The sequence below is a fragment of the Pseudonaja textilis genome, chromosome 12 (assembly GCF_049901715.1).
Source record: "Pseudonaja textilis isolate UNSWEBS1 chromosome 12, rPseTex1.2, whole genome shotgun sequence".
In the NCBI taxonomy this organism is placed as follows: Eukaryota; Metazoa; Chordata; class Lepidosauria; order Squamata; family Elapidae; genus Pseudonaja; species Pseudonaja textilis.
This window is the reverse complement of record NC_142001.1, coordinates 10,014,042-10,135,937: the sequence shown is the minus strand read 5'-3', so window position 1 is coordinate 10,135,937 and position 121,896 is coordinate 10,014,042. Positions and strand designations below refer to the sequence as shown.

Here is a 121,896-nt window from a genome sequence, read left to right as displayed (position 1 = left end):
TTGAATTCTTAGAGTAGAATAGGGAATAGGGTAGGATAGGGTAGAAGAGAATTAGTAGAGTAGAGTAGGGTAGGGTAGGGTTCGGTATGGTACACTAGAATAGAATGGAATAGAATAGAATTAGAGTATAGAATTGAATTAGTAGAGTAGAGTAGAATATATAGGAATAGGGTAGGGTAGAATAGAATTAGTAGAGTAGGGTATGGTATGATATGGTACAGTAGAATAGAACGGAATAGAGTGGAATAGAATAGAATTTGTAGAGTAGAGTACAGTACAGTAGAATTGAACTAGTAGAGTAGAATATATAGGAGTAGGGTAGAATAGAATAGAATTAGTAGGGTAGGGTAGGGTAGGGTACAGTATGGTACAGTAGAATAGAATGGAATGGAATGGAATAGAATAGAATTAGTAGAGTAGAGTAGAATAGGGAATAGGGTAGGGTAGGCTAGAATAGAATATAGAATGGAATATAGAATAGAATAGAATAGAATAGAATAGAGAATAGAATAGAATAGAATAGAATAGAATAGAATAGAATAGAATAGAATAGAATTAGTGGAGTAGAATAGGGAATAGGGGAGGGGAGAAGAGAAGAGGACGCTGGAGGTCTTCTAGTCCAATTCCCTGCTCAAGCCGGACAACTGGCTGTCCAGTGTTCCAATCTAACGCATCGTTGCAAGGGTTCCCAAAGCTCCATTGTCCCGTTTCCACCTGTGTGTGTGTGTGCGCGCGCGTTCCTCGTGGAGGTGGCCTGTTTAGCGGAGGTGGGCGCTCTCAACCCCGGAAGGGTCCAAGGCTTTCCCAACTTTGGCGCAACTTTTAAAGGTGGACTTCCACTCCCAGAACGCCCCAGCCGGCCTCTGCTTGGAGGTGGCCCTCAGCCTCGCAGCCCCGCCCGGCCTCTCCGGCAGCTGCAGCTCCAGCCAAGCCCCGCCCGGCGGCGGCGGCGGCGGCGGCGGCAGGTGAGCTCTGGGGGCCCGGCGGCGGGCGTGGCCCCAGCGGGGGAGGGAGGGCGGGCCTCCCGGCTGCCTAACCTCCGCCCGGCTCAGCCAACGGGCCAGTGCCAGCCCCGCGCCAGAGCCTCCGCGCCGCGCCAGCATGTTCGGCGTCCAGCAACACGTCCAGCCGACGCCGCTGCTGCCTCCGTCCTGGAGCTCCCGCTCGCAGCCGGCCGTCCCGTCTCCGCCGCGGGGCTACTGCCCGGTGCCGCCGCCGCCGCCGCCCTCGCGCTCCTGCTTCGACCCCTGCTTGGCGCCGCCGCCTTCGCTGCCCGCCACGCTGCCCCGCACCCGCCAGAGCCGCCCGGCCCCGCTGCCCCTGCAGGGCCAGCCGTGCCCCGAGCCCTTCCCGCCGCAGGAGAGCTGCAACGGGGGCGGCAGCCTGGTCTACGAGCGGGTCCGCACCTACAGCAGCCCCGGCGGGAAGCGGGTGCAGCTGCTGGACGCGCCCAACGGCTGCTCCCCCCGGGCGCTCTCGCCCTTCGACGCCAGCCCGGGTTACCAGCACGTCATCTGGAGCAGCGACCCCCCGTTGCAGGTAAGGGCCTCGCGCCCCCACCCCACAGACCATCTCCCACTCCCCCAACCCACTCCTGGGCCGGTTGGGTTCCTCCTTGCTCTTACCTGGAGGAGAAAACACCTCACCTGGAGGAGAGAGCACCTCACCTGGAGGAGGGAGCACCTCACCTGTTGGAGGGAGCACCTCCATGCTCTTACCTGGAGGAGAGAGAGCACCTCACCTGGTGGAGGGAGCACCTCACCTGGTGGAGGGAGCACCTCACCTGGTGGAGGAAGCACCTCCATGCTCTTACCTGGAGGAGAGAGCACCTCACCTGGTGGAGGGAGCACCTTCTTGCTCTTACCTGGAGGGGAAAACACCTCACCTGGTGGAGGGAACACCTCACCTGGTGGAGGGAGCACCTCACCTGGAGGAGAGAGCACCTCACCTGGTGGAGGGAGCACCTTTCACATGTTAGAGAACAACCTGCTCTAAGGGTATAATGTAAAGCCTCCCACCCCTAGAAGAAGGGGCTGGGTCCTATCTATCTAGGGCGCCCCTTTTGTGCATGGATCTGGGTGGGGGGCTCTGGATGAAACTTTACCCTCTCCCTCCAAGTTTACAGGTGGTAAGGGAGGAAGTGCTGAGCATCCTTTTTCAAGGTAGAAGCCTCAATGGCTTCTAGGTGCTGACGTCTCTCCCCCAACTGTGGGACTGGATCCAGTTGAATCTCTCTTCTCGTGCCGCCTTGCTTCCTCTTTTCTCTCACCTGGAGAGTGCACCTTTCACACATTACCTGGAGACCACGCACTCAGTGCCTGTTGCAAGGATATAAGGGCCCAGGGGAGAAAGGGGCTGGGGTCATAGCTCTCCATCCCTCAGGGTGCCACTTATTTTGCAGGGATGTGTAGGGTCGTGCTGGCCCTGAGCCTCACCCTCTCTTCAAAAAGGTCTCCCCTCGAAATTCACCGACAGAGTTAGGGGCCCTGAGCATCTCTGTTCGAAAGAGAAGGGCCAGCTGCCTTCTGGCTGTGGCCACCTTCCCGCCGAAACCGTGGGACCGGATACCGATACAGCCTGCAAATATTCCCATGGGTTTTTGTCTGTATCACCTTTGGCAAACACAGCTGAGTGTGCTAAGAAAGTGTTCAGATTGCAGATCATTTGGGACTAGGAACAATGAGAAAGGGAGTTTGCCCATGTCACTTTTTTTTTTGTTTTTTTGCAAGCTCTCCTAACAGGCCTGTTTGGCTAACTCAGGAGGCCCCAAACTTGCCAACTTCAATTCTGTAAGTTGAAGCCCACAAGTCTTCAAGTTGCCAAGTTTGAAGATCTCTGGCCTAACTATTTCCTTAGTTCCTTAATACTCCAATTACTGTATTGTTTTAGCTGGAGTAGAAATATCCTTCTCATATTTGTTCTCTGAGTGTGAAATATACTTCTAATGTATGTATACTTCCTGGCCTTCAGTATTGATTTAATTGTCTTAATTTTCTAGTCTCGATTGAGTCATGGCATTCACAACACCAATTGTGTATAGAAATCACGCACCGTTTATTCTGACTAACTTTAATTTCTAGATGAAATAGAGAGATAGAATGTTAATTAGGGCCGGAAGCTTGCAAAACAAACAAATGCTGTATATTGAAAAAATACACCTTTCTTAGTGCTTTTGTTTTTGTTTTTTAACACAACAAGGGTAGTTTAATTTTGTTGATGATTGAATTGTGTTGTTTTTGGAGAGGAGATACAATGTTGTGAGAGGAAGCAGTATGTGTGTGTGTGTATTTGTGAGTGAAAGAAATTGTAATTCTTTCACATTTCTTAGCCAGCTTTTCTTAGAATTCTTGCCTCCAGCCTCAGTTTGCAGTATTAAATGCACCAATTTCAAGTTAATATAACGAAATCATGAACTGGATTTATGCCAGTTTAAAAACCAGCTAGTCGAAACAAAGTAAATTGGGAATTTGTATAGTTGTTGAAATGGCAGATTGTATAAAACTGGTTTTATATGAGCTTAAAAGCATGCTTGGTTTGAAAAGAATTTTCTTAGCAGTGTGCATATAAATAATTCCAAAAAAGTACTATAGTTGGATTTTCAGATAGAGCAAAGATCTCCAAACTTGGTAACTTTAAGACTTGTGGACTTTAACACCCAAGAATTCCCTAGCCAGCCATGGGAATTCTGGAAGTTGAAGTCCACAAGTTTTAAAGTTGTCAAGTTTGGAGATCCCTGGCATAGAGATTGTGTGTTGAGAGTTTACTTCTTGCTTGCTATAATTCTGTTTTTCGATGATATGGGAAATTATACCTTTTGGAACATTCGGTTATTAGGTTTATAATCCTACATTTCATTCAAGTCGCCCAGGAGATATACAGAGAACTCTCTCCTTCCATTTCTTCCCAGAACAACCCTGCGGGGTAGGCTGGTTGAAAGAAATCTGATCAATGGGAAAGTAAGACTACAATAGTACACTTGGATGTACAACCAGGCAGACTGAAGTCCCACTGATAGACATGTGGGGTTAAAAAGAAAAAAAATCGCGGCATGGCAATCATACCTGAGTTATCCAACCGGAGCATGTAAAAAAATTGATGGCATGGTTGTGGCCAGTATAATGTAGCCAGTTTTGCCCTGGAGTCCAATAGGGTGGATATGAGTTGCCAAATATAATAATTAATCTTTCTGGCTGTGCTTCTGTGACTACCTCATTGCACAGAATTGCAGATGGCGTAAATACAGGCATTCCGACGGTTCAGGGGAATAAAATGAAAGCATTTTCCTAAGATGGGAGGAGAAACCTCAGCAGCGATAAGAGAACAGAAGCACCTGGCCCTTATAAACTCTGAGAAAAATCTCAACCAGTTAATGAGGAAATCCCAAACTGTTAGTAGAAGAATTTATATTTTCCTTTGGTTATTAGAGGGGTAGTCCACTGTTATTGATATTCTTATGTAATGCTGGGATTGTCTGAGACAATTGACTCAACCCCCACTTTGCAAGCAATGGAAATAAATTCTGGGCCCAATTGTTGACCTAAGTCAAGGACTACCAATATTCTAATTCTACACAGGAAGTCCTTGACTTACGACCACGATTGAGCCCAAAAATTAGGTTGCTGAGGGAAGACATTTGTTAACTGAGATTTTTTGCGATTTTTCTCATTGTTAAGTGAATCATTGCGGCTGTTAAATTAGTAACTTGGTTGTTAAGTGAATCTGGCTTCCCCCATTGACTTTGTTTGTCAGAAGGTCATAAATACGAGTCCATTTCCAAGTATCTGAATTTTGATCAGGTGACCACGGGGATGTTGCAACGGTCGTAAGAATGAAAAAAGGGTCATAAGTTACTTTTTTCAGTGCCGTTGTAACTTTGAACACTAAACAAATTGTTGTAAGTCGAGAACTGACTGTATATTAATGATGAGAAATGGGTTTGTAACCTATAGTTACTTGCCAGAGGACAAGCCAGCTTCTTTGAAACGTAGTTCTGGAGATTTACCTCTATCCAGCAACCCATCCATCCATCCTATACCGTTCTGCATTCCTTTGCAAGCATGATACAAAATTCTGCCTGAAAGATTTGATTTGATTTCAAATTGTTCCCCAGAGAGTCCTCATCATTTCCAAACAATATTTATGAACCCGAAATACTTATGTCTGTCTCTCTCCTTCCAAAACATTTTGATGGTGGATCCTTCCACCCATCAAAGAGCAGAACTTAATAGAAAAATCAAATTGCTGACTCAGTTTTTAATCCCTGGCCCTTAAATTGCTAGAGTTGCATATTTTCTATCCCGTTAAAAGAGCGAGAGTGTAATCATGGAAGGTTTGGACTAATTACCATCTTCTGCAATTGGGAGGAGGGAAAGAGGAGTTTGTGAGCAGCAATCTTAACTTATTCAACAATCTTAATATTCCAGAAGCTTTTCGGAGCAGTTCTTTGTGAGCCAGGGAAAAAGAAAATTAGCTGATAATTAGCAACACTTTACTTCTTTGTTGGTTTGAATCCTGCCTCCAATTCATGATTCTGGGCAGCCGACAATATTTTAAAAATTGCACCGTTTTCCTATGTTGCAATGTTAGAAGACTAGGTTGATGGGCTGCCTTAAGCCGTGATGTGGTTTGTTTTAAACTTCATATCACTTATTTTAAACCACAAGTGATATGAACCTAACATAAGATGTCCTTTGCCCGTTGTGGTCTACTACGATACATTTTTGACCAATCATCAGGAGTTTCTGTCTGTGGATTCAAATGTAGGTTACCCTGAAGGGATGAGGCGCTCCTTACACTTGCAGCTGGAATTTGTCATTGAAACAGACATTGCCTTAATTCTTCTTATCAACCCTGTAACATTCCTTCGGCTTTGTAACTTTTGAGTGCCAGAACAAAAAATTATCTAATTTTAGCTCCTTAATAAACTGAGTGAGAGTTTTGCAGCCCATTTGCTGTTCTCCCTGCCAACAAGTGAAAAACTCTCTAACACGTCCCAATTAAACATATTTGTCTATACAGAGGAGTCTGGGAGATCAAAGGTTTTTGTCAAAATGATAAAAGAAAGGTTGTAAACTCCACCTCTCTCATGCTTTGTGTTATGATGTTACCACATTGGATTTGTTGTCCTTCCCTACCTGCCCATGAGTATACAGCCAGCTCAGCTTTTAACCTGCCTGTTCAATCTAGATCACAAATTTAATACACCCCTAAAGCCTTAAATATTAATTATTTCTGCAAGGACCTTCTCGTTTCTTCTCATGTCTTTTTCTCTTTTCTCAGTTTATCGTTCTTTTTTCTTCTGTTAGACTACCATTGTGGCATTGTTTCTATTCCGTTAACTTATCAAAGAATAAAAACTGTAAAAATAAGGCAAGTGAACAAATTGGTTTATGTTTAAGATTAGCTGCCTGTTTCTTTTTCACGCCAGGTAGGACTCTGTTGTTGTTGGACCAAGCCAGGGATCTCCAACTTTAAGACTTCTGGACTCACCTCCCAGAATTCCCCAGCCAGCCATGTTAGCTGGGAAATTCTGAGAGTTGAAGTCCACAAGTCTTAAAGTTGCCAAGTTTAGAGACCTGTGGACAAAGCTCATTTCAGGAGAAAGACTTTTATATTTTATCTTGCTCCTTTTATCTTAATTGCTAATCATTTCAGATAAAGTCCCAACTGTGATAAATGTTTCCTGATTTGGTTCCTCGTCCTGCCTTCTGTTTCAATTTAGGAATTTCAGATCCAGCCACGACATCTTTAGCACCTTAAGGATAACATGTTCCTGACAATGTAAACATTTTTTAGAGCCAGACCTTTTCCCTTGGATACCAGAAAATGTTAATTTGTTTTCCACATGCCTGGAATTCCAAGCTGTCCATCTCTTTGTCAATTATTCCTCATTATTGATTGCTCCACATTCTTGCTGCTGAAAGTGCTCTCTTGTGAAAGGAATGTGGCTTTATGGCGTTGAGAAGGCCATGCCGTAATCCTATATGTCTCAACTCGCTCTGTACAATTTTGTATGCAGAATTTCAGCCACCAGAAGGAGAATTGGATAAAATGAAGGAGGAGTTGATACAAATTAGCTAGCATTAGATTTATTTCACTGAGTGATTTGAGGCCAGTGGCTTTCTTAGAACTCGACTCACCTGTTAGGGCCGCGTGGAAATGAAATTCGAAGAAAGGTAGAACGCACCTAGTCCAAATAAATAAAAGTGTCTGATGCATAGAATTGTTGTGAGGTTGGGCACACACAAAAGGTACAGAGAATGAGTTGTTGGTTCTGTTATTTCAGCAAATGAGAGCACAATGTTCTTAACGCTGTTGTGGCTTCTTAGCAAGCCTGCTACTAAATTCAAGATCCACTACACCCATTGTTCTGAGTCACTGAAATTATTTATTTTTGCTAGTTATATAATCACATGTTAATCTAGTGGTTGTTAGAATTAATGACAGACGATGAGCTTCAAATGTAAAGTTCAGCTATAACTTAAGATCATGATGTGCCAAAAATGAACTTAAGCAGGAGCTTTGAAGAACAAAATCTAACTTTAATCGTTCAACAAGGTTAGGGTAAGACCTTTTCTCACATACACACAAGATAGATATGTGAGGAAGGTTGCAAAAGCATATAGAAAAATAAAGCCTTCTTATACCTTTAAGATTCTTTAGAGGAAGAGTAACTGCATTGTAAAACACTCTAACTTAAGTATAAGAAAACAACTGCCTAACATCAAGATAAGACATGCCTATAGAGTAACTCTCTACTTAATGCTATAGTATATTTTACTACATTTCTTTATTATCCTTCAAACTAAATGGCAATCTTTATAGGTTCTTTTCATTTTTCATCTTTTTTCCCTTTCATCCTTTTTTCCCCCCAAGGTTTTTTTTTAAATGTTCAGTGCAGACTTTGGCTTTTAAAAAAAAAAAAATTCTTCCAAAACAGCACCTCTTTGTTAGGCAGACTGCCAGAGAATGTTTAATTTGAAGAGTTCACATTAATTAATTAATGATTGATTTATGAAGGGGTTACTGTCTTCTCATCTCCTGAATATGCAACTTGCTATCACTCCTTTTGTTAAAGAGTGCCTGCATCATCATCATCATCATCATTAACTTGTATTCATTAAACATGAAACTCGGTCAGCTGAACATTTAAAAATGTATCACAAACATCATCATCATCATTATTATTCATTGCACAGTCAGCCAGATGTTCAGACTGGGTTTGACATTTTTGTCTACCTATCAAGTCCTTACCAAGGACCAGGGATGGGCAGATCTGGATGTTTGATGGTGTTGCAGATATTGTCACAGGATGGAAGCCGTTCCAAGTGAATCGGCCTTCTGCAATTGACTGATGGAGAATTTGTCAATGCCAGTGTTCAAGTGGTGCTTCAGTTGTTTTTGGGATTGCACCCATTATTATTATTATTATTATTATTTTTTCTTCTTCTTCTTCTTCTTCTTCTTCTTCTTCTTCTTCTTCTTCTTCTTCTTCTTCTTCTTCTTCTTCTTCTTCTTCTTCTTCTTCTTCTTCTTCTTCTTCTTCTTCTTCTTCTTCTTCTTCTTCTTCTTCTTCTCCACCTCCTTCCTCCTCCTCCTTCCTCCTCCTCCTCCTCCTCTTCCTTCTCCTCCTCCTCCCCCCTCCTTTATTGCACAGTCATCCAGATGTTCAGACAGGATTTGTCATTTTTGTCTACCTATCGAGTCCTTTCCAAGGACCTGGACCTTTGACTGTGTTTGACAGATTTTATTATTGGTCCTTCAAATGAAGCTTAGAGAATTTGCTCCAGTCCCTTCAGCTCTCCCCAAAGAACGTTGCTCTCTTCAAAGGAGCCAATGGCCCGTTGGCATCACCTGGATTCTTGAACCGCTGGCAAAGAACGATTTGCTCGCTTGCTGTTCATCTGAACTGAGTGAGGTGGATAACATCTTAAGCTGCGAATAGGGAGCGAACTAGGTCTGGTAACTTATGCAGCCAGGTCATGTCTGGACAGCATTAAAACTAAACCCTTCTGATCTTCTGGAGCTGGAAATACCAGAAAAGTCTGTTTGAGAGCAGGGAAACCAGTTACCTATTTCAGTGTCGGTTTTTTTACGGCAGTCCTGCGTTAAAATTGAGTTCCATTGCTAACTCTGTCTTTAATTTGGATTTATATGGATAGTACTTGATGCAGGACCGGAGTTGAGCCTAACATTTCTGTTACTGAGTGAGTGTTGTCCCATTTTATGACTTTTGTCTGCGACAGCTGTTAACATCTGTAGCTGTTGTTGTTAAGTGAACGACGCAGTCTTTAAACGAATCTAGCTTTTCCCCCACCTCTCCATTGATTTTGCTTGTCGGAAGCCAGCGGGAAAGGTTGCAAATGGTGGTCACATGACTTTGGTGATCTTTTTTTCACCCTTAACGACCGTTGCGGCCTCCTCAAGGTCATGGGATCAAAATGTCGCCGCTTGACATGCATTTATTTTTATTTATTTTTTTGAAAAAGTTTTTTTTTATAACAAAAACAAAAACAAACAAATAAAACCTTCTTTCTGTTCAACAGTGTGTCAGTTGGGTGCATATATCTTGTGGACATAGTAACATTATCATACATATCTTACTTATTTATATTTATAGCCATTCTAATCAGTATTCTATATCACATTTATCAATTGTCATATTGTCATTAACATTATTGTCTTTCAAAATTATATTTTATATCTTTCTCTTACTCTGTCTAACTCAATTATCAATTATACTATATTATATTGTTATTACATATTTCAATTTCTTACTCTTCTATCTAGCCATTCATAAAAGAAATTCCAAAAGTTATAGTAATTGTTTTCTTCCTGTTCTTTAATTGCCATTGTTAATCTACTCATTTCTGCACATTCCATTATTTTCTCAATTATTTCCTCTTCCGTTGGAATTTTCTCATTTTTCCAATTTTATGCAAATACAATTCTAGCTGCTGTTAATACATTAATAATCAAATACGTCATCTCTTTATTGTAACCTACAGGCAAAATTCCCAATAATTTTTTTTTTTTTCGCTTGGCATGCATTTATGACGGTTGCAAAAGTCCCGCGTAATAAATACATGCCAAGCAGCAAAAATTTTGATCCCGAGACCTTGAGGAAGCCACAACAGTCAAGTGTGAAAAACAATCACAAGTCACTTTTTTTCAGTGCTGTTGAAACTTCAGTCACTAAACGAATGGCTGTAAGTCGAGAACGTACCTGTATGCCAATCAGAGCACCTACTTACCGAGGGACTGCGTGTTACAAAAAATGGTGGATGAGTTTCTGTTTTCTTGGGCCAAAAAAGTCAAAACAGAACTATTGAAGCTGTGAATTTTTTTAATGGACTAACTGAAAACTGCCGGTATATTAGAAGATGTCTCCATTTTCAGTGGTTCATGAAAATGTGGCATTTGCTTGGCGGTTCGTTGGTTTGAAGGAAGGAGAACATGTCTGCCATTTTTACTAATGGGCAACCCATTCATAGGTACAAGTTGTAAATTAGACATTCTTAATTGTTGTGAGACATTGTGGAAGCTTTATCACTGGAGGCTTTCAAGAAGGGATTGGACTGCCATTTGTCAGAAATGGTGTAGGGTCTCCTACTCGGGTGGGGTTGGACTAAATGACCTACAAGGTCCCTTCCAACTCTGTTAATCTGTTAATGCAGGGAATGCCTGTGTTACTATTTAACTTAGATGTCCCAAAGCTGCTTTTTCAAGAGGCAACTGGACTTCCTGGTTTTTCTTTGAAGTTGTTCCACTTTTCATCCAAGAAGGATGGGGAATGGAAGGATTTATATTCCTTGCAGACAGCTGGTCATTTGCATCCTTTCAGAGTTGAGTCGTTGAGGCCCCTTGGAGGTTTGTCTGTGGCGTCTGGGTCACCTGACTGGTGCAAATGAATGTGGAGCTTTCTTGGAACTGATAGCCATCTATGTCAAATTTGAACAGCCCTCTCTCAACGGGGAGGGGAGGGATACGACATCATCTCTCTCCAATCTACCACACAGTCCTTTCAACAATTTCAAGAAGGCTCCACACACATTTGCACTATCCTGATGACACAGACAAACCTCCAAGTAGCCTCAACAACTTGCTCAAAGAATGCAAATGACCAGCTGTCTGCAAGGAGTTATAAATCCTTCCATTCCCTGCCAGCCAGTCAGAGCTGCAGAAGCTTTTGGGATGAGAAGTGAAAAGTCTTCAACAGAAAAAACACGAAAGTCCTGTTGCCTCTTTTTTGATCTGGGTGACTGAGAATCTTCATAGATATTTAACTTAACAGTTTCTATGGATTTGGAGTTATCTTAACAGCAAAGTTTGAATGGTATTCTATTGGGAAAGTAAGCAGAAAGTTCCACATTTCCTGGATTCAATATTTCATAAATATTTTGCAAATAGACACTAGGCCTAATGGGCAACCCAAGAAGAAAAGAGATAAAAGAGGATCTAGGATGGTGTTGATTTTTGTTGTTGCTTTGGGAGAGATTTTATGGATGCCTTAAAAAGAAATATTGCGAGAGATACAATAATTCCCCTTCTCCTTCCTAAAGTAACATCCTTCCATATTCTGGAAAGGATAAATGTTTTGGTTTGCAGAGATCAACCTGTTTGGAGGCTGGTTGAAGGATCATTTTTGCAATTTGTGCTTGATCCATTGCTCCAAGTATGTTGGCATTAAAAGGTGAAACCGTCATGTAGGCCAATGCTTGATAGTTTCTACAATTCAGAAAGACAGGGCAAAATTAGATATTTTGATCTTCTTTTTCTACTTTTGGATTATTTACACCGAGAACTTTTACAGTTGGAATTGGAAAAAGGCATTTTCTGGTCAGAGTTAACCTGAATAGGGCTGAAGTCCAGAAGTCCAGATGGCTCACCTTTCTTTTTTTTTTTTTTTACCACTCTCTTCAGCAGGTGAGAACACCTGGCTGGCTCAGAAGCCCTAACCAATGTTGGATAGGGTTAATATTTCAGTGGAATTCCACCAGGGAGTACCAAAGTTGTTTTTAATTGAGAAGGTGAAGGCTATTCCCAAAGCTAAACTACATCTGAATTGTTGCCAAAAAATAACCATGGGTCACACAAAGGTGTGTGTATTTTTTTGCTAAGCAGCTTCCGGCGGGCTGACAAATCGTCTATGAAGTTTGAACTTTGCTTTTGAGTTGAGCAATCATGATATGTCCATTTTGTCTCAAGCACTCTTGCCTTCCAGAAAGTCCAACCTAGAAACATCTTGAAGTGCCTTTTGAAGGTTCTCAGCTTGGAAAGTTTATTCCAAATTTACATTTGCTTTGCCTGGATTTTACGTCTTTCATTTATGCCTTTGAACATCTTAAACTGCTAGGCAGCCAGGTCTCTGGTGCTTGGTGATAAATGTAAAACCCACATTGAAAGCAAGGTTATTAAAAGCTATGAAAGATAGAGGTGTGCTCTTTTTTTAAAGGGAAGGTTTTTAAAAATAATAATAAAAAGGAGACAGGTTGGACCTCTCAACTCAAGCATTTTTGAACTGCTTCTGCATGTGAATAATTCATTCCCAAAGGAATAATATTTTTTGCAGATGTTTTCCTACAGAGTTTCCCATAATAGAATAGTTCAGCTAATGTTGTATAGCATTATATGGCATTCAGTGGTGGGATTCAATAATTTTTACTACTGTTTCTCTGGGTGTGGCTTGGTGGGCGTGATGTGGCTTGGTGGGTGTGGCTTGATAGGCGTGGCGGGGAAGGATACTGTAAAATCCCCATTCCCTCCCCACCCCACTAGCCTGCTTTCCAGCTCCATTCTCCTGTGCAGGGCAACCAAAGAAGACCCAGCCAATCAGCTGGAATTCGGGAGGCAGAGAATAGATGGGGTTGGTGGGGCCAGTCAGAGGTGGGATTTGCCGTTTCTCTGAACCACTCAACATTTCCGCTACTGGTTCTCCAGAACTGGTCAGAACCTGCTGAATACCACCTCTGATGGCATTGCCTCTTGAAAGTCTCCATTTGTCTCCTAGAGTTGGAATCTTATGTGGGCGGTAGGACCGAGCTGACCTTGGCTTATGTGCTTGGAGAGGAGTGCAAAAAACAAATTCTGGAACTATAATTTAGGGCTAAGAAGTAAAATCAGAATCAACTTCCTAGAAGTAGACCAGTCATAGATGACAGCATTAGCTGACCTTGGCTAATGTTGAAGAAACAAAGTTGGGTTGAACTTGTTTTTTTTATTATTAACAGAATAATAGGGTTGGAAGGGAGAAGCAGGAGATCATATATCATTTCAGAAAAATGGTTGTCCAATCTCTGTTTAAAGACCTCCAGTGATGGAGCACTCACAACTTACGAACGCAAACGTACGTGTCCCAGGATAATGTTCCAGGATCCAACCTGGTTTGGTCACTGGGATCAGTTTTCCAAGCTTTTGGACTTTTGCTGGACCCCATCCTCAGGAAACCTCCCTCTGGGAACACACACACTGCTAGAGAGAAGTTCTCGGAGGGCATCCCGAAACTTGGAAAACTAAACTTCTGGTCCTTGTGACCGACCCAGCTGGCATTCCTCACCTACAACTTAGGTTAGCTTGGTTAATACTTGGAAAGAAGACTACGAGGAAGTCTTAGTGCTGAAAGCTAGCCTGGAAAGTAAGAATCAAAAGTACTCAAAGAAGACAGTAGCAAGCCTCTTCCGTAGTATCTCCAAGAAAACTGCATGGGTATGTCCATGTAGTCCCCAAGACTTGAACTTTGCTCAAGAAAGACATGGCTTTACATTGGAATGTCTTCAGTTCATGGATTTTGCTAGACCAATGCTTAAATACAGTTCCGCTATCTGGAATCTTCAATATATATCAGACATTAATACAATTGAGCGAGTCCAGAAGTATTTTACAAGAAGAGTTCTACACTCCTGTTCGCAATAGAATACTCTACACCACCAGATTTGAGATTCTAGGTTTAGACAACCTTGAACTACACCAGCTAAGATTGGATTTAAGAATAGTACCTAAAATTATCTGTTTCAATGTTTTACCAGTTAATGAATATTTCAGCTTTAACAACAACAACACAAGAGCACACAACAGATATAAACTAAATGTAAACCACTCCAAACTTGATTGTAGTAAGTACGGTTTCAGCAACAGAGTGGTCAATGTCTGGAACTCACGACCTGATTCTGTTGTCACCTGCTCAAACCCCCATTCATTTACCCTCAAACTAACCTCTATTGACCTCACCCCATTCCTAAGAGGTCTGTAAGAGGCGTGCATAAACGCACAATTGTGCTACCTTCCCTGTCCTATTGTCCTGAATTATTCATACCTATTTCATATATTTATCCTTATGTTTATTCTTATTTCTATTAAATTGTAAGCGTTTGACCAAATAAATAAATAAGTAAAAAATAAAATGTTTATGTGATGTGTGTTGGGATGGTTCTTAGCCAGCTGTTTTTTTTTTTTTTTTGTGACCTTACTGATATATATATCTCTGGGCAGTAGAGGTCATACTTATTTTGTGGTTTTTACCCTTCCTGTGTCTAAAATGTGAGATTGGAGTCTTGTATTTTCCCACAGAAATATGAGTTACATTCCTTATTCCATAACTAGTCCCCAATCACGTCAAAAATAGTGCACGTGCTATTTTTCGTCTGCACTGATTTCATTAACTTGATGGGTTTGCATTGATGTGTTGTGACATGTGCCAATTACGATAAAAGAAACCTGGATCTCTGCCCCAGCTGGGATCTTAACGCTTAGCCAATTTGGCAGAATCTGTGCCATCTTACTGGCATTGACCAATCACTATCCTTGTTTAAAAAAAAAAATAACCCCTGGGTTTTTTTTTTTCATCCTCTTATTCTCTGTGGGATTAGGAAAACCATCCTTAATAAGACTCAAAAGATCCATCTTTGATTTTGCTTCATCCTTTCTTTCACTGTCAGCAATAACATGAGTTGGCAGGCCAGGAACAGGCCAATTCATTTATTTATTTTTTAGCTTACTGTGTTTAAACTGGGAAATCAGCACATGAGTTATGTATGTTCCAGGCCCCTGAGGCTGCAGGGTGTGGCTTAGACAACTTTATGAAGATCTTCTGGAGTTTGTTTGCCTTGAGAAGATAAATGAACGCTGTTCTTCTCTGATCCTACCAGATTCTAAGATGGCTGTGGGTAATGGCTTAGAGCAGAATAAGGAAAGACTGCTTTTTCCCCCCTTGGCTAATGGATTGTCCTACACCTGAAAAAGATATCTGCCCATGTTGAGATCCAGTCTTCCAATATTTGAGGGGCTGCCACAAAGAAGAGAGGGGTCAAGTTATTACCCGAAGCACCAGAAGGCAAGACAAGGAGCAGTGGGTGGAAACTAATCAAGGAGAGAAGCAACCTAGAACTAAGGAGCGATTTCCTGACCGTGAGGACAATTAGTCCATGAAATGGCTCACCTTCAGAAGTTGTGGGTGCTTCATCACTGGAGGCTTTTAAGGATAGACTGGACAGCCACTTATCTGAAATGGCATAGGGACTTCTGTTTGAGCAGTGGGGTGGACTAGAAGACCAACTGTTACTTTGGTATCCCTCTAAACTGCCTATTAGTGATGCTACCAGATTTGAGGAAATGTTTGCACTAAGAAGTCTTCTGGGCCTTCACTTCTTTGTAAGCCCATTGTTTCCTTCGCAATATTGTCAACCAACTGAAGTTGCTTGCCGGTTGCAACCGTATGGTGAGGAACCCAAGAATAATGGGCTACCTTCTGCACAAATGCATCCAAGAAGTACCTTGGATAGCCATGGAAATTTGGGGCTCATGTGGTCATAAGTTGAGAACTGCCTGCGCTTTAAACCCAGGTGCTGAATTGAATCATTTTCCTATGGAATGCTACCCTTGTGAACTTAAATTATATCCACTAGGAGTCCTGGTGGCACAGCGGTTGAAGTGCAGTATTGCAGGAAAATTCTGCCCACAGTCTGGAGTTTGATTCTGACCGACTCAAAGTTAACTCAGCCTTCCATTCTTCTGAGGTTCATAAAATGAGGACCCAGATTGTGCAGGGCAATATGCAAATAATGCCTTTACATTGAAAATGGCTGCAAAATGCTATGGGGTGGTATCTAATCTTTCATGCCAGACAGTATAAGGAGTATTGGGGTAAGCAATTGTCAAATAAGTTTGAGTTCAACTAGGATTTTGGCTGTGTCAGTGTTCCAGGGAACACACGCTCCTAGCAAATAGAACTCCGAGGTAGGATGATTCCTCAAAAATAGTTAGTTTGGTGTGTCAAATTGGCACAAACTGGGGAAAACTGACTGGATGTTTCCACGGTTTTCAGCTAATTAAAAGTAAAAGTTTTTATCCTTTCCAAAATAAAAAATCCATCACATGGTAAAATGAAGGTGCCACCCGATTGCCTGGTAACTTCACTCTTCCCGCCCCACCACCTGTCCTTGGTTCCCAGAAGAAAGTATTTTAGTTTGACAAATCGGTGGTGAGATTCAAATATTTTTACTACTGGTTCTGTGGGCGTGGCGTGGCGGGTGTGGCAGGGAAAGGGTACTGTCAAATCTGCATTCCCTCACCACTCCTGGGGGAAGGTTACTGCAAAATCCCCATTCCCTCCCCACCCCACTAACCTGCTTTCCAGCTCCGTTCTCCTATGCAGGGCAACCAAAGAAGACCCAGCTGATCAGCTGGGAGTCAATGGGAGGCAGAGAATAGATGGGGGGGGGGGCAGTCAGAGGAGGTATTTGCTGGTTCTCCGAACTACTCAAAAATTTCCACTACCGGAACTGATCAGAACCAGCTGAATACCCGCTCTGTGACAAACCCCAGCTATCTCTATTCCCCACTCGCTATCCTTCACCTCCAGTGTGGCAACACCGAAGCCTTAAAATGGCTTCGGTCAGGTCAGCTTCAGGGTTGACAGGCTGTTAGCATCCAATCATTTTTGTCCATTCATTGATCCATCGCATTCATTAGTTTGTATTGTTACCTATGGCAATAGATTTGGAGGAATAGATGTAGAGATCCGGCACATTCTGGTAAACGTAAATGCGGCCATATTTTAATGAAAGAAGAAGAAAAAAAACCCCACAGTATTGGACAATCAGGCTCATGATTTTTAGCTGGGCATGATTGTCTGCTGCTAAGGCAAAAATTGGGATGGATTCCATAGGTCAGGAGTAAACCATTTGATATCCACCAGAAACGTGGAGCTTCTTAGCACCATATCACCATGCTTGTCGTGGCTGAGGAGTGTTGAGGTTAAAATATCTGAGGACATCAAATGACATAATTTGCATGCTTAAAGAGTCGATTCAGAGGGAGGTGTGCTCTCAAATAAGGAATTCAGAAAACGGATATATTCACAGGAGCTTAGATCATTCTTCCGTGGCTTATCACAGGATATCATCTAGAACAGGGGTCTTCAACCTTGGCAACTTTAAGACTTGTGGACTTCAACTCCCAGAATTCCTCAGCTAGCAAAGTCTTAAAAAGTTGCTAAGATTGGAGATCCCTGATCTAGAATATATCATATACCATACAAAAGTAATGAGTGAAAGCTTGTTAAAAAGAAATCCAATCTAGGAAAGGTTTTTGGGTTTTTTTTGATAGGGAGAAAAATTGATCAGTGGAACAGCTTGACTTCTACAGGTTGGGATGCTCCCATTACGGAGATTTTTTTAAAAAAAGTTTGGTCAACTATTTGACCTGGTTGGAATAAGTTCTCTTGCATTGAGCAGGGATTGGATTAGACCTCCAAGGTGCCTTCCAGCCCTATGACTCTATGATCTTTGTGTTCCTTGTTATTCAATATTCTCTCCAGATCTTTAAACGTGTCTTTTCCAATATTTGAAACTTGGTCCTTTGAAGTGAAAACAGCAAAGTTTGAATGCCTAGCTTTTACCACTGAACTACCTTGTCTTGCATAGATGTTTCCTCTGGCATTCTCTTCCTGTTTTTCCCCACTTCGATTAATAATAGGTTTTATTATCACACCGTAGGAGGTAAAGGGAAGGTACAGTATCTGCATTGCTATGTGTCAATTCAGCAGTGACAGTTGTAACAGAGTTTTTTTTTAAACTTATAGTAAATGACACACAGAGAAGGGTGTCTGTTCTATATCTAGTCTTTTCCCCTGATTCATCTATTTTTTTCGAAGTAGCATGAGAAGTTCCTTCAGGCATTTTGCTTAGAAAGAAAGATAAGGATTCGTTCTTCTGTGAGATCCACTGATCTCATTTGAATTCCTTTTTACCTAAGAAAAGGATTGGTTCTTCCACCCATAATATAGAAGCAATAAATCAACAGCATCCGGCTTGTTGGAAAAAAATGCTTTGAAGGGCAAAATGAATAGTCACAATGAAACATTATTTAAGGCACTGTTTATCCCAAAATGTTATTAAAGGCAATGTTTGCTGTAGTTTATCACAACTGCAGCTTGCCAAGGGGCATCCCAGGTGCAAGATTTCTGTTTTATAATTTTTGTTTTTACTGTTCTATGATTGATATGTGTGTGTGTGTGTGTGTGTGTGTGTGTGTGTGTGTATGCATGTATGTATGTATGTGTGCATGTTGTGTTGTTGTGGTTAAGATGGGTGGCCATATACATCTTTTAAATAAATAAATTTCCGCACACTGATCTTCTGTTGAGACATTTCCTTTTTTGTTGATTCTTTGTCACCCATAGGAATAATCTCCAAGGTATTCACATTTGTGTATTCTTCACATTTCTGCAATGTCTAGGGAGATTCTCAATCATTCAGGTCATGGCTGTCCCAAAGGTCTTTCTCCAAAAGGCAACTCGACGTTCTTGGTTCTTTCTTTGAAAACGTTTTGCTTCTCATCCAAGAAGCTTCTTCAGTTCTTGGTTTGTTTCTCTGAAAACTTTTCACTTCTCATCCAAGAAGCTTTTTCAGTTCTGAACCGAATTAGCTTCTTGGATGAAATCATTTTCAAAGGAAAAAAAAAAAACCTAGGAAAGTCTAATTGCCTTTTGGAGAAAGCACCATTGAGACAAGAACCATTGACACCAGTCTTGAGACTGGTTGTTTGTCAGAACCTCCCATGAGGTCCATTTGGGTTGTCAAATTTATCAGCTAGTTAAGCGCTAAACATTTTCAGTGATGAAATCAACTCCACCTTAAAAAAAAAAAAAGCAACCACATGATCTGCAACTTTGTCTTAACAAGCCTTATAATTTGCTTTGGGAATGCAGTTCCCGTTTTCTGGTTATGTCAACAGATTTTCATCACTTTCCCTAGGTAGGCCATGAAAGGCTGCGATAATTGTTACACCAGGGAGATATGGTAACGCTTTAAAGAGTCTGTTTAATGCATTCGTTTGCTAAAGGGTAAATTTCTGTACCAGCAATTCAATATCAGACTTGTTAGACTATTTATGCAGCCTGTTGCCTGCTTACGTATTCCCCAAGTTGGTCTTCTACGGTTGTGTAGGACTTCGGCTCTCATAATTTCCCAGCCTGTGTGAAACTTAAGGGATCATGAGAATTGGATCCAGTATATCAGGTTGAATAAAATAGTGTTCTGGGTCCTTAGTTGTCCAGGATCTATTCAGAAGTCCAATGTAGGCAAAACACCTCCATCTATAAAGACTGAACCACAATTCCCAAGAGCCTCAGCCAGAGAAGGATTTTGGGAGATGTAGCAATAGAACTTCAAGGTCTCTTCCAGCTCATTCATTCTGAAGAATGTCTAGATAGCCAAGGAATCTGCTGAAGGTGCTCTGTAATTTCCCAGAGGTCCATATTCTTCAGCTCTGTTTTTATTTTCTTCTCTAACAAAACAATTCCATGTTTTCTATCCTGCTCTACGGAGCGGAGAGTTGGTCTCTGGACAGAAAACCACTTGGAGAGATTAGAAGCATTTGAAATGTGGATTTACAGGCAGCCGTTACATATCAGTTGGGTTATCAGAAATGAGAAGGTGATAAGCTACCTGGGAAAGCCAATGGAAATAATCCAAACCATTAAAAAAAAAAAGCAAAATTTAGACTATTTTGGACATGTGATGCGACACCTGGAAAAATATGCCATCCTTCACTTAATCCTTCAGGGAAAGATCGAAGGCAAACGAGGTTCAGGCAGAAGAACATCGTTATGGCTTCAAAATCTTAAGGGATTGATTTGGACAAAACACAACAGCTCTTTTTCTTGCAGCTGTTGATCAAAATAGGATCGCCAACATGATCACCAGCATCCGATGACGGATAGGGCGCAAGAAAAAGACGAAGAACAAAACAATATGGAATGATGTTCCTCATTAAAAAAAAAATAGTAACGACGCATTTGCTTTCTTGCAGGAAGTGCCATCTCCATCCCTGAAATTGTCCCCTTATTCCCAGGGCAGCATGCGAAGGATTATCTTGGAGAACCCTGAGAAGGTAGGGAAGCTGTACTGTGGTTACAATGGCATCGGGCGTAAGATGTTGTTGGAAGGAGATTTCAGTATTTGTGTGTCTATGCTGAAGTGCAGTGGAACCTCGGGTTGCGACCGTAATCCAGTCCAGAACTTCAGTTGCAAGCCAATTTGGTCGTGACCGTAAGCATGATGGACTGCGCATGCGCGGAACCCCCACCCCCCAAAGAAATAGCTCCATAGGGGAAGTCCCTGCGGCGGTGTTGGTTGCTACCCAAAGATGTGTCTGCAACCGGAAACAAAACTTCGAACAATTTGGTCGTCAGCCGATTTGGTCGTGAACAGAAGTGTTTGCTCCCCGAAGTTCCACTGTATAAATGGATCTATATCAGTGGTGGGATTCAAATTTTTTTACTACCAGTTCTGTGGGCGTAGCTTGGTGGGCGCGGCAGGGGAAGGATACTGTAAAATCTCCATTCCCTCCCCACCCCACTAACCTGCTTTGCAGCTCCGTTCTCCAGTGCAGGGCAACCAAAGAAGACCCAGCTGATCAGCTGGGACTCAATGGGGGCAGAGAAGAGATCAGGGCAGGGCACACACACACACACACACACACACACACACACACACACACTCTCTCATATACAGGGAGTTCTTGACTTACAACCATTCATTTACTACAGCACTGAAAAGTGACTTACTACTGTTTTTCACACTTACGACCGTTGTACCATCCTCTTGATCACATGATCAAAATTCAGGTGTTTGGCAACTGACTCATATTTGTGATGGTTTTCAGTGTCCTGGGGTATGTGATTCCCTTTTGCGACCTTCTAACAAGCAAAGTCAATGGGGAAGCCAGATTCACTTAACAACCATGTGACTAACTTGACAACTTCAGTGATTCACTTAACAACGGAGGCAAGAATGGTTGTAAAAGGGGCAAAACTCTCTTAACAAATGTCTTGCTTAGCAAAAGAAATGTTGGGCTCAAACGTGGTTGGTTGTAAGTTGAGGATTACCTGTGTATCTTTTTCCCCAGGCCTTATGGCTGAAATAAAATTGTGGAGTTCTTGGTGTTCTCTGAACTTGAATGTTTGCAGGCGTTTTATTATCCAACTAGTAACGTTATCATTGCATTAATGTTGTTGCATAGTTGGGTAATGAAACATCCGCAAGCAAATGAGCAACCTCAGAGAGCAACTAGGATTTCACTGTTCAACCCTGAGCTACAGATATTTTCCTCTATTGTAATAAAGTTATTTGAGTTATGTGCATGTAGAAATTTACAATTGCGTGCACACACACACACACACACACACACAAGTTTGGAAGGATAGCAGGGTTATTTCTTGTTTTAAAATAAAGATTTTATTATTAATTTGTTTATTAACACAAACAAAAACAAAAAAAATACATTAAAAACATCGAACATGGTGCAATCGTCCTAACCCACATATTTGTCTTACATTGCTAACTCACATATAAAAATCCTACAAATTTACTTTCTATATATATAATTTATACACACACACACACATTTAATCTTTTCTTATTGTTTTGATCCTTCCTCTTTTCTAACCAACCATAAAAGTTATCCCATATTTTGTAGTAATCTGATTCGTCCTTATTTTTTAATTCCTTTGTCAATTTGTCTATTTCGACAGCAGGGTTATTTCAAACTTGCGCAACACATTGATTCAAAGATCAATTGATCTTCCATTTACTGCTCTTGAGCCACGGCAGCCGAAAGCATTGTGGATGTTCTAGAAAATCCTGAATCAATACATTTCTTCCAAAAATGTTAGAAGCCAAAAAAAAAAAAAAACCTTTGGAAAATCCTCTATGCCACTACACTTAATTCTAGATCCTTGTTGTGAAGACAATTGTGGTCTCGTTTCTTCAATCCACAAGCATTGAGATCTAAATGATCCTTCCCTGGAACTTGAACGGAGGGTTGGACTAGAAGACCTCCAAGGTCCCTTCCAATTTTGTTATTCTGTTGTGGGTGAATCCTAGATCCTAGTTTATTAAATCTTTATTGGATTCTTTTATATGCTGAGATTTATCCATGAAGAATATAAAGGCAGCATCAAAAGTCCATAGCATGTGGGACATTTCAGTCTCATTTTCCACATGGCCTCTAGAGTTCTCTCTTCAAATAAGCTTGGTGTCAGCGTTCCAACGAAACTCCCCATGTTCATTCAGCACTCAGAAACAAAGTCCAGCCAAGTAAGAATTTATTAGAGTTGTCATATTGACATATTCTGGGAAAACCCGAATCTGAAAGTTCCAGGTTTCCCTTTCCCCAAGAGAAATTCAAAGATCCATCCCCTGCACCCATCAGTCCATCACACGGCCAAATCAAATCTTTGTCCCAACTGGAGACATCCGTCCAGTCACTCCTCTCCAGGTACCTGCTCTCATGTCTCCCCTGGTCCTTCTCTTCACTAGACTAGCCATGCCAGTTCCTGCAACCATTCATGGTATATTTTAGTCACCAGTCCCCGAATCATTTTGTAAAGTCAGATGCTGTGCAGTCTATGAGAAGCCTGTGTGTAAATAAGGAGTTGCTTTGTTACTTACAGGAACCACTGTCTCCACTTCTGAGAGGAGGGAATAATGTGATCTATGAAAAGACAATAAGGAAATACGAGCTGCTAAATCCAGATGAGGTAAGAGATTATCCTGCCTCCATATTCCTTCCTTCCTTCCTTCCTTCCTTCCTTCCTTCCTTCCTTCCTTCCTTCCTTCCTTCCTTCCTTCCTTCCTTCCTTCCTTCCTTCCTTCCTTCCTTCCTTCCTTTTGGTTTTAAAAAGAGAAACTGGATGCTTTAATTTGACTGCAGTGCAGGGGAGTTCAAGAGCTTAAAGAGGACAGAATGGTCTTTCAGTTGTCTGAGCCTTTGGTGGGTTTGCTTCTCTACGAAAGTTTGCATCTTTGGACCCAAACACCTGCCATCATTTGATCTCTGGGGCAAATAAAAACAACTTAGCCATTGGCACAAAAAAGCTGGGCGCTGCCCCGCAACAAAGCTGTCCATTCAATAGGCACCCTGCCCTTTGGAAACGAAATGAATACGGAGTCTTGTTTCACCTGGCCCTTTCTTCTTTCAGTTCCAAGGTGTGTTCCCTTTTTAGAGACTCAGATGAATGAGAGAGGTATATTAAGACTGGTTTACAAGTCTTGTGTGTTGAGGAATTGAAAGGGGAGAGCGGGAGGAGAACAGGTGCAACAAGGAAGCCCAAAGCATTGGCTTGTGTGAAAACTAGATGGCAAACATCCTTGTGAGGTCCTTGATGTTTTCCTGCTTGTTTGCTTGTTTTCCAGCGGACATTTCATTACCCAACCATGTAACATCATCCGTCCTAGAAAAGAGTGGGGTTCGCTCTCTGTTTATATCCCTGCCCTTTCTATACAGAGAGCAAACCCCACTCCCTTCTAGCGTGGATGATGCTACCTAGTTGGGTATTGAAACATCTGCAGGAAAGCTCAGAGAGGACCCCACAGTTCAACCCAGAGCTACAAATAATTCTCTTTTGTTGGAAACATCCTTGTGATTCCCTGCCTTTCCCTGTAGAATTTCAGTTGGGTTTCATTTTAGGGTTGTCTGCAGGGATTATGCCTCTACCTCCCTGTGCGCTAAATCTGGATTTCCCTTCTGACTGTGGATCATTGCACAGCCTAATAAAATGGCCCTTTGTGGTCATTTTCCAGTTTTCATGTGCTTCTTTGCAAGACAAATCTCATACGTTTACAAACCCAATGGCCTGTATTACAGTAACCAGCAAAGCAGAAGTTCTGTTCTGACCCAGGCCTCCTAAACCATAATCTTGCACAAACTTATTTTAAAAACAAGACTTATTTTATTGCAACGCTGGGAATTGTTTTCATTCCCAGCCAGAATTAATCTCAAATAGTCCCCTGAGATAAGCACCCACCTTTCAGTTCTGTGAAGTGCTGCCAAAAAACAGAAGTAGCAAATGAACTAGAAAAGAAACCAACCGAAGTACAAAAAAAGCCAACCAAAGTACAGAGAGCTTCAAGGATGACTTGGAACCAATCAAACTACTTTGCTTCCTGCTTTCGTCATCTTGGCCTGACTTTTGTCATCTTGGCCTGACTACTTTCGTCATCTTGGCCTGACTTTTATCCTGAGTCGCCCATTTTGTTTCAGCTGCTCTTGCCTTCTAGCAGCTCGGTGCACACACGCACTGGGAACAGGCTCCCCTGGTTCCTCTTCCTCGCTGCTGCCAGACTCCAAAGGCTCTGAAGGCAGCACCTGACTCCCAGATGGTCCTGGCTCCATCTCTGCATTGGACAGAGGACCCTCGTCTGAGTCCACTCCAGACTCCCAGACTGGTCCCCGTTCTTCCCCACTGTCCGCTGCCGTCTGCACCGGCTGCCAGCAATCCCCAACAAGTTCTTTCTTTTTCCAACCAGGTGTAACAAGAAACAGGAAGGGACCTTTGTTCTTGGAAACAAATAGAGATTTGACTACAGAGTTCAGTTTCGAAATGAAAAAACTTCCCTATAAGGTTGTATCTGCAGTAGGACTGAATTCACACATTGAACTCGCTCCACAATAAGTCATTGTTAGCTGGGGTCACGCATTGCCACAGTCAGCTATTAGCTGTGTGTCCCAAAGTTGGCTAATAAACCACAGTAGGCAAACAAGCTCAGTGTGTAAACAAAACACAGCAATAAGGTCAAAGTCAAATTAAGAACTGCTTCATTTTACACAGCAGGCTTTATCTTGGAGTCAGCGTTGCTTGGCAGAGAATCCTGGGAAGAAGGCTTCTATCTCAAGTATCTCAATTTTGGCAGCTTGAAGTTGGTGGACTTCAACTCTCAAATTCCCCAGCTGGGGAATTCTGGGAGTTGAAGTCCACCCCCTCTTCAAGCTGCCCAGGCTGAGAAATACTGCTCCACAGGCTTTTGAGTGCCAAGCTTACTGAAACTTGTGCCAAACTTTAGAAGTGGAGGATTATGAGGTAGGTTTATATTTCAGAGAACTCTGTTGGTTAACAACCACAATAAAGTTGAATAGAAATAGAAATAGAAGAGAACAATAACTTTATTGTCACTTTGAATGTACACTAATTGGCATATATTAAAAATGAAATGTCGCTGCCTACAGCTCTTAAAGGGTCAATACCTCCAATATAAACACAACAAGATAAATAAATAAATGCAAAATTATGCATTTACCTACATATATGACATGAAGAGACAACGCAGTCTAGTCCAGATATATACTGTATATGTACATGGCGAGAAAAATGAATCTTGTTAGTTTATCAGACGGATGGCCTAGGGAACAAAGCTGTTACAGAATCGGATAGTCCTGCTAGACATACTTTGAAACTTCCTCCCAGATGGATCAACAGAAACAGACGGTGAAGTGGGTGTGTAGGGTCTCTAACGATGCTTTGAACTCTAAGCACGTAACGCTTATAAGCAGTATCCTGAATAAAGGGAAGTGAGCTTCCTATAATCTTCTCGGCTGCCCTCATCACTCTCTGTAGGGGCTTTCTATCTGAGGCACAGCTGCCACCAAACCAAACAGTGATGCAGTTTGTTAAAACGTTATTTGAATTTGACTTCAAAAGATCTCGATTGTTCTTTGTATGATTTTGACTTGAACGTTGTTATTATATAATAATAATAAATAATAATAATAATAATAATAATAATAATAATAATAATAATAATAATAATAATAATAATAATAATAATAATATTGTTTAAGCCACAGGGTGTCCACTGGGTGGTCAGAGAAGATCAGGATGGCCATGCTTCTCTGAACTCATGCCTACTTTTACCTCTATCACGACACCCCTGGAAAAGGCAAGGGACTTCTTGTTTCCCTTCTTTTTAACACTCAGTTCCCACATTCACATTTCAGTGTTCAGTTTCCTAACACGAAGTGGGTTCTTAACACAAAGAATTTGCACAAGAGAAGGGCGCTTTCAAGAGAATCTCTTTTTCTTAGGAGAAGCAGTACCAATACCTGCAGCAAACCGTGCCTGACCAATGCCAAGTCAGCCAGCCAGTGGAACGAATCCAGGTGGTTCAGCAATGCCAACACACAACCAATGCCTGTGACTCTACTCCTGTCCATATCAATGATGTCGGAAAGAGCAGCATTAATAAAGTGATCATAAAGACATCTGAACCGGTAAGCCTTTAACCGATCAATACGTTTTTGCCAACCTCAACCACTTTAAGACGGGTGGACTTCAACTCCCAGCATGGCCCAGCCAACCAGGCTGGCTGGGCCATCCTGGGAGTTGAAGTCCACCCGTCTTAAAAGTGGTTGAGGTTGACAAATACTGTCTTAAGTGGACATTTTCTGCTCCAAGATGGGATGTGGTGGCTCAGTGGCTAAGACGCTGAGTTTGTCGATCAGAAAGGTCAGCAGTTTGGCAGTTCGAATCCCCAACTGAGTGAGCTCCCGTTACTTGCCTCAGCTTCTGCCAACCTAGCAGTTTGAAAGCATGTGAAAATGCAAGTAGAAAAATAGGGACCCCTTTGGTGGGAAGGGAACAGCGTTCCGTGCGCCTTTGGCGTTTAGTCATGCCGGCCACATGACTTCTTTGGACAGTGCTGGCTCTTCAGCTTTGTAACAGAGGTGAGCACCACCCCCTAGAGACGGAAATGACTAGCACGTAGGTGCAAGGGGAACCTTTACCTTTTCCTTTCTGCTCCAAAAGGATTCCGCTGTCTAGTCTCATGCGTTGGAAGAGTCCTCTCAGCCACTCTTTGCAGATCGAGTGGCTGTCAGGTGACAGCACAATCAGATCCAATCTAATTTCTGAAAACCATTTTGCTCAAGTTGCAAAAGCGGCCAACACCCAGCCTAGCGGGGAAAGGATGCGCTTGCTCTCAAGTTTCTGTGCTGAAATTATCAGGGAGTTGAATCAGAAAAGTGTGCCCCTGTTTGCCTCTAGCGAGAGGCAGGCACTTGGGCAGAAGCCTCCACAAGACAATTCATGACTCAGGTGAGCCGCAAGTTATGAAACAAAACGAACGTAGGTGGAGCGCTTGGGGGAAAAAAAGGAGCAGGTTGAATTCTAATGAGGCAAAACAGCAGCCGCATCTGCTTTGAGGTGCCTGGAGAGGCTGAAGACGCATCGTGGGAAAACCAAGAAAGCTGGGAGGGGGGTTTTCCCCCAAACTCTCCTCCTTCTTTAAAAGAGTGAAGAAGAAATCTAAGAGAAATGTAGAAAGAAGAAACAATATAAATTGCTTTGTGCTGTTTAACTGCCGCAGTAAGCTTTTTAACTGTATATTCTGCTGTGAACACGATGCAGTGGCCTAGAGGTGGAGTTCTCGCCTCACGAGCTGTGGGGCTGTGAGCTCGATCCTAGGTAGAGCACAATGAGAATATATCTGCTGAACAAAACTCCGCATTGGTGACAGGAAGGGCACCCGGACAGTAAACACTCAGCTCCGTTCAGTTGCCAAGACTTTACCCCACAAGGAGTTATGGGGTCATTAAAATAAGATGTTGAATATACTGTGAACATACCAGACAAGACAAGACTTTATCTCACAAAGCACCTGAGTTTTTAAAGTATTTGCCTTTTATTTTTATATGTTCCGCCCCCCCTTGAAATTTAAACTACTTTATTGAAAAGTTGGGCTTGTTGTGCACTGTAAGCCATCAATCATGATTTGAAGGATCCTTGGTATTCTCTGAACTTGCTTGTTTTCTTGCAGACATTTCATTACCCAAACTAGGTAGCCTCATAATTGCTCTGCATCAACACTGCTGTCAGCAGTGATGATGTTACCTAGTTGGGTAATAAAATGTTTTCAGGAAAATGTGCAAGCTCAGAGAGCACCAAGGACCCCTCAGGTCAACCCTGAAGCTACAAATATTCTTTTATTAGTAATCACGGTGTATCAACCTCTCTGAGTGCCTTTGCACTACACATTGACGCCAAAGCAGGAAAAGCAAGTTATGAAGGAAGGCAAATATGTACGTGTCCCAACATAACGTCGCAGGATCCAATCTGGGTCAGTCACTGGGACCAAAGGTTTATCCTTCTGAGCTTTTGGACTCGTGTCGGAGCCCATCCTCAGGGAACTTGTCTCTCTTGACACATTCTGGCGAGAGACAAGTTCCCTGAGGATGGGCTCCTGTCATGCCCCTGTCAGAGTCTGAATCCGAGGAGGAAGATGAACAGCTGACAGAGAGTGGGATTGTGGCTATGTTGGCTGTGGAGGAAACTGGGAAAGGGCAAAGTCTGGCTGGGCAGAGCAGGCGAAAGGTAGAACAAGGGAGGGGGAATTCAGAGGAAGATCCAGGCCCACTCCCTCTTCATCCTAGGGCATGCAGGGAGGAATGGAGAAAAGAGCAACATGGATTGCATGGTTTATGGGGGAGGAAAGGGCCCTGATTCCCTTCATTAGCCACACCTGGGAATGAGAGTTTAAAAGAGATGCATGCCCACTGCAGCAGCTGCTGGGAGCAAATGTGACTTTATCCTGTGTTGTCATTGCTTATTTGTGTTCCTGGCATCTTCCCAAATGTGAGTTTTGCCGTGCCTTCAAGTCTGGAATTCTTGCTCATGCCCTGCCAGACTAATTACCTCAGTTGGGCTTGATTGGACTTAACATTACAGTTTGTGTTGACCATGTTTTGGACTTAATTCTCTGCAGTCAAAGGTTGTTCTTGGGAGAGTTTTTCTCCAGCCAGAAGGTAACCAGGACATTGGGGGCAAAGTTGGAGCTACTAAGGGGACTCTTATTGATTATCTGACTGTGTTGCCTTTGTGCCACGCCCCTTTGGGTCATCCCAGTTCCAGCACGAGTCCGAAAGCTTGGAAGATTAAGCCTCCGGTCCCGGGGACTGACCCAGATTGGATCTGGCAAACCAAGTTCCAGCTTGGCTTGTTGGTGGCAAGAAGAAATTCCCCAACATGGAACTTGGTTTGTAGGAATTCCTCACCGCAGGAGGACATTCCGCAGTTTATTATTGATGCCTTGTGTGTAGAAAACAAGGGCATTGAAGAAGTGGTGAATCAAGCTGGAAATATTTGATAGGCACCCCAAGGGGAGATGGGAGTGTGGAAAAGTAGGTCAGTGCAGGGTGTGCAATCAAGAATGGGAGCAGAGCTTTAAAACAGGAAATTTGCATGCCGAGGGTCGAACCATTGCCTCTCTAATGATGTCCTTATGACTTCCCTGACAGGTGAAGTGCACCCAGGAGACAAATGACCAGCTGGACTGCCGCTACTTTGGAGAACTCCTAGCAGAACTGCACCGCAAGAGCAACGACCTGCACAGCTGTTTGCTCCAGCATGTTGAGAAGCTGGGCGGAAGGTAGAAGTCGGGCCTCATCCTAGCTTGGAATTTGGAGAATGTTTGGCAGCCGTTCTTGGAAAGGAAGCAGAGCTGCTTGCCTGAACAGCAGGCTGTGGTTCTGTTGGTCTGCAGCCATCCTAAGAAATGGGGGTTGATTTAAGCTTCCTTGAACCCCGTTCAAAAAAATCGCCTTAAATCCCTCACCTTAAACATCCTTGCTCATTTCTGTGGATAGACACGTAATCCCAGTCCTCGTATTATGTATGAGTGTTGTCACAACATTCTTAGTTTTTAGTTACAGATGGTCCTCAGTTAATAGCAATAGCACATAGACTTACATACCGCTTTACAGTGCTTTACAGTCCTCTCTAAGTGGGTTTTTACAGAGTCAGCATATTGCTCCCAACACTCTGGGTCCTCATTTTATCATCCTCGGAGGGATGGAAGGCTGAGTCAAACTTGAGCCGGTCAGGATCGAACTCCTGGTAGTTGGCAGAATTAGCCCGCAGCACTGCATTCTAACAACTGGGAGGGAAGGAAGGAAGGAAGGAAGGAAGAAAGGAAGGAAGGAAGGAAGGAAGGAAGGAAGGAAGGAAGGAAGGAAGGAAGGAAGGAAGGAAGCTATAACACTTAGACTTATAAATTGCTTCACAGTGCTTTACAGCCCTCCCTAAGCGGTTTACAGAGTCAGCCTCCTGCCCCCAACAATCTGGATCCTCATTTTACTCAGCTTGGAAGGATGGAAAGCTGAGTCAACCTTGAGCCTGGTGAGATTCAATCTGCCAAACTGTAGGCAGCCAGCAGTGGTCAGCAGAAGTAGCCTGCAGTGTTGCACTCTAACCACTGCACCACCATAATACTGAATGCATTGTCTCTAGGTGATGTGGTTGCAAAGGGCATTTAATTTTATTAAAGGTAACTTAGTATACCCTTTCCTCAATTAAGTCAGAATGAAAGACTTACCACAACAATGGTGGTGGTGATTATAATGTAGTCAGTGGATAGCGAAAGGATAATGCTAATGTTTTTCTTGTATTTCCCTTACAGAAGATGCGATCTGGAATCTCTGAATGATGTAAGTGCCGAACAGTTTCCAGAATTTAGAGAAATATCTGGGCTTTGTGTGTTAATAAGCAAACAGTGGCTAGCTGTCTTTGATTAAAATCCAAAAATGAGAATAAAAGGCTGGTTTTAACCTGCCTGAATGAAAATCACACTGATTTTCACATATGGTAGGGATTGATTATTCTTTTTCTAGAATAGAGTAGAATAGAATAAGGAATTAGAAATAGAATATAGAATAGAATATAGAATAGAATAAGGAATTAGAATAGAATAGAGAATAGAATATAGAATAGAATAGAATATAGAATAGAATAGAATAGAATAGAATAGAATAGAATAGAATAGAATAGAATAGAATAGAATAGAATAGAATAAGGAATTAGAATAGAATATAGAATAGGATAGGATAGGATAGGATAGAATAGAATAGAATAAGGAATTAGAATAGAATAGAATAGAATACAGAATAGAATAAAGAATTAGAATAGAATAGAATAGAATAGAGAATAGAATAGAATAGAACAGAATAGAACACAAAACAGAGGTCCCCAAACTTGGTAACTTTAAGACTTGTGGACTTCAACTCCCAGAATTCTCCAGTCAGTATAATTTATTTATTTTTTATATATATATGAATGAATGATGTAGATAAGTGAGGTTGAACCCAATATTTGATTAACCTGTAATAAATAGCACTCCTGATAATATGCATTCTATTTCTATTGTCTTGTTTTCAATAGAGAGAGGATATTGAGAGCTTGATTCCTAAAGGGCTTTCAGAGTCGACAAAACAGCAGATCCGTTACCTACTGGAGGTAAGGAGAAATTTGTGGAAATCAATAGAAATTGTGTTTAATTTCATGTTGTGAAGCCCTCTTTTTTCCTAAACCGCTATGCACTAACACGCAGTATTGATGCATATTACATAATTACTTACTGTCCTTCTTATGATGGATACCGTGTTGATGAATAACAACTATATGTCAGCCCAGGAATGACACAGAAGAATCCAGCCAGGGTTCAGTTCTTTATTTGCTTACACACAACAGACAGAATCTTGCCAGAGTAAACCTTTACTGCTATCACAACAGTTGGATATTCTCTGGGAGAATCTGGAGGATTGCTGTCTTTACTGTCTTTCTCTGGGCTGGGCTGGGCTGCCTCTTGTTTCACCCTCCTCCTTAGAAGATTAACAAATTAACAGAGTTGGAAGGGACCTTGTAGGTCATCTACTCCAACCCCCACCGAAGCAGGAGACCCTACACCATTTCTCACAGTTGGCTATCCAGTGTCTTCTTGAAAGCCTACAGTGGTGAAGCTCCCACAACTTCTGAAGGGAAGCTGTTCCATTGGTTGGTTGTTGTCACTGACAGAAAATTTCTCCTTATTTCCAGATGTTTCATTCTTCTTGGGAAAGTACTACTTCACCATCCCTCATGTGACATAATTAGAAAATATGCAATAAAAAAGTCATATTCACGATGGGAATCATTAAAAGCCACAAAAAAAATCCTAGATAAATGAAATTAAATCTCAAAATGTTGGAACAAAAATGGTCTCAGTGTTTGGCCCAAAATATTGGAATAGTAGTGTCAGATCCAAATCCCTATGGAGATTCTCAAGTCATCCAGATCACGGCGGTCCCAAAGGTGCTTTTTCAAGAGGCAACTAGACTTACTTTCTTTATTTTATTTGGACTTTTTTATTTTATTTATTTTCTTTGAAAATGTTTCGCTTATCATCCAAGAAGCTGAAGAAGAACTTTTGGGACATGTCAGATCCAAAGTTGGTCTAAATACATTCTGAGCTCAAAGGTGACCTATCTATCGGTTTTGGAGACTTATCTGCATCCAGTTTTGGTCACCATGCTATAAAAAAAAGATGTTGAGACTCTAGAAAAAGTGCAGAGAAGAGCAACCAAGAGGATTAGGGGACTGGAGGCTAAAATGTACAATGAACGGTTGCAGGAACTGGGCCTGGCTAGTCTAGGGAAGAGAAGGACCAGGGGAGACATGATAGCAGTCTTCCAATATTTGAGGGGCTGCCACAGAGAGGAGGAAGGGGTCAAGCTATTTTCCAAGGCACCTGAAGGCCAGACAAGGAATAATGGGTGGAAACTGATCCAAGGAGAGATTCAACCTGGAAATAAGGAGAAATTTTCTGACAGTGAGATTTTCTGACAACCGATTGGACAGAAGTTGCCTTCAAAAGTTGTGGGAGCTTCATTACCGGAAGCTTTCAAGAGGAGACTGGACTGCCATCTGTCAGAAATGGTGTAGGGTCTTCTGCTTGGGTGGGTGCTTGGACTAGATGACCTACAAGGTCCCTTCCAACTTGTTAATCTGTATCTGTATCTATCCCAGTAGAATGGACACCATTAAGGATAATCATATGATGGGAAACTGATAAATGCTATTTCTCCCAGATGTTCACCTAGCCGGTTCTCACCAACAGGACATTGGAGTGGCTGAGGATTTGAATTATTCCAAGTCTCCAGCTGGTTGCAAGCTTGAAACTATGTTTGATTTTTGTATTAAAATCTTTCTGCTCCAAAGCCATCCTAAACCATCTCTTTTGCTGTCCATCTTTCCTAGATGAGAGCAACAGCTGATAAGTCCATGAAGCTGGTCCTTGCCACCTTCAGCAACCTTCGAGAGGAGCTTGTACACCTTCAGGATGACTTAGGGGTGTGTAGTTCTGTTGCTTGGAATGTGTCGGAGTGCTTTTGAACAGCCTTCCTTGGACTGGTGTCTTTCAGATGTGTTAGGACCTGCTGGCTGGAATTTACATTTCAAACACATCTGTGGGAGGTCAGGATAGGGAAAGCTGCACCCAGATGTTACTTGTGATGTAGAGCCAGGATTTATAAAGCAATTTCAGATTTTCAAGATCCTCTTCTTGTCGGCGCCTGTTTTAGAGAGTCCCCTGAATTTTGAGTGACACGCCTACAAATTCTGCGTAGAAATATCGGATCCTTTCTTGCATGGCAGAAATCAAAGCGGTGTCAGTCATTTACTTCTCAAAAGTTTGTAAGGCAATCTTGAAGTTACTTTTCTCTTAGGACAATTGGAAGAATCTTTTGAGACCAAACCATGGATAATAGGTGACTTAGTAGTTATGAGCCGTTATGAACTTGGGTCGTTTTTAATATAGACAAATTTTGCATTGTTTGTAGTTGCACTGGAAACTTTGGTTGGTTCCCTTGTTCATTTCCCTCAGGCTTGTTTTTCAACAGCTTATTGTTGAAAATCCATGACATTCTACTCCTCCTCAGAGGTACAAAGGCAGGTTTGAGTGTCAGTGTGTCACAAAAGAAAAAGAGCATATGTTATGACTGACTTTATGGTTCAGTCATAAACTCAGCCTTTGGAGATCCAAGCATTACTTTTTTTCTGAATCACAAATGTGCTAAAAAGAAAAAAGAGAGGGAGGGAGGGAGGGAGAGAGAAAGGAAGGAAGGAAGGAGAAGCAGAATGAGGAAGGAAGGAGAGAGGAAGGAAGGAAAAAGGGGAAGAGAAGAGAGAAAGAAGGAAGGAGGGAGGGACAGAAAGAAAGAAAAGGAAGAAGGAAGGAAGAAAAGAGGAAGAAAGGAAGGAAGGAGGAAAAGAAAGAAGGAAAGAGGGAGGAAGGATGGAAGGAAGGAAAAGGAGGGAGGGATATAGCATATAGAATATTTTTAATATGTGATATTTTATAAACTGAGGCAAACTGACAGACAGATCGATTTGCACATAGCAAATAAGAGTATTTTTAACAGCCTATCTATCTATGGACTTTTACAGAAGCTGGAAATGGACAAGATGCTGCTTGAGAAAGACCTGTCTTTCAAAGAAGCTCAAGTGAAAGAATATGAGATGATGTTGGCCTCTGTGCGTGAGAACAATCGTCAGCAGCAGGTGAGCGAGCACACTCCGTGGGTACCAAATGTTGGCTCCTGATTGAAATGGCTGTCTTGTCCAACTGTCAGTTGTTGTAGTGACCTATCGGTTGATCTAATGCCAAGACGTTCTTCTGAAAGGGGAAGAACATCAAATCCTGGGGAAATAGCAAAGGTTGGCGGGGAGAAGGATAGAAAAATACAAACCGGCAGATTAGCTTAGGCTAGATAAACATTTCCTATTTCTGTTACAAGAGAAGAAAAACAAATCTAGTATGTAGAGCATTGCGACGTTGTGCAGACGTAACCATCAAGTCTTGCTTTATAGCTTCCGTGTACGTATGTAGGGACGCAGTGGCTCAGTGGCTAAGATGCTGAGCTTGTCGATCAGAAAGATCAGCACTTTGACAGTTCGAATCCCTAGCGCCGTGTAAGGGAGTGAGCTCCCGTTACTTGTCCCAGCTTCTGCCATCCTAGCAGTTCGAAAGCATGTAAACAATGCAAGTAGGAAAATAGGGGACACTTTGGGGGGGAAGGGAACAGTGTTCCGTGGGTCTTCAGCGTTTAGTCATGCCAGCCACATGACCACGGAGGCATCTTCGGACAGCGCTGGCTCTTTGGCTTTGTAAAAGAGATGAGCACCGCCCCCTAGAACCGAAAATGACTAGCACATAGGTGCGAGGGGAACCTTTACTTTTACCTATGAACAACATGTACAATACTGGTGATCTGCTATCGAGTTGATATTGATTCTTAGCAACCCATAGATTTTCTCCGAGAGGATCTGGCCCTGACTTGGTCCTTCAGATCTTCCAATGGTGTAATCATCCCCACTGTAATGGTGGTACATTCTCCTTGTTGTTGTCCGCTTCTTCTCCTTCCTTACATCTTTCCCAGCACTCTCCAGAGGCATAATGTGTGCAAAGTAGGGTAGCATGAATCAGAACGTTGATGCTTCAAGTGAGAACTCTGGGTTGCCGATAAAGGAGGATATATGTAGTTCAGGGTTGAAATGAAGGGGTACTTGTTTCCCTCTGAGCTTGGCTGTGTCCTTACAGACATTTCATCGCCCTTACTTGGTAACATCATCACTGCTAGTAAAGAAGGGGGTTGAGAGCAACCTAGTTGCAACTGCAAGAAAAGCTGTCAAGCTCTGAGAACACTAAGGATCCCTCAACACTGGGTTGATTTCTTCAATGATCCATTGGATTTTTTGGTTGTCCTTGGTATTCCCGAGGGTCTTCTCCAACACTAAAGTTCAAAAGCTTCATTATTCTTTCTACCTTGCTTATTCAAAGCCTATATGTTTCTCCCTTCCCTCCTGGGTGTCTCATAAACCAGATTCTCCAAGTGATGAGCACGTTCCCAGGCTGGGTGTCATCATTCACGTTCTCCAATTAAATATATTCCTGGGCAAAACCTCTGGTATTTTGGTTACAATCTTTTAAAGATAAAGAGTTGGAATGTACTTTCGCTTTCAATTGCTCTTCCAGATTTCCTTCCTTTTCTCCTCTTCCCTGTGGCAACTACTAAAACAGGCATAGGAATGTTTTACGAGTTGACACTATGTATGGTAGGATGATCAATCGGAATTATTCCAAGGTGGCCGACGCATAGGAACCATGGCCCAACAAGAATTGTGAAAATAGAGATGTACCAATGCAAATACATTAAGCTAAGCCTTAAGGAATTAGGTTCTCCCAAGTGACAAAGTCCCTTAAGACGGTTTCTTTTTGGCTGGGGTGTATTTTTGCAGCAAGCCCTCCGCGAATACACTCTGAAGTGCCGTTCCCTGGAAGAACAGCTGCTGTCTCTCCGTCACAATGACAGCGAGCGGGAATTCCGGCTGAAAGACCTGGAATACAGCAAACGAGCTTTGGAGCAGGAAATCCAGAACTTGAGACTCCAGGTAAGCCAGCTCTCCTCTTCCCTTTGGTCAGTGGATGCTTGGGATCCCCTTTAAAAGAGAGAAGCATCCCTGTAAAAAAGTGACCAGTGAGTGGACAACACTTTCTGTGCCAATTGGTCTCCTTGAGGGCTGATTTCTTTTCTTTCCAAGTCTTGCTTGGATTCAGAAGCAGCATAGTTACGGGAAATTAGATACGGCGATCACTTGTCTGTAGTACCTTGCACATCGGAGGTTGTGGTGTGAAAAATCAAGTTGGGAATGAACATCCATGAACATCAATTTAAGGGCTTTTCATTTGAATTGTGATTCAATCAACTGGATCCCCATTAGAATATGTGTGTGTGTGTGTGTGTAAAAATAAATAAATAAATAAAGGAAAAATAAATAAAATACATACATACTGTACATAAAGAGAGAGGGAAAGGGAAGAGAAAGAGAAAAAAAGGAAAGGAAAATAAAAGAACAAAGAAAGAAAGCAAGGAAGGAAGGAAAGACAGGAAGGAAGAGAGGGAGAAAGAGGAAAAAAGCAAAGGAAAAAACACATATATACATGCATATATACATACATAAAGAGAGGGGGAAACAGAAGAAAAAGAAAAAAGAAAAGAAAAAGAAATAAAAGAAATAAGAAGGAAGGAAAAGAAAAAAAGAAAGAAAGAAAGAAAGAAAGAAAGAAAGAAAGAAAGGGAAAGATAGGAAGGAAGAGAGGGAGAAAGAAAGTAAGAAAGAAAGTAAGAAAGATAGATGATAGATTTATTCCATAGAATAAACCTCTCATTATGTTGAGGTTGCTTTAAAGAACTGTTAGTGTTTTTTTTAATTGCAGAAACTAAAATGTTTTCCTTTTGCTCAGGCTTCCACCAATCCTCTGGGCCAAACCACCACCGATGAACTTTCCAGCCGCTACGTAGAGATGATCAACCAACTCAGAGAGGATAAAGACCGAGAGATCCGCAATCTGCGGGTAAGTTGGGTTCCTTATCAAGGATGCCTGACTTTCTTTTAAGCCATTCCTGTTTTGTAGAGCTGGGCCTTCTACAGGTGTTAATACCTGTTCGGTCTTATCTGGCCTGGAACCTCACTGGGTTGTTGAACAGAGAACCACATGGATATCCCAGAAGTGTAGACTAGCCTAGAGTGTTACAATGCATCCCAGAAGAAGATAGTGGCCAACTAGGCCTACACTGTTACCAGGAAAGCTGCACAGTGACATCCATCAGGGATCCAACGTCACTCAAAGTCATGGGGGTGAGATAGTGCTTCAATATCTCAGGGGTTGCCACAAAGAAAAGGGGGACAACCTATTCTCCTGTGATGACCCAGGGCGTGGCACAAAAGCAACAGTCACAAAAAAATAGGTAAAGTCCCTTTAATTCCTCCAACTTGGCCCCCATGTCCAGTTATCATCAGTTGGAGAAAAAACCCTCCCAAGAACAGTTTTTAAAGGGAAGAAATTCCATCCAAACCCAAAGTACATATAAATTATAAATAAAAACCAGCACAAACCACGCAGCAGCAATTAACGAGTTAGGGCAGGATAAGGAATTGCAGACTTAAAAAGATAACGAAGCACACACACAGTTGGGAGGATACCAGAACTCAGATAAGAGTTGACAAACCAAAATAATTCACGCTTTGCTTCCAGCAAATTGCTGTACGTAGTTTGCCTTTTTAAACAGTTTTCCCAGCTGAAGCCAATGAAGGAGATCAGGGCTCTTTCCTCCCCCCTAAACCAAGCAACTCACATTGCTCCCTTCTCCATTTCTCCCTGCGTGCCTTGGGATGAAGAGGGGGGTGGCCCTGGGTCTTCCTCTGAATTCCCTCTCCCTTGCTCTACCTCTTCTCTGCTCTGCCCAGCCAGACTGTGCCCTTCCCCAGTTTCCTCTACAGCCACCAGAGCCACACTCCCACTCCCTGTCAGCTGTTCCACCTCTCCCTCAGAATCAGATTCCAACAGGGGCATGACATCTCCAAAGCCCCAGAAGGCAGGACAAGAAGCAAGGGATGGAAACTAATCAAGGAGAGAACCAACCTAGGACTAAGGAGAAATTTCCTGACAGTGAGAGCAATTAATCAGAGGAATAACTTACCTCCAGAAGTTGTGGGTGCTCCATCACTGGAGGTTTTTAAGAAGAGATTGGACAACCATTTGTCTGAATTGGTATAGGGTTTTCAGCCTAAGCAGGGGGTTGGACTAGAAGACCTCCAAGGTCCCTTCCAACTCTGCTGTTCTCTTATATTTATACTTTCTATATGTGATTTTCGCACCTATTGCCTCAGATCTTGTGTAATGTCAGGTGAGGCTCCATTCAAAATCCAAGAAAGGAAACCTTAGACTCCATTGCTTTAGAGAAAAGGACTGTTACTGAAAGTTGATATGGTAGCATCAGAAGAAATACAAGATCTGAGGCAATAGGTGTGAAAAATCACATATAGAAAGTTATGCCAATGCTCCAGGGGTGGGATTCAAATTTTTAACAACCGGTTCTGTGGGCTTGGCTTAGGTGGTGGGTGTGGCTTGGTGGTCATGTTATTGGCTGGACGTGGCCAACTCAACATCATTCACATCGAGACATGCATCTCCTCGCCTGGCCTCTCACGACTGTGGGGATGCTGCAACAGTCGTAAGTGTGAAAAACAGTCATAAGTCCCTTTTTTCAGTGCTATTGTAACTTTGAATGGTCACTCCACACAAGCAAAGTACCAGCAAAGGAGGGGAAAAAATCTCCAGAGAGGTTCCTGAGACAGGAAGTCTAGTCCTGCCAAGAATGTAATAAGGGTTAACGGAGAAGCAGTTTCTGTAAGCAACACCAGAATGTTTCCTTCCTGCCTTCCTTACAGGATTAGGCCAGTAATTTCTTCTAACAACCGGTTCTCTGAACTGCTTAGAATGTTAACAACCAGTTCTAGCGAATAGGTGCGAACTGGTAGAATCCCACCCCTTCAATGTTCCCACCCCCAAGAGTTCAAACTGGCCAACCAATCTGAGATGTGTGTCATGTGGGGCATCTTCAGGTGGTGTTTGAGACATCTGGCTTGCCAGGACAGTTGACCTTGGCCTGAATAGATAAGAGGCTACAGCTGCACAGTAAGCAAGTAAGCATAGTCAAGAAAGTTTTCCCAAGTTTGACAGTTCACCATCTCAAGCCTCCAGCACACTTTCTCCCCTACCCACAAAGCCCAATTAATCTTCCCTCCCCCACCCCCCCTTTCTATGGCAGCCGGAAAGACAAGCAGAAGAAGGATTCTTGGAGGCTGGCAACTTGTTGATATGAGCTTTGTTGTTTCTGTAGTGCTCATTGTCCGAATTCCAGAAGGATTTCTCAAGGAAGCAAGGGAGCGATGTTGACCTTCAGATGAAGGTGCAAGACCTGATTCTCAAGCTGGAGGACAGGGAGGCCTGCATCAAACGACAGGAGGAGGTAAGTAGTACTACACCATGGAGGGTTGGAGCAGATTCTTGACTTGCTCCCAAATCGAGGAACCCATTAAGGGAGAAACCACACCCCAACTGAGACTGGCAAGGCCAGCAAACCTTCACTCACCCCTGCACTGATGAGGTTACCTAGCTTGGTCATGAAACATCTACAGGGAAACTTTGCAGACTTTGCATCAATCCAACCAGCACACAAGTAAATAATTCAGCAGGATTCATTTATAGAAGAAACTTCTTTATCTATCTATCTATCTATATATATAAAAGCGAAATACCACTCATGCATCATCACAAAATCTCCAAAACTGTAAAGCCTACAAACTTGAAATTTGGCACATATGTTCCTCTTGGCTTCTAGGTGCTCACTAAGAAAGGATTTTTCGAAATGACTATCAGAGCATTAATATTTCATATATTATTGTTATTAACATGCTCTGATGCTAAGGAGTTCTACTCCCCCTCCCCACCTGAAAAGAAATCTGTTTCAAATGCAAAACACAAGCAGAGGAGAGGAGTTTCCGTTTCAGTTCTACTTTCATAGCACCAAGCAGCTTTAGTACAGAACAGTTGAGCTAAGCCACGCCCAGGCTCCTTGCTGTCTCCTTGCTCACACAGCAAATATTGCTTCAGTTTCCAAACAGCCCTCAACACTCTCACACACTGACAGGACGCTAGCCAGATGAATACCGATGGATGCTGGTAGGCAGAGGCAGACAATTTTTTCCCCTTATTTTCCTCCCCCCAAAACTAAGCCTGACCACATAGTTTCGTAGCAAAGCATGGCTATCGAGTTAGTATACAATAATATAAAGTGTGATGCATGTATATATACAATACCCATGCAGCAGAGGCCAAAATCAGAACTCAGAATCCAAAAGTCATAATCACAGAAGCAAAGCTAAACCATGCCCAGGCTGTCTGACAGGGCTCACAAAAGATCCTACTTCTTAAGTCACCAAACAGTTCCCATTGGCTGACTTGTTGCCAGGTCTATTTCAGTCATGAATCCTTATACACTGACAAAAATAAGATCAGGAAATACCAAGAAGTTGACTTGCAATCTCAGACTTCTCCTGGGAAGGTGTCCACAAGTAGAATTTCATCCTAGTCACTCTTTAATTTACGTTTTCTTTACTAGGGATCTATTTTCAGCAATCCTAATCAGTATTAGGGAGATTCTGAATGTGCAAAGAAACTGTAGGGTATGAAATGTTGAATAGTCTATATGGGATGATGTCTTTTTGCCTGAACTTTCTTTTTTAAATCTTCTAGGAACTCTTCAGATTGAGGCAAGAAAAATTAGCCATCAACCCATCCCAAGGAATCACAAAGACCATCATCACAAAAAAGTAATGCTATTGCGAGCAAATGGTTTTTTTTCTGTTTCTTGAAAAGGTGTATTTATTTTATGGGTACCAATGTTTCTGCCCCGATCAGCACCGCCAAACGTCAGCATGCTTAAAAACAAACACAAAGCAACACTAGGCCGTAACAAAACAGCAAAAGTTAAAACTTATTGCACAAAAATACACTTGCTGAGAAAAAGTATACAGGATGTCTTTTTATGTTTTGGAATGTAATTAAAAACCACGATAATCCCCTCTGGCAAGGTTTAATTTAGCTAAGACTCATAATTACATTTCATAGGAAAGGTTGAAATAGAAAAGGTTTCACCGCTTTTGTCACAATTAATGTTAAAACTGGTCTTCCAATCCAGCTGGAGAAAATCAAAATTATAAAAGGAAAAACAAAAAAAAATACATCAAAAGGGAAACAAATTAACAGTGCAGGAATGTTTACGCCATTTGTACCCTCCAATTTCTTCTACTGTAAATGTAGATAAATTAAAGTATATTTCATCAGATAACTCAGCTGGAATAGTTGGATGTTTTAAAAATAGGATGATGTGTAATCCATGTATAATATCTCTCTCTCTCTCTCTCTCTCTCTCTCTCTGTGTGTGTGTGTATGTGTGTGTGTGTGTGTGTGTTTGATTCATTGACTAGTCGCTATAGTTTTCTTGGCTGAGAAAGAATCACTGGCTGAAAGTCACCCAGGCTTTGTCCTTAAAGTGGGATTAGAACTCACAGTGTTACCAGTTTCTAGCCTGATGCCTAAACCACTAACTCTAGCTGGCTTTCAGTCTAGTTGTGGCAATTGTTGCAATTTAGACAGATTATAATCCTGTCCTGCTTTGAAGAATGGGAATAGAATGGAATGGGAATAAAAAAATAGAATAGAAAATAACAAATAGAATAGAATAATGAATAGAACAGAACAAAATAATAGTAGAATAATGACTAGAATAGATTAGATTAGGAAAGGACCTTGGAGGTCTTCTAGTCCAGCCCCGTGCTCAAGCAGGAGAACCTATACTATTTCAGATAAGTGACTGTCTAGTCTCTTCTCAAAAACTTCCAATGATGGAGCGCTCACAATTTCTGGTAGCAAGCTGTTCCACTGGTTAATTGTCCTCATTGTTAGGAAGTTTCTCCTTAATTCTAGGTTGCTTCTCTCCTTGGTTAGTTACCAATCATTGTTTCCTGTCCTGCCCTCTGGTGCTTTGGAGAATAATTTGACCCCCTCTTCTTTGTGGCAGCCCCTCAAATACTGGAATACTGCTGTCGTGTCACCCTAGACCTTTTTTTCTCTAGACTGGCCAAACCCAATTCCTGCAGCTGTTCTTCGTATGTTTTAGTCTCCAGGTCTTTGATCATCTTAGTTTTGCTCTTACAATGCCATCTGAGGTCTACTTGAGACTCTAGAAAAAGTGCAGAGAAGAGCAACCAGGATGATTAGGGGACTGGGGGCTAAAACATATGAAGAACGGTTGCAGGAACTGGGCCTGGCTAGTCTGGGGAAGAGAAGGACCAGGGGAGACAGGAGAGCAGGCTTCCAATATTGGAGGGGCTGCCACAGAGAGTAGGAGGGGGTCAAGCTATTTTCCAAGGCACCTGAAGGCCAGACAAGAAATAATGGATGGAAACTGAACAAGGAGAGATTCAACCTGGAAATAAGGAGAAACTTTCTGACAGTGAGAACAATCAACCCATGGAACAGACGCTGCCTTCGGAAATTGTGGGAGCTTCGCCACTGGAGGCTTTCAAGAAGAGATTAAAAATTAAATAATAGAATAATAATGAGATAATAGGATATGGAATGTTGATTAGAATACAATATGAATGTAAAGTTAGGAAGAAAGGATTATAGATATTGTGCACATGATATATAGAAGATGGTTTTACTGTTATGTTGTATGTTATAAAAATACTTTTTCAAAAAAAAAAAAAGAAGAAGAAGAAGAGACCGGACTGCCATCTGTCAGAAATGGTGTAGGGTCTTCTGCTTGGTCAGGGAGTTGGACTAGATGACCTACAAGGTCTCTTCCAACTCTGTTAATCTGTTAAATCTGTTAAAAGTCTCTTCCAGCTCATTTATTCTAAAGAATATCTGAATAGCCAAGGAGTCCAGCTAACCATTCTGCTGAAAGTGCTTTGAAATTTCCTAGAGGTCCCTAGGCAGGGGGTTGGGCTAGATGACCTACAAGGTCCCTTCCAACTCTTATTAATCATTGCTGACATGTTGCTTCCTGCCGCTTTTCTCCCCCAGATACAGGAATCATTATCCCATCCTCGGCCTCCTGTCAGATGACTACAAAACTACGTCATCCGCTGTTGGGGAAACCCAGACGATTGTGATTGAAAAATCTGGAGACTCCTGGAAGCAGGTAACCTTCCCTGGCAGACTGTCTCCCACATCCCATTAAAGGTGCCAGAAGCTTCAGGATCTGAGCCTTAGGATTTGAGAAGAGGGGAGGTTCGTGGGAGGACAGTAACCAAATTCAAACTGCAGGTAATCTCTGACTTAACGACCGTTCATTTAGAAACCATTTGGAATGACAACGGTACTGAAAAAAGGCATTTCGGACTGGTCCTCACAGATATGACTGTCACAGCATCCTCCAGGATTGTAATGATAAAAATTCAGGCGCTTGGCAACCGGCACAAGATGGCTGTGAATAGCAGCAGCACTTAGACTCATATACCGCTTCACAGTGCCTTACATCCCTTTCTAAGCGGTTTACAGAGTCAGCATGTTTCCCCCCCCAACAATCATTTGACCCACCTCGGAAGGAGGGAAAGCTGAGTCAAGCTTGAGCCTGGTTGGATTCGATCTGCCAAATTGCAGTCAGCCGGCAGTCAGCAGTACTGCGCTCTAACCACTGAGCCACTGAGGCTCAACACTGGAAAGTTTTTAAAAAGATCTTGGATAACTATTTATCTGAAGTGGTATAGGGTTTCCTGCTTAGGCAGAGGGTTGGACTAGAAGACCTCCAAGGTCCCTTCCAACTATTCTATTCTATTCTATTCTATTCTATTCTATTCTATTCTATTCCCATTCCCATTCCCATTCCCATTCCCATTCCCATTCCATTATTTATTCCTGTTCTGTTCTGTTCTGCTCTGTTCTTTTCTTTTCTGTCCTGCCCTGCATTGGAGCAAAACTTACTCAAGAGCTGTCTTGCTTAGCAGTGGAAATTGTGGGCTCAATCGTAAGTCAAGGACTACCTTTATCTGTGCAGAAACGATACTAAACGCTTGGTTCCTGAACTCATTACCACCTATGGCAATGGCAGAATAGCATTATTACAGGTTAGTTCAGGAAAGCTTAAAATTTTTACTAATTGCTATTTGGCCTTGAAAGTCAACTCCTTAGATTAGCTGGACAAAACCCCAAAAGTTCAGGATAAATAATAATTTATTAGTAATTGATAGATGTCCTAGCAAAGAGGTGGTGATGAATAACATGACCTATTTTCCCCCCCACTCCCAACAGGAATCATTTACTTCTGATTAAAGAGCTGCTGGCTTCTTTCAAGAGCAGATCTGCTGGACAAGTTGTGGCTGATCAGAAGATTCTGCATCAAAATGAATATCATTGCGTTATTGTTTTCGCTTGCCCATTGCCTTCATGTAATGCTTAAAAAGTCTGAGATAATTCTGGATCAGCCAGGGTTGGAAGGAGTTGTGAAAGCACACACTACCAAATGCAGCGTTTGAACAAGTTCAGAGGCTGCAACAGTGGATTGCTACTTTCAAACTTCATTGGTCAACTGAAGCAATGTATGGATGTGTTGATATCAGGATGGGATGTGGGCTGGAGAAGTCAGAAGCCACATGCATGCTAGCCTCTGTCTTCTCCCTTTTTACTCCAAAGATCTGAGAAACTATATCTGATACTTGCCTGATGCTTCAGTTTGCAGAGATCAATAATTTTTGAATAAATGTTTTTTTTTCTTTATTGGAAATGTTCAGTCTATTACCAATAGTATCTAGGAATCTGTAAAGATTCTCAGCCATCCAGGTCATGGTTGGCCCAGAGGGGTTTTTTTCAGGAGACAACTGGACTTTCTTGTTTTTTCTTTGAAGACGTTTCGCTTCTCATCCAAGAAGCTTCTTCAGCTCTGGCTAAATGGTGGGGAATGGAAGGATTTATACTCCTTGAAGCCTGTTGGTCATTTGCATCTACAGGAACCATTTGCACTACTCAGGTGACTCTGAGGACACAGATAAACCTCCAAGTGCTTCAAGGACCTTGTCAAAGGATGCAAATGACCAGCTGTCTGCAAGGAATATAAATCCTTCCATTCCCCACCATCCAATCAGAGCTGAAGAAGCTTCTTGGATGAGAAGCGAAACTTCTTCAAAGAAAAAACAAGAAAGTCCCGTTGCCTCCCGAAAAAAACACCCTTGGGGATTATCTAGGAATGTTAAGATTGCTTTCAACACAGCCTATTAATGAAAGCAGTCAAGAGTTATTTGAACAAGTATACTTTTCTTTAATATGTGTTTTCTCACTAGCAGTTTTCCATCCTTTTCAGAGGAGTTAGTAACTTTGGTTAAAGTACCTAATTGGTAGCGTTTGGGTGTAGGGTTGGTTTTTGATATTGCTTTAGTTACCCTGTGGTGTATTGGGTCAAATCCCGAAAAAATAAATTTGGACTGAATACGGTAAATTTTCGTTCTGCGCTTTGATTTGTTGCATGAAGCTAAAATCTTAAGATGTGGAGGAGGAGGACTGGAAGGAGAATTGATGAGAGAGGAATTTTACTATTGCAGTTGGTTAAGATTCAGAGAAAATTAGATGATGATTATCTAATTTTCAGCCTGACGTTGAAAACTGGCTTTGAGATTGGAAAATCGTGCTTGTATGAATGTAGAGATGGATATGAGGATGGATTCACACCGTCACAAGCGAGGTGAGTTGAAGTTGTACTGCACTGCCTTCCATCTAGTGCTGGAGAAGATGCACACTCAGGAAGACAAGAATGAGAGATGGAGAGTAAGATGACACGTTTGCAGATGTGTCTTAGATTCTGCTGTGCACAGATACAGCATGCTTGCTTATTCTTGATTCTTTTTATCAACTAACTGATAAAAACTTACTTGTAGCTCAGGGTTGAAATGAGGTCTGCTTGATGTTCTCTGAACTTGGTTGTTTCGTTGCAGATGTTTCATTGCCAAACTAGGTACCATCATCAGTGCTAGAAGGGAGTGGGGTTTTTAATTGCATCTTGCACGTAAGCAGAGAGCAAACCCCACTCACTTCTAGCACTGATGATGGTACCTAGTTTGGTAATGGAACATCTTCAAGAAAACAACCAAGCTCAGAGAGCACCAAAGACCAACTAACTTTATAAACGAAAATAGCGTAGGTGGGTCATAGAAAGATGTGTAAGACCCTGTCTCAAAATTGGCCTTCAGATTTTGGGCTGAAGTGCTTGCAGTTACTGGTTTACAAAAGGGAGCATCCTATGCTGTTATGGTGCATTGATGGTGCCACTAATATTGAGGTAAAGGTTTAACTTTGCTTCCAGATTGACAGTCACGGGGCTACCAGGCCCAGAATGTAGAATCTCTGTAGAATAGTAGATGGCAGGGAAAAAGAAAAATATTCTTTATCTCCATTTTTGTTGCACAGATCTATGAAGCCTGGTTAAACCCTAACGATGGAAATAAATAAACTCCTGGCTTTTATAAGCTATGTTAGACTTTTAGACAGGGGAACTGGTAAATAGCTCTGAGGCTGTGTTCTTTATACTGTAGTCTCTCAAGGCAAAAAGATTTCCCAGAAAGATACACACACAGATCTGAAATACAAAACAATAACAATAAACTTCATAATAATGATGAACACGGATAATCTAAGCCTTCAACCCACTGTTTGAAGGCTGCAACTCTGTGCCAACTTCCCTTGAAGTAATTCCGACTGAGGTTTAAATTTCAAGTCAGGTCAAGCTCCCACTTGGAAGTTGCATTTTTAAAGATAGCTTTGAAAAAAGGGAAAATAAATGCCGAGCCTTGGTTAACGGTGTGATTTCAAAGGAATTGAAATATGGAGAATGTGGTTCAGTTGTTATTCACAATTCTAAACAGTGATTGAATGTCTTTACTAAGGATGGATTTTAGAGGCATGACTCAGAGCTCTGAATGCCTGGAGTAGCTGTGGATAGCGAGGTGGCTGGCATACAAATTTAATAAATAAATCAGCCCCCATGTTATTCTTTGGCAGCTAAATCTATTTAAGCAGCAGCTCAAAATGGTGACATATGGCATCTCTCTCTCTATCCATCCGTCCGTCTATCTTGTGTAGCCATAACTGATGTAGGGGCCATTTAAAGAGAAAAGCATAGACAAGCCTCGATAGAACAGAAAACCCTTTTATTTGATAGTACTTGGAATTTATCATATTTTCTGTCTTGCCAATCACCTCTCTCTCTGGCTCCCTTGATCTACAGCATGGCTGCAACTTGAACAGTCAGCCAAACTAATACAGGTAATCCTCGACTTAATGACCACAACTGACTCCCAAATTTCTGTTGCTAAGGGAATCACTGCAGTCGTCAAATTAGTAACATGGTTGTGAAGTGAATCTGGCTTCTCTTGTCAGAAGGTCACAAAAGGGGATCAGATGATGACCCCATCATAAATGAGTCAGTTTGCCAATTGTTTGGATTTTGATCCCCTGACCCCTAGCCTGTTCCAAAATGATGATTCTGGGAGATTTAGAGTAAAAAAAAAAGAGCAATTCGAGGGCCTATTCTAGTTTTCTCCAGCCAAGCTGAGGACGATGGGGTTGTCTTATCCAGAAGAGAGGGCACCTGACTGCAGTTGGGTAATTTAGAATAAGTCTCCGCAATCCAGGTGCGTCTTCCAGAGATGCTGGACCACACTTCCCATCATCCAATTGGCAGAGAGACCATAATGTGAGAAATGTTGCTGGTCCAATGGGAAAATTCCAGGTAGGAAAACAGACTGTGCCTTTAAAATTCTGAGGATACTGCAGTGGTCCTAAGTGTGAAAAGTGGTCGTATTTGGTGGTTCTGAACACAATCTCAAATCATTTGCTCAATATCTCAAAGGAGGAAAATGTTAGTATTTAAAATGTTTTAAAATTAAGGGCTGTTTTGCAACTATAAAATGCCAGTGGGTTTTCTTGTAAAGGTTTGTTTTGTGGCTATGGTAATGTTTATCTTCTTTTCTTCCACCCCGGGTGAAGGTATTTTTGGAATTGACATGGACAAACTTGAATAAATCTGCGATAATATACAAGAATACAACTGACTCTCTTGATTAAATTTTTAAAAAACAAATTTCTAAAGTTTGGCAGTTTAGCTCTCATGTTTCTTCAGGCTGTCGCTACGTAAATAAAACTGGACATTAACTCTTCATCTTAGGCACACAACACGTGTCCTTGTAGAATTGGTGGCCTTGTAAATTTCCGAAATAAGCATACGAACTAGACTAGCCTTTCTTTACAAAAATAAAAGTGCAAACGCGATGAGCCTCCTTCGACATTTAAAACAATTGAATGACGTGCGAGTAATTTTAGTAGAGGCGTGATGTCAAGTTCTCATCAACTTTAAACTTTTGGCTGTTGTTAAATATTTTAATTGGAGCTACACAACCTGGCACTTACAAATTTTGATTGCCCCTTTTTCTTCCACCATCCAGCAATCACCTGAGGGTCCACATTTTGTAGCTGAGCTATACAAATCACAAGAGCATAAGTTATATTTCGGGCAAATGTATTTGACATGCTGCACGATTCTTGCTAATGCATCCTTCTGAGCTAACAGCAGTTTAATAAACCAGATTTACTTTCAACATGGTCTTTCCTCAGTGTATGTTTGTGTGTGGGAGGTTTGTGTGTGTGCATAATTAAACATGGGAGGGGAAAATCAAGCCATTCAGGAATTTCAAGACTATGAAGAGTGCTGGAAAAACCATAAATTTAAGTGACAATTTAAACTTGAACTGCCCAATGGGCTTAAATAAAATGTCCTTTTAAAATGTGACAAAATCAATGTGTTTCCCAATTGTGCACGTAATCTGCCAGATAGACCTCACAATTAGAATAGTTGGCGTTCTGTATTCCCGCTCTCCTCTCCGGCGTCAGCACACACACAAAAAAAAATCATACAAGATTTAATGCTACTATCTCACGTGATCAAACCTGGAGGATCAACCAGGAAGCTGTGAGTTCGATCCTAGGTAGGGACAGGTATCTTTCTCTGGGCACAATGACTAATTATCTGCTGCTAACTCCGCATTGCTGACAGGAAAGGCATCCGGCCAGTAAACACTCAGCTCCATTCAGCTGCCCTGACTCCAGCCTGATGTAAGGGATTATGGGGTAATTAAGACAAGAGAAAAAAAAAATCACATGATCAAACGTGTTAAGATGCAACCATGGGGTGTGCAGTACTTCTCTTAACAGAGAAATCCTAAAAGAGATTGAAAAATGATCTTTATTATTGTTAGATAGTCCTCGACTTACTTAGCGACCGTTCAAAGTTACAACAGCACAGAAAAAAGTGATTTTCACACAACTGTTACAACATCCCCATGATCAAAATTCAGATGTTTGGCAACTGATTCACATTTATGACGGTTGCAGTGTCCCGAGGGTCATGTGATCTTTTGCAACCTGACAGGCTAAAGTCAAAAGGGAAGGCAGATTCACTGAATATCTGTGTTATTAACTTAACAATTGCAATGATTCACTTAACAGTGGCAAGAAAAGTGCAAAATGAGGGCAAAACTCAATGTTCCATTGAACATCATGAATTTTGGGCTCAATTGTGGTATTAAGTCTACCTGTATAGCAACAAACTGATTTTTTTTCTACTAGACCATTGTACTGTGTCTTTTTAGCCATTTTAAAATAAATAATCACTGTTGTAAGTTTTCTAATTACTGCAGATGTAAGAAATAATTGTTTCATGACACTTGAAACTAAATTAACTTTATGCACTGGGAAGAACCTTGAAGACAGGTTTTTCTTGTACTTTTGTGTAATAATAATCACAGTAAGCAAGAAATTTTAAGTACATAAATTAGGAGTGCATATCACCTGATTAGCAGCAGAAAGGAATATAAAGGTTCTTGAGTTTGGAGTGCAAGAGATGCATTTTATTGTATGCTCATTACAATGAGTAACACATTTTAAAATAATAATCCCACATAACAGTGACAATCTTATTTTACAGCGTGTACATCATTTTTACAGCCACATAAAACACAAGTAGTTTCCTATGGTTTCCCAAAGTTAACTTTCCGAAGGTTGGAAATATATATATAAAAAAATTATTCTCAAGGAACTGATTCTCATCTGGTGCAAAAACAAAGTATGAACATTATCTGAAACACAAAACCACAATATAGTAGCATGAATGAAGTAAAGTTACAATTTTATCATGTGAACAGCTGTGTGCAAACATGAAGCAACTTAAAAACGGGTTTTTTTTAAAAAAAGGACACGTATGTATAACATTTATGAAGGTTTTTTTAAAATTATTAAATAGCCCTAGACCAGCTTGTTATATTAAGCGGCATTTTTGCAGCATGCTAACACAAAGCATTGTTTAAAAGGGATGCGTATTTCAAATGTATACACTGTAAACTGAAAATCCATGTCTGCTCTCAAGTGGCAGCTTACTGTTCGGATTAAATACTGCATACATAACTTCCATACAGATTGAGAATGCAAGTTTATAGCATGGTATATGTTTCGTAATGAATTATTTTAAAAGGTGCAATTTTTGTTTCTATATTGATTTTTTTAAAAAATTAATAGCAAGCCAGGGCCATGGATCCTGACTCGCCAGAAACACTGCTTTTGAAAGATTCTCTAGGATTTTTCCAACGGCTGGCGTTTTTCTACCTCGATATTCTCTCTTAAGGACGGTTGTGAACTCACAAGAAAAGAAAAAAAAAGTGCCCCATAACTGCATCTATCATTTTTTTCCACTTCTTTTTTTTAAAAAAATGTTGGTCAAAAGTTACTTGTAATCGTTAATATATGTGCCGTATTAAACATTCAGCTGTAGTTTCAGGTAAAAAGGGAAATTATGTACATACATGTTTCGGTCCCTAGCACCAAACTTTTGATCTCGGAAAAAAACATAATGCTGTATTTGTCAACATGATAATCCTGTAGTAAAAAATAGATTAGCAGCTCTGAAAGAAAACTTTGGAAATTGCTCAATTGACAACGAAAGGGAGAAAACAAAAGGTTTTACCTATGAAATGTGATGATTGCTTTAAAATGGGGAAAAAAAAAAGACAGATCTTAAAAATTTTGACCCATTTCTCGAATACTATGTCCCAGCACAATTTTCTTAAAAAAAAAAAAAAAATTGTAAGGACTACATAACTGACTTCTATCTAACTTCACTGTTCGAAACTGCTTGTGGTATAATTTTTCTAGCAAAAACAACTTTGAAAGAACTTCTGGTTTTCATTAAGGTGACAAATGGCGTTATTGATCTAAAGAGTTACGGGAATTGGACTGATATTTTCGTTCGCTTCATAATGTTTTGTAACGCTTTCTAACAACAGAAGACGTTCAAGATCTCCTGCAGCTTTCCCAAACATTCATCATCTCTCTGTGTTTTATAGTGCTTGTTAGGTTCCTAAAAGCAACAATCATAGGGCTATGAGATACCCAGTCGACCGTAATACTTGTTTTTTGTTTTTTTTTTAAAGACTTTTAATACAAAGAATGCAAAGTTATGGTTTAAGATCAAGCTTTGAAACCAGGAGAAACAGTTCAAGAGAGTTTTTCCTTCCCCGTATCGCATTGTCTTCCGCGGCTCTGGGTGCTACACGAGAGCTTCTTTGTGATGCCTCATGATGTGCTGGTTTTTCTCCGAAGGCCTCCGGAAGCCCTTTTTACAATACTCGCACCTGTGAGGGTAGTCCTTGGTGTGTATCGAGATGACGTGCCGCTTGAAGCCGGAGGCGTCCGTCGTGCTGTATTCGCAATACTGACACTGGTAGACTTTCCTCCCGCTGTGGGTCTTCATGTGCTTCTTGAGTTCCATCTGCTGCCGGAACCCCCTCTTACACCGTTTGCATTTAAAAGGCAGGTCCTTGGTGTGAACGGAGAGGATGTGCCCGCTGAGTACGAAAGGATCGGAAGTCTTAAAATCGCAGTGCCGACACTGGTGGATTTTTTTCCCTTTGTGGGTCTCGCTGTGTTTTTTGAGCTCCGAGGGCCGGTGGAAACCTTTCTCGCAGACCTCGCACTTGTGGGGGAAGTCCTTCGTGTGCACCGAGATGATGTGCCGCTTTAGGTCGCTGGAGTTGGTGCTCTTGTGGTCGCAGTGCGGGCACTGGTGCGTCTTGTGCCCCTGAAAGAGTTCCGTGTGCTGCTGCAGCTCCTTCTCGTCGGGGAAGGCCTGCGGACAGTGTTCGCATTTGAAGGGCAGGTCTGTCCCGTGCTTGGTTTTGATGTGCGTCTTCAGGTTGGACTGATCCGCGCAACGGAAGACGCAATGCTGGCACTGGTAAGGCTTCTCCCCTGTGTGGGTCCGCATGTGTTTTTTCAGCTCCGAAGGGTGGCGGAAGCCTTTCCCGCATTCCACGCAAACGTGGGGGAAGTTCTTGCTGTGAACTGCGAGCAGGTGCCTGTTCAGCAGGCCTTGCTCCGCCGTTTCGTAGTCACAATATTTGCACTTGTACAGTTTGGGTTCTTTATCCCGCAAGATGAGTTTGTTGGAACTCAACGGGCTGGCTTCTCGGTAGCGCCTGGTGTACTCGGTGAATTCGTGCGTTTTGTCCCCTTTGTTGATCAGCTTATGGCTCTCCAGGTGATTGTGGAAGCTGACTTTTTTGTTGGTTGTGAAGTCACAGTCTGTGCACTGGTATTTCTTCTTAATCATATGATCCGGATGGTTTTTCATATGCCTTTTCAAGAATCCCCTGGATTTGAATTTTTTCCCGCATATGTGACAAGGATAGACTGTCAAGGGCTGTCCGTCGGGACCTATTATAACAGCTGGTTCAAACAAACAGAAAGAATTATGAAATAAATTACGTACAAATTATTGTGAAGTTACACAGAATGCAATAGCAACATAAAAGAAAGCAAATCTTTCAACAGCAAACCAACACACAATAGAACTACTCAGAGGTAAAAGTTTTGTTGAATTAAATGAGACTTTACTTCTAGGAAAAATATGTATTAGTTTGCAAAAAGTGACAATCAAAATTCTTATAAAAATTGACAATCCTCTAAGGGTAAAATCACGTTTTAAATGATACCGTAGTTCTATACAGCTATAAATGTTGCAAATGTACCTAGGAACTCATTCCACTAAACAATTCAGCATATTCCCAATTCTAATCCTCTAAAATAATCTATAGTTTATATTACAGAACAAACTTTTAAAAATTTAAATTTAAAGAATTAAGACCTATCATTTCAAATCAGTAATTAGTTTTGAAGTTTTCCCAAAACATGTATTAGTTTATCTATTCTATCTTCTTTAACAAAGTTAATTTTCTATAACCGAATGTTGGTTTAACACTCTTTTCCTATTCTACAAAGAACATATTGTATTTACCCTCCAAAATCTGACATACACAATTTTTAACACAATTGGGGATCTCCATGAAGGATCAAAAGTATAACAGAGGATCGTGGTCAAAGGCCCCTCCTTTTGACATGGTGCAATATCTGTGTGGATTATGATACTATGACTGTCATCTTACCTGTTTCAATGCTACCTGCAGATGCTCCTGGATTCATTAAACATTTAAAAAAAGACACATCTCTTGACTAACATCTTTTTTCTATACATTAATAAATGTAACTATTTGGACTTGCACATAACTTAAAAGGTATTGGACTAAAATACACAATGGTTGGAAAAATGATTAAATAACACATAGATCTGAAGCCTGAAGTAGTTTTACTAAGAATGGTACCAGAAGGCTATAGTAAAGAAAAGACTTATTTAATTATACATGTTTTAACAGCAGCTACAATTGTATTTGCGCAAAACTGAAAGAGTGGTAAGATACCGATAGAGGGAAAAATAATTGAAAAAATATTTTAATACACAGAAATGAATAGACTGACACTAGAAATTAAAGAAAAAGAAGAATCTGAATATTATATGGTATGGGATTTGTTTTATCAATGGATAAAACAATATCCATTGTTATAAAGCAATAAGAGAAACTAATGTAATAGACATATTAGATTTCATTTATATTATATATATGGGAATGTGATTTTTGTTATGTTGTTAAGTTTAATAAGAAGATTATTAATAATAATGGTTAAGTAATTTGAATATGTACCTAATTGACATACGACTGAAATGGAATGGATTTTTGTATATAAATTTAAAAAAAAATACAAAAAAATAAAAATAAAAAAATAAATATAACTTGATGATCTAAACATTAGATACCCTCTATTCAATATGTAATTTATTTTCCATTATAAAGTGAAAATTTCTATTGAGCTGTGCACATGCATTATAGGTATCAGAAAATGTTGTTCTTTCATTTGCAACGTAATTGGCTCCTAAACAAACTATTTAAAAAGCTCAAGTTTAGTGTTCTATTTATGCTTTCAAGAATGGATATTAAATATAATTTAATGATGGCTTTGCATGTATAAAACAGGAAAAGACAAATGAATTGCCTCTTTGTCATTTCCAAACATTTCTTCTATTTTGACTTATCAGGCTGGTAGCAGCTGTTGCAGGCTTACCAAGTGAAAAGTATGGTATAGAAATCACCTCTGGCTTAAATTCAAAGACCGTTTTGAAACACTACTTTTGTTTGCCCAATATAAAATTTATAAAAATTGTACCCTTTCAAGTTTTTAAGAATGTCTTATCAAGCAAGGTGGTTAAAAGTTTAGGGGAAAACATGAAGGAGAAAATCATGGCCTGTAATCAAAGCACACATGTTAATTAATAGGGTATATCCTCAAAGAGACGGACGGGGAGTCTCACAACAAGAAAACTTGCTTTTACCCAAAGCAATTGGTAGTAGGTTATACTAAATAGTTTCAAAACTTGCTGGGAAGATGATAATAGGAAGTGCTTAAGAGACTGTACAAAAAAACCCCTACTTGTTTTTTTGCCAAAAAAACCTCACAGAAGTCGAAATGTTAGCTTTGTTAAAAGCTATATTTAATTGAACAATAACTTTTTAGAAAGCTGTTTTACCTGTTTGCCATTGGCGGGCGTCACCTCTTCTCCTTTTCTTAGTCTTCTGCTTAAGCAATCTGTTCGTATTAATGCTGTCACAGATTTGGAGATACTGAGTTGTGTTACCATTCTTGTTCTCTAATCTTGCATCCAAGTTTGTTCCTGGAATGAAAGACAACATCAGAATATTGCAAATAAGAGTTTTAAAATACCTGATTTACAGAACTAAAGCCAAAAGCATTTACAGAGCCTTTGATGTGTGAAAGGATTCTATTTTATGATGCCAGAACCCCAGAGTCCCTTCAAACTTCTCTTTAATGCAAGGGTGTCACACCCGTCAAGCATCAAGTGACATATCGCGACTTCCCCCGCCTTGCTAAACCAGGCTTGGGCATGGCCAGCATGTGATGCATCTAGCCCGCGAGCTGTGAGTTTGACAGCCCTGCTTTAATGCATCATATAGAACGCAATAGTTTACTGCTCTTATATTTGCATTGTATTTTGGAATTTTCTCAGATGAAGGAAAATAAGTATTTCACTAATTGTTCTCATATTTATTACCTGATATAGTGGCACCCATGGTTGCAACCCTCGATAGCTATATTAAAGTATCTCTATGTATTAATAGCATCTGTATGTATTAATATTTCCTCCCCCGCCCCTTTTCAAATTTAAGTTATTCTCAAAGACATAGACTGCTCTGTGTTATGTAGCAGAAAGAGCAATATTTATACTAAGCACGAACAATTCTTCATCTTCTCACCTGGTGTTTGACAGTCTTCATATTTCCTAGGAAGTCTTCTATCATCCCCTAGAGGAATAAGCAGTTTAGTGATTTAATTCACAGACAGTAGGGATGTGCCATATCTATCATTCTGGGAACAGAACATTCCCAAGAAGTTCATTATATTCTGTTTCTCTTCTGGAACGTGCTCCCCCAGAAGTTTTCTGAAGCTATTTTTGGGGTGGGGGTAATTTCTGGTGTTCTGGATGCAGTCCAAGCCCAAACTGGGCCCTGTTTTAATGAGAGAATACCAGAAGACTGTCCTTGCAATGGCTGACTGGATCTCCTTGATCCAGAAGAAAAAGAAGAGGTTTTGCACACACGTAATAGTTTGTGCGCTGCTACAGTAAAATAGTTGAAAGAGAAAACAAGGAGTAATTCATTGCCAAAACTTTCTTTGTAAGGATTCCAAAGAGTGCCAAGCAAAACCAAAACACAATCGTGTATTTTGTATTTAATAATAAGGTTTCCTGTCTATTGCTTCCAAGAAAAAAAATTACGCTTTGATGTCCAAAAACCCACTTTATGCTATGAGTATAATTATGTCAGGCAGATAAAACAGCAACAAGTGGCCTTCAGATATTCTGTTTATAGTATCATTCTGTTTATAGTATCATAAACAGAAGTCAGTGCATGAACTAAACAAACCTGCCTGGCAACCTCCAGCGTCTCTTTCATAAGGAGTATACACATAGATACGCACACCCAACATACACAAAAGCACTGACCCACAAGACCAGCATCACAGACTCTAACAGAGCACCCAGGATATCGGACAACACTTTTGGTTTATTTAATAATTCTCTTCTGGAAGGCACTGAAGACCTGGTTCTGCCAGCGGGCCTGGGGAACCCAGAGCGGGATGGAGCCCATTAAATGGCTCATGTGATCTTCTGTCACTGGGATGGGAGGTGGGGGGAGTGATTTTATTATATTAATTTATTTGATTCTTCTTACTAGTTTTACTGTTTTAAATGTGGTTGTATACCTTGTAAAACCACCTTGAGTCATCATGGGCGAACAGGCGGCAATATAAATCAAATAAACAAACAAACAAATAAATATTCTGCGCTCCAAACCTCATTGTTTATATGACACTGTAATTATAGCTGATAAGGTCACCTGCTTTTATTATTTGATATGAAAACAGAAAAGAGGAAGTCCCAGGATTCGAAAGAAATTGGGGAATTAATCACTTTCTGAAGGTTAAATGTTTTAGAACATTTAAATGTAACAAAATGGGTGGTTTGAACAAAATCAGAAGGCCTTATTTTCTAACACCAAGAGGTCAACCGGAAGATGTCAGTCACCAAAAGTCAAGTTTGACTTGAAGGAGGCTTGACTTTAGATGAAAAGAGATGGGATAAAAAAAAAAAACCAACAACCCTCCGTGACATGAGCAAGGCTCTAGAAGGAGTAAGTGGAGTGAGGAAAAGAGATCGAGTTAAAAGAAAAAAGTCGCTTCATACCATAAGCAGCAGCCCAGGCAACTGGAACAAAAGTTTTATTCACACCAGCATCTTCAAGCTGTGCATCCGGAAGTGAGTTGGCTTCCTCTTCGCCAACAATTACCTCCATGTAAACTTCATCTGCTATTTCAGCACAGCCTAGATGTGATTTGAAAGGAGGCGAAATTAATTATTTTGTTTATGTAGCTACTTTTCATAAGCCTAAATCCTAACCGTTAAAAATAAGATGGAACAACATCAGCAAGTATAGTGGGCCCATTTGGCCAAAGAAAGCTCAGGGTGGTATTGGTTGGAACCGCGCAGAAGAGGCCTTGCAGTGGATAGACAGGGGCTGAAATGAGGATGATGTAATTACTTTATCCTAGCTCAATTAACATCTACTTAAAACCGCTGTCTGGATTTGTATGGAATAAATCACCATACAAAATTGTTCTGAATCAACTTTTCTACTGTATTATTAAGGCTTCTGCTGTAAGCATATTTATTTTTTTTAAAAAAAACCACAAATACTTTTAAACAAATCTGCTTAAAATTATGGTGCTTTTATATTGCAGAAGTTAAGGATAATTCCTAAGTAGAAAAGCACTATAGTAAAGTGATTTTTAATTCACTCACAATCATATAATTAAATTATGCATTTTAAAATATCATTTTAGCACTTAATATTTTCAAAGCAGTTAATTGTCTAAGTTACACTTTACAATACTGTATGTAAGCCAATAATTTGGCTACTGGCTAGCTTATCTATCTAGATAAGTACATGGCTGAAATAAAACATGTAATGGAAACAATCATAAGGTTTAGATTTTTAATATTAAAAATGGGTGGTATGGTAGAGGACAAGAAGGCCTGGAAGAACATTGTCCATGTGGTCATGATGGGTCGGACATGACTTTGCAACTAACAACAATTTTTGTCTAAAAAAATGAAAGTTACAAAGACAATACTCTTAGATATCTTGGTAATTGTGTTATGTTCTTATCTTGCTTCTCACTGGCTTCAACATATTTTAAATACTGAACAGACAAGTAAAATATGCAAACTACTGTCAGAAATTATTGATATTTAGACATTAACATAGCGTTAGATAAATTGGAAAAGCAAAATAATAACAGTGAATACTGACAATTGGCGAAGCGTACATAAAAGTATTATCTTTGGTACATGTAGAACTAAATACTTTTCTTCAGACATTTCACAAAACGTATCTGGCATTGCCAGTAGTTCCATGTAAATGTCAAGAAATATATTATTTTCTGCCAGTCACACATGCAAACAGATCAAGTCAGCCATGAGGCAACATCGTATTTATTAGGCCACAGTTTTTGTCAAAATGTTTTTTGCAATTGCTTGTATTAAAGCTTGTGTAAAAGTGCACATAACTCTTTTCTACATGCAAAATTTGTCATAATTACAGAGGTGGGAAAGATGAGAAAACTTGTTGACTTGTTAATCTTCTGAAACTTAGAATGATCGTTTAGTAATGGAGAGAAATTACAAAATTGTTTACTTAATAATAGCAAAAAAGAAAGCTGTCCTTACTAATATCTTCATCCTCTTGGGAGGAATCCTTAACAGCCATATAAACCATCTTCTCTCGCTGGACTCTGCCAACGCTGCCTTGCTCTAGAACTCCAGCTACAGAGTGTCCATTATGAAAATCACTCTCCGTTACAATCTCTGTTCCCCCTTGAATAGAAAAAATAATATTCAAGTGGTAGACTTTTAACAAGAACAGTAAAATCTCGCTATTTTTCTTCTGTGTTTGGGGCATAACAGGAGTCAACACATTTTTAGGGACAACAGATAATAGGATGGTCTTAATCTGTTAAGCACTATGACACATTTAAACGCAGGACGGGAAGGAAAAAATAAAGATAGCCATCCAAGGCTTGGGAACACTAAAAGCCTCTAGAAGAAGATGGGTGGGAGAGAATGGGTCATTTCATGTACTGCAGTTTGAAATCTATGGGCCAGCTTTTAGTTTGATTTAGTGTCTGCCTCCTTTAAACTGGTTGGATGGAAACTCTAATTAACAGGAACCATTACAAAGAACGATTTAGTTTATGAAAATTAGCAGACAAGATTTTATTTAACGTTTATGGACTGTTTCATGGACCTATGTTTAAGATACATACCTATCTCAACGTCATCCTCAGCTTCGGCTTTAAATATGTAAACTTTAATAACTTCAGAGCCAAATCCATCATCTTTAGATACATCACCGTGTGAAACTTCAGTGCTGATTTTTAGAGGAGTATTTCCAATGTGGTCTAATTTTTCCCCAACATCATCCACTAAAAAAACAAATAAGAACCGAAGTTAAGTTTGAAGCAGAATATGAAGAAAATATTCTGAGAATCTTAGCTCATTTATGCAAATAAGAACTTGGCTGCATTAGATGCTGGCATACACACCAATCACTCTGCACTTGTTTAATTTCTGAAGATTGTACATGGTATAAGTATATCCACTGTAACTTGATAATTTATTATTTTAGTAAATCAAAATGATTTCACCATTGGAAAGAATCAGTTAAGTATGCTGTAGAAATATATCAATATCACAATGTCTGATTAAGCGATTAAATAAGGCATGGGTATTTTGCATTGCTTGGGTATTTCGTATTTAATTGGTCTGCATTTTAGAACGTATAAGAAATGAGGGATTTACCCATGTTATAATTTTTTGCTTTGTTTTTTAAAAAGGAAAATCATATTGGTTTGACCTTTGAAAAACCTGCAACATTTCCAGTAAAGTGTTAGTTAATGTTTATTCACACAGACATCACTTCCTTTACATAAGAAGGTATTCCACAAGATGAAATTATTACTGATGCAGAATAGTGAAACTGAATGAATTGATGACGGGTCTATTTTCATTTTGGGTCGGGGGTCAGAAAGCAATAAATTACGCAATCTCTTCCGCATTTCTTCCCTGCCCCTTAATCAAAGTTAGGTTTAACCACACTAATTTTAATTTATCGACAGAGGTCTTTCTCAGTCAAGCATGTTAATCGATTCTCAACAGGATCTCTTGTTTCAAAATGATCCAGAAATAAAACTGAAGGTACCGAAGTAAACTCTTGGGAGGGGGAGAATATATTCATATTGGAGAAAAGAAGAATGCTTTGGGCCTACTCTTTACTTTTTGACTCTTTCAGACTCTTCTATGATCATAGTCAAGAGCAGAGTTTCCTTTTAGCACCATTAACAGTACTACAAGATCCACATGATTTATCTTAAGAAAATTTAATAGAATTTACTTTTGCTGGAAGCTGGAGGAAAGAAATTGTTTTAAGGTTGCATTTCCATGCAATAGTCAGCTGGATGACAAGCTCTTTTATAGGTGTTAGTTCTTTCAGGGAAGCAAGCAAAGATCAAAGGTAAATTCTTGCTTTTACACAAATATACAAACATTTTTGCTTTATATGTGCCCGTATTGCCTGGTGCTAGATGTCATTTAATGATACCTGCTAAAACTGCTGCAGTTTTGGGTGCCACTGATGAACTTGTATTTCAGAAGGCTGTAAACTGGTCAGAACAATGCTGGAGCTACTGAAAACAGAACTAAATAGAAATTAAAAAGCTAATCATGTCACTTTTTTTAAAAAAAGTTATCAGTATCACGACTCTTAACCATTACAAAATTAAACTCGTATGACTGAACTCAGTGTTGCTGGCATTTCCTAATGAATTTTTGAAAAACAAAAGCTAATAAAATTCAAGTCGTTTGGCCCAGGCAACCTCCATATCTGAATTTGCAAAAAAGCTGTTTCACAGAGGCTTACAAATCTTCCTCCCTCCCTCAGTTTGCAGACAGACAACATTAAGCACACAAAGAGGTTGCATACTGAGATCGTAGGGAAATGCTGGACTGGTAGGTAGATTTATAAACAGGCAACAAACCTGTTATTTTAATAGGAGAGTTAATTCACGAGTGGGATTTGCTTTTGGGATATGTCGGTATGTACAGACAGAAGGAAGGATTTTTGTTGCTAGCACAGAGAAAGGAATCTTTCAAATACTTCTCTATCTCTGAAAACTTGGTGTAATATTTCTGAGGGTTTGACTTGACTTTTTATGTGCATGCGTGCGCACACACACACACACACAAACACACATAGCATTCCTGCCAGGCTGGGCTTAAAGATTTTCTCGAATTCTCATTCATACACAGGAGAGGGGGAAGAGTCACACCATTGCGAAGTTTCAAGCAGTGCTGTGTAAACTGCCCATCCAAAATATTTAAGAATGGATTGCTACAAAGCGCTCTTTTTTTTTTTTAATGGAGTAATCTCTTGAAATGTTTGAAATGTTACATTTTCATTTATTTTCCTCTAAAAATAAGAGTGCAGAGAAACATTTGGAATGTTACAACGATTCTATGCAACATTGGATAGGGATACGCAAATGCTGTTGGCCTAATAAAAAGGATTCCAGACAAAACAGTGAAGCATTTAGAAGAAAGATGTAGAAAAACAAAAATGAGAAGGAAAAATAATATACATAAACCTATGAAGGTTTTCTCTATTGTATTGTGATAGTTTCCTTCTTCCAAGGTTTAAGGTTTATTCTTCTATACATCCTGTTTGAATAACAATAAACCAATTGTGCAAATTCATAGTCACTGCTTTAATCCCATTCATAAAAATATCAAAGAACAAGGTTCTTTTTATGATTTCTAAGGTATGTCAAATGACTTAAAACACTAAAATAAAGTCCCCAGAGTCATTCATTTACCAAATTAATTAAACTGAAAAGAATGGGAAAAATTAACATTGCAACTCCATTTAATTTCCCATTTACCATTATTCTGACAAGTCAAGTTGTCATTAATTATAAACCTTAGTTTCAAATTCTGGCTTATTAGAAAGAATAATCATCATATTAATGAAGACCCTAATGATTCCCAACCAAAATAAAAACTGCAGCTATAACACACATTAGGATAAACTGCAGTACTTAATACACAAAGTAAATCCTATCTCCCTAAAACACATTTTTCCAAATATCAGTAAAATATCATGCCTAAAGGGCATCAGCAGAAATATTGCAATGGATAATATAACACTTCCAAGTCTTCAAGTGTGTCTTGTACTAAACAATACTGGCTAAATAAAATTCTTTAATATTAAATGTTCTCAATACAGCAGGAACATAATGCTAAGGCAATTTATCAAAATGCAATGATTTCAACTTGATTTTAGCTATGACCCATTTTTCTAATAACTACAGATAAAACATGGGAGGGTATATACTTTCTAGATTCACCTATCTGATCACTGCTGAAAGTTTATGATGCATATAACCCATAGGGACACAGGGAAATGTTGGAAAAGTATATATTGGAACAAATACTATAGTCCTGGGGGAGAAGCTGTAAATAAAAATGGTGATATATACTAAGAAACATATTGCATGTGTCAATAATGCTTTCATATATGTATATTGTAATGCACTACCTTTAATCTCAAACTTGATATCTGTTAATTTTATATATATATATATATATATATATATATATATATATATATATATATATATATATATATAATTTATTTACTTATTAACATTATGCACCATTTATTCAAGGGATTCCAGAATTACCGTATTTTTCAGACTATAAGATGCTCTGAAGTATAAGGGGAGGAAAACAAGAAAAAAAAAATCTGCCTCCCAGCAACTTGCCTCCTTGCAGCAAATAGCAAACAGCCTGGTCAGCTTCAGCACAGCCTGATTAGTACAAGCAGCTGAATGTCGGTTAGACTGGCTCCCCACAATCAGCTGTTTCAGGCTGCAGGGATCGTCATTGCCTATTGCCGCCTCCGCGCACCCCGTTTTTGGCCCGTTCTGGGCAGCGGGGATTGGAACGGGCCAAATACGGTGTGCACGGAGGCTGAAAATTGCTGGGAGGCAGAAGCCGAAGGGTGGGAGGCGGTAGGTGGGTGGGTCTTTGGCAACATTCGCTGTATAAGACGCACAGACATTTCCAGCCACTTTGAGGGGTGGCAGAGTACAAAAAATACAGTAAATGTATACAAGCTAGATATAAAACTCATACGTCAATGCATTTTCCCACCTTAACAACTTTCTGTTAAAGAAAATACAAAATGTGGTTTACAGACTTCAACATAAGATTTGTAAACCTACAGGACAAGTTTAAAAAAACGTTCAACTCCACATTCATTCTTAACCAAATTATAATTCCAGAATATTATTTCCTGACCACACATAAACTTGAGGGAAAAGCCCAATTATTTCCTTTGATTATTAATGTTCTATTATTGTGATTACCCAGGCAATCGTAAGGAATAATTTTCTGCAGAAATAGTAAGGAATATCCACCGGCAAAGAAAAAATTATATGGAAGTCTTAACCACCTCTAACTTACCTTTCTTAGCTGTTTCCAGGTATGAGATGTTCAGATTCACTGTGGATTGCCAGCTCCCCAATTCATGTGGTGTCTCAGCATGCACTATGCTGGTGATATCACACCCACCATAAAACCATGAGATACATGCCAAAATTTACAGCTGTGCAATTTTATTTTATTTTATTTTAAAAATCTGACTTTCCTAATTGCTTTCTCAGAAGGGAACAGAATAGGATTTTACTTATAGCTGTAGCAGACTATGCAATGCTGTATTGCAGGGGTGAATAACTTTTGGCCAACGTGTCAAAATGTGGTGCAACCGCTCATTTCAGGGCCCATTTCTGCCGAGCTACAGTATAGAGTGGCTGTAAGCCGCATTGTAACTCTTGTGCCCTGGGGACTGGTAGCAAAATACTCCACCACCGTGCCCAACTGTGCTACTGACATGATTGAAGGCAGTGGGATCCAATTGGATGCAGGCAAGGCCAGCCGGTTAGCGAGGGAGGGGAAATGTCTCAGTGCCGAGAAAAAGTTGCCCACCCCTGCTATACTGTACTGTAACAGATTCTTAAAAGGAGGTGGCAGTGGAATATTACCTTATCCCTAAAGGACAGCTCCAGGGTGGCTCTGTAGTGGGTATAGGATCACCAGCATGTGCATGCAGTATCATCCTATGGCTCAAAAGCTAGCAATCCATTGTGGGTGTCTGAACATCACAAACCTGAAAAACAAAAACAAAGGAGGGCGTTTTATGTTTTGTGCGACTTTCTTTTCTCCACACTAAATTGCTATTTTTCCTGAATTATTGCCATCGGTCACTATCAATCCTAGATCATGAAATTGCAGAGCTGGGAAAATTCCCAGGATCATTAAGTCCAACCTTTTAGGGAAAGAGGTTTAAAAATGTACTTTTTTAAACATGGACCTTTTTTTTTTCAAATACATTTATTTTATTTGGAAAAATATTCTCTTTACTTCAAAAGCGACCAGATTAGTCATGAGCGAACTGTACAAAGCTTTCACTCTTTCATGGGTACGAAAAATATTATATTCTTACCATAAACTCTTTTGACTGAAGTAAAAAGCAAAATTTCATCAGTATGACAGATTTACTATTTACAACACTTCACTTTTAGGAGAAAAGTAATTTCTATTTAATATGTAAAATATCTATTTCTATAAAATACAAAACAATTAAACAATGTAATAGTTGGTAGACTGCACAAGCAGAATGAAAATATTTTGCTGGAACAGTCCTCAAATTAGTCACAATTTTCATTCTTTAATATAGAAATTTTTTTGTTTGTAAATCATATTTATGGTTAAACAATAATACAGAAATAATTTTTGTGTTGATTTTAACCAAGGTAAAGAGATTTGATGGCTGTTTTTTCATCCTTCTTTCCTTTTGGCTTCACATATTTAGCTATTTTAATGTCAACCACAGTTACTTTTGTAGCCAACTTTCAACTATAGTTTTTGTTGTTGTAATACTACAAGCTTAACATACTTGTAAACTATAGTTAAGGACTGAAAAAAAAGAAATTCAAGTGGAAACTGATACAAGCAATCAGTCCACCCATGAGTACAACCATTATTCTTAGCTGAGACAATATATGCAAGCTTAGAATTGTTTAAAAGCCTAAACATTTCCAATTTCCTCTTTATTTCTTTTACCAGCTCGTTTGTTAACTCATTTATAACGTCTTACTTGAAACAACCAAACCCAGCATTTCTACACAATTACATCTCTCGTTGTTAAGTCACTTCTAGTCTGAGTAGATGATTTTATATATACCTTTACTTCACTTACAAGATATCATTAAATAGTCTTCAGACGTGCTCTTGCTATCGTCATCATCCTCAGTCTTGATGGTCACTGTGGATCCAGGAACGGTGCCGGCTGCTTGAATCACAGTTTCGGTATCTGAATTCGTCACAAGAACTTCAGATACCATCGTGGGGGAATCAGGCCCTGATACCGAATCTTGAACCACGTGTTCCAAGTGTCCATCAGGACCCGTAACAAGATCGGCTACGAAAACTTGATCGGGCACTCTAACAGTTTCGGTGATTAAATCAGAAGTTAAAACGTGATCACTGGTATCTAATGCTTCTTCAATAGCAACATCTGCTTCCAGGACAGATTCAGGTACGATCACACCTTCCGTCACAACGTCAGTTTCAGTTATGATATCAGGTCCTTGGACAACTTCAGCTGCCAAGCCATGGTCAAGGGTGATCCCGTCATCTGTGACAACGTCTGAAACCAGTACAGCTTCAGGGACTGACACCACAATGTGATCTCCATCAATATGAGCGGTACCAGCCATTCCAGCCACTAGGAAACAATAATGTACGAGGAAGCATATTAATACTTGTTTTCAGGTCGAACCATTGCATATTCCTAAGGAGCTCGTGAATACTGCACGTGCATCCAAATTATTCTCTAGCTTTCCAGTATATTTATCATCAACTTTAAAAGATGTAATAACAGAATGCTGCAGCTAGATGCAAATATGACAATAATTGTTGGGACTCAATTAGTCTACTAGGAAATACCCGGCCTGCAGGCTAGACTGAGCATTTTAAATATTTGTGTTAGAAAGAGCACTTAAGACTTATATCCCGCTTTACAGCCCTCTCTAAGCGGTTTCCAGTGTCAGCATGTTTTCCCCAACAATCAGGGTCCTCATTTTACTCAATCTCGGAAGGATGGAAGGCTGAGTCAACCTTGGGCTGGTCAAGATCGAACTGCCAAATTGCAGGCAGCCGGCAGTCAGCAGAGGCACCCTGCAATACTGCATTCTAACCACTGCGCCACCGTGGCTCAGCTAGAACGTTAGCTGCCTTCTAGGGCCAAGTGTATTCGAATTAACTTGATTTCAGAAATTTAATACAGTGGTATTGTTTAAAATATTTGGCCACATTATCAAATTCAGAGGAATGATTTCATTAGCGGGCACTATACTTCCACACCCGAATGTGGTTTTCTTTGTAAGCATGCATTGGAGAGACAGCAGGAAGTCAACCCCACGAGCCTGTCCAAAAATAAACCAAATCCATGTCAATTTTGGCACCAATGCTGCAGATTATTCATTTACGAATACAATACACCTGATAAGCAAATACTTTAATAATAATAATTTTGTGTGAGTATAAAATGGTTTTACCAAAATCCTGCATAATCATAGTGTGAGGCATTTTGGATTCTTGTGTCTGCAAGCCAAGACTTCCACCACCTGGATCCATAATCATTGAGGCTCATTCAAAAACTGAAAAGGGAATTATACAGAAATTACTATTTGTACTAATACCATGGATGCATTCTGTAAATTAGCCCATTTGAGGCACGTTGATTCAAAAATGGTTGCTCTGTGATACACCATTTCACCCAATTTAAAATTACAACCAGACACGAGAATTTTCATAGTATATAGACACATAGACGAGTCATATAATTAAAATTCTTGAGATAAAGTTTGCAATATTCATATTTATAGTTGTGATCATGAAAAGTCTGTTAATATATACTAGAATACTTGAATGAAGCCAATTTTTAAGAAACAGCCTTGAAGAAAAGGTACAGCCTACATTCAATCAAAGCTTTCATCTTTTTTTAGTAATGTGTATTCTCCTTTATTTTTAAAATAATAATATAATAACTCAAGGCGGTGGACACATCCAACACACCTTCCTCCTCTTATTTTCCCCACAATAACAACTCTGTGAGGTGATTTAGGTTGGTAGTTTCTGGCCCAAGACCACCCACTCAGCTTTCATGGCTGAGGAGGGACTAGAACTCACTCTCCCACTTTTTAGCCTGGTGCCTTAACCATTAGAGCAAATCTTATCTGAGGTATAAAACTTTGGTATACATATAATTTTATATAAACAGCTTTAAGCTGTAATATGTAATAAATTTGCTTATATTCTATCTTGCTGTACATGCTAATTTCATCCCAAATCTTCTAATGCATGTTTATGGTTAACTGCAAAACTGTGGACTGTTAAGTTCTGTTACTCTAAGATAGCACAGCAGAGTACAGCACTGCACCAATAGGAGTGAGATTTCGGAGGACTGGGTTGTTTATCAGATCAAAGCAAGCATTCTTGAAATGTTTTCTTTGGAACACAAATGCATGGGGACTCATTTTAGTCTAGATCTTCACTGAATATGCATAAACATCAAGTTAGAGATATACATGTGCAAGTGATGTTCACAGCCAAAATTTCTCCCTACATCAAGGTATTAAAATTATGTAAGGGCACATAATTAACTGAAAGGAGGGACAAGTGTCTATAAAGTCTATGAAATGCCTAACTGGAGAGGACTATTGCATCTGTGACTGTTTCTGATGTCTTCTCATTGCAGAATTTTTTTAAAATGGGGGCAACCAGGTAAGGCTGCCATCAATTAGCCATTAAGTCTGGTCTGGTCAGCATGGAATTGCTGCTCAGGGGCTCTTTGCCCAGTCCTGATTAACAGCACTGCACTCTATACCCGTGATGGCAAACCTATGGCACGTGTGCCAGAGGTGGCACCACAGAGCCCTCTCTCAGGGCATGCAAGCTGTCACCCCAGAGCGCACCTTCCACTGGCCAGATGGTCTTTGGGTCTCTGCCACGCATGCATGAGGGGGAGTAAAGCACATGGGGCAACGGGACATGGGTGCAGGGGTCATGCGCACACACAGGGGGGGGTTGTGCATGCTTGTGGGGGAGCAAGGCACATGCACAGGGCACATGCGTGTGTCATATTTTGGGAGTACATGCACATGCACTTTGGGCACTTGGTGCTAAAAAGTTTAGCCATCACGGTTCTATACCATTGCTCCAATTTTTTTAATGAAGTGTAAATACTCCAAAACACATCTTGAAAAATAAGTGAAACAATTTAGCCCAATTCATCCGCTTGTCAATTAGACTCCCAGAGTAATTGACTCGATGTGTCTTTCATTAAGGATTTATTCCCTGGGGGGGAGATCCCAAAGGTGCTTTTTCCAAAAGGCAACTGGATTTTCTTTTCTTTCTTCTCTTCTTCTGTGCCATATACGTGGGTATATACTTCATTTATTTATTTATTTATTTATGTATTTATTTATTTACTTACTTACTTATTTAGTCATGGTGACCCTTTGAGAACTATATGCAACGAAATTTCATTTTAATGTATGCCGATTAGTGTACATTGAAGTGACAATAGTTATTATTGTGTTCTTTCTTTCTCCTTTGAAAAATCATTTGGCTTCTCACCCAAGAAGCTTCTTCACTTCTAACTAAAGAACTGGAGTTAGAACTGATGAAGCTCCTTGGTTGAGGACTGAAACTTTTCAAGGGGGGGAGAACCCCCCAAATCCAGTAAGCTTTTGGTGGGGGAAACAACTTTGGGACAACCATGATGTGGATGATTGAGAATCTCTGTAGATGGTCCCTGCCAGGGGAACTGGGGCGAGGGAATCTGCCTACCTGGCAACTACCATATTAACTGGATACTTTGCCCTTTCAAGCAGATTCCAAGCACTTCCTCCTTCCCAGGACAAGATACGCCAGGAGAGACGCAGGAGGGCTGGAAAACTGCCCTGGATTCTATGGAGATTCTCAGTCACCCAGGTCATGGTTGTCCCAAAGGTGCTTTTTCAAGAAGCAACTGTGGACTTTCTTTGCTTTTCTTTGAAGACGTTTTGCTTCTCAACCAAGAAGCTTCTTCAGCCCTGACAGGACAGTGGAGAATGGAAGGATTTATATTCCCTGCAGACAGCGGGTCATTTCCATCCTGTATCCTTAAGAGTCACCTGGTTCCTTGTAGACTACAGTAACCAGGAGCACCACTCAGGTGACCCTGATGACACAGATAAACCTCCAAGTGGCCTCAACGACTGTCTAAAAGGATGCAAAGCAGCGGCTGTCTGCAAGGAATATAAATCCTTCCATTTTCCACCATCCAGTCAGAGCTGAAGAAGCTTCTTGGATGAGAAGCAATACGTCTTCAAACAAACAACCCCCCCCCCCCCAGAAAGTCCAGTCACCTCTTGGGGAAAAAAAAGCACCTTTGGGTGCCCCGGATTGGGGAAACGATCTTTTCTTTCGCGTTCAAAGGAGAAGCTTTATGCCATGCACGGGGTGGGTGGGTGCTGTTCACGGTTATTTCCCCCTCTGGGAAGCGATTGAAGCAGCAGATTAGGAACCGCGGGAAAAGGGCTACTGCAAGCCCGCGTTGGACAGAACAAGCCCAGCCGCCCAACATCTGGCTGGCATCTGCACGGGGGGGGGCGGCGGGAGGGAAAAACAGGCTGGGGCTCCTTTGGAGGGAGGTGGGGGCAGTCCCCGATACAAAGAGGGCGTTCGGGACCGCGCCTGCGTCATGCGGGCTCTCCCGCCCCCGCCCCCTCGTGTGCGCGCGCGCACGCTCGAGCCATCAAAGCCCCCCCGCTCTGTGCGCGAGCGAGCGCTTGAAGCGAAGGCGGGAGACGAGCGAGAGGAGTTGAGAGCGAGCGCGCGCTCCACGCCACCCTCCTCTTCCAATCAGCGCCCGTGATGAGCAAAAAAAAAAAAAAAAAAAAGAAGCCGCGCGTTTGCAGCCCGAGTCGGTCAAAAAGGGGTGGGGTTGTACCCATCCTTCCCCGGGGCGGTTGTGGCGCGGCTGAGGGAAAGAGGGAGGGGAGGACAGGGAACCAGGCGGGCGAGAAGGGCAGCGCGCGGGGGCCGGAGCCAGACGGGCGCTTCCCTGGGAAGCGGCGGCGGCGGCGGCGAGGACGGCGCCTGCTCGGCTCCCCTCCTGCTTTTGGAGGCGGCTGAGGCGCTGAGGGGAGTCCCGGGCGGGGCTTTCCGCCCCCGCCTTGTCTGAAGGAAGGGGACGACGGGACGTGTGGGTGGAGGGGGGGTCACAAAAAGGGGGTGGGGGTGGAAACAGATGGGGGGGCGTAATGGAGGGGGGGGCTTTTCCGGAGGCGGGGTTGCGGCGGCGATAGTGGGGAAGGCGCCGGCGGTGGTTTGAGGAGGGGAGGGGAACGGCTGCGGCCGGTGTCGGCCGCCATTTTACGCGCCGCCATTTTCTGGCCCGCTCTGAAGCCGGGGCCAGCCAAGGCGGCGGCGGCGGAGGAGGCGCCCTTAAACCCCTCTGCAGACCGCCGGGGAGGGGCCGAGCGGCGCCCGGGCTGAGGTAAAAAGCCATCCCATTCTTGGAAGAGGAGAAAAGAGTCGTCCGCCATTGAGGCCCGGAGTAGGCCTCGGGGCGCGGCCTGGGCCGGGGCCTAAGCGGCCTGGCGCCCTTCCCTCCCGCCGCCGCCTCGCTTTTCCGTCTCTCTGAGGAGCTTCTTTAGGATCCTCGCCTCGTCGCGACCGGCGGATGGGCCGCCCCCAATACCCCCCACCTCCTCACCTTCGCCGGGCGGGCTCGGACCCGAGCGGGGGTGGAGGCCGGAGGACACTCGGCCGCCTCGGCTGCCAGTTTTCGGGGCCTGGCATTCGAGGTCCGCCAGGTCCGAGGCCTGCACCAATCACAGGCTCGGGCTAGGAAACGGCAGGCGGGCGGGAGCGCGCGCGGCCTTCTCCTTCGCCCGCGCGCGCTCCCTCTTCCCCCCCCTCCCTTGTTTCCCCCCCTGCGCCGTCCTCGCGAACAGCCGGAACACGTCACCCAGGCGCGTCGTCCCCTGGGTTCCCTTTCTCCCCTCCCTCTTTCCCTTTGAGGGAGCATGCGCGCGGAGGCGAGTGAAGCTCGGCGTCGCCCGCATCTTTCCCTGAGTCGAAGGGAGGGGGAGGGGGGAGGAGAAAGGATAGCGGGCGAACAAAAGCCAGGAGCGAAAAACACCCGGCGGGAGGGGAAAAAAAGCGGGAGGGCGGCGCGCGACAAACAAACAAAACAACCAGCGGGCGACTCTACGGGTATCGTCTCACGTCGAGACCATCCCCGGAGGTGGGAGGGCAGATTTCAGAAATGCGCACCAAAAAAATGCAGTGTTGCAATGCTTTCCCGCTCGACTTCAATAAGAGTTAATATTTTTTTAAAAAAAATGAAGTGGCCGAAGTCCAACTTTGAAATTAACCTTTATCTTTTCCTAACCACCCCTGGTCTCATCGGATTCCTGTTATTCTTGCAATGAAACGTACAATTAAAGTACCAGTTTGGTTCTGAGCGTTAGTCTTGTTTCTCCCGGGCAACGCAAACAGGCATTTTCCTGGGTTTGAAAGAAGCATCAAACTCACCACCACCCTCAAATTCAAACGACCAACATTTGAAAAAGAAAAAAAGATTCACCCATTGAGCCACAAACAGCAAGATTTACCATCTTTTGTTAGATGCATTTCCAAGTTGCAAAGGGACTGGACTGCATTTTCTAACATTCCCACCATTAGATTTGGAAGTCTCAGGAAGGGTGAGAGAAAAATAAAAGTTTTGTTAGGAGCAAAGACCAAGACTCCTTGCTTCGGGCTTCTGTATCTTTAAAATGCTGTGCCCCTTTTGTCTTTCTGCATCCCAAACTTACAAAGAGCAGGGGGAATCACAAACACACTGCTAAAGTTTTTGACCCTGCTGCTAAAGAGAGAGAAGAGCAGAGAAAGGCAGACTGAGGGTTTCTTAAACCTTTTGTTCTTAGGGCCCTTTCCCGTTTTTAGACAAAACCTCCAAAAGAGCTTTTGTTTGTATGGGTTATAATCAATAGTTATCCTATCACAAATTAAAATGATACTGTAGGAGGTCCCCCCTCCCCTTTTCTTAATAGTCCAGGGCAGGTTAGCACTTAAGAGATAAAGAGCTTATTGAAAGAAGACAAGTAGATAGTTCTATTCATAAACAAATACCCTCATCCAAGAGCCATTCTTAACACTGGTACTATTCTTAACACTGGTACATCACAGGGTTGTGCGTTGAGTCCCTTACTCTATTACTCTTTACGTGCATAACTGCATTCCCACTCACACTAGTAATACTATTGCTAAATTTGCAGATGATATAACAGTGGCGGGACTCATCTGGGGAGGGGGGGAGGAGTCTGCCTACTGAGATGAGGTGGACCGGTTGCTTTCGTGGTGTGGAGACAATAAGTTGGTCCTCAACACCAATAAGACCAAGGAGCTTATAGTGAACAGATCACACATCCAGCCCTTGCTTATCAATGGAGACTGAGTGGAGCAAGTGGCCAGTTTTAAGTTTCTGGGTGTTACCCTAAAAGAGGACCTGATCTGGGGTGCCCACATTGCAGCCCTGGTCAAAAGGGCCCATTAGAGATTATACAACCTGAGACTTCTCAGAAAACAACTGAATGAAAAACTGTTGGTGACCTTCTCCCACTGCACCATAGAGAGCATCTTAACTTACTGCATATGGTTTGCCAATTGCACAGGGGCAGATAGGAAAGCACTCCAGAGGGTTAACGTCATTGCCCAGAAGATCCTTGGTTGCCCTCTCCCCTCTTTGGAAGAGCTTTATAGTTCCCGCTGCCTTAAGAAAGTTCAAAACATCCTCAAAGATCCATCGCATCCTGGAATCCTTTTTTAAATTATTACCATCTGGCAGATGGTACAGGATAATAAAAACAAGGACAAATAGGCTGAAAAACAGCTTCTATCCCAGGGCAGTAGCTCTGTTGAATTCTACTGTATAGTGCATGGTTGGTGTGGTGTCGGGGGTTTTCGGTTCAATGTGTGGAGGGTGAAGGATGTGCGTGTTTATTTTCATGGTCAAGGTCATGGTCATGATGTGCACTGAAGATGGTGTTTGAGGTGCAATGACAATAAAGTAAACTAAAAACAGGATGAAAGCCATTAACCCACAATAGGAATTGCATCATCCCCAGAGCAGTCTTCAAACTTCAACCAAACCATAGAGCTCAGACAAACACCTAGGATTTGCATTTCTTCTTGCCTATAGAGCCAGCTATGACCCCTACATGACCCCATACAAATCTGGCAATAGCCAATAGAATACATGTTCCTGTATAGGAATAGGAAGCTCAAATACAGGGCCCAAAGAAAACCCAATTCTTAACTCCATTTTTGTCAGCTGCCCAGAACCACAAACGCATGTGGTTCTGCTTTATCAATAAACCATCTTCACAATTAGCCTCCATGTTTCCAGTGTCTTTCTCCCAGCTTGGAACTGAACCAGGTGGATATTTCTCCCAACAATTCTCCACAAAGCACAACTGATGTTCTACTGTGGTAATGCAAAACAAAGCCCCTTTAAGATTAAGAATCTGGCGTCATCTTTAGGATACAAGTTGAAATGTGGGACTGCGAAATAAATACTGAGATATTGTGGGGTTATCATGTACCCCAACGTCAACTCTAAAAGGATGCAAAGGACCAGCTGTCAGCAAGGAATATAGATCCTTCCATTCCCTGCTATCCTGACAGAGCTGAAGAAGCTTCTTGGATGAGAAGCAAAATGTCTTCAAAGAAAAAACAAGAAAGTCCAGTTGCCTCCTGAAAAAAAAAAAGCACCTTTGGATCCACCTAAAAACTATTTTGAGGACTACAAATCTGAGGGATAAAGAATAAACAGACGAAAGTATTCAACTTATAGTTTATTATACCATAAGGCACTACTTAGTTTTCTGAAATTCCTTTTAGTTATATGTATACTGTGGACGAACATATCTAGTGGGCGGATTAGTACGGAGATAGTTCATTGGCTGGGAACTATTTTCCCCATAATCAGGAAGAGGAAATGATGTCTTAGGTTTCTGTAAAGGAAAATTAAGATTAAAAGTCATTTAAGGCAGTGTTTCTCTCAATGATGCAATCTTCAAGACAGGACACTTGACTTATTTCTCCCAATTGAAAAGTCCACAAAAGAAAGGAGAACTGAGAAAGAGAGCATGCCAACCATAGCTAGTTGAGTATGTTAAAGCAAAGTGGACCTATGTTATCCAGGCTACAAAACATCTGAACAATCACTAAGTGCCTTCAAAACTAATGATTTTATGCCATTTAGTAATTGTCTAGATTTTGCAGCTCAGAACTGATAAGCCTAAAATCTATGTAGAATGGATGTTTCCTGGACACTGGCGTTAGAATAGTCTCTGAAAATTTGACCTTTAGAGCCTAAATAAAATAGCTTTTTGAACTAGTCAGGTCTCACTCATTACAATCAAGTAATATCTTGATCATGGGAACACTGCTTCCAGGTGCAAATGCTATTTTAACAATACTACTTTATCCTCAGTTCCTGCTCCGTTTTGAATTTATAGCAACAAGAAACACAGTCAACACCATAATTAAATTTTTAGATCACTAGAATGTGCCATAACTGATAAATACACAAACAAAAGCCCAATAAGCTCGGTATGACCCTACTTCTTTTAGAGTGATGGTGGGTCTTAAGAAAGGAAAGGTTGAAATCATCTGATTCATTAAATGGTGGGATTTTAGTTGGGACATGCAACATTGACTTCTAGAAGGCATGATATAACAGAACATGGGTATCTCTCTCTCTTCTGAGAGCTTAAAGAAAAATGGATTGTCGGTTCTATTTTGGTAGCCAGGAAGGACAAGCAGAACCTCAAGCAGCTTGGATGGATGGATGGATGGATAGATACACGAAGTCCATTTGTGTCCTTTTCAATGTAAATATTGGATACAATTCTCTTAAATCAAATAACCCATACTTTTGGGCTGTTCATGGGAACTGTCCCATTTAACTATAAGCAATGCTTTGGCTTATTCTAGTAGTTGATAGCAACCTTGTCCAACCCAGGTGAAATTTGACACAAGTCAATCATGCTAGAGTTGGCTCCATGACTTATATGATTTTTGGCAACCTCATCCAGGTCACCTAGTTTGAACTGGGAAGTCAGATAAACATTGTACATAAACAAACAAATCTCACGTTCTTGCCTGAATCCTTATAAGATTCTGGTTATTATTTTTTATTATTACTAATGATTGTAACTTCAATTTTTAATCCAGGTCACCTAGTTTGAACTGGGAAATCATATAAACATTCTAAATAAACAAATAAACCCCATGTTCTTGCCTGGATTCTTATAAGATTCTGGTTATTATCTTTTATTATTACTAATGATTGTAGCCTCCTTCCATAGGGTGCTCATGGATGCCATGCAAAAGCCATTAAATTTTGCTCCTTTTATGTTGTAGTTTTAGAAACACTACCTCTTTAGTTCAGTCTGTCTGATTGTCTTACTTTTTCTTACTTGATGATTTAAGTTAGGAGTATCGATTAAATACCGGTGTCTACTGAGGACTGTCTGAAAAATTGGAGGTGTCTAGACAAGATCTTGTGGTAGCAACAGGATCCAGAAAACCATGGGAAAAATTCTATTTGCACAACGATGCAAATTATTTCCTTCCCACAAAAGCTCTACATCAACGTGTCTCTCAAAGCTACTGATGGATTCTAGGAAACTATGACAAGTTTGAAGCAGAAATCAATGGAAACTGAAGTCAATTTCTTCATACAAGCAAAGGTGGCATCCACTGACATCCAGAACACTGTAAAATGCCATTTTTGTGCATAACTAAAATTTGGACATACCGGAAGCTGCCTCATAGGCAGATCTTCAAATGAGATTTCTTGATCATAATCTGCACTTGGGATGTCATTCACCCAGTGGATACTCCGTGCATCTTGGGCAGGTGGGATTATCCTTGGAAGAGGTCTCTGGGGTGAGTAGCTGTCATGAGAAAATTGGAGATAACCATAAAAACATTCTGTAGCCCTGGAAATGTCACTAAATGGACGGTTGTAAGTCAAGGACTACCTTTATTGGATTTCCATCCAGGGAAACCAATGCTTAAAATTAGTTGGGACTACACGAGCTTCCCTTTTCGAATGTGAAAGGAAGTTAACAATCTGGATTTAGCCCCTGTGATAGAAAACACAACTCCTTATCCCAGGAGGTCATACCTGAATCTGTCAGGAAAGGGCTTTCCTTTTGGTTTTGGATCACAAAGGCGCCCTGCGTGAGAAAAATCAGAAATGGAAAATAAGAAGATTGCTTTGATTTTGATTATTGTTTTAAACAGGAAAAGAGCATCCCAAGATAATAATTTTTCTGAAAACGAAATAGGCCAAGATTATGTTGATGGAGGAAAAATAAAACTGGGGGTGGAAAAGTCAACCATGCATCTTTATGAGATCAAAATTGGGCATTTCACTTTCTAAAAGCTTGCAAAGTATTGTTCACATTGTACGGGTAGTATCGTCATATTTTCTTTTCCATATGAGACAGACCTTTCTTGCTCTGTTCCTCTCTTTCTAAGAAGGTCATTGTCTTATATTTGCTATTTGGTTTTTCTTTCCTAGGCCCGGATGTGCAAAAGGGTGAGTTATTACTTTGGAGATTTATTCTTTCATCATTTTTTTACATCCCATTTATTTACTTATACACATTGAATGTAAACTTATACCACCTTTTTCACATAATCCTGGAAGTATTGATGAATTAATCACACCTTGTAGATCAGAGATCTGGTATCAATTTCCATTGGAAAATAAGTGGGATGTTTAAAAACAATGAGGCAAGATATGTCTAAAAAATAACTATCAGCCATTTCTTGTAGAAGCAAAACAGCTCTTTAAAAGCCTCATAAAATTAAAACAAAATTACCCATAATAAATAAAACCAAGCCATAATAACAGCAATGAAATAAATTTAAAACCTGTTTGCTTACCAGCTGTCCTTGGGGATTATTTGAGATGACAGGAGCTGGGAGCCTTGATTGCCTTCCTTGACTTCTGAAAATATTACCAAACAATCAGATTAAAAAAAGAAAATAAATATTAAACATAAATGTAGCCTACCCTTGACGAGGAGAAAAAACTATAAACTAAGCTAAGCTAATTTGTTTTGTTCAGTCGTGTTCAATTCTTGGAGAAATCCCTGCAGTTTTCTTGGCAAGGTTTTTCATAAGAGCTTGCCCTTCCCTCCATCCTAGGGATGAGAGAAAGTGACTCGTTCAAGGGTAACCAGTTGGCTTTGTGCCTGGTGAAACCAGAACTCATGGTCTCCTGGTTTCTAGCCTGATGCCTTTGCCACTAAAACTGTGGTTAAGATCATAAACCATTAAAAACGGACGACCTCAGCTTATGATAAGGTGATAAACAAACCATAATTAGACAAACTATGACTTAGTATGTTATATGAACACCATCTCTCTGTTGCTCCTAAGCTCTCTCTTCATTAGGATGTTTGACACTCTTGTTGTGGCCCGCCGGCGGTTAGTGGAGCTGGCAGCAAAGCCGGACAGTGAGGAGGTTGGGGAGGAACATGGGCCAGTCCTGGAGGCTGAGGAAGGCTTGGACGAGGGCTCTGCATCAGAGGCAGAGATGGGGCCAGGGCAGGCTGGCAATTGTCAGCTGCCTTTGGAGTCGGACAGCAGTGAGGCAGGGGAGTAGCTGGAGCCGGTTTCCAGCTGCGCATGCACAGAGCTGCCAAAAGAAAAAAACAACTACGAACTCAGGGTCGATGTGGGAGTAAGGCCACAGGTGGATGTTGAACGGCCCCATCCATAGGGATTAAAAGAGGAACAAACGGGGAGGGGGCTTTTGCAGGAAACAATTCCTTCGTTGCATCATTGTGAAGATCTGCCTGTGCATCTCAGAAACTCTGTGCTGTGTCCTTCCTTGTCAGCACTGCATTTGAAAATATTTATTTGGCAGCTCTCTCCAAGCTAGATAAGGTCTGTGCTCCTAATTATACCCTTGAAAGACTGTTTGCCAGGCCTTAGGCTGAAGGTGAATGCAAGAAATTCACCTTCATTTAATAAAAAGGGTTTTGCCGGGACAAAGAGTCTGCTTAGGGCTTTTTGGGGACGCCCAGGTCAGAACAGCTCTTAGTTCAATGTTACCTGTAAGTTCACTGATCAGGGGAGGGATTTGGTGGAAATAAATCCTACCTTAATCAAATAAGAATCGTCTCTCTGCCCCCAATCAACTCACCTGCTCTTTTTCGGCTGGCTTCTACAGTAGGCAATCCACTGCATTAAGGTGAAGACAACTGTAGACAATGTTACTGCAGGAACCACGATCATCAATATCAAGTCCAAGGTGCTCCACAGATAATTACATTGGGGCCCCATGTACCAGTAATCTTCCCATTTGTTTCGGTAGGAGGGACAGCTAGGGGTAGAAATTGAGAAGCTTTGAACCACTTTCCCTGCAAACCATAGCCTGTACTATGAAGTTGGGTGCTAATCCACCCAACAAATCTAGGGCCGGGTGCTAGAATCATTTGGAGTAACATTGGTAAGTAGCGTTATCAGCCTCAAGCATTCAGACAAAGATTGCCTATCAACAAAGCTTCAGGGGCGGGCAACAAAAATGATTCAAGAGCTTGAGGACATGCCTGCAAGGACAGGCACACTAACGTTGAGAAGTCAGGAAGGGGAAAAAAAGACTTAGAGGAGAGATGATAGCCATGTTCAAGAACATAAAGACAAGGTACAGAGAAGATAGTCGAAAAAGTTTTTCCACATCTTGGAAACTACACCAGAAATAACAATACAAGTTATGGATGAAGAAAGAGAGTTAAAGATAGAGATAGATAGATAGATAGATAGATAGATAGATAGATAGATAGATAGATAGATAGATAGATAGATAGATAGATAGGGAGAGAGAGAGAGAGAGAGAGAGAGAGAGACCTAGATTTAATTTACCAAGAAGGAAAAAGTTCAGAATGAAAGTTATCCATTCTGGTGGTTATAAATTCTCCATCTCTGGAGATTTTAAAGAAGAGACTGAACTTTGCAAATCCCTACTTCTCAAAACAAGGAAGTTACTTACTTGCAATAAGGAACTTTATCTTTACAACTGCAGGCAATCCCCTTAGGGCAAAAATCGACTGTATCACCTGCACAGTTATCAAAGTCTGCAACATGGGTGCAATCAGCTGGAAAACAAGGCAGAGTTCAGTTCAATCACTAGTGGTTAGTCACCACCAGACTTCCAAGAGCAAATTTCAAGTGCAGATCCCTCACGAGGTTCATGCATTGTGTGTTAACCATAATATAGTTTAGTTGTTTTTTGATGTGGTACAGTCTTGTCTGCTCAGCTATTGTCCTTCATAAGCCAGAGTGATGGCTTAGCAGAAAGATAAAAACAGAGCATAGCAAGCCATGCTTAACGATTAGGAGCTTTGTTTCTATTGTAAGAAATGTTGGACTAGATCAGGGGTCAGCAACCTTAAAATACTCAAACAGCCGCAAAGGTCCTAACCAGAAGCTCCCCGTTCAATTCTAGAGCTGACCGGAACTCTGGTTCCCCCACCATAGAGTCTCCTCCTAGCACAGCATCCTTTTTCTTCTACTTGTCCTAACCAAAAGCTTTATCAATTGTGGAGCGAACCGGAAGTCCAGTTCCCCCACCATGGAGTCTCCTCCTAGCGTGGCACCATTTTTCCTCTGCTGACTGGAAGTGCAGTTCCCACATCATAGAGTCTCCTCCTAGTCCAGCGGCGTCCTTTTTCTTCTACCTGTCCTAACCAAAAGCCCTATCAATTGTGGAGCCGACTGGTGACAGGGAGCTGCAGCAGAGGGATGAAAGAGCCACATGCAGCTCCAGAGCCGCAGGCTGCCGACCCCTGGACTAGATACACTTTTTTACATGTCAGAACACCCAAATAAGACTTACTTAACAAGATTCAGTTAAAACAAACTAAGGTTTACTGCAATATGTGAACCTGGTCCCTTTCTATTATATGAGAAAAACAAAACAAAAATGTTCTTATTTCCTTTTTTCTAGTTTATTTCCCCTTTTCTCAGATTACCAGCAAGTTACTTTTTTCCTGTCTGGAAAAGAAAGGGTTAGATTTTTGCTTGGCGTGAATAATAGCTGACCATAAGACTTTATAAGGGCATTCATTTAATTTTAAATTCCTCTATAAAAGTAATAATAATTCACTTCTATAACTATCCCAGAGGTGTTTTTTTCAAGAGGCAATTGGACTTTCTGGTTTTTCTTTGAAGATGTTTTCCTTCTCATCCAAGAAGCTTCTTCAGAGACAACCATGATCTGGGTGACTGAGAATTTCCATAGATGCTTCTATAACTATGTTTCTGTCCTAGATTTAGCGGTGGGATTCAGCCAGTTTGCACCACGTTGGGAGAACCGGTTGTTAATTTACTGAGCAGTTTAATGAACTGGTTGTTGGAAGAAATCATTAGGGCAGAGAACCGGTTGTTAAATTATTGGAATCCCACCACTGCCTAGATTGCCAGCAGATAAGAACAATCTCTTTCTGCAAATATCTAAACTCAGCATTCTAAAAATTCTAATTATCTTCAGCTATATTCCCATGATTATAGGGCTATAACATGTTTTTGAGCCCTCTCAGCCCAAAGACAGAAGCTGGTTCCCACAGAGGAAAAATTCGACTTAAAATGCATTTATTTTTCTTGAGTCAGTCAAGATATTTCTATTCCGTTTCTCAGCAATAGTTGGAGTCAAGTAGATGATCCCGGAGAATTTATAATCCTGATTGTAATATGGTTCCCCGTATCTGTGTGAGAACTAAATATGATAGAAGATAATCTGAATCTTGAGTGACACAATCTTTCATCTTTGTCTTCTTTCGCACTATATGCTGGCTATTAAATTAAACCCCTTTTAGGTTCCCACAATCACCATTATTGGACTAGGTTTGCACAATAGGCTAAGCTTCAAAGGAACTAACCAGGTTTAGCATGTTAAGTCTTTAACTGCATTAGGTAAATTATATTGTGCAGGCATATCCCCCGAGGTCTGTGTTCTTTAGTTTCTAACAGATGCATATAAAATTTGCAGATTTTAGAAAAGAGAATACATTTTTTTAGAATGTGCAGAAATGAATAAATTAACATTTGAAATTAAAGAAAAGGAAGACACTGAATATTTTGAGGCATGGGATCTGTTTTATCGATGGTTAAGCGAGAGAAACAGGAGTTAGAACTTCAAAAACTACAAGACAAAGATTAATTTGAATATTAGGGTTGATCACTGTAGCTTATTAATTTTAATTAATTTTGATTAGTACTAATAATTAATATGCATCAATATTATGAGGGAAAAGCACTATTATAAGATTGTTATTAGAGAATACTATTATTATTACTATGATGAATATCACTCAAAAGAATTGTAACCAGTTTATATGGATTTTGAACATGTTGCGCTTTCTATTTATATTAATAAAAAATAAATATATATAAAAAAAGATTGCGGATTTTAATACTTGTCCTTACTACATCCAACTTTTTAAAAAAGCCAAGTTCCAAAGGATTCCCATTGATTCTAACATGTGGGGTATCTAGTTCACCAGAAGTCGTTGAAAGAAGACCCCAACAGTTTGCTTACGATTTGCAGCTTGTGCGGTTAGGCAAGTGATGGTTAACAGCAGAAGTAGGACCAGGTGAAGACCGAAGGCAAACATCATAGCATTCCTTCGAAAAGAAAGTTTTGATCCTTTTCCAGCTTTCTGAAGTTTTCATTCCAATCTGAATAATTTTGATTTATGTTAGACCAAAGGTCATGGATTTTGAACTTGCTTTACCGCATCATTTCTGGTTTTTAATTAACTTTGCTAAAGATAAGGTCTTCTTGGATTGGTTCTCAGACCAATATTCATGTAAATAAATGGTTAGAAATGGGATCGTAGCATTTCCTAAATAAATTACATATAGGTGATGATGTCCTTGAAAAGCAGATTACTAGAGGAGCCTGTTAAGTGGCAATAGCCTTATTAATGATATATACATATTAATGATATATTAAAGATAGAAATTGCTGGATTCCCTCGGCTTCGTTTTTTTCTCCTTTTCGGTGACCCATCCTCAACCAGCAGGAAACATTCCTCTACCAGGTAGTCTTTGAGTTATGACCACAATTGAGCCCAAAATTTCTGCCGATAAGTGAGACATTGGCGAGTTATGCCGCATTTACAACCTTTCTTGCCATAGTGGTGAAGGGAATGATTGCAGTTGTTAAGTTAGTAATCTGGTTGTTAAGTGAATCTGGCTCCCCGTGGCCTTTGCTGGTCAGAAGGTCACAAATATATCAAATGACCCTGAGACACTGCAACCATCGTAAATATGAGTCATTAGCCGCTAGCGGCTGAGTTTTCCATCACATAACCTTGGGGAATGCCGCAACTATCGTAAAGTGTGAAAAACTGTGATAAGTCCGTTTTTTCAGTGCTGCTGTAACTTTAAATGAATGGTTGTAATAGGAATATCTGTATGGATCCTTAATGTGGGGTGGAGGTAGGAGCACGGCAGGTTTTGACCGATGGTTAGAATAGCAAGTTTAGCTATCTGTCAAATCCCACTCTTTATTTTGCACAGGTGTTTTGCACAGCTGTATTCCAAGGGAGCCTGAAAATAAGCCACTGTCGGCTGAGAATTTAGACGGGTTTAATGCTTTTTATGGAATGCTTTTTATGAAATAATTTTCCTTTTTGTGCTTTGAAAAGTGACCCACAAGGATACCTGTTCATTCACCATGCAAGGATCCCAAATAGGATGGCTTATCACATTTTGATAGGACAAGATGGCTAGACATACAATTGAACAGGATGAGTCAAGTTTAATGAAAAGGAGGACTAGGGATGACATGATAGCAATATTTTTAAAATAAATTTTATTAATTTCCTATTTATTACATTTCTTAGTGCTTAATAAACATTGTGTTGTCTGGGTATTTAATTTGCTTCCATTTCCATTCTTACTCTCCACCCTTTTTTCCCCCCAACTACTGGTAAAATAAGTTTCATGTTTGATAATATTCTGTCTTCTTTTTGTCTGATTTTCAATGTAAGACTATCCATTTCTGCACAATCTAATATATGTTCCAATATCTAAAAGGTTGCCACAAAGAAGAGGGAGTCAGTCTATTCTCAAAAGCACCTGAAGACAGAACAAGAAGCAATAGGTGGATACTAATCAAGGTGAGAAGCAACTTTGAACTAAGGAGAAATTTCCTGACAGAACAATTGATCACTGGAACAGCTTGCCTTCAGAAGTTGTAAATACTCCAACACTGGGAGTTTTTAAGAAGAGATTGGACAAACATTTGTCTGAAATGCTATAGGATTTCCTGCCTAAGCAGGGGGTTGGACTAGAAGACCTCCAAGGTCCCATCCAACTCTGTTATTCTGTTAAATTAAGTCCCGAATGGCCCCCTCTATACAGAAGATAAAATCCCAAATTGAAAATATAAACTATCCCACGAGGCTGAAGGATTTAACAAATGTGGCATTCGCACATTTTTAAAACCAAAGGAAAAAAAAATCCCCTTTATTGTTTCTCTTGACCAAAGTTCTTGAGGAAATGAATCCACTGTAGACTGGATGCAACTATTTAGCAATTTAGATAAGGATCAATTAAAGCACATATGTCAGCAGAATTATTACTGATCCTAAGGCCTATTACTATCATTTGAAGGAACTCTTTTTTTCTTATCTGTAAGTGCAATGCCCTCATTTATTAAAAAAAAAGAATTATATGGAAGTGGCAAGGATTTTTTTAAAAAAATATCTATTAGACAAATTCAACAGAGCTTCAATCTCTCTGTGGCATTTAAGTCCTCTTTAAATGACAGGAGCCTCTCCAACATATGCAAGTCACAAAATGCTCCTGTTTCTGTCCTTTGGGCTTTTTTGACCCTTTCTGGGAATATTCCTGCCTGTTCAAAAGCTACGTCACCTGTTTATCTATACCTCATAAGTGCAACACTGAGAAACGAAAACTGAAAGATGCCCTGAATAAAAACAGCGGCTCAGTTGTGATGCTATATAACTTGATTTTCTTTTGGTACAAGGTCTAAAACATGGATGATTCCTCCATGGAAATAGTATAGACTTATATACCGCTTTACAGCCCTCTCTAAGCGGTTTACAGAGTCAGCCTCTTGCACCCAACAATCTGGGTCCTCATTTGACCCACCTCGGAAGGATGGAAGGCTGAGTCAACCTTGAGCCTGGTGAGATTCGAACTGCCAAATTACAGTCAGCTGGCAGTCAGCAGAAGAAGCTGCAGTGCTGCACTCTAACCACTGAGCCACCACAGCTCTAATGTTGGTGTGAAGTGAGTATGAAAACCACATTTTATGACAGATTGGAACAATTCCCTGCTGCCAACTCGCCATGGCGCCCCTACCATGTGGCAATTTAACAATTCAATGTAATTCTTTAAAATAAATAAAAAACGTTTTAGGTTTGCCATTCACATTTCATTCTGTCCCTTTTTTGCATTCTTTCTTGAATGATTCTATTCCACCATTTCTTTGATACTAGTGTTAACTCTTGTCCTATGGCGAGTTGGCTGTGGTGAATTGTCATAGACCCGTTTTGTGATACATGGGGGCTGAGAGACTCTTAGGATGGATTAAGACAATTTACAGATTTCTTTGGCCTTGCCATGCTAGTGTGAGACTTCAGCCTATTAAACATGCCCAACCAATTGTGTCTTATACAATAAATTGGTTATACAAATCAAGGATAAAGGCAAGATTATTATTCCTGAGCTGTGGTGGCGAAGTGATTAGAATACAGTATTACAGGCTACTTATGCTGACTGCCGGCTGCCTGCAATTTGGTAGTTCACATCTCACCAGCCTCAAAGTTAACTCAGTCTTCCATCTTTCTGAGGTCGATAAAATGAGGACCCAGATTATTGTGGGCAAGATCCTGACTCTGTAAACTGCTTAGAGAGGACTGTAAAGCACTATGAAGCGGTATATAAGTATAAGTGCTATAGCTACTGCCCTCCGTTTCCTTCCTTCCTTCCTTCCTTCCTTCCTTCCTTCCTTCCTTCCTTCCTTCCTTCCTTCCTTCCTTCCTTCCTGCTAGAATGCAGTGTTGCAGGCTAATTCTACCCACTGCCACCAGTTCGAATTTCACCAGGCTCAAGGCTGACTCAGCCTTCCGTCCTTGAGGTGGATAAAACCTGAGGTGAGCTGGTAGAACCCAGATTATTGGGGACAATATGCCGACTTTGTAAACCACTTAGAGGGCTGTAAAAGCACCGTGAAGCGGTATATAAGTCTAAATGCTATTGCTATTACAGTTTCTTTTTTTCCCAACGTTGAATGAAGAAGTATTGTAGGTGGCCTTCCCAGGCATTTTTCTTACCACCCGCTTTTGGGGGACATCCATTGACTTATGCGGTTGGTTCTTGGAAGAAGAAGAAGAGAGAGAGAAAAGCTAAGTCAAATCCTAAACCTTCATTTGAGATTTCCAACATTGAGAAGTAGACTCCAGAGTTGGCCTACCTTGAGATCTTCCCTCCTCACCTTTCACCTTGCCTTGAAAATTGTTTATAGGGGAGAAGATGAGCAGAGATGGGATATTGTGATGCTGGCCCCATTGTGACTCTTTGCATGATCAGAGCCTGTTGGGTGACCCCAGCACAAGCTGGGATGGAAGCGAGCCAGAAACAGAAGTCGCATCTCTAATCTCCATTCTTTGTAAACGGGAAGGAGAAAAGATAACGTGGGGAAAGGAGAGTGGCAAAGGAGGAAGATTGCTTCTACTTCTTCTTCGGTCTTCTTGTTTCTTTTTTCTGGCCTTGTCTGACCATCAACACTCTGAGATGGTGAATGAAGCAGCCTCAGCAGGGGCTCAGGAGCGCTCAAACCCCTCTGTGGGAAGCGAACGGGCATTCTGCTGCTTCAAACGGTCACTATGGAAGGCAACAGCAACCCCATGAATCGCTTCCGAGTGCGACCAGCCGAGCCGCAGGACTGTCCACATATCATGCGACTCATTAGAGTAAGAGAGGAGCTCAAAGCTAAACAAGAATTGAATGAGCAAGGAAGGGATCGGATGTGGTTTGGTATTCACAACTGCAGATACAGTCTAGATCAGAGGTGGTATTTAGCCGGTTCGTACCGGTTCTCAAGAACCGGTAGTGGAAATTTTGAGTAGTTCAGAGAACCGGTAAATACCCCCTCTGACTGGCCCTGCCCCCATCTATTCTCTGCCTCCCATTGAGTCCCAGCTAATCGGCTGGGTCTTCTTTTGTTGCCCTGCACAGGAGAACGGAACTGGAAAGCAGGTTAGTGGGGTGGGGAGGGAATGAGGATTTTGCAGTAACCTTCCCCCACCATACCCACCAAGCCACACCCACAGAACCGGTAGTAAAACATTTTGAATCCCACCACTGGTCTAGATATGAAAAAGTTGCTAAATTATATGGTTTTTATAAAGAATTGACAGAATTGGAAAAGATACAAACAGGACCAGAAGAAAGATTGATAAAAGCTATTTATTGGGTATCAAATCACAAGAACAAGTGAAGGAAACAATGATAGCATGGGCAAAAAATTTTGGTTATACAATAGAACTAGATAAATGGCAGAAATTTTGGGATAGAAACTATAAACTAACAATGTCAACTGCATATAAAGAAAACCCATATAAGACGTTTCATAAATGGCATTTTGCCCCGGCAAGGTTGGCAAGGATGTTAAGATAAATCAACTAAACGTTGGAAATGCCACCAGATAGCTGGATCATATTACCATAAGTGCTCATGGGTAGTAGCCAAAAATATTGGACAAAAATACATACATAGCTGAAAAAACTGATACAGCAGCATATTGATTTATTAAAATCTGAAATATTTTTGTGGGGGATTTTATCTGAAATCTATAGTAAAGAGAATGTATATTTGATTAGTCATGTATTAACTGCAGCTAGAATGGTTTTTGCACAAAATAGGAAAAATGAAGAGAATGAAGAGATTCCTATTGAAGAGAATTGCAATCAGGAAAATATTAGAATGTGCAGAAATCAGAGGTGGTATTCAGCAGGTTCTGACCAGTTCTGGAGAACCGGTAGCGGAAATTTTGATAATTTGGAGAACCGGCAAATCCCACCTCTGATTGGAGATTTTAAGTATCCTTCCCCTGTCATGCCCACCAAGCCATGCCCACAGAACCAGTAGTAAAAAAAATTGAATCCTACCACTGGCAGAAATGAATAGGTTAACCCTTGCAATTAAAGAGAAGGAACAAACTGAATGTTATATGATATGGGATTTATTTTATCGATGGTTAAAGAATAAATATGAAAGTTAGAAACAAAAGATTAATGAAAATCTGTTAGAAAATCTGTTAGTAGAATTAAATAAGATGAGGATTGTTATAATAATCAGATATATTATGTATATCTGTATTAAGAGTAGAGAATTAATACTAATGCAATGAATATGACTGTAACTTTGTTATTGCACAACATATTTGTACCCAGATGATACACTGTTTAATGGATGACGGATTGTTTGTATTAAAAATAAAATAAAAAATTTATATATATATATATATATATATAAAGAATAAGAGAGGAGATGATGATGGGGTCGAATAGGGTCTTAACCTATCAACTGTTGAAAAGTCCGAACAAATAACATTTTCTTTATCCCAGTGACATTCTGGTTTCTTCCCTTGGCAGGAACTGGCTGCTTATGAAAACATGCCCGAAGCAGTAAAAATAACAGAAACAGGTAAAAAAACAGCAGGTTTTTTTTGAGGGTTTTATACAACTAGTCCTTGACTTACGTTTTATAAAGTGACCATTCAGAGTTGCAACAGCACTGAAAAAAGTGATGACCGCTTTTCACGCTTACGACCTTTGCAGGGGGTCATGTGATCCCCCTTTTGTGACCAGCAAAGTCAGCAAAGAAGCCAGATTCACTTTAAAACTGAACGAAACTGTGGTGGTTCAGTGGCTAAGACGCTGAGCTTGTCGATCAGAAAGGTCACTGGTTTGGCGGTTTGAATCCCTAGCGTCACATAATGGAGTGAGCTCCCGTTACTTGCCCCAGCTGAGAGTGACCCTCTCATTTGTGATTTTCATGTAGTATTTCTCACCGTTCATTCAATGGCGTGAACATTTTTCAGATTTACTTCAAGATGGTTTTGGAACACGTCCCTTCTTCCAGTGTTTAGTAGCAGAGGTATCATCGGAAAATGTAATGTTAGGTAAGTCTAAAAACTTGGCCTAAAATCATGAGTTAGGGGAGATGAGATCAGGGTTCTCTTTGAGTGGTCTCACAAGGGTTACTGGTATACAAGGTCAACTTTTCAAGTAAAGTCCTTCAATTAAAAGATAATTTGAGGGGTCTAAGGATGTATTGCCACCCGAGCACAGCATTTAATGAACTTATTTTATTAAATTTTTATGCCACCTCCCCCACAACGCAAACTTACTACCATTTTAATAGCTGCCTATAATTATTTTGTTTTGAGTCCCAAATATAAAACACCCTTTAAAAAAAATAACACCAACATATTTATTTTTCCATTAAAGAACCTCTGTTTGTTCAGCCCAGAAGTAGAATGGCTGGCTGTATTTTACTTCTGCCTACCTCCTCCTGCTTAATTTTCCCAATGGCTTGTAGGATTAAAAGGCAGAGAAAAAAAATACTAATTGAACTTTCAGAGATGTTCATGATATGCAGAGGCTCCTTCTGACATTTTCCTGCTGCTCGTGAGTCTGAGGTGAACGGAGAGTCGAAGACAATTAGTGGTAAGGCAACAGCAATTGTGAAAGGAGCTGTGATTTCATATTCACAAATCCATTATTCCCACCGAGTGCATGAAAGTCTATGACAATTTGCTGTGGCCAACTCGCTATGGCCAACTCACTGCGGGACAAGAGTTACAGTAATATCAAAGAAATGGTGGAATAGAATCATTACAAAAAGGATGAAAAAGGAGGGAGAGAATGAAATCTGAATGGCAAAAATTAAAACATTTTTTTTATTAATTTTAACTAATTAAATAGAATTGTTAAATTGTTCCACAGCAAGTTGGTCTTGGCGAGTTGTTAGCAGCGAGTTAGCCATGGTGAATTCTCACCTTTTGTTAAGTCTAAATAGCACTTCAGACTTATGTACCACGTCACAGTGCTTTTGCAGCCTTCCTTAAGTAGTTTTAGAATCAGCATATTTGCCCCTAACAATCTGGGTCCTCATTTTACCGACCTCAGAAGTATGGAAAGCCAAGTCAACCTTGGGCCGGTCAGGATCGAACTCCTGGCAATGGGCAGAATTAGCCTGCAACACTGCATTAATTTTTAATTGTGTGCAAGGAAAGACACTGGCAGGAGTGCTCAAAAAATTCTAGATGCTGCCAGGGTGTGATAAAAAGATCTGCTGTAGCTAGACGGATAGATTGACAATAATAATAAAAGATAAGGAAGAAACAGACTATTTTTCAATATGGGATATGTTCTATCGTCAGACAAAAGGGGTGGAAATTAGAGGATGAAAGAGTACTGATATGTATAAGTAGGAATTTTATTATATATAAGCAAACATGAGTATTATTATGATTACTATTTTGCATTACTAGTATTGTATTAATATCTTGTATAGATTGATCCAGACAATACACTGTTTAATAAGCATTTATGTATTTTAAGAAAAAAAATGTATATATAAAAAGATCTGTTGTGGCTTGACACCCCCTGCCCCACGCTGGCCTGTTTCTCAGTTCAGAATAAAATGCAATGACTCGGTGAGGGGTATTACTGTAATTTATTGGTCCATTTTAATGGAAGATTGTCCTTACCAGAATGCAGTTAGGTAAGCGGTTACGTTAAATCTTCATGCATCCCCTTTTTCTCCAAGAAGCACTTCCATCACAAGATCCGTCGTGTTGAGTTGATGAAATTAAAAGAAACTGGATTTCTTTAAGTTGCTCGGCAGCCTTGCCCTTTTCATGTTGGGGATATAATTCCTTAAAGCAATGCTTCTTTTTTTCCCACTCCCACAGATGCAGGTATTGTAGCTTTTGCTATGTATTACTTTACATACGACCCTTGGATTGGCAAGCTGTTATACTTAGAAGACTTTTATGTTATGGAAGAATATAGAGGTAACTTTTAACAATTCTGTTTCCTTGTTGCCCATTTATAATAGCCAGAAAACAGAAGAACCACCAGGTGGAATCAGGACTGTCAGGGCTCCGACAAATCCACCCCCATTCAAATCATAAGTCTCCAGCCACATCTCTCAGAGTAAAAAATATTGATTTATTAGGAGTTGACATGTCGGTGTTTCCCAGTTGCAGCCGACTCTGACACATCATTCATTTCACCCTTGACCCTGGTCTTCCCCCCATCCCCTGGATGTATATTCTCCAATGAGACACATCCATAACCAAGAGTCATCAATCATGCTCTCCAGTAATAATTTTGCATGCCAGAAGTTTTGGTTGCCAAAGCCCATGAAGGGGATCAAGGCCCTTTCCTTCCCCGTAGACCACGCCATTCACATTTCTCCCTTATCCTCTCCTCCCTGCGTGCCCTAGGATGGAGAGGGGATGGGCCTGGGTTTTCCTCTGACTGCCCAGCTGGCCTCTGCCCTTCCCCAGTTTCCTTCACAAACTCTGGAGCCACAATCCCACTCCCTGTTGGCTGTTCCTCCTCTGCCTCAGAGTCAGATTCCAACTGGGGCATGATACCCACCCTGTGTTTATTAAATCCAGAATTCTCTCTTGGCTATAAAGGTTGAATATAGACAGTCCTCGACTTACAACAGTTCCTTTAGTGACTGCTCAAAGTTACAACAGCACTGAAAAAAAGAATTATTATTGTTTTTCATTTGACTGTTGCAACATCCCCACAGTCGCTTGGCCAAAATTCAGAAGATTGGCAGCCGATTCATATTTATGATGATGGCAGTGTCCCGGGGTCCCCTTTCTGACCAGCAAAGGCAATGGGGAAGCCAGATTCACTTAACAACCTTGCTACTAAGAACTGCAGTGATTCACTTAACAACTGTGGCGAGGAAGTTTGTGGAACGAGGCAAAGCTCACTTCACAAATGTCTCCCTGAGCAGCAGGAATGTGGGCCTCAATTGCGGTCGTTAAATCGAAGACTAGCGTATATAAAACAGGACTCTTGGCACTCAGGCAAGCCCTGAAATTGAGACATCATCCTGGAAGTTAAACATAGATTAACAGAGTTGGAAGGGACCTTGTGGGTCATCTAGCCCAACCCCCCGCCCAAGCAGGAGTCCCTACACCATTTCTGACAGATGGCAGTCCAGTCTCTTCTTGAAAGCTTCCAGTGATGAAGCTCCCACATATTCTGAAGGCAACTTCTGTTCCATGGGTTGATTGTTCTCACTGTCAGAAAATTCCTCCTCATTTCCAGGTTGAATCTCTCCTTGTTCAGTTTCCATCCATTGTTCCTTGTCTGGCCTACAGCTTGACCCTCTTTTCCTCTCTGTTGCAGCCCCTCAAATATTGGAAGACTGCTATCCTGTCTCCCCTGGTCCTTCTCTTCCCTAGACTAGCCATGCCCAGTTCCTGCAACCGTTCGTCGTATACTTTAGCCTCCAGTCCCCTAATCTTTCCTCCCTCTTTGCTTTATTTATTTGTACCCTGCCTTTACTATTTTTACAAATAACTCAAAACAGATCTAACACACCCATTTCCTTCTGTTTTCCTCACAACCACAACTTTGTGAGGTGGGTTGGCCTAAGAATGACTGACTGGCCCAAAGTCACCCCGCTGGCTTTCAGGGCCAAGGCGGGACTTGAACTCATGGCTTCCCGCTTTCTAACCTGTCTGCTTAATCACCAAACCAACCCTCTGCTTTGGGATTAATCACGTCTTAAGTGACGTGGTGAAATTGCAGGAAATGTGGTTGCTCGTATCTCGTAACCAATTGGGGTGATGGGTTTCAAACATGTTGTACAATCCAAGTTCATCTAGATTTTGTGGATCCAAGAACGCGTTACTGTCCAATATAGCAATGTTTCCCAACATCAGCAGGTTAAAGTCTACCCATCTTCAAGTTGCCAAAGTGAGAAACACGGCAATATAAGTTTGCTGTGCAAATGTTGCTCCCGATGATGGATTGGTGCCATCCTGATAGATGCAGCTAAGCAATTACAATATTTTTCTTTCTTTCAAAAGATCAGAAACAAAAACCAGCCAAATTCCCCCCCTCCACCTTATTTTGTAGGGATTTGTAGAATAAAGCCTTTGCTTATTGTACATATAATTCTATGGGTTAGAACAAAACAATGGAAAATTTCCAATTCAGACAACTGAGTTTCTTAACTGTGTTTTGGCAGGCTGGGGCATTGGAACGGAACTTTTAAAAAATTTAAGTCAGGCAAGTATCCAATTAAGACATTTAAGTTATATTTTAAATGTTATGCTCATCATTTGCATTGGATAACTCTATTGCTAAACAGCTGCAGAAAAGTAAAAAAAAAAAAATGAGCCAAAGCAACTTTCCCAAAATGGATTCCTTCCACACAAGTTGGTGGCTAAAATTTCCATTATTCCTCAGTCCAAATGGCCATTTCTAGGATGGAACATTAAATTTAGAGGACCATCCGTGGTTCTTTAAAGCCACAAAAGGAGTCCACAGAACCAGGGTGTCTGTAAGGGTCAAAAAAGTCAAGGTAATAGAGCCCACCATCTTACATTTTCTGACCTCTGTCATAAGTTGAGTTCATTTGCAGCCAACGGCTAAAACTGCTTATGAATTCTTTTGATTGCAGAGGATTTCATGACTGAATGTTACTTTACAACTTGCAATATTGCTGTTCTTAAGAGAGAGAAAATATAGCTGAGTTGCAATGACCTACAGCTGCATGCATGAAAATGCAACTATTTTTATACATGCAAAGATTCAGATCTTAACCAAAATGTTTAATGGCTCGATCTCCTTCTAGTCAACCTGCTTTGCCCAGTTAGCTTTAGAGCAATTATTTCTCCACTTTGGGCCACTTGCACTGCCTGGAGAATTCTGGGACTTGAAATCCATGCATCTTAAAGTTGCCAGGGTGGAGGAACATTGCATTAGAGCAGAGGCATCAAACTCCAGGCCTGGGGGCCGGATCAGGGCCGCCTTGGAGACAATGAGGAAACGGCCCACGGTGCCTCTGCCAGTGAAAACGTGTTCCCAAGCTCCGTTTCCAGCTGCAACGGCCTCCTGCAACCCTCTGCCAGTGAAAATGGAGCTTGTGAGCTCATTTTCGCTGGCAGAAGGTTGCAGGAGACCTTCGCAGCTGGAAACGGAGCTCGGGAGCTCATTTTCACTGGCAGAGGGTTGCGGGAAACTACTGCAGCTGGAAACGGAGCTCGGGAACTCATTTTCGCTGGCAGAAGGTTGCAGGAGGCCATCGCAGCTGGAAACGGAGCTTGGGAACCCATTTTCACTGGCAGAGCACTTGGGCCACTACATGAGTGACATTGAGCAGGCCACGCCCCCTCTGGCCACCCCCACCCCACCCCCTGAGGTCAAACTCAACCCTCAATGAAATCGAGTTTGAAACCCCTGCTTTAGAGCACGCGCCTCCAGCTTTGTATAAGCAATTCTGCATGCCGATACAATGACATAATAGTCCTCGACTTACAATCGTTCATTTGGTGGCCGTTCGAAGTGACAAACACCACTGAGAAAGTGTGACAATTTTCTACATTTACAAGGGGTTCCAACATCCCCACAGTCACGTGATCAAAATTTGAATGAGTGGCAACCGACTCATATTTATGATGGTTGCAGCATCTTGAGGGTCAGGTGACCCAAACTGGGGCACTTGGCAACTGGCCCATAGTTATGATAGGATAGTTGCAGCAATCGTTTTTTTTTGCAACTTTCTGACCGGCAAACTCAACGGGGAGGCTGGGTTCGCTTAACAACCATGTTACTAACTTAACAACTGCTGTGATTCACTTAACAATGGTAGCAAGGAAGGTCATGAAACGGGGCCAAATGAAATTAACCAATGTCTCACTTAGCAACAGAAATTCTGGGCTCAATTGTGGTCACAAGTCGAGGACTACCTGGATACAATTCTGCATGCAGTGACTGCTGTGAAGGAAGTCACCAATTCTACCTTACTGTACCACCTTAAGCGGCCATTTCAATAAGCTGTACTGGTCAACCTTTGAGCTGTCGTGCAGGGGTTCTCCAACCTTGGCAACTTTTTAAGACTTGTGGACTTCAACTCCCAGAATCCCTCAGCCAGCTTTGCTTCGCTGGCTGAGGGATTCTGGGAGTTGAAGTCCACAAGTCTTAAAAAGTTGCCAAGGTTGGAGAACCCCTGCTGTAGTGTAGATATTCTGCTGAATTACATTGTGAACGTCTTCACGTTTGCTTCTCAAACGCAAATCCTCTGGGTTTACCCTTGAGCAGATCGCCCTCGAGTCCAACTGTAGCTGCATGCACTTTCTCGTCGTGGTCTGGAATAAGCCGTCGATCGAGTACTATATGAGGCACGGGGCGTCCGATCTCTCCACCGAGGAGGGGTGGCATCTCTTCCGATTCGATAAAGAGCACCTCATCAGAATGGCTACCGGACAGTAAGAGGGGAGTCTCTCTCTCTCTCTCCAAGGTTGGCGTACCATCGGCCACAAGGAAACCTCTAGCTAAAATTGAGGCTCTCCAAAGCAGGCAAATACTAGCAACAAGAAATTAAAAAGAAGCCTGCCTGTTTTATGACTGGCAGTAGCTTGATATGTGATAGGATTCTGGTGTTTTTCCATGTGCACGTCGTGTTGGTGTGAGACACGAAATTCCCCCCCCCCCCAAATATTTGGTTAATAAGTACATACGCTGGCACATTAGATGGGCTCTCTTGATTGTTGAGGGCTCCTTGACTAAAGTTAGCAGCTTGTAAGTGTTCCGACTCTTCCCGATAAAACCCCTTTTATTTAGGTTAAAGGGAATTCCCCTCCAGCAAAGTCCCAGCAAACGGTCTTTCATGAGATTTCACAACTACAGACCTTTATCAGGCTTGGAGAGTTGCCAGGCCGATATCTTCCAAACACCACGTTGTAGCAGCCATGACTTGGCAAGATGTTAGGAACAGATATTCACTCTAATGAATTGAACTAATTGTCTCCTGCAAACACCACTCCCCTTTCGCTCCTCTTTATTCCCTATGGGGGGAGGGGGCCATTCATCATCCACCTGTGGCTTTACTCCCGAGTCGACTCTTGTTCCTTCCCCTGGCAGCTCTGCACATGTGCACACTGGGAACAGGCTCCAGCTGTTCTTCTGCCCCACTCATCTCCGACTCTGAAGGCAGCTGATAACTGTCGGATGGCCCTGGCCCCCTCTCTGCCTCCGATGCAGAGCCCTCATCAGAGCCTTCCCAGACTCCAGGACGGGCCCCTCACTGTGCGAGTCTGCCGGCTGCTCCCCTTGGCGGGCCACAACAATTAGCATCTACAGTTGAGATCTGAATTTGTAGTCAAGGCTTTCTACAGGTTAGAGATGTTGGGTCTCTCTAAAGCAGGGGTCCCCAAACTTGGCAGCTTTAAGACTTGTGGACTTCAACTCCCAGAATTCCTCAGCCAGTATAGCATAGCTGGCTGAGGAATTCTGGGAGTTGAAGTCCACAAGTCTTAAAGTTGCCAAGTTTAGAGACCTCTGCTCTAAAGCCTTGCAGTGTCGGATGAAAAGCCATGTGTGAATTGGAGGAGGAGTGGAAATATGCAAGAATATTTGCCAGCCTGTTTAGCTTAATCTATCAGGCCATTAAGACATTCCATGGATTGCTATAACAGTTAGATTGTTTTAACAAATGGAGGAGGGACAAACATTCTGAGCAGAAAAGCTCAGGAGTTCCTCCAAGGAGGAGAAAAAGTGGAACTATCACTCTTTGGGAGGGTTGGTCCAATTCATGTCCAAAAGATGCTGTGCCAAAAAAACTGGAACCTTCTTCAGTTACTTCTGCAATGATGCTTTTAGAGCAGGGGTGTCCAATCTTGGCAACTTTAAGATGGGTGGACTTGAACTCCCAGAATTCCCCAGCCAGCATGGGGAATTCTGGGAGTTCGAGTCCGTACATCTTAGAGTTGCCAAAGTTGGACACACATTTTAGAATAAAGCTGCCTAGACAACCATGGTGAGATGTTAGAAAAATCCACATTTTCACACCAGGTCTCCTCAACTGAGTCAATTTTGGATCCAGTTAAGTTGGTCATTTAATGTAAGTTTTTCTTTTTTTTACAGGTTTTAGGCCCTTTCTCTATTTTGCTCTGAATGTTCTCTCTAGGTGTTTGAGGGCCAGCTCCTCTCCTATTATCCATTCTTCAAACTAATTGAAAACGCCTGGTCTGATCATCATCGTATAATGAATCAGGCATCACTTCGCAAGAAGGCACCGTCAGGGAAATGAATGCCCAGGGCTCCATAATTGATAAGAGAACCAAAATGGGATTTAATCGGGGTCGGTCACTGGGACTAGAGGTTTAGGCTTCTGAGCTTTTGGACTTGTGTTGAAGCCCACCCTCAGGCAACTTCTCTCCGGAATGTATTATACTATGCATAGAGCATCCCACTGCGCACATTCTGGTGAGAGGCAGGTTTTCCTGCAGATGGGCTCCAGCACAAATCCAAAAGCTCCCGAGACGGAACCTCTGTTCCCGGTGACCGACCCAGACTGGATCCTGCAACGTTTTCCTGGGACACATACAGTATATTTGCCTTCGTTCGTGAGAACCAAAATATTTTGGGAGTGCGCTCCTAAAAAGCATCTTGGAAACGGGAGATTGATCAACAATCAACCCTGCTCCATAAATACTAGTTCCACAAGCTCAACATAGTGGATGTTACACCTCTAGACAGCCTAATAGCCAGGAAAGGAATGGAATGGAATAACTGGAAGGGACTTTGGAGGTCCTCCAATCCAGCCCCCTGTTCAAACAGGAGACCCCATCCATTTCAGACAAATAGTTGTCCAATCTCTTCTTAAAATCCTCCAGTGAGCACCCACAACTTCTGAAGGCAACTTCTGTTCCGCTGGTTAATTGTCCTCACTGTTAGGAAGTTTTTACTTAATTCAAGGTTGCTTCTCTCCTTGATTAATTTCCATCCATTGTTTCTTGTGCTGCCTTCTGGTGCTTTGGAGAATAATTTGACCCCCTCTTCTTTGTGGCAGCCCCTCAAATACTGGAATGCCTCTATCGTGTCACCCCTAATTCTTCTTTTTTTTTTTAAGACTAGCGAAGCCCAAATCCTGCAGCCGTTTTTCGTATGGTTTAGTCTCCAGGCCTTTGATATTTGCACACAGGATGTGTAATAATAATGTGTGGGAAACACAGCAGTGTGCTTACACTCATTAAAGTCATTCGCATAGAACTGTATCGTTTATCTTTTATGGATTGAAATTTGCGCCATCGATTCTACAAACTTAAAAACATCCCTGATCCTCATCTTTCTGCAGATTAGTAAAAACAGCCACAGTTTTTGAATAGCCCGGGGATTAGAAAGAAACGCAAAACAAAATGTGGTTTAAATTCTCTGTATTATTATTATTATTATTATTACTATTATTGCAGCCTCTGTTATTTACACTATTCACTAATTTGGCAGCGAGGATCTCTTGACATTTTTATACACTCCCGAAACCAATTATGCTTTCAACCAGTTGAAAATACGAAGTGGCACTAATGAGTAGAAAAAGATTTTTAAGGATTGCACAAGAAAATTGGCAAGAGAACGAGAGTTAAGAAGCTACCTGACTCCGTTATCACCATGCAGACTGTGAGCAATTTGCACAGGGCTTGTTTTTAAAGTCCCATGAGGAAAACTGGAGGGTATTAGCTTCTCTTACTATACAGATCTGCATCTTCTGGGCTGGCCTGCCCATAGTCCATGAGGCTGGTATCTGCTTTATACTTGGGCGCCTTCAATACATCTGCCAAATATGCACAAAGAAGTTAGGATAGGTGTGTCTGGAATGAGAGAGGGGCTGCTAAGTTTATTTATTTATCTACAGGGGGGTCCGCCATTTACAACCATTTGAAGGTACGGTGGCACTGAATAAAGAGTCTTATGACCGGTCCTCACCTCTATGACCATCATAGCATCTCCACAGTCTCTCAAAATTCAGGTGACTGGCAACCAACCTGTATTTACGATGGTTGCAGCATGCTGGGGTTTTTGATTACCATTTGTGACTTTCCCTGCTGGCTTCTCCCAAACAAAGCCAACGGGGGATGCCAAATTTGCTTAACAGTTCCACGATTCGCTTAAGAACGAAAGTAAGATTTGCTTAACAACCATGGCAAAAGAGGTCATAAAAATTGGGCACTGCTGACTTAATAACCCCCTTGCTTAGCAATGGCAATTCTGGTTGTAAGTCAAGCACAACCTTCCTTCCTTCCTCCCTTTCCTTCCTTCCTCCCTCCCTCCTTCTCCCTTTCCTTCCTTCCTCCCTTCCTTTCTCCTCCCTCCCTCCCTTCTCCTTCCTTCCTTCCTTCCTTCCTTCCTTCCTTCCTCCCCTCCCTTTCCTTCCTTGCTATCTTACCTTTCCTCCTGTTTGGCATTTTGATTTGTACTGGTTGACAGGAATACAGCCTGCACTAACCAGCTGCCTTTGCAGGTGTTTTAAACAACCCCGCCACCCAAAACCTGTATGAACAATCATCCAACTTGGGCATTGCAGGTCCTGACTTGGGAAGTCTGTGGTGGCAATTGGAACATCTCACCTGTTCTGACATTTGGCGCCTTCATTTCACCCATCGAAGTCTCATAATCTTTGTGCACTTCTGACCTCTGGGTCGGCTCCTCTGATGTTTCCACTTTGTCCTCCGATTCTACAGGGGCCTCCTGAGTTTTGGGGAGGCTATGACTGACCCGTGAAGCTTCCTGTACTTGAAAAAGAGATGGTGTCAACTCATAAAACATTTTTTATGGCCATTTTATAGTTGCCAACAGAAAGGGAAGGCGGGGGAAAGGGGTTTGAAAGAGCAGTGTGGTAGCTTGGAAATCAAAAGTGCATTCCATGCATAGTTTTTCAGAGATTGTAATAAGGTGACTGAAGTTTCTGCTGTGCAAATATCTAACTGGAGAACATGATTGATGACTCTTGGCTAGGGATGTGTCCCATTGGAGAATATGAATTATGATACACCCAGAGGGGTGGGGGGAAAACCAGGGTCAAGGGTGGCAGTGAATTATGTGTTTCAGAGTTGGCTACACCCAGGTTGTGCCAACATGTTAACTCCCAATAAATCATGTTCTAGTTTTGGAAGTTTGGCTTGAGACTCATGATTTAACTGGTGTAACTGCCGGAATCCTGACAGATGGAATGATGGAATATTCAGAAAGATACATTGGGTGGGCAGTCTATTATAATTAAACAGTGTGTCTTTCCAAAAAGGGACTGATTTTAATAAAAGTATTGGCCAATAATAATAATTATTATTATTTATCTTTAGCACAGAATTCTTATTAAAAGTGATCAAATGCCAGCACGAGAAAGACCAGGCCTGGATTTTAATTTTTGTAATATTTATTTTATTAAAGATTTTTTCCCCTTAATATAAAATACAAATAGAGATAAGGACAATAGACTTGAACCAGATTTAAAAGCGGCTCCATATCTGGTCACTTGTGCTAAGAAAGAATTGATAGCCAGCTATGAAACAGACAATTTTTTAAAAAAATCTTTACTGAGTCCCTAGTTTAATTCGAGGAGTTGAAGTCCACACATCTTAAAGTTGCCAAGGTTTTAGGGTATAATTTATTGCTTATGAGGTTACCTAGTTGAGTAATGAAACATCTGAAAGCAAACCACCGAATTCACAAGCTTTGAAGAGTCCGTGTATAGATAACTAACATTAAACACCACCGCAGGGCCTCTTTATAATGGGCAATGTAGAGATGCAGTTAATTTTACCATTTAATCCGATGCAAAATTTTGGCATTTTAAAATCAAAACTTTTCGCTATTTAAAATGCTTCTTGGAAAAGAACATACCTGAGTATCTTTTTCCTGGGCAACTTCTGCGGAAGGCTTTTTGGTCCAGAGTGATCCTACAGTTGTGTACATTTTATGACTCGCAGCATAAACTTTGCTACCTGTAACCTGGTTTAATGTGAAATGTGTTATTCAACTGAGCAACAGACACAAGCTGGTGATTTTATTTCTTTTTAATGAATAGTATAATTCTGAGAGTGGAATAAAAACGTCCTAATTCTGAATGGCAGCCTATTTAAAATTTGGCCCCAGAATTTAAAAATGTCAACCAGCAGCAACATTCTTAAACTGATACACACACACACACAACCCTTGTTTACCCCAAAATAAGACCCTGTCTTATATATATTTTGGGTCACCAAAAAAGGCCCCAGGTCTTATTTTCAGGGGATGTCATCCATGAACTAACCTCACTTGCATGCATTGCCCCTGGCCTCCTTTTCTCTGTCAGAGGCCTTCAGGAACTTCTTCTGCGGCCAGCAAGGCTTTCCTGAAGGCCTCTGCATCGATCTGGAGCTTTGTTCTCAGTTCCAGAGGCCTTCAGGAAAGCCTTACCAGCCTTGCCAGCTGTAGAAGAAATGGGCTGGCAAGGCAGGTGAGGCCTGACTACAACTGTCCGAAGGTAAATAGTAGGGCAACTCCACCCCCCATCCCCATCCTAGCTTAATTTTTACCCGTGGACTCTGGAGTGGGTGGGGTCTTAATTGGGGCGTATGTGGGGGGGGGAAATAGGGCTTATATTGGGCTCACATGTAAAAATCAAGGTAGGAATTACTTTCAGGGTAGTTCGTATTTTCAGGGAAACAGGTTATAAAAAACCCAAAATATGAACTTTAAAAGGAGCTTACCTTAGCAACGATCACCGACTGTGCTGGGTAGCAAAGAGATATACCTAGTGAGCCAAGGCACACGGGATAGGCGATTTTCTTGAATCGAGATCCTGCAAGAAACAAAAAAATCACAAGTGAAGATACACAGAGCACCACTAATTGAAACATGAAGTTTCAAGACCCGTGTCCTCATAATTCACTTATGTCATGACATAATGGATCTGCTTTCCTAGAGAACTCTGAACCAGGTGCTGCCCCAGTTGCGTTGTGGCCTGTCGGCTGCCAGCAGAGCTAGCGGCGGAGTCTGACGAGGTTGAGGGAAGGCCTGGGCCAGCTTCGAAGCCCTTGGAAGGCTCTGATAAGGAAACAGCATTGGAGACAGAGCTGGTGCCTTCTGTCCTCCCCCAGGTGGACAGGCAGCTGTCTTCGGGGCCTGAGCTGAGTGAGGGGGAAAAACAAATGGGACCCATCCCATATGCCTAGATGCGTAGAGAGAGGAGAGGAGAGCAAAGGAAAGCAATCAGCCGGATCTCAGGGGAAAAAAAAGACGTTGATGCTAACCAGCCCCTCCCTGGCTGGGAAATAAATAGGATGGGTTTGGGAGGGATCAGATGTCACAGACAACAGTTTGTTTCTAGTATATAGCAAGCAATTTGGATTCCTTGGATTAACCCAGGTTTGTTGGGACTAATTACGTTTGATGTTTTGTTTATCCATGTGAATAAAAGACTGTTCCTGCCCTGTTATGAAGAGAGGTTGTTTTACTTGAGACTAAATGGCTTATCATTACTTGTGAAGGCTGGCTCAAAATAAGTTGTCTAGGTTTGCACAGGCTCAGTCACCAAGAACTAACCAAGTCAACTCATACTTGAGAATTAATTGAGCATATTCAGTTCACTCACTATTCAGTAAATGTGCCGTGCTTAGGATACGGAAGTGAAATGCTATTTTTGAAGCATGAGGTTGCACCTATGACATTTCCTGGCAACTCTTTAAAGCAGCTGCATCTTTTCCTTTTGCCCACAGCTGCAGCTTCAAAAGCTGCAGGTGAAAAGATTAATTTACCCTGGAGTGGGATATCCCCACAGCACGGTCAAAAAAGCTAAGACGGAGCCATGATACATGGAGTGTGATCCAAGATCTGCCTGTTTTTTATGTCCGTCACACAAAGGGCAGAGCTACCATCACACTTCCACAGTTGCCATCTTGACTATTGTTAGCCACACCCTTGCAGATACTGGCTGTAGATTAAGAATAAATTGAATAGAGCAACAGAGATCACATTAATAAGTACAGTTTTTCTTATCACCTGGAGTAGTTCCCTTCCCCATAATTGTAGTATTGTAACAATAAGTATTATCTTACCTTTCCTGGCCAGGACTATTCCAGTCAGTCCTGAAACTGTGATCACACCAACTTTGGGAAGAAATTCTGGGGGAGGATTCTTCAGGTAAACATACACATCTTCAAGATAAGCAAAACAATCAAGGTTATTCCTTGCTGGATTAGCACAACTTCTCTTTATCTCACTGGTTATTTTCAGAAGTTGTAGTCATATGTGTTGTGGCCCGCCAGCGGCCAGCGAAGCTGGGAGCAGACTCGGACAGTGAGGAGGTTGGGGAGGAACATGGAGTCTGGGGAAGGCTCTCATGAGGGCTCTGTGTCGGAGGCAGAGATGGGGCCAGGGCCATCCGACAGTTATCAGCTGCCTTTGAAGTCAGACATCGAGGCAGAAGAACAGCTGGAGCCTGTTCGCAGTGTGCGCATGCACAGAGCTGCCAGGAGAAGGGAACAGCTAAGGTACAAGGGTCGACTTGGGAGTAAAGCCACAGGTGGACGATGAATGGCCCCACCCCTTGAGTATAAAAGAGGAGCGAAAGGGGAGTGGGGCTTTGCAGATGACAATTAGGTCATTTGAGTGAAGATCTGTTCTTGCATTCTTGCCAAGTGTCGTTTGCTACAGTGTGGCATCTGAAGGATATCGGCCTGGCAACTCTCCAAGCCTGATAAAGGTCTGTAATAGTGAAATCTCTTGAAAGACGGGTGGCTGGGACTTTGCTGGAGAGGAATTCACTGTAAACTAAATAAAAGGGGTTTATTGGGACGAGGAGTTGGCTTCGTGCTATTGGGAATGACCTTGGGAGACCGAAGGAAAACTACAGGCTACATAATGGTCAGATATCAGGTAGCTGAGCTCACAAAAGGAATATGGGCAAGGCAAGCAGGTCAGATAGGACCCTCCTTATTTCCTCTGGAGACGGCTGGAGAATTGTACTTTTAGGCTTGTAAGAGTCCGTTAACGAATCCTTACAATAAAGTTAAAGCTAGCACAGGTAATCCTTCCTTTGGTGACTGTTCGAAGTCACAACGGCACTGAAAAAAGTGACTTATGACCGTTTTTCACACAACTCTTGCAGCATCCCCATGATCAAAGCTGGGGCACTTGGCAACTGGCCCATATTTATGATATCATAGTTGCAGTAATCATTTTTTTGCAACTTTCTGACCAGCAAACTCAAGGAGGAAATCTGATTCGCTGATCAACCGTGTTACCAACTTAACAAACTGCAGTGATTCACTTAACAATGGTGGCAAGAAAGGTTGGGGGCAAACTCAGTTAAACAAATGTCTCGTTTAGCAACAGAAATCTGGGGCTCAACTGTGGTCGTAAGACGCGGACCACCTATCCTTTTGCCTCTGCCTCCTGTCTGGACTACCTTGCAAGACTGACAGAAGTACACCAAAACACAAGAAAGTGCAAAGTGCTCTATTGACACACCCACCTTTTCCAAACTGTAAGGAAGTCGTGACTCCACTTTTGACGAAGAGGTAAGCATCCTGTAGAAACAAACAAAAATCATTAAAAAAAAAAAATCCCACTGGCAGATATGAAGGCAGCTTCATAAAAGGAGAGACGGCTGAAAAAAAAATACTCTTCGTTTTTATGCAGTATGTAAATCCATCCCAGGGTAGGTGATTTTTGCAATTAGACAGTGATACATACATGACAAAGTGACGAGGAATTGCCTTCACTAAGGCTAACCTTTTGTACTTGTGGTATGATGCAAGTGGCAGCTTTTGTGGGATGACATTGACACGCACCAACACAAATCATTACTCCCACTTGTCGTCCCCCAGGCATTCGTGGACAGAATGGGGTAAATAATGTCACTTAATGCAAATAATGTGTTGAGATTACAATTCTCTGAATTTCTAGCTTACAAAGTCAAAAAGATTTAAGAAATCAAAAAACAAACAGCCAAAGAACTGCTAAGAATCCTTCCTGTTGTTTTGGACATCAGAGTGCATATATATATATATGCCATCATCAGGCTTTGGTATTGTGTCCGTGTGTGTGTCCGTGTGTGTGTGTGTGTGCGCACACACACACACACACACACAGAGATGGACACAATACCAAAGCCTGATGATGGCAGATGAGATTCTTTCGAAACGTTACTACAACTTTAAAAGCACAACTACAATGATGTGGGAAAATACCCGAACGAAGCTGAATACTATCTATCTATCTATCTATCTATCTATCTATCTATCTATCTATCTATCTATCTATCTATCTATCTATCTATCTATCTATCATCTAATAAGTAATACATATGCATAGGCATACCACATATACACAAACACACACATGCACTCTGATGTCGAAAACAATCAGAAAGATTCTTAGCAGTTCTTTGGCTGTTTGTTTTTTGATTTCTTAAATCTTTTTGACTTTGTAAGCTAGAAATTCAGAGAATATGTATGTGTGCGCATGTATGTATATATATATGTATATATGTATATATATGTATGTATTTGTTTTCTTAAGTTTTTGTGGGTACTTACATGTATAGTATTCAGCTTTGTTCGGTATTTTCCCACGTCATTGTAGTTGTGCTTTTAAAGTTGTAGCAATGTTTGGCAGAATCTCATCTGCCATCATCAGGCTTCTGTATTGTGTTCTGTTCATCTACAGAAGCCTGATGATGGCAGATGAGATTCTGCCGAAACGTTGCTACAACTTTAAAAGCACAACTACAATGTCGTGGGAAAATACCCGAACAAAGCCGAATGCCATGTATGTATGTATATATGTATGTATGTATGTATATATATATATATATATGTGTGTGTGTGTGTGTGTGTGTGTGTGTGGTGTGCCTATGCATTACTTATTAGATTTATTCATATCACAGTCCAAGTTCTCAGCAAATAAGAATGACCATATGGTAGTGAACAATATACACACATCCACTCGCTCTCGCTCTCTCATCTCTAAGCTATGCATCCCCAGGACAATTTCAGTTTTCATCAGTTTGTGAGCTTTTGTTTATTTAGGGTACGATGAGAACATGACAAAAAAATAAACATAGGCACACAATCATGTAATTATACACAAAACTTCTACGGAGCTACAGCAGTGGCCCCATAACTGGATATTCAATTCAGCTATTGGAATATACAGAATTGCAATTTACGTTGTTGACAGTTATAATATCTTTCCTCCAATTATCAATTCAACTACCAATCAGAATGGCTTCTCTCGATCCACCGAACTAGAGTTTGCAAGATACGAATCTTATATTAAACACAATTTTGGGTTTATCCTACCAGATGTCATTATCCAACAAGCTCAGGATTAGCACGATAATTAGAGGACAACATGACAGGCATAGAGAAAAAGAAACAGAACCAGAAACGACTTATTTGAGAACGTTTCCACTCCCAAGGGAGAAGCATCGTAAATGCAAAACTCAACAAGCTTGTAAGAGTTGTGGCCAGGAGATATTTAATCTGCATCTCACCGGCTGTTTTGATATCCAACGTGCTTTTTTGCCTCCCTCTCTTCTTGTGACTGAATCTTCTGAAATGGATTGTTTCTGTATCTAAATCAAGAAGCCTGTTTTTGTTCTCACCTTGCAGTTCTTTAGATAATAACTTGTTGACTTTCTTATGGATGAAATCCTGGTTTGCAGCCGGCCGGGTTTTTCGTCAATGTACCGAGATTCCAGAGGTGGGGCGTTGTAAATGGGAAGCTGGAAAAAAAGAAGAAGGGACAGACGGTGACCAAAGGTTTGCCTGCGGTAATGAAAACCGAGCCTCCACTCCATTATCAGTGGTATTTCTTTGCTCCTCATTCAACAAGGATTGGCCATGAGATTATTGATTAGAATGAATGGGAGTGGTGCCATAGATTTTGCTCAAAGGAGGTGCCCAAATCTGTCTCTTGTCAAGCACAAAGAATCAGGGCTACATGCTAAGTTCCAGTTAAGCTGATTTATTGCTCACGTCTATTCACAAGAGTCTAGTCAAGCACCAAAGGGTTAGCATTCAATAGATAAAGAGTCAGTGGAATTCAAGGGGGACTGGATTTGGACTGTTTGTGGGAACGTAATGATTCAGGCTTATTTCTCTCTTGACTCCACCTTTCCTCCTAGTCTAAGTCATTTAAAGGGTTATTTTCAATATCGCTACCCTTCCCAAGTGATTCACTGTTTTCATCCCTCTTCAAAGAAATCCAGTGTTTTTTTTCACACCACTAGGCTGAGAATGGGAAATGCTAATCATTGACCCATCCTGATCTGCTATAGGTTCTGGAGTTAACAGAAGTCCATCAAAATAAATTAGTAGCAAGCCAACCTTTCTCCTCGTTCTTTCTTTACATGTTGTGCTTTTATCTGGTTTCATAAGAAATAATTTAAAAAAAAAACCCTGAGTGATTGAGCAGCAAAGCCATTAAGCCATGATTCTCTCAAAAGAAGATCCTTGAAACCTTGGAGTTAGGAGCTGGGGTGAGGAAGGATTCTTCCCGGGGAATATCAATGTAGCTTTTTGGGATTCAGAGCTGCTCTAAACAGGAATGAAATCTATATATATAAAAGCGAAATACCACTCACGCATCATCACAAAATCTCCAGAATTGTAAAACCTACAAACTTGAAATTTGGCAGGTATGTTTCTAATGGCTTCTAGGTGCTCGCTAAGAAAGGATTTTTCAAAATGACCATCACAGCATTAGTATTTTGTATATTATTATTAACACGCTCTGATGCTAAGGCGTTCTACTCCCCCTCCCCACCTGAAAAGAAATCTGTTCCAAATGCAAAACACAAGCAGAGGAGTTTCAGTTTCACAGCAGCACCAAGCAGCTTTAGTACAGATCAGTTGAGCTAAGCCATGCCCGGACTCCTTGCTGTCTCCTTCTTGCTCACACAGCAAATACCCTTTCAGTTTCCAAACAGCCCTCAACTCTCAAACTGATGCTGGTAGGCATAGGCACAATTCCCCTCCCCCTTCTTTTCCTCCCCAAACACTAAGCCTGACCACATGGTTTCGTAGCGAAGCACAGGTATAGAACCAGTATTATATATTCACTTTTGGTGATCTTGAGTTCAATCTGCAAGAGGTCATTACAAGAAGCTTATTACTTGTTGATTACTTTTACTTATTATACATTACTTTTCTCTTAGGATGCTGTATAATGATCCACAATGCATATTTAACTGGCATATGGGTAAATAAATAATGATGCATAATCTTTTTGTTTTAAACATAATTCCATGTTTTCAGGCAACTATGCAAGACCTTTTCCCTGAAATGTTAACTACACAACACGAAACCCAAAGTGATCTTAAGAATCTCACTTGATGTGCTTTAACCCGGCGGGATTTCTGTTCTCCTTCGGCTGCGTCAAGTGCATGAGTAGAAGTCCATGCTAGAACTGTAGGAAGAGCTGCCCATTTAGCGACCTGCTGTTATAAGCAGAAGTCAAGAGAAATCAAGGAACAAATTCAATACCACCAGAAAAACAGCTTTTGTTTCTCAACATTCAAGCTAACATCAAGAAACCTGTTATGCCCACATTCCTTTTTAAGCTGGGAATGCTGGTTTATCCAATTGTTAAATGATCCTTTAATCCCTCGTTATGGGGTACAGTTGGGGCGACTGAGTGGACCTGAGCATTTGCTGGCCAGATGCCCTCGCTTTGGCATCGAAGATTGTAATGTTTTTATTACCCACCATCCACCCAGTCAGAGCTGAAGAAGCTCCTTGGATAAGAAGCAAAACATCTTCAAAGAAAAACCAGAAAGTCCAGTTGCCTCCTGAAAAAAAAAACACCTTTGGAACAACAGTTGGAGGATTGCATTTTACAACACTTTTGCTGGAAAGATAGATAGGTAGATAGATAGAGATGGAAAGGAATGGAATGGAGAAAGGGAAGGAAAAGGAGGAAAGAAGGGAAAGGAGGAAAGGAAAGAAGGACAAGAAGGTAAAGGAGGAAAGAAGAAAAGCCCAGGCCCCTGCATAGCCTGATCTCATCGTTTCGTCATGAAGAACGGGTATCCAGCTAGCGTGATGATTAACTGAAGGCATTACTTGTTTACTTGCTAGACTTATATCCTCGTAGATTTTCCTTCTTTCTATGAAGGAACTCAAGACTTCCTTTGGACACAGAAGTTACGTAGAGAAAGTAAGAGTCAAATTTTACGTTTTTAGCAACAGCCCCACTGGGAATAAGAACAGAGGCTCAAGGAATTAGTCCATCCTGGTTTCTTCTTCACCTTTGCCAGAGAGAACTTCCAAAATAGTGCTTACAAAAGAGATATGTCAAGCACAAGTATCAAAGGGCAACTTATACATTAATGTTTTGTAAGAGAATGATGCCTTTATTTTCATCCAATCAATCCGAAGAGTTGGAAAGAACCAACGCCCTGGTCAAGCAGGACACCCTATACCAGTGGCGGCTAACCTTTTTGGGCTCCTGTGCGGATTTCTGCCATGTGTGCCATAGGTTTGCCATCATGGCCCTGTACAGTTTGCGACAAGCTGCTGTCCTGTCTCTTCTTAAAAACCTCCAGTGATGAAGCACCCACAACTTCTGAAGTTCCACTGGTTAATAGTTCTCACCGTGAGGAAATTTCTCCTTAGTTCTAAGTTGCTTCTCTCCTTGATTAGTTTCCATCCACCGTTTCTTGTCCTGCCCTCCGGTGTGCTGGAAAATAACTCGACCCCTTCTTCATTGTGGCAGCCCCTCAACTATTGTAACCGCTGGTCCTTCTTTTCTCTAGACTAGCCATACCCATTTTCTTCAACTGTTCTTCATATGTTTAATCCACTTTAATGGCAAAATTACTTTTTTTTGGGGGGGGGGGGGAGGAAGGGCTCATTAGAAACAGGACTGGAAACTTTCAACACTGATTTGTTTTTACTTTTTCATTTGTACATACATTTTCAATCTTATTTACACGGTAAGAATTGTAGCATGACGGCTGGAATTGGCTGAGTCCACGAATGACACTAATTGCTTTGAGATGTCTGCTGAAAGGAACTGGGCAGCGACTAACCAAATGCTCCTGTAATAGATTTCACTGCCCAGCAATTATTTCGAAGCAATTATCTTAACACTGATTGATGTAAAAAAAAAAAAATTCTGTTAAAAGACCCAGCCAGCCTGTCTGTCTGAGGAGGGGGGCATATTATTAAGTCCAGATAAAAAGTGAGGTTATTGGATTATGTTTAACTGTCTCTCACTTAGATTGAATTAAGTTGATATGATTAAATAATGCTCTCCAGTCATCAATAATTACAATTCAGGGACAGGAAACAGAGGTTTTGCAAGCTGCAAAGTGTAAAGAATTATGCTTCCAATTTTGAAACCATGTTAGACAGGGAAGTAAAAAAAAACTACCCTAAAACATTATCACCGAAAAACATTTTCTTGGGCTGATTAAGAAAATAGCTTGGACATCAAAGCTAGAACAGAACAACAGAGTTGGAAGGGACCTTGAAAGGTCTTCTAGTCCAACCCCCTACTCAAGCAGGAGACCTTATACCATTTCAGACAAACAGCAGTACTGCACTCTAACCACTGCGCCACCGTGGCTCACATAATGCTTGGCTTTGGAGCAGACCTTTCTTTCCTTTTTATTAAAATAATCTAATAGGGAATCAATGCAGGCGAAAGAATGAGACCCACACAAAGTATGGGCAAACAAGTTGTCTACCCCAGGCGTCCTCAACCCCCAGTCTGTGGACTGGCACCAGTCCGTAGCATGCCAAGAAACTGGACCACGCAAACAAGTGAAGCCCCATCTGTGGAGTGCAGGTAGCATAGAAACCACGCCCCCTTTGGTACATGGAAAGATCTTTCTCTATGGAACTGGTCCCTGGTACCCAAATGATTGGCAGCCGCTGGTCCACACCCACCATTATTCTACTACTGTCAATCACAGCAATGTGAAGGGTGTCACACAGGTATTACAGCATCGACTGTATTTTATTTGGATCTTTCATTTCACTCTAGATTCCACAAAAGCGCCGGAAGCGTTTGTAACAAGCACCGGGACTGATACACATTTTACGAAGCTCCTGTTTCTTCTTTTTTCCATTTTTTGGGGGGCCACCGCTGGCATTAACAAAGGAGATGCATCTTTTACCAGGAAAAAAAAGTTTGTACAACTGAAATGTATATGTACTGTCAAACATAAGCAGCAGCTAAGAAAACTGACATTTAAACAAATAATCTGGTGAACTGCATGTTGGAGAAAAGATTCAAAAGGAAAATACCTGGAAGATTCAAAACACAGAATGGCATCTTGAAAACACTTTATCATCGAAAACAGGAACTTGTGCAGTATTGATTCAAGAGTGCCCGATGCTAATTTTGTGAGTTTTAAAACAATAGAATAAGGCTCTCGTTTGACACATGGTTATAACCTTTCCTTGATGAGCAGCAACCACTGTCTTCTACATCATAAAATATGAATTCTTAACAGATTCCCTTAACTCCAGGCTTGTCAAAACAGACACAGCTAGAGAAAAGCTGCAGAAAAAAGCTTCTAGAATGACACTCTCCTTTCTACTTATGACTATAACTTTGTTGCTTGTATCTTTACGATTTATATTGTTTCCTAGTATGATTTATGTTGACTGCTTGTTCAGTATCCTATGACTATCACTAAGTGCTTTATGATTTATGATGAATGTATTTTTATGACGATCATGATTTATCACTTATATCTTTTATGCACACTGAGAGTTTATGCACCAAAGACAAATTCCTTGTGTCTCCAATCACTCTTGGCCAATAAAGAATTATATTCTATTTTCTACATTTCATTATTCTATTCTTTCTTCATTATTCTATTCCATTCCATTCTATTCTTTCTTCATTTCATTATTCTATTCTATTCTATTCTTTCATTTCATTATTCTATTCTTCTATTCCATTCCATTCCAATTCCTTTTCTATTCTATTCTATATTAGAGAGAGAAGTTTGGCCAGGAATCTCAGAAACATCCCAAGGATGTCAGGGTTACACCTGGAGGCAACATCAGTGGGATTTCACAAAGGGAAGGGCAGTCTGCACATGCTCTGCTGCCCAGCATCTTCAGGTACACCCAAAAGGTCCACCTTTCCAAACGGATACGGAGGGGCTGGAACAAGAAATCAGCAATGGAGCCAAGCTTGGGAAGGCACAAGCTTTGCCCACCCTTCCTCATCCATTGCAATGCCACTCTTATTTCTTTCACATCCCCACATTCAGGGAAGAAAGGGGCGAGGACTGCAGTAGGGCATAGGACAAATCCTTCTGCACATGGTCAGAGGTCCGCTCGCCTTTTCCACCCCTTCCTCCCTCACTTGGGCCACTTTCTGCAGGACAGAGTTCCGACTTCGTGGCTGGCGGGAGAAAAGAGCAAAGATCAGGAAGGGGCCATGCTGGCTGACCCAGAGACCCCGCAGGGAAACATGCTCAGGCAACTTTTGCAGCCTAGAACCACTCATTTCAGTTGAAAAGCAGGAAAGGGCTCCCTTTAACGCTGGGAGGCCCCGTCTTGGATCCCGAAACGAAGAAAGGACGTAAAAAAAAGGGTTTCCAGCAGCCTCGAAAGTCGCCGGAATTGGAGACCGGAGAGGCGCGACGCAGCCAACTCACCTTGGCCGCCATTTTGCCTCTACCTCTTTCGCGCGGGATCCGCTCAACCCGGAAGAGGGCGGCGCTGTAGGAAAGCTGGCCCAGGATTGGTGAGGCGGAGGAGTGGCGTCAGAGTGACGTCACTCAGTGTTTCCTTCTCTCCCCTCCCCCCCTTAGTGGCAGAGGTTTCCTGCGCGGAACTACAGCTCCCATGATCCCCCAGGAGCATGGTTCAACCACTGTGCCATATTGCTCAGGATAGCATACTACGGTACAGTAACTATAAGGAGGAAAAGAAACAAGAAGGGAGTTTTTTTTTTTTAAATTCCCGAGGATGGAAGCCCCTTCAAAGGCTAAAAGAGTGTTTTTAAGCCTTGGCAACCTTTAAGAGGTGTGGACTCCCAACTCCCAGAATTCCCCAGCCACACCTGTTAAAAGTTGCCAAGGTTTAAATATACTGCAAGATGTGTGAACAAAGACAGACAAAGATGTCAGCGTCAACAATTTTTCTTTTTTTCTCCTTGGCTCCAGCCATTGATACATTTTACTCCAGACTTCATAGGATTCTGTCTCACCCTTATCCTTAATTTCTAGAGTTAGTCTGTCCATCTCTGCACAGACTAATATTTTCCTTATTATTTCGCTTTATAGAATAGAATAGAATAGAATAGAATTGAATAGAATAGAATAGGATGACTTTATTGGCCAAGTGTGATTGGACACACAAGGAATTTGTCTTGGTGTAAATACTCTCAGTATATATAAAGAAAAGGTACATTCATTAAGAATCAAGAATCATAACATACAACACTTAATAATAGTCATAGGGTATAATCAACAATCAAATCATACTAGGAAACAGTCAAGTGTGAGGGGATGGGTGAGAAGGAGTGGTGAGAAGATTAACAGTAACAGTAGTGTACACTTTGTAAATAGTTGAACAGTGTTGAGGGAATTATTTGTTTGGCAGAGTGATGGCTTTCGGGAAACTGTTCTTGTGTCTAGTTCTGGTGTGCAGTGCTCTATAGTGTCGTTTTGAGGGAAGGAGTTGAAATAGTTTATGTCCGGGAATGTGAGAGGTCTGTAAATATTTTCACAGCCCTCTTTTTGACTTGTGCAGTATACAGGTCCTCAATTGAAGGCAGGTGGGTAGTAATTTTTTTTCTGCAGTCCTAATTATCCTCTGAAGTCTGTGTCAGTCCTGTTGGGTTGCAGATGACAGACTCAATAATTCCTCTGTAGAACTGGATCAGCTGCTCCTTGGGCAGTTTGAGCTTTCTATAGGGTTATCTTCAAGTTCCAGTTTTGGGCATACACCAATCTCGCAGCAGTTATTATATGTAACATTAAATATATTGTTCCTTTACTATATTCCTCCTCTATAATTCCCAATAGGAACATTTTTGTTCTAAACTCTACTTTTTGCCTAACCATCCCTTCCATCTATACCTTTATTTTCCACCAGTACTTTTTTGCTTTTACGCATTTCCACCACATGTGATAATAGGTCCCTATCTCCATGTTGCTCTTCTGAATTTTATATACACTACATACCTGGGAACAAGTCCACCCTAAAGTCATGATCTTACTTTTCATTTGATATGTAAATGGTAGCCAGAAGGGTTCTTCCACAGTTGTCATTGGACATTGACAATCATGTTGGCGATCCTATTTTTATCAACAGCCACACACAAAAAGTGCTGCGAAGTTTTGTCCAAAGCAGTCCCTTAGGTTTTGAAGCCATGATGTTTTTCTTCTGCCTGGACCTCATTTGCCTTTAACCTTTCCCTGGAGGATTAAGTGAAGGATGGCGTGTTTTTCCAGGTGTCGCATCTCATGTCTGAAATATTCTAACTTTTGCTTTTCTTATGGTTTTGATGATTTCCCTTGGCTTTCCCTTGCAGCTTATCACCTCCTCATTTCTGATTTTGTCAACCCAGCTTATGTGTAATGGCTGCCTGTAAATCCACATTTCAAATGCTTCTGGTCTCTTCAAGTGGCTTTCTGTCAAGGGACCAACTCTCCACTCTGTAGAGCAGAATAGAATAGAATAGAATAAGTTGGAAGGGACCTTGGAGGTCTTCTAATCTAACCCCCTGCCTAGGTAGGAAACCCTATACAATTCTAGACAAATGGATATCCAACATCTTTTTAAAAACTTCCAGTGTTGGAGCATTCACAACTTCTGGATGTAAGCTGTTCCACTGATTAATAGTTCTAACTGTCAGGAAATTTCTCCTTAATTTTAGGTTGCTTCTTTCCTTGATTAGATTTCACCCATTGCTTCTTGTCCTGCCCTCAGGTGCTTTGGAGAATAGCTTGACTCCCTCTTCTTTGGGGCAGCCCCTGAGATGTTGGAAGACTGCTACCATGTCACCCCAGTCCTTCTTTTCATTAGACTAGACATACCCAGTTCCTGCAACTGTTCTTTGTATGTTTTAGCCTCCAGTCCCCTAATCCTCTTTGATGCTCTTCTCTGCACTCTTTCTAGAGTCTCAACATCTTTTTTACATCGTGGCAACCAAAACCGAGTACAGTATTCCAAGTGTGGCCTTTAAACTGGTTAGCAAAGACGTAGCATCTGACAAGGCTGATTTTCAATCTTAGGCTAAAGTCGTTTAACATATGAACTAAAATGATGCCTAAATCTTCAAGAGGCCTATGTAATAGAGGTAGCCCTCAACTTGCAACCGTTTGTTTAAAGTTACAACAACACTGAAAAATGAATAACCTACAACTGGTTCTTGGGTTTATGACTGACAGCATCTCCATGGTCATGAGATCAAAATTTGGACAACTGGTATGCATTTACATTGGTTGCAAAGTCTCGGATCCTATGATTGCTAATTACAACCTTCCTAGCTGGCTTCAGGCTAGCAAGGTCAATGGGGCAAACTGGGTTCACTTAACGACCGTATAATTCACTTAACAACTGCAATGACCATATGATTCACTGAAGAACTGCAATGATTTGTTTATCAACCATGGCAAAGCAGGTTGTAAAATTGGGTGTGACTTACTTAACAACTGCCTTGATTAACAACAGGAATGCTGGTTTTGATTGTGGTCATATGTTGAGGACTACCTACAGTGCTTGACAAATGGGTTGCAGGAACGAAGCCTTCTTCAAGGACCTAAAGTGCTAAGGAAAGAAAGACAAATCTTTGATATGCAGAGAATTCCATTTATTGAAGTCCAATGTACAACTGAAGTTTTACAACTTTTCCCAAAACAAAAGTTACTTTTCAATTTAGGAAGAATAAATGTCCTTTTTCAATAATATACAGTCTCTATATATTTTTTTAAATAAGTTAATATCTTTGAAAAAAGAGCAATATGTTCCTTTTATAATGTTGCAGTGCAACTTACAACTTACACGTCTGTGCAATGTACCATGAGGTATATGCCCAGTGAAAAACACACAGTGAATTTTATTTCCATTCATAAATTCTCATGGTCCATTCATAAATTCTCATGGTCCATTCATAAATTCTCATTGTAGACACACAAAAAGTTTAACATTTAATTTGTGGTAGAAAAAAAAGAAATGCAGCCAAGGACACACCCAAAAAATATTATTTCCCCCACCCCCCCTAAAAACAAACAAAACAAAACGGAAGGAACATTCATTGCTTCTACAAATTGGTGATTGCTTCTTGACATAGAGCGAGGAGAATTAAAAAGACTTTTGTGAACTTGGAAAAACTTAAACCAAAACACAGAACAATCTGAATTATCCAGAGGTTGAAATTTAATTTTGATGGTCTGATTCTGCAATCCCATAGACGCTTACCGATGGAAACAAGATCCCATTGAGGTCAATGGGGATGGACTTTAAAAGACACAGATGATGGCTCACACTGTCCCCATTTTCAGTGGAGCTGTGGACACAACAGTTGTTTTCACAACAACAAGGCAAAAGGAAAGGTGTAATAGAGCTGAGTTGATTTATCCCTGGTTTATAACTGGCTATCACCTTTTGAATTCTCTTTCCAAACTTTTTAAGGAAAACAGGGATGGCGTTAAGGTCACCCTTACAGATGTCCCATCCCTGAAAGCTTTCTTTCGATTCTTCTACTTTATGGGAAAACTGCATCCAGTGGAAAAACATTCTCTCTATGAATAACATATTTATCAGTGACAAAAGACTTAGAAACAAAACAAACGTATTCTACAGTGGGATTAATAACAGTGCTACCTCATCTTCAGAAAACATTGGTTCTCCATATATATATATATATATATATATATTATATTCTTTATATAATATATATATATATATATATATATATATATATATATATATATATATATATATATATATATATATATATATATATATTCTTTTAAAATACAAGGCGCTCAAGAATGTTAAATTGTTGTTTGAAAACAGTCCAAGGGAAGGTTGGCTTAAAACCTCCTATTGCTACAGAAATTGTAAGAATGTTCATTATTTACAAAAGAAAGACTGTGGAGCTCCCTTAGTGCAGCCAACAAGAGACATTAGCATTAACTGAAGATTTCTGCCTCAAAAGACATTTACTTGATCTTTGGCTGGCAGGAAATCAGTTGTTATTTTAGAGAGGTTTGAAGGTGGTGGCGGAAAAAAAAAACCACATGCATTGTTTTTCCTTGTTTTCATTCTGTGGTTTGGAAAATGTTACATGTCATATGTACTGTGTATACCCAGGGAAGACAACCTTACGTTTAATACAACCCACGTTTTAACCAAAAACGCGCTTCTTCCATTACCACAATTCAATTTAAAAACATTTTGAACAATTGGCAGGGTGGAGACCCTAGTCTTCAATTTACTGTTAAATACAAATTCCTTTCCCTTATTCTTGCCTCTTGCAAGCCTTACTTTTTGCGTTTAGTTAAGCCATGGTTTGCTGGGACATCCAAGCTTAGAAGCAGTGGTTTGAGACAGCCTTCTAAATAAAGCCAATTGGCGATTTTTAAAGTCATTAAGAAGGATGACTCAAGCCATGGTTGGACTAGTTGGGGATCAAAGTTAAAGCAGAGAATGATGTCCCTAACCACAGTTTCAAGGTCTAGCAAAATATGGCCATCAAAACATAGCCACATGTTGTATGGCCAGGTTGCACCATAATAACTGAAGATATTGTAAGAGTAATTGGTGGTCTATAAGCCCAGACTGATGTTGAAAGTTACAGCCTCAACTTTTCTCTCTGTCTCGAGATGACAAATGGGTATAGAAACCACAGTGAAAGCATGTATCCAGGGGTGGGATTCAATTTTTTTAACAACTGGTTCTGTGGGCATGGCTTAGTTGGTGGGCATGACTTGGTGGTCATGTGACTGTCTGGGCGTGGCCAACTCAATATCACTCACATTGAGGCACGCATCTCCTCTCCTGGCCTCTCATGGCTGTGGGGATGTTGCAACAGTCGTAAGTGTGAAAAATGGTCATACGTCACTTTTTCAGTGCCATTGTAACTTTGAATGGTCACTCCACACAAGCAAAGTACCAGCAAAGGAGGAAAAAAAAAAACTCCAGAGACGTTCCAGAGACAGGAAGTCTAGTCCTGCCAAGAATGTAAGAAGAGTTAATGGAGAGGCAGTTTCTGTAAGCAACACCAGAATGTTTCCTTCCTGCCTTTTTTACAGGATTAGCCCAGTAATTTCTTCTAACAACCGGTTCTCTGAACTGCTTAGAATGTTAACAACTGGTTCTAGCGAATAGGTGTGAACCTGTAGAATCCCACCCCTGCATGTATCTCTCTCTCTCTCTCTCTTACAACCTTCAACTTTCTTTAAAATGCCAATGTCTTGTCTCCTGAGACAGTTTTTTTTTTTAAATTACAGCTTGAGAACCAGACATTTAATACCAGCTTGTGGCTACTTCAACCCCTGAACAAACTAAAAAATAAAATAAAGTAAAAAAATAAGACAACAGCCTATTTCAAAGCTCATATGCAAGTAAAGTGCGGGCCATAGTACAATGGTGTCATACATTTGTTTCATATATTTAAGCATTATATTCTTTAAAAAGCTCTCTATTTGTAAACAAAAAAATTGTATTGATTTGCTATTTAATAAATCAGGCGAGCTTATCTATGGACCAGCAAGGAATGGTGTTACGAAGCAAATATTCTTGTAATACAACTTCAGTGTCAAAGGTGGAAAGGATGTTTATTTATCAGTGCAGATAGGAAGGCTGTGCACGCGTTTGACAATGAAGCCTGAAAAAAGGATGCTGCTGCTTTAAAGAGTCCCTTGGGATTTTTAAAGCAGCGGTATCTTTGTTCGGGCAGACATGGAACTTTGAAAAAAGTTGGGCTCCGTTCATTGGCAGAACAACAGAGATATGCTGGGCTCTTGAGAGGTACAAGCCATTTCTTCCTAAACATTATGGAAACCTGCACAATGAGATACCTTCTCAATTTCTCTTCCTCTTCCTAACAGTGTTCAAGTAGCATCTTTGGGACAGACTGGTTCCATTGTCGTGGCTTCTTCCCAAAGAACCAGACTAACCTGGGAGTGGTTCATTTCTTGTTCTAAGCAACTGAGTTGATCGGTTTAGTTGGGTTTAGCATGTTGCAAGAAACCCTCAGTTTGCTCTTATCAACCATGGAACATGGCTTAGGACTTTCTTCACTCCTGAATTTTACTCCACTCATCCTTAATAGTGTAGAAAGTTATCCTAGCATGAACATTTCTGCCTCTGTTGTTGATAGCTCATTCACTCAAAGCCTAACATATCTATCCATCTTAAGCCTATCCTTGAAGCGGTTTGGGATATTAAATGCTACTTTAATGCTGGTACAGCTAAGGATTATTCAAATCTATGTCCTTACTCCTGGACTGAGGACAAGATGAATGCAGTGGAAACAAAAAAACAGTGGAATACAGTAAAAACAGTGGAATACAGTAAAAACAAAAAAATCCCCAAGGATGTTAGGTGTAAGGAAGCAACAGCCTTAATGTATTGTGCAAATCCAGCCGTGTTTAGTGTGGATTCATGATTTCGTATGATGAGTGAATCCAACTATGGAACGATCAATGTTTTCACAAAACTACATTTCTCAGGATTCTTTGGAAGAAGATTTTGACTGTTGAAATCCAACGTAGCATGATTTATATTTGAGTGCAAGTGTACCTAATTAAACTGCTTCAGGTTTCTTTGCCTCAGAATACATAAAAATGTGCCCATCAGAGAATTGCTTCTTTGCTTCCAGCTGATGGGATAAAACACACAACCAAATTTGATCTTAGTTGTCTGCCACTCACTAGGATTGCACAAACGTTGGGCCTGAACAGATTCATGCGAGATGAAGGCCTATTTCAGGTTTTCATTTATTTAAAAAAAAGCAATTGTCACTTTTGTCTGACACTTCAGGGGTATATCCTACTGGAAGACATTAAGGATGGAAGTTTAATAAGAGTTTGAAAGAACTCATGGTCATAGAAGCATTCAGATAAATTTCTAGAAGTCCCTCCTTCCCTGCCTGAGGGAGACGATGAAAGAAAAGGGTGTGTTGAAAAAGAAAAAAAGAAGGTGTATAACGTTGGTATTTAATGCCCGAGAAACTATCAAGAATGTATAAAGGAGTTTTAATGTAGGTTGGAACTGCAACTGCGAAGAAGGTGCTTTTAATCATCAAGTTTGATGGACAAAGAACTTGAAAGAAAATTTGGAACGTTGTTAACAGAGGCGAGAATCTTATATGCACAAAGATGGAAAAACACCCATTTCCACAATGGAAGAGTGGAAAGTGAAGGTGATGAAATTAATGAAGATGGCAAAATGGATCGTTTTAATAACAAAAAAGAATTTAACAGATCAACAGAGTTGGAAGCGACCTTGTAGGTCAGTTTTGTTTCTACTTAGAAAACCACTTCTGGACTTTTTGCTAAAAAATGGGAAGAAAAAACCCTTTGATTTTAGGTTTTGATGATTAGAATGAATTTGTTGTTATAGAAATGGTTTGAAATGTTATGTACTATAAAACAAAGGGTTAAGATTGTATTTTTAAAAAATATCTTACTATACTGAAAAAAGCTGGAAGTTGCTATTTTGTTCTCCTTCTTTCCTCTCTTAGTTCTCTAACTTTAGTTTTATTTTGTATTTTTATCTTATAATAAAACTTATTAAAATTAAGTAACAAGCAAGAAGAAAACAAGACGAGTGAGAAAACAAAAAGCAATCAAACAACTTCATCCTTCTGGCCTCTATCCTTACTATCTTATTTGTTTCAGATATATCCATATTGTTAGCAAAATGTGGCTCTCGATTAAAATGTTTGCCCAGAAGATGCTACTCGGTGTAGATGAAATAAGCACCAGGCTGTAGCTCATCTTAATTACTTACGTTTGTTTCCCACTGAAATCTCTGGGGCTTAAACCATTCATCCATAGACACATAAACTATAATTACACATAGTTCAAAGGAGACAATAAAAAATTTAAGAAAGTGACCAAAATATAATATCCCTCCAGTAGTTTATACTCAGTTAAACATGGATCACCACTAGACAAACGAACATGCAGAAAACAATAGTCTAATCAAGGAGCCCCCAAGGAGAACCCCTCAATCCCTCAAATAAAACCTGGCAGCAAATCCCACACGCTCACACTGATGTTGTTACCTAGTTGGGCAATGAAACATCTGCAAGCAAACAAGCTCAGAAACCATGAAGAATTCCACAATTTAACCTTGAACCAGAATTTTTCTCCGTTATTGAAAACATTGATTTCAGTGGGAACCAAATGAAACAACCTTAGGCTTGATCCGCTGTATGGTTTTCTTAACAGAACAGCAATATTATGTTTTTTGACAAAACTGGGAATGAGAGTTCCTGTGTAAGAATGCATGACAAATGTTTTGGAGAGGAGAGGAAGAGGGAGGGAGAGAGGGAGGGAGGGAGAGAGAGAGAGGAAAAAAAGAGAGAGAGATAAGAAGGAATACTGTTCATTTATCTTAACAGCAGCATAAATTTAGATGGATATGCATGTCGAAGGATCCTATAGTCCACTGTTGACCATGCTTGCTGGGGAATTCTGGGAGTTGAAGTCCAGACAACTTAAAGCTGCTAAAATTGAGAAACATTGCTATAAACAATAAAATTGCCATTTTCAGGGAGAGAGAGAGAAAAAAAAAGATTGATTGTGAACTTATTAAATATAGACTCTCATACAACAAAACAAGTTGGTGAGGACACAGAGAAGCGGAATCAATCTAGCTGCCGGGTTCAGGAGTTGCCAAATTTGGACAGCTACTCTATAGAAAAGGCTGATCTGCATAGATTTAAACGGTGACTGACTTGTGAGAGACTGACAAAAATAAAACAGCAGATTTATAAACCTTTGGCAACATGTTTTGGGAAGCACACG

The 121,896-nt window shown here is 41.1% G+C and overlaps 5 protein-coding genes and 1 long non-coding RNA gene across 13 annotated transcripts in view; 2 read left to right on the top strand and 4 right to left on the bottom strand.

Moving 5' to 3' along the window:
• Positions 1–979: 979 nt before the first annotated feature.
• Positions 980–45,981, top strand: POF1B (POF1B actin binding protein). Its single transcript, XM_026703019.2, has 15 exons — positions 980–1,539; positions 20,308–20,388; positions 22,952–23,038; positions 26,359–26,544; positions 29,566–29,696; positions 30,726–30,753; positions 31,484–31,558; positions 33,338–33,430; positions 34,526–34,639; positions 36,377–36,529; positions 37,383–37,493; positions 39,823–39,951; positions 41,238–41,314; positions 43,575–43,692; positions 44,802–45,981. The coding sequence occupies exons 1-15, from the start codon at positions 1,102–1,104 to the stop codon at positions 44,820–44,822; spliced, it is 1,842 nt and encodes a 613-aa protein (XP_026558804.1). The 5' UTR covers positions 980–1,101; the 3' UTR covers positions 44,823–45,981.
• Positions 45,982–50,418: 4,437 nt separating this feature from the next.
• On the bottom strand, positions 50,419–71,741 carry ZNF711 (ZFX family zinc finger ZNF711). 2 transcript variants are annotated; one of them, XM_026703020.2, is made up of 9 exons: positions 71,492–71,741; positions 67,284–67,385; positions 65,924–66,451; positions 59,874–60,032; positions 59,278–59,424; positions 57,736–57,873; positions 56,246–56,293; positions 55,501–55,644; positions 50,419–53,309 (listed from the first exon to the last, which is right to left on the bottom strand). In XM_026703020.2, the coding sequence occupies exons 2-9, from the start codon at positions 67,366–67,368 to the stop codon at positions 52,132–52,134; spliced, it is 2,427 nt and encodes an 808-aa protein (XP_026558805.1). In that variant the 5' UTR covers positions 67,369–67,385; positions 71,492–71,741; the 3' UTR covers positions 50,419–52,131. The 2 variants fall into 2 exon arrangements, with proteins under 2 accessions (XP_026558805.1, XP_087797110.1); XM_087940984.1 differs by lacking the exon at positions 59,278–59,424.
• A 2,891-nt stretch (positions 71,742–74,632) lies between these two features.
• On the bottom strand, positions 74,633–82,479 carry LOC113437946 (uncharacterized). Its single transcript, XR_015745059.1, has 7 exons — positions 82,406–82,479; positions 79,859–79,964; positions 79,013–79,192; positions 77,746–77,809; positions 76,979–77,030; positions 76,607–76,745; positions 74,633–74,795 (listed from the first exon to the last, which is right to left on the bottom strand). It is a non-coding gene; the product is annotated as an uncharacterized LOC113437946 (long non-coding RNA).
• Positions 82,480–86,729: 4,250 nt separating this feature from the next.
• Positions 86,730–95,659, top strand: SATL1 (spermidine/spermine N1-acetyl transferase like 1). The gene is made up of 6 exons (XM_026703023.2): positions 86,730–86,816; positions 88,500–88,551; positions 88,949–89,029; positions 90,827–90,928; positions 93,139–93,179; positions 95,214–95,659. Exons 1-6 carry the CDS (start codon positions 86,730–86,732, stop codon positions 95,382–95,384), a joined length of 534 nt encoding a protein of 177 aa, XP_026558808.2. The 3' UTR covers positions 95,385–95,659.
• Positions 95,660–98,312: 2,653 nt separating this feature from the next.
• On the bottom strand, positions 98,313–112,646 carry APOOL (apolipoprotein O like). 4 transcript variants are annotated; one of them, XM_087940981.1, is made up of 10 exons: positions 112,561–112,591; positions 108,644–108,726; positions 108,268–108,375; positions 106,540–106,659; positions 104,404–104,458; positions 102,986–103,084; positions 101,639–101,730; positions 100,791–100,898; positions 99,518–99,677; positions 98,313–98,724 (listed from the first exon to the last, which is right to left on the bottom strand). In XM_087940981.1, the coding sequence occupies exons 2-10, from the start codon at positions 108,644–108,646 to the stop codon at positions 98,627–98,629; spliced, it is 843 nt and encodes a 280-aa protein (XP_087797107.1). In that variant the 5' UTR covers positions 108,647–108,726; positions 112,561–112,591; the 3' UTR covers positions 98,313–98,626. The 4 variants fall into 4 exon arrangements, with proteins under 4 accessions (XP_087797107.1, XP_026558807.1, XP_026558806.1 ...); XM_026703022.2 differs by lacking the exon at positions 108,644–108,726 and having other exon boundaries at positions 108,268–108,372; positions 112,561–112,646; XM_026703021.2 differs by lacking the exon at positions 108,644–108,726 and having other exon boundaries at positions 112,561–112,615.
• A 4,911-nt stretch (positions 112,647–117,557) lies between these two features.
• The window catches only part of LOC113437975 (connector enhancer of kinase suppressor of ras 2-like), a 327,810-nt gene continuing 323,471 nt past the window's right edge, over positions 117,558–121,896 (bottom strand). For all 4 annotated transcript variants that reach the window (XM_087940977.1, XM_087940974.1, XM_087940976.1 and 1 more), the window contains one exon: positions 117,558–121,896. This exon is cut by the window's right edge. The gene's annotated coding sequence lies outside the window, so the exon portion shown is untranslated.

Excerpts from the sequence above, each read along its gene's own strand:
- POF1B (XM_026703019.2), top strand. The coding sequence starts at position 1,102 with ATGTTCGGCGTCCAGCAACACGTCCAGCCGACGCCGCTGCTGCCTCCG. Across the intron at positions 20,389-22,951 it reads TCTTGGAGAACCCTGAGAAG|GAACCACTGTCTCCACTTCT; the intron begins GTAGGGAAGCTG and ends TGTTACTTACAG. Across the intron at positions 26,545-29,565 it reads TCATAAAGACATCTGAACCG|GTGAAGTGCACCCAGGAGAC; the intron begins GTAAGCCTTTAA and ends CTTCCCTGACAG.
- ZNF711 (XM_026703020.2), bottom strand. The coding sequence starts at position 67,368 with ATGATTATGGATCCAGGTGGTGGAAGTCTTGGCTTGCAGACACAAGAA. Across the intron at positions 56,294-57,735 it reads TGCCTGGGCTGCTGCTTATG|GGGATGATAGAAGACTTCCT; the intron begins GTATGAAGCGAC and ends TTATTCCTCTAG. Across the intron at positions 53,310-55,500 it reads CGCCCGCCAATGGCAAACAG|CTGTTATAATAGGTCCCGAC; the intron begins GTAAAACAGCTT and ends TGTTTGAACCAG.
- SATL1 (XM_026703023.2), top strand. The coding sequence starts at position 86,730 with ATGGAAGGCAACAGCAACCCCATGAATCGCTTCCGAGTGCGACCAGCC. Across the intron at positions 90,929-93,138 it reads TGTTATGGAAGAATATAGAG|GCTGGGGCATTGGAACGGAA; the intron begins GTAACTTTTAAC and ends GTGTTTTGGCAG. Across the intron at positions 93,180-95,213 it reads TTTTAAAAAATTTAAGTCAG|ATCGCCCTCGAGTCCAACTG; the intron begins GCAAGTATCCAA and ends ACCCTTGAGCAG.
- APOOL (XM_026703021.2), bottom strand. Across the intron at positions 104,459-106,539 it reads ATTATCTAAAGAACTGCAAG|GATGCTTACCTCTTCGTCAA; the intron begins GTGAGAACAAAA and ends TTGTTTCTACAG. Across the intron at positions 99,678-100,790 it reads CCCAGGAAAAAGATACTCAG|GAAGCTTCACGGGTCAGTCA; the intron begins GTATGTTCTTTT and ends TTTCAAGTACAG.